Source organism: Clupea harengus, chromosome 10 (assembly GCF_900700415.2).
Source record: "Clupea harengus chromosome 10, Ch_v2.0.2, whole genome shotgun sequence".
Lineage (NCBI taxonomy): Eukaryota > Metazoa > Chordata > Actinopteri > Clupeiformes > Clupeidae > Clupea > Clupea harengus.
Window position 1 is genome coordinate 10,706,311 of NC_045161.1, and position 124,442 is coordinate 10,830,752.

The 124,442-nt window shown below is 44.2% G+C and overlaps 9 protein-coding genes and 1 long non-coding RNA gene across 16 annotated transcripts in view; 5 read left to right on the top strand and 5 right to left on the bottom strand.

Moving 5' to 3' along the window:
- Positions 1-5,306, top strand: part of LOC105910737 (elastase-1-like) — a 16,879-nt gene extending 11,573 nt beyond the window's left edge. The window contains exons 7-9 of the mRNA XM_031574852.1: positions 64-206; positions 300-479; positions 5,271-5,306. Coding sequence (XP_031430712.1) covers positions 64-206; positions 300-479; positions 5,271-5,306 — 359 coding nt within the window. The remainder of the gene's footprint in view (positions 1-63; positions 207-299; positions 480-5,270) is intronic.
- Positions 5,307-21,822: 16,516 nt separating this feature from the next.
- Positions 21,823-23,906, top strand: LOC105910736 (vitelline membrane outer layer protein 1 homolog). Its single transcript, XM_012839463.3, has 4 exons — positions 21,823-21,991; positions 22,343-22,521; positions 23,219-23,331; positions 23,423-23,906. Exons 2-4 carry the CDS (start codon positions 22,369-22,371, stop codon positions 23,709-23,711), a joined length of 555 nt encoding a protein of 184 aa, XP_012694917.2. The 5' UTR covers positions 21,823-21,991; positions 22,343-22,368; the 3' UTR covers positions 23,712-23,906.
- Positions 23,907-32,741: 8,835 nt separating this feature from the next.
- LOC116222064 (vitelline membrane outer layer protein 1 homolog) lies at positions 32,742-36,657 on the top strand. 2 transcript variants are annotated; one of them, XR_004164444.2, is made up of 4 exons: positions 32,742-33,430; positions 33,779-33,957; positions 35,960-36,046; positions 36,167-36,257. XR_004164444.2 is itself a non-coding variant. In XM_031574790.2 (4 exons), exons 2-4 carry the CDS (start codon positions 33,805-33,807, stop codon positions 36,456-36,458), a joined length of 558 nt encoding a protein of 185 aa, XP_031430650.1. In that variant the 5' UTR covers positions 32,749-33,430; positions 33,779-33,804; the 3' UTR covers positions 36,459-36,657. The 2 variants fall into 2 exon arrangements, 1 of the variants encoding a protein (XP_031430650.1); XM_031574790.2 differs by having other exon boundaries at positions 32,749-33,430; positions 35,960-36,072; positions 36,167-36,657.
- A 3,912-nt stretch (positions 36,658-40,569) lies between these two features.
- Positions 40,570-48,289, bottom strand: LOC116222092 (lectin-like). The gene is made up of 6 exons (XM_042708802.1): positions 48,167-48,289; positions 47,936-48,042; positions 47,597-47,728; positions 47,520-47,529; positions 41,032-41,126; positions 40,570-40,939 (listed from the first exon to the last, which is right to left on the bottom strand). The coding sequence occupies exons 1-6, from the start codon at positions 48,228-48,230 to the stop codon at positions 40,868-40,870; spliced, it is 480 nt and encodes a 159-aa protein (XP_042564736.1). The 5' UTR covers positions 48,231-48,289; the 3' UTR covers positions 40,570-40,867.
- On the bottom strand, positions 42,410-43,231 carry LOC122133197. Its single transcript, XR_006152600.1, has 3 exons — positions 43,116-43,231; positions 42,886-42,992; positions 42,410-42,660 (listed from the first exon to the last, which is right to left on the bottom strand). It is a non-coding gene; the product is annotated as an uncharacterized LOC122133197 (long non-coding RNA).
- A 2,762-nt stretch (positions 48,290-51,051) lies between the features above and the next one.
- Positions 51,052-64,775, top strand: c10h1orf112 (chromosome 10 C1orf112 homolog). The gene is made up of 23 exons (XM_031575339.2): positions 51,052-51,092; positions 51,191-51,279; positions 51,462-51,567; positions 51,720-51,860; positions 52,081-52,243; positions 52,352-52,436; positions 52,582-52,720; positions 54,344-54,427; positions 54,548-54,612; positions 55,004-55,152; positions 55,544-55,673; positions 57,574-57,760; positions 58,498-58,580; positions 59,453-59,504; positions 59,996-60,085; positions 60,415-60,600; positions 61,589-61,705; positions 61,834-61,929; positions 62,235-62,348; positions 62,706-62,810; positions 63,141-63,221; positions 63,596-63,799; positions 64,342-64,775. Exons 3-23 carry the CDS (start codon positions 51,484-51,486, stop codon positions 64,546-64,548), a joined length of 2,562 nt encoding a protein of 853 aa, XP_031431199.1. The 5' UTR covers positions 51,052-51,092; positions 51,191-51,279; positions 51,462-51,483; the 3' UTR covers positions 64,549-64,775.
- A 597-nt stretch (positions 64,776-65,372) lies between these two features.
- Positions 65,373-73,046, bottom strand: scyl3 (SCY1-like, kinase-like 3). Of its 2 annotated transcripts, none has more exons than XM_012839534.3 (14): positions 72,744-73,046; positions 72,242-72,408; positions 71,787-71,972; positions 71,448-71,561; positions 70,884-70,940; positions 70,636-70,738; positions 70,176-70,287; positions 69,661-69,738; positions 69,266-69,405; positions 68,552-68,733; positions 68,272-68,443; positions 67,616-67,783; positions 66,498-67,288; positions 65,373-66,153 (listed from the first exon to the last, which is right to left on the bottom strand). In XM_012839534.3, exons 2-14 carry the CDS (start codon positions 72,404-72,406, stop codon positions 66,091-66,093), a joined length of 2,331 nt encoding a protein of 776 aa, XP_012694988.1. In that variant the 5' UTR covers positions 72,407-72,408; positions 72,744-73,046; the 3' UTR covers positions 65,373-66,090. The 2 variants fall into 2 exon arrangements, with proteins under 2 accessions (XP_012694988.1, XP_012694987.2); XM_012839533.3 differs by having other exon boundaries at positions 72,242-72,431.
- Positions 73,047-76,077: 3,031 nt separating this feature from the next.
- prg4b (proteoglycan 4b) lies at positions 76,078-84,388 on the top strand. Of its 2 annotated transcripts, XM_012839535.3 has the most exons (14): positions 76,078-76,261; positions 76,409-76,514; positions 76,949-77,068; positions 77,200-77,322; positions 77,521-77,598; positions 77,757-77,810; positions 79,116-79,415; positions 79,600-80,274; positions 80,943-81,029; positions 81,535-81,671; positions 81,978-82,134; positions 82,366-82,476; positions 82,594-82,722; positions 83,759-84,388. In XM_012839535.3, the coding sequence occupies exons 2-14, from the start codon at positions 76,445-76,447 to the stop codon at positions 83,878-83,880; spliced, it is 2,163 nt and encodes a 720-aa protein (XP_012694989.2). In that variant the 5' UTR covers positions 76,078-76,261; positions 76,409-76,444; the 3' UTR covers positions 83,881-84,388. The 2 variants fall into 2 exon arrangements, with proteins under 2 accessions (XP_012694989.2, XP_012694990.2); XM_012839536.3 differs by lacking the exon at positions 77,521-77,598 and having other exon boundaries at positions 76,079-76,261.
- Positions 83,984-107,676, bottom strand: tprb (translocated promoter region b, nuclear basket protein). 3 transcript variants are annotated; one of them, XM_012839532.2, is made up of 51 exons: positions 107,492-107,676; positions 106,825-106,929; positions 106,672-106,745; positions 106,491-106,587; positions 106,184-106,287; positions 105,457-105,621; positions 105,216-105,308; positions 105,024-105,104; positions 104,764-104,851; positions 104,536-104,676; positions 104,294-104,397; positions 103,844-104,041; positions 103,427-103,534; positions 102,871-103,100; positions 102,427-102,590; positions 102,035-102,171; positions 101,623-101,771; positions 101,218-101,380; positions 100,579-100,713; positions 100,042-100,182; positions 99,590-99,755; positions 98,580-98,746; positions 98,345-98,497; positions 98,024-98,140; positions 97,731-97,934; positions 97,213-97,397; positions 96,853-97,000; positions 96,215-96,352; positions 95,986-96,117; positions 95,390-95,520; positions 94,820-95,030; positions 94,444-94,590; positions 93,935-94,112; positions 93,471-93,667; positions 93,258-93,334; positions 92,493-92,686; positions 91,897-92,166; positions 91,491-91,621; positions 91,275-91,349; positions 90,668-90,865; positions 90,281-90,415; positions 89,560-89,656; positions 88,949-89,127; positions 88,594-88,677; positions 88,394-88,485; positions 86,357-86,463; positions 85,950-86,048; positions 85,587-85,758; positions 85,299-85,417; positions 85,056-85,154; positions 83,984-84,229 (listed from the first exon to the last, which is right to left on the bottom strand). In XM_012839532.2, the coding sequence occupies exons 1-51, from the start codon at positions 107,640-107,642 to the stop codon at positions 84,198-84,200; spliced, it is 7,062 nt and encodes a 2,353-aa protein (XP_012694986.2). In that variant the 5' UTR covers positions 107,643-107,676; the 3' UTR covers positions 83,984-84,197. The 3 variants fall into 3 exon arrangements, with proteins under 3 accessions (XP_012694986.2, XP_031431202.1, XP_031431200.1); XM_031575342.1 differs by having other exon boundaries at positions 88,955-89,127; positions 91,897-92,226; XM_031575340.1 differs by having other exon boundaries at positions 91,897-92,226.
- Positions 107,677-113,652: 5,976 nt separating this feature from the next.
- Positions 113,653-121,141, bottom strand: pdcb (phosducin b). Of its 2 annotated transcripts, none has more exons than XM_031575345.2 (4): positions 120,969-121,141; positions 116,806-116,862; positions 115,784-115,932; positions 113,653-115,416 (listed from the first exon to the last, which is right to left on the bottom strand). In XM_031575345.2, the coding sequence occupies exons 2-4, from the start codon at positions 116,840-116,842 to the stop codon at positions 114,892-114,894; spliced, it is 711 nt and encodes a 236-aa protein (XP_031431205.1). In that variant the 5' UTR covers positions 116,843-116,862; positions 120,969-121,141; the 3' UTR covers positions 113,653-114,891. The 2 variants fall into 2 exon arrangements, with proteins under 2 accessions (XP_031431205.1, XP_012694928.2); XM_012839474.3 differs by having other exon boundaries at positions 120,965-121,140.
- Positions 121,142-124,442: the final 3,301 nt, after the last annotated feature.

Consider the following 124,442-nt stretch of genomic DNA (forward strand, 5'->3'; position numbering starts at 1 on the left):
TCTCTCTCCCTCACGTTCTCTCTCTCTGCCTCACTTTCTCTCTCTCTCGCTTAATTTGGACAGCTAAGGGCAGGCTCTCTACTCTGCTGAAGCAGGCCTATCTGCCCATTGTGGGCCATAGCACATGCTCTTGCCCAAGCTGGTGGGGACGGACTGTCAAGAACACTATGCTGTGCGCTGGAGGTGGCAGCAACTCTGGATGCAACGTAAGGGCTGCCTTTGCTTTAATACAATAATGTATTCAGAAGAAAAAAAAACATTTATGATGGTATTACCTAAATCATGGTCTGTCATTTTAGGGAGACTCTGGTGGTCCCCTTAACTGCTGGGTGAATGGGAAATATGTGGTCCACGGAATAACCAGCTTTGGCTCTCGTCATGGCTGTAACATCCGACAGAGGCCAACTGTCTTCACCCGTGTGTCTGCATTCCTGTGCTGGATGAAGAGAGTAAGAGCTGGCATACAACATGCTAGGGATGTACCCAAATCCATATATATTATTTGGGAAAGCACAAATGCATGGAAACAGATATTTCTTCCACCCAACATTAGTATTCAGAAAAAAAAGTCAGGTCCATGACCGACATATAAGTGCGTTTCTTGAAATCAATTCATGTCATTGTGGATGGACATAAGATAAAAATGGCCATTCTGTTTGCAACACAGGATGTCACTCACTAGTCGTTTAATTTACTACACATTACTGAAAAGTGATCGCTATATTCTGTAGTCCCCCCTACCGAGTCAGTTAACAGCAGGCAGCAAGCTGAGAGCTGACCGTTCTTGCTATCACTCCGAGAAACTCGCATCAAAGAGCATGAGAGCTAGTTAGACAAAAGCCTGTGGCAGCTGGATTTCTTTCAAACCCCTGTAACCTATGCATCAAAATATAGCTTATAACTTGTAGTTTTTAGTTGATTATTTAGCAGAAATGTTGACGTCGACCAATGGCGATGGACGAGTCCTGATTCACTCTGATCCTTTGTATGAGTTGTGAGTATATAATAGTTGTACTCGAGTGTGGATCAGTGTCGGGCTCTGATGTTCAAAATAGATGCGCACAGTGCACAGATTTACATCAAAAGCCAGGATATCTCTAGTTGTCTCAAGGATATCTCTAGTTGTCTCAAGGATATCTCTAGTTTTCTCAAGGATACCTCTAGTTGTCTCAAGGATATCTCTAGTTGTCTCAAGGATATCTCTAGTTGTCTCAGCGCAGCCCAGTGGCCTCTGGCTGGCTATCCCACGGACCTCAGAAGCTATCTACTTAAATAAAAAATCAGTGTAGATACAAAAACTCAGTGTGGATATCTCTAAATCTGGCTATTTAGCTAGGATGACTAAGTTACAGTACAGATATCTTATACAGTCTGGTGAGAAAAATACGGCACTGACAACATTGTCGTATTGTACAAGCTTAAACTCACAATGAAGTCATACTGTGCGCACTTCTCTTAAAGGGGCCTTACCTATTATCCTGAGCACATCCTAACTCAACACATCTCTCATCACCTGGCTACAGATTCCATCCTGACAAATACTGCAAAGTTAGTAGGCTTACACACGTTGTAGATGTAGCTCTTTTTTTTTTTGTAGCGAGCTGAATATAATGCTGAGTATAAATATTTTGAAATAATGTTACTATAAATAATGTTAATAATTTAAATTTCAAATTTCAAACTTCAAATCTTTAATTTCAAACACCAAAATCACATTTAAATAAATTCTAGACTAGTGAGTGACTCCATAACCTCAAGAGTCAAGTTTGCCATCTCTATCCAATATTTCATTGTTATTTAAACAGACAGCACTGGAATTTAAGATTATTCCCATTCAACTGAAAGATGTTTTCCTACATATCTTTATTGTAAATAGTTTCTATTTCCAATGCAAAAACAGAATCTTTTGAAATAATTATATATACACTGTATATACATATATTACGCATTTTTAAAAATCTGTATCAGATTGTGCCATGTCCCCGAGTTAAAGGGCTGGTGATGATGGGGTTCTGACGGGTCATAAAGCTTAGTTTAATAGAGAGAGATGAAAAGTACATTATGAGGATGTGGAAATATATTTCATAATTCATTGTCTGCCAATATTAAATAAATGGGATACTTTGGAGGCCCAACAATTGCATTGCCAATTAATATTAGGTGCAAAAATAGCCCGATTTAATATGACTTCTGGTATAAACTATGTCCATTTCCAGTCGGAAGTCATTTCCTATCGGAATTTAGACACAGACACAGTTCATTTTGTTGGTAGAACAGATACAGATACAGATAATGACATCTCTGTACACCTCTACAACATGCAAGCAGAGATACACACCAGCCCTTCCAGACACACATATAAACTCTCTCTTTCTCTCTCTTTATTGTTTAAAAACTATCAGTTATGGATTATTACTCTTCCTGCCTGTCCACTAGACTGGTTATTATACTCATAGAGGAAAATATGCTAACTATGTTGAGTATGTGTTTTGATAACTGATCTTTTGACTTCATCAGAGTTCTGCTCCCTCTCTGTTCCTCAGGTCATGGGATAAGTAAGACATCAAGACTGTCTCCACCTGACGACCGGCCTCTCCATTCTTGTTCCTCTTCTTTCATTTTTGTAATGTATAGAAGTGGAAATAAAGACTTCGAATTATGCCTTTCTGCTGAGCCATTGTTTTAATGAGGGCTGATTTAGTGATGTTTTCTTGTCTGTATCTGTTTTAACATGTCATTGTTAAGCAGTGTAAGAAGTTGAACAACTATCCATACTAAGAATATCTATCTCTATCTATCTATCTATCTATCTATCTATCTATCTATCTATCTATCAATCTATCTATCTAACTATCTTTCTATCTATCTATCTATCTGTCTATAATGTTCAGAAGCTTATATGCAACACTATGGATTCCCTGCTGAAATGCTGGCCACACAAAACCAAATGAGAGTTGGCCTACATAAAATGATCCAAATCCAAATAAAGTGTCCATAGATTTAGTTAATTCTTTGTGTAGCCTATACATCTTTCAGTTGTGGTAGTGTATTATAAAAGTGAAAGGGTGTGTAGCCTATGTATTATGCCAACGGTGTGAATAAGACCTTGGTGAAGTTGGCATGAAATCAGACATTCACCTGACGTTACTCACATAGCCATTAAAAGTTAAATAAACTGCTTGCACACTATGTTGTCCTGCCTTGTACTTACAATTTAAGGCACGTTGTTGCACCCTATGGTTTATTCCACCGTTCGTCTTGCACGGAGATGGCGTTTCAAAATAAAAGGGTAATTTGTGTGCTACCATTCAAATATCAGTGAAGAATTACCAAAGTAAAGGACTACTAATGATTCCTCTTCTGAATAATAACTTATGAGGACACATTTTGAGAACTTTCAGTTCAAAGGTTGTACTTAGTTCTAGTAACGAACAAGGCATCGAGACATATTATTTAAACGTAGAGTGCAATAACTTACTAGTATCTGTGAAATGACCATGAATGTATGATTGTGAAATATCTCCCAAAATTTTGAAAACAGGATATATATCTAAACTTCAAGGGTCAGGCCTGGTCAGTGACTAACTAAAGGAGGTAGACATTTTATCTTTAATATCAATAATACCCTAGTGTTGATAAGAAAACATTATAATACCGTTTCAATGCCAAATGTCAGGCCTAGTCCGTGTAACCAACCAAAGCTTATATACCCTTAATAGTATTAATAAAATAAACATTAAAATACAGTGAAAAAATTGTGAAATCAGAAAACATGTGAAAGCGCTCATTAAGGTCAACTTTGAAGCTAAGGCTGCGTCGTTGTAACAAACCAATAGACTTCGATATGTCCTTTCAGTTAATATGTCAGTAACACCCTAGTTGTAATGAAATAAACACTTAAATACAGTTGTAAAATACAAAATATGATATGTTTATTTGAAATGGCACTGCAATCTGTATCAATTAAGTTTGATGACTGTCAAGAATTAATTGATTTTACAATCTATTCATTGATTAATAGAATGTAAAATCCACATTTAAAAAACTGAACGTACATGAACATACAGAGCACACAGAAAATCAATAAACAAAAGTAGGAAAGAAGTTATAGAAGTAACATAGATGCCCCTCATTTCTAGATGCCATTTCCTTTAGAGTAATTCCATCCATTTCAGATGAAAACCAGCTTCACAGCTGTCACACTGTATCTGTGAAAGGCACCTGCTCATCATCTGTATTTACCACATGAGAAATGTTTCCTTGAGTTTGCTCTTTGCCCCATCAACATGTAATGTGCTCTTTGTATTCAGTGCATGTGAGTACATTCCAAGCAACTGGTGCAGTAAAAAATACCATCCACTAGGTGTAACAAGTCACTTACCCTTTGTCTTCTTTGCATAGGACTGCAACAAAACAAACAAACACATCTATGGGCTATCAACATCAGTGACACATTTTAAACTATCAACTATTAAAGAGAATTATTTCAGTCCATGTCCCTATTCTGACCTCCATGTCATAAATTCCACAACATGCGCTGTCCTTCTGATTGGTGAGGGGAATAACATGCACTGTCCTTCTGGATGGTGTGGGGAATAACATGCGCTGTCCTTCTGATTGGTGTGGGAATAACCGCTGATGGTACATTCTGGCCTCTAGAGGCCGCCAAAAAGACTTGTTTGTTTGTGCATGTGATTCTTTGTTTACTTCCTTTCTCTTTTCTCCCATCATTTTCATTTTTGTTGAGAAATAAAGACAACATTTTTTGCGCACATCCTTCAAGATCCTCACTGAACTAGTAATCCAGCGGGCCGGGTTTGAATCTCGACTCTGGCCCTGCCGCATTATTTTTACATTTCTCACGATAGGCATTTTACAACATAAAGGTCAAGGTCTTCTGGGAGGCAACTTTCACTCATTTCACTATTGGCAGTTTGTTGAAATGTTTTACCCGTAACCTCTTGGCAGCAACCACACATTGCCTCCTGTCCTGTACACCATAAGGGTCAAGTATGTAGATGTGTGACGGGGCACCTGCGTGACCCGCCACTGCAGCCTGTAGGCTGCTGCCTTTACTGGACTGGGTGCTGGTGTTTTTGTGTGTGTGTTGCATGTTTGATGTTCGGGTCTTAGTTCAGTTAAAATCAGCACACATTCAATGTCTTGTCATAAATGTTCCGTTTATTGAAGTTACCAAAACATATCGAAATATCACTTTGCATTGTACGTCTTACTGTTGTTAGTGTCTCGTCCTGCGTCTGTTTGTTTAGGTGCGTGAAAATGGCGCAACCAAGCGCGAGTTTTAAAACGTAATACTTTCCGGGTAACTCGAGTTAGTGTTAAGAATGTATTTTGTGCTGCCTTATTATGTGTCGGCTATGCCGTCACCGAGCCAAGTTGCTACCATGGTGTAGTGTTTCTCCCAGCTGTGTGGGACATTATTTGTTTACGTATGGCTGCTGTGAGCCACAGGTGTTGGTGCCTGGGCCGATGACACACCTGCCGTTTAATCAGGGGCGGTTTTAGGCACGGGCGACGCGGGCAGCCGCCCGGGGCGGCACTTTTTCATAAGACGTGGGGGGCGGCAAGAGCACTTTAAAAAAAAAAATCATCTGGGCCACGAAGCGGTTTTCTATTATCTACTATCATATCACTGTGTGTGGAATTGGCAAATTGGCGCCCCCTGCAGCTGCAGGCGCCTCTGCTCGCTAAGAAGGTGCCGTGGACAGATCCTGAGTGAGAAGGGAGAAGGGGGAAGGGGAGGCGGCGCGGGGTACAGTTCACCTCTGGGTCTCTTTCTTCCAAATAACGCACATTCATAACATTATAATTACAGGCCTATAATTCCTGCACGTTTTCGTTTTTCTGAATTGTGTGAAATGGCTAATACAAATAGGTAATACAGAACGATTATGTGGTCACCAAGGGCAAGGTGAATTGGTGGAAGGACATCACTGACTGCTTCAACTTATCTCAAGATAACTATTGAAGGATGCTCAGAGGGAGTTTCGCCCGGGGCGTAATTCCATGTAGAACCGCCACTGCGTTTAATAATTGGCTTGAGCCAATTGGAGGTCGTGTCTAGGCTACTTAAACTCGCCTTTTCTTTTGTTCGGGAGAGTGTCCTGTTAATAAGGCGTAAGCCTAACCGTGACGGCTATCTCGACCTTTCACAAGATGGTTTTCTGAACAGCATGTAGATACTGTAAGAAGTAGGTTTATGTAGACAAAGTTTAGGTTACACATAACTGTTTATTAGTAATTCATTAACAAGGACTGGTAAGTGACACGCTGGGATAAAGAAACTTAGTTCTTGCAGTTTATGAAAGGTGATTAAGTTGAAGCATGAAATGCCAGTTACCACCAAAATCCAGCGGGAGCCTGCATTCCACACACGAATAGCTTCGTAGCTGCTGAAGTCAACCGATGTCAAAAAGGTGTCACATACAAACCGTTAAATCAGTTAACATTTCTCATCTCAACAGTATGAAATGACTCTGCATTTTTCAAGTTCAAGTGTATTTATTGCCATTTCATGTGGTCATGCCTTCTGTTATACCTTGAAATGGCCAAGTCGCACAACAGAATTTCTGTCTCCGCTCATGATCACTCCAGTGCTATATGTATTCAGCACGCAGAGTTCAGAACTCAGACGCACCCCATTGCACTTATGTGCTTATGAATGTGCAAGTAGTGTTCAATTGTCTTGGAAATGACTACAGTTAGTGAACTACAATTGCATTTCACACAATTCACAGTAATTATATTTATCAAACTGCCTCTAGCAACCTCTCCCTCAAGCAATCCATTGATGTGGTTGTAGTGTCTCACAAAAAAGGTAGTCGAGTCTTTGTCTGATGTCACCATAAACACCACAGACTCATTCGATTTAGCCTGAAAGAACTCTTGCACCTGGACAACATCATTCGGCTCAGAGGCATTAAGGATTTCTGTGGTTTCTCAAAGGTTGGATTTTGGATTTACAAAAGGTTATTAATATGATAAAACAATCAAACCTACAGTAGGTAAGGAAAGATTTTGCAAAAATACAATACACTACACAATAAAATGCCCTGCATGACCAGTATTCCACATTCAACAGTCAGGCCACATTACCACAAAGACTCTGCACCTTCATCATGGCCACATTCTGTTTTTCCAGCACTTGATGTTCAACCTTTGCCACTGGATGTTTGGTTGATGGCTAAAAGTAAAGGAGCACACATTACATCGGAGTGTTTTCTACTGCGTAGCACACCAATATGACCAGTATTGTATCTGATATGGAAAACTGACATTTCGTGCTACATGTTGCAAGGACAGTACACACGATTACCTTGTGCTTTGTCGGCTCAGAGGCATTGAGGATTTCTGTGGTTTCTCAACGGTTGTATTTTGGATATACAAAAGGTTATAAACATTATAAAACAATCAAACCTACAGTAGGTAAGGAAAGATTTTGCAAATGTTAATAAAACTTCTGGTACTCACAGCATTGCTGTCAGAGACTTGGTGCCTTGGTGGGCAGAATCTTCTTGTGGACTGGAATAGTAACTGGAGTGCTGAAATATATTCTGATTTAGGGGTGTTGCACAGTTACATCACTCCTCATTTGAGGTGTCCAGTGATGTTTAAGTAGATTGGTTTGGTTTCACACAAGGAATGCCTCATGATGTGCTCCGTGTAAGGACCCTTTAGGTTGCCAAAGTTTTCTCCTGTGCTGAAGAATGCTCTTCTTAACAATGCCCAACCAGGCCTCGATGTGGCAGTTTGAATCTCTTGACTCTGCACTGGAATGTGCTGTATCTACTGTGTACCTTGATAGGTCTCCAAGTAGAATTCCACTCCAAAGAGGGAAAATGCCCAGGTGAAAAAGAGTACTGATGACCTTAGGGCAAAAAGAAAGATTTAAACGTGCAGGACATTTTTCAGAGCTTGCAGCTTGAACTGCTCTAAATGCTGCTATAAATGGAGACTGCCTCTGCTGCTATCTGCCATGATTCCCTTTCCCTCTGCCATGATGTCTTCTTGATCAAGGCTACCTTGCTTTACATACTTTTTTGTTATACGCCTGGTCAGCTCTTGTAGGCTCTCCTCCACAGGAGCTGTACAAATGTGACACATGCAAAAAGAAGAGCCTGTTCTTTTGCAGCTAACAACTTTCCTGATCCACTGATATTTAAACGCTAATTTTTAAAACGTCTTATAAAACACATGTGTCCAAAACTTCCACAAGTTATGTTTCTTTTTAACTGCCACTGTATGCCACCATTCCCTTTTTGAACATTGTGTTACTGTAGTTGACTGGTCTCCTGTCACTGAAGGTGGCGTAAGCACATCCCCACCGCATATCGCCCTACTAACAGATGGTGTCACCCTTGACACTATTGCATCACTGAAAAAGAGAATAAGAAAACAGAAAAGACTCATGCACCCCATGGTACACTGACCAGACCCGTGCACTTAAACAAAGGACTTGGAAACTAGAAATAAAATAGTACTAACTTGAGGTATTTCACCTGGCATGGAATATATAAAAGAGCACTTTCTGATGTGACACCATTGCTACCATCATCATGCAACATCATCTCCCTTCTAGTGCAAAACACATCCTGTACGGACCACACGAATGGGGATTGTATTGGTGTGGGCCACTGGTTTGTCCTTTTGATTATGGATAATGTATAAACATCCCTGCATACGGAAAATGTAAACACAGCCCATGCGTGAAAATAAGGAGCTGCTCTTCTGCAGGTAACAACTTTTGTGACCTACTGGTATTTAAACGCTAAGGGACGGCATGGTTTGACCCCTTTTTGCACGTCTTATAAAACACATCTGTCCAAGACTTCCACAAGAAACATTTCTTTTTAACTGCCACTGTATGCCCCCATTCCTCTTTTCAAAGATTTTGTTACTTTAGTTGACAGGTCACTGTCATTTTTATGATGAGTAATGAGTTCATTATGGGAATGTTCACAAGTGAAGTTTGTATTGACAGAAGGATCACAATTGTACCTGCTAACTCCAGGTCTTTCTGAAGCTCTCCACAAGTGGTCCTTGGCTCTTAGAAAACTCTTCCGATAATTCTTTTCACTCCTCTGTCAGAAATCTTGCAAGTGTAACAGGTTAGAAAAGCAGTTGAATAATTGCACAAGATATTCTGTTACATGTATTTCAGTTTATTTTTGATCTTTTATTTTGAAATCACAAGCACACTGGTATTGGGGGTCTCTGGTAGCCTCCCCTGTCACCCCCTGTTTTGTTCCTCCTCCCCCCAACCCTTCCTCTTTCCTGTTTCGATATATGCTGGGAATGAGGTAGGTGGTTGAGTGTGAGTGTGAACTTTATTTGATATATATCCTCATCAATTTCTACCAGATTAATGTTCATATTAAGAGAAATACTTTTTGTATTACACTTTGTCTACAAAATCATATTAAAATATGCAAATGAGGCGATATCTCATTATATATAATATGCGTACATAAACCCTTGACGCTACAGATTTTCTGAGGTGATCACAATGTTCACAATGACCATTATTATAAGAGTGTAAGCATTCTGATTTTATAAATAAAATGGCTAAAAAAAGTTACAACTATGACCTATTACATACAACTAGCAACATACAGGAATTGCCAGTTATTTATTAACCTAAACTTTAAAAGCTTACATTTCCTAGCTGTTCTAAATATTGCTGTCATCACCTCCAACTTTTTTTTCAACAAAAGTTTACTTGGCAGCCATAGTGACCTGAGGTCATAGCAGAGCACATGGCTGTCAAGGAAGAAATCTACTCTTTATTCTCTGTGTTGTCGTGTACACTTATAATGTGTCATTGTCATATGAGTTGTAATTTTGTGTGTTTAAATAATGATAATGAATTTGTATCAGTTTGTACCAGACAACTCTTCTCTGATTCTCAATTTCAACTGTCCACAGCTAACAGAGAGTGCAATACAAATGGCGGAAACATTCTTGGTCAAATGTCTCAAACCATCAACAGACATCGAGACATTTGAGGACCTGCGCATTGCTGCGTTCGATAGTAATGTCCTCAAGATGAACTTTGAGAGGACCGCTTGCACTTCAACTAATGCAAGAAAACATATACAAAGAGCCTATTATCAACAGCAGCTTTGGGTCCAAGCACCTAAATCTTAAATGCAGCCACCTCAATCTTAAATGTAGATGCTTATGGTTTTGCAAGAAAGGGCAGTTTATTAGTCCCTGAGATTGTAATCGTAATTGTGTGCACACAAGAATGGATGTCCCTGTCGGGTAGCTGGTATCCATTGTTGCAAATGCAAGGGAGGCAATAGTTGTAAAAATCCTATCACTGAATAAGCTCTCATCATCATCCCCATACCTAGACTCCTACCTGACCTGAAGTGTTACTTTGCAACACAGGGAATAAACCTGCTGTTTTGTATTTTTCACTTTAAGTTAACGGTGAAAAGACTCCCTGGAACCTGGGCTTTTTTCTGTTAATTTATTTATAAATGTCTGGTGAATCTGCTGGACTCAATCGAACTTCACCTGCTGGCTAAGGGGGCGGAGACTATAAATAGTCTGCTCCCCTGGCAGTTCACCTTTTTCCACTCCCTGCCAGTACTCCACCGTATCCTGAAGTGTGCGTATTCCAGTTAACCACACAGAATAAAGATCAAGCTAACAAAAAGGAAATAAACCTACTGGTGTTACATCCAACCTGCCTTCTCTCTTGCATCATTCTCTCACTCCACTCCTTGCCGTTCGGGTCTTCTGACCGAGACTCTGTCTGCTCACCCAACATTCACTCCCCCCGAACCACATCACCCTACAGTTCCTTCAATGGTCCTTCGAGCCGGAGACTGAGTGAGTGATACCATGGCAGGCAACGGTAAGGAGTCAAGAGACTTGGACCTGGAAGAGAAGGCTTCCCAAGCTGGAACCAGTAGTGAGGTGACGGTAACCAGGCCTGAGCGAGAGAGGCGTCCACCTGACCGCTATGGCTTCTCGGATCCTGGAGGAATCTCCAGTAAGAAGCCCAAAAGCCTCCCTCATCACAGCCAAGCAGGCGAACTGCCTCCACCCCCAGATGCTGCTGATGTCCAGGCGTTGGAGGAAGAAGAGGTCACCCACGACTACGGCCAGCCGGAATCAGCAGTGGGAGAGCAACCAGCTCTACAGCCCGCTCTACAGCCCGCTCTACAGCCCGCTCTACAGCCAGCTCTACAGCCAGCTCTACAGCCTGCTCTACAGCCAGCTCTACAGCCCGCTCTACAGCCAGCTCTACAGCCCGCTCTACAGCCAGCTCTACAGCCCGCTCTACAGCCCGCTCTACAGCCTGCTCTACAGCCCGCTCCACACCCAGCTCCACAGTCGGCGCCAGCTCCACCCCATCTGGGAGAGGTGAGACCCAGCAGATCTAGAGGCAAGCGCGAGCCAGTACCAAGGTCCTTCTCTTCTAGCTACACTTATGCCAGTGGGAGTTCCCGAAGCTCACGCAGGAGCCAGCAGGTCGAGCTCACCCCTCTACAGGCGGCCATGATTGGGGAGAGGAGGAAACTTGGAGAACTGCAGGAGATACAGAATCAGATTCAGGAGGAACAAGCTATAGATGAACGGGCACAAGAACTGGATAGGCAAGCACAAGAAGCTTTAAAGGAGCGAGAGAGGATGACCCGGTCTCTTACTCTACAGCGACGGCTGCGGAAAGTCCAAAGAGAATTGGAAGAGGCTCGATTAATAACATCCTTCACAGGAGATGTAGGAATGACCACAGAACATCCACCCGCTCTGCCGGCTATGTCCAGTGTGAATGACCCACCTCAAGTGCTGGCTCCTTTCTCCATGAGAACCAGAGTTCTATCTTCAGCCGAACCTCTTGACCTGTTCTCCGAGCAGCAGGCTCCCTCTGCGGATCCTCAAATATCTGCCTCCTATCCAGTTCCTGTGAGTCAACGATCCCCTTCTCTGTTCCAACACTTACCTCCAGCTGTGAGTCTACCCGTAGACGCTGTGAGTCAGGCTGCGACTTCTTATCCCACCACAGAGGGTCACCCAGTAGTTCAACCTTCCAGTCCAGAGCATGCAGCTCCCTCACCTCCTTCTTTCCACCATATAGCGCTGACCGCACCTCGTCCGGCCAGGAGTCAAAGGCCTTCAGATCCAGTTCATGAGAAACCTGCACCTCTTTCCTTGCCTAACCCCACTGAGAGGGTTTCAGAGGGCGCTAGTATCATGGAGCTATTAGTGGCGACTGCCTTTGGCGTCCCGAAGCCAAGATTGCCTTATTTTGAGAGCGGAAAGGAAAGTGACTTTGTTCTGCTTAACATGGCGTTGGAGAATCTGTTAGATATCCACGCTCACCTTTCTGAACAGTACAAGTTCCAGGTCCTTATGGATCATTTGAGGCTACCAAGTGCATACAAACTAGCGAAGTCTTATATGCACGCCTCAACTCCCTACACATCTGCTCTTGCTGCCCTTAAGGCAAAGTATGGCCAGCCACGGCAGTTGGTCCAAAGCGAAATCGCTAGCATCCTTCATTCACCACCTGTCGGACTTGGTGACAGCAACGCATTCCAGGACTTTGCTCTTTCTGTGCATTCATTGATTGGCATGCTGCGGTCAGTGGAAGGTGCAGACGGAAGTGAGTTGCGATGTGGCTCTCACGTAGACAGGCTACTTACCAAACTTCCCATTCAAAACCGAGACAGCTTCATTGAGCACTGTCTGCTTCGTGGCATCCTAAGAGAGGGTTCAGAACAAACATACACCTTGGAGGACTTTTCGGCATGGCTCCAGGTTAAAGCCCGGGCCAAGAGTATTGCCCAACAAGCCTCCGGACTTTCATCAATGGAGAGACGAGAGCCAGTGCAGAAGAACCTGGGGAGAAGGGCTACACCGACTACGATGTACCTGAGCAACACAGCCACTGTGGAGAGCCAGCCTGATGTCCAACAGAGCCGTGGAAGGGGGACGATCATCTATGGGAAACCCAAGTTCCAACCTTTTTGTCCATACTGTAACAACAAGGAACACTTCCTGGGAACTTGCCCGAAAGTCAAGGAGTTCAGCCCATCACAACTAAGAACATGGATAGAGAAGAATGATCGTTGCTACAGATGTGCCCGCTGTCATAAGCCAGATAACTGCACCCTCAAAAAGCCTTGCAACATCTGCAAAGAGTTGCATCTCACCATCCTGCATAACATCGTACCTCAACCATCCACAGGCCCCCATGGCTCAGAGAAATCAGCTACGGGGAACACCCTCAATCTGCTCGTCCGTGCACCTTGCCCTGCCGACACTCTGTACGTAGATCAGCCAAACAGATCTCCCCGTGTGATGTTGAAGGTAGTCCCAGTTTTCTTAATCAATGGCCGGCAGAGGCTGAGGACATATGCCATACTTGACGATGGTTCAGAAAGAACGATCATCCTAACCTCGGCAGTGTCCCAGCTGAAACTAGAAGGACCGGAAGAGATCCTGAATCTCAGAACGGTGCGTCATGAAGTGATTCCCATAAGTGGTGAGACAATCTCCTGTTCGATCTCCCCAGTGAACCAGAAGAAGAGTAAATTCCTTATAGCCAATGCCTTTAGTGCCCCTGTCCTCAACTTGGCTGAGCACTCCTGTCCAGCCTCTGACCTGCAGAGGGAGTATTCTCACTTGCGAGGCCTACCCTTACCAGACTTTGTCCACGCCCGGCCACTGATCCTGATAGGCTCAGATCATTGCCACTTGTTGGTGCCCAAAGAGCCTGTCCACATTGGCCCTTATGGGGGACCCATCGCCGTCCATACTGCCCTGGGTTGGACTGTTCAGGGCCCAGCCAATGCCTTACCTCGACCTCCGACTTCTGGTGTACAAGCCTTGTTTACACTCTGCAATACTGTCTCCTGCCCAGCTACTGCCGAGTTGATGGAGAATGTGGAGAGACTGTGGAGACTAGATTCCTTTCCACACCGTAAGGAGAAGGACGTAACCCGGTCTAAGCAAGATCATTATTGCCTGGAGCTGCTTGAGACGAAAACTGCAGTGACAGAAGCAGGGGGAGTGTCTCGGTATGCTACCCCATTGCTCAGAGCACCCAACAGTCCACAGTTAATCTCTTCAACCCATAACTTGTTGCCATGGCTGCGAGGAACTGAACGCAGGTTGAAGAAGGACCCTGAGCTCGTTGAGATCTGCAACCAGGAGATCCAGAAACTGGTTGAGATGGAGTATGTGAAGGAGGTGGATCCCAAAGATGATCAGCCAGGTTCAGAATCTTGGTATGTTCCACATCACATCGTCAAACAAGCAAGTGGGAAACATCGACTGGTGTTCAACTGCTCTTTCCAGCTTCATGGCCTGAACCTAAATCGCAGCCTTCTTCCGGGTCCAACTCTGGGTCCCTCTCTTCTTGGCGTGCTCCTCCGTTTCCGTGAGCATAGCGTAGCCATCAGTGGCGACATAAAATCCATGTTCCACCAAGTTCATCTACTTCCTGCTGACAGGCCACTGCTCAGATTCCTCTGGCGAGCTATGGCTCAAGCTACACACCCAAAGACCTATGAGTGGCAGGTGTTACCTTTCGGTACAACTTGTAGTCCTTGTTGCGCCATTTACGCCCTGCAGCGTCAAGCAAAAGAGCACCCAGAGAGTGATAATGAAGTGATGACGTCAGTGTTGAGGGCGTTCTATGTTGACAATTGCCTGCAAAGCTTCCCTTCTTCAGCCACAGCCAAAACACTTTTGGACAAACTTCGTGCTACACTGTCTCACGGGGGATTTGAAATTCGCCAATGGGCGAGTAATGACTCCAGTGTTGTCAAACACCTCCCTCCAGAGGCAAGATCTGTTAGCACAGACTTGTGGCTCTCTCAAGCGGGCATTGACCCCCAGGAGTCCACCTTAGGCTTGCGCTGGAGCTGCCTTCCGGATAGCCTGGGATACAAACACCGTGTGACACCCATTAAGATTCCCACGCTCCGCCTAATCTATCGCACTCTTGCCAGTCAATATGACCCCTTAGGGTATATCTTGCCTTATACGACCAGGGCCAAAGTGCTGGTTCAAGACTTATGGAAAACCAAACAAGGCTGGGATGACCCCATCACTCCATCTGAACTGGTTGATCGATGGCTGAAGTGGGAACAGGAACTGGCTGACCTCTCAAGCATCAGACTGCCTCGCTGCTATGTGCCCGCTTGTGCTGACCAGTCAGGTGTATACAGAGAGCTGCATGTCTTCTGTGATGCCTCGGAAAGGGCCTATGGCACCGTGGTCTATTTACGTGTCCATGACAGCCAAAATCATGTTCATGTGGCATTCGTCATGGCCCGCTCTAGAGTGTCACCAAAGAGACAGTTGTCAATGCCTCGACTTGAACTGAGCGCTGCCTTGTTAGGGGCGCAGTTGGCCACCACCTTGAAGTCTGAACTTACCTTGTCATTGGCCCGAACCATCCTTTGGAGTGACTCCACAACAGTATTGACCTGGTTGAAGTCTGAGTCGTGCCACTATAAGGTCTTTGTTGGCACTCGTATCGCAGAGATCCAAGAACTCACAGACTCAGATGACTGGAGATATGTGGACAGTCCAAACAACCCAGCTGATGCCCTGACCCGAGGCAAGACACTGGGTGACCTAGCTCAACCTAACTGCTGGACGGACGGACCTTCCTTCCTTCAACACCCTGAGACTTGCTGGCCTGTTGCTCCGGGTGTCTTCCACACCTCATCACTCGCAAACAGCACTGAATTAAGGAAAGCTGCTACATGCCTGAGTGTTTCTGCTGCCACCGGTATATGGCCGAATGCCTCTCAGCATCAAAGCTGGAGTGACCTCATCACTGCCACTGAGCAAACATTGAGCCAATCCGATGAAGTGGCCAAAGGTGCAGCAGCGGAAACCTTCCTTTTGCAACAAGCCCAGGAGTCCTGCTACCCTGAAGAACTTGACGCTCTCCGTAAAGGAAAGCCTCTCTCTAGGCAAAGTCGTCTACTCCAACTCTCACCTGAACTGGATCCAGATGTTGGGCTGATGAGGGTAGGAGGAAGACTCCGTAGATCTCCGGACCTGGACCCAGACATCATCCACCCAATCATTCTGGACCCAAAGCATCCCACTACGCAGCTCATCATTAAGCAATAATGACGAGTCCCTGCTGCATCCGGGCCCAGAGAGGGTCTTTGGAGAGTTGAGACGCAAGTACTGGATCGTGGGAGGAAGACCAGCCATCTGTAAACATCAGCACGGTTGCAGGGAGTGTCAGAGGTGGAAATCTTCTCCTAAAGTGCCCAAGATGGCTGATCTGCCCCCGGCAAGGCTGCGTCTCTTCAAACCACCATTCTGGTCCACCGGTGTAGACTGTTTCGGACCATTTATCATTCACCATGGCCGTAGAACAGAAAAGCGATGGGGAATTATCTTCAAATGCTTAACCACTCGTTGCTTGCATCTGGATTTGCTTGGAATGATGGATGTTGATGCCTTTCTCCTAGCACTCCGTCGTTTCATCTCCCGTCGTGGCAAGCCCTTCGAGATCTGGGCAGACAGGGGAACAAACTTCCGCGCTGGGGACAGGGAGTTGAATCAGTGTTTCCAGGCCATGGAACCCAAGGTTTCAGGAACACTTGGCCAATCAGCAGATTTCATTTAACTTCAATCCGCCAGGTTCTCCACACTTTGGAGGAGTCTGGGAGCGCGAAATCAGATCCGTCAAGAACGCCCTAAGAGTGATTCTCGGGAATCAGACCACTTCGGAAGCTGTCCTTCACACTGTCCTGATTGAGGTAGAAGGCATTATGAATTCAAAACCTTTAGGCTATCTTTCATCTGCTGCCAGTGATCCTGATCCTGTCACTCCCAATTTGCTCCTGATGGGGCGGCGGGACGCCTCCCTGCCACAAGCCATCTTTGCCAACAGCAAGCTCCTTGGGCGAAGGAAGTGGCGTCATAGCCAGATGTTGGCCGACCATTTCTGGACACGGTTCATTCGTGACTATTTGCCTAACCTACAACCCAGAGGAAAGTGGCTGAGGGAAGTCCAGAATCTGGAAGTAGGGAAGACTGTTCTGATCCTTGACCCACAACTGCCTCGGGCCTCTTGGCCCACAGGTCGAGTTACAGCTGTCACGGCCGGTAGAGATGGACGCGTTCGGTCAGTTGACGTCCAAGTCGGCTGTCGAACTTACACCAGACCCGTGTCTCGTCTGATGGTGCTTCCGGAGTTGGCAGAAGAGTGAGTCTTCCTTCCAGGAGGAATTGATCCCAATTCCGGGGCGGCTGTGAAAAGACTCCCTGGAACCTGGGCTTTTTTCTGTTAATTTATTTATAAATGTCTGGTGAATCTGCTGGACTCAATCGAACTTCACCTGCTGGCTAAGGGGGCGGAGACTATAAATAGTCTGCTCCCCTGGCAGTTCACCTTTTTCCACTCCCTGCCAGTACTCCACCGTATCCTGAAGTGTGCGTATTCCAGTTAACCACACAGAATAAAGATCAAGCTAACAAAAAGGAAATAAACCTACTGGTGTTACATCCAACCTGCCTTCTCTCTTGCATCATTCTCTCACTCCACTCCTTGCCGTTCGGGTCTTCTGACCGAGACTCTGTCTGCTCACCCAACATTCACTCCCCCCGAACCACATCACCCTACAGTTCCTTCAAATTTGTATCAGTTTGTACCAGACAACTCTTCTCTGATTCTCAATTTCAACTGTCCACAGCTAACAGAGAGTGCAATACAAATGGCGGAAACATTCTTGGTCAAATGTCTCAAACCATCAACAGACATCGAGACATTTGAGGACCTGCGCATTGCTGCGTTCGATAGTAATGTCCTCAAGATGAACTTTGAGAGGACCGCTTGCACTTCAACTAATGCAAGAAAACATATACAAAGAGCCTATTATCAACAGCAGCTTTGGGTCCAAGCACCTAAATCTTAAATGCAGCCACCTCAATCTTAAATGTAGATGCTTATGGTTTTGCAAGAAAGGGCAGTTTATTAGTCCCTGAGATTGTAATCGTAATTGTGTGCACACAAGAATGGATGTCCCTGTCGGGTAGCTGGTATCCATTGTTGCAAATGCAAGGGAGGCAATAGTTGTAAAAATCCTATCACTGAATAAGCTCTCATCATCATCCCCATACCTAGACTCCTACCTGACCTGAAGTGTTACTTTGCAACACAGGGAATAAACCTGCTGTTTTGTATTTTTCACTTTAAGTTAACGTTCCAATGATAATAGCAAGGTTGGATATAAAATGTCTGTATCAATTAAATGCTTGTTTTCTTTCTTTTAAAAAAGTCCCATGTTTGTATACACACACACACACAGTATCCACCCTGGACATCTACAGAGACACAATTAGAAATATCAAACCAGAACAAGAACATCTTTTAAAAGTTTATATGTGCGCATACTTAATGAGATATTTATTTTTGAGACAAAGTGTAATACAAAAAGTATTTCTCTTAATAATAATTAAAAAATAATAATAATAATAATAAACTTTATTTATATAGCACCTTTCATGCAAAAGAATGCAGCTCAAAGTGCTTTACAGCAAATACATTACGTCAAATAAATATAAAAACTAGGATATAGTGCAAAAGAAATATATAAAAAAATTTAAAATAAAAAAATTATAATGATAATAATTATTATTAAATTTAGCATAAAAACAGTGATAGAGTGCATAAAGATGAGGAGAAAAAATGTTATACATTTTTTTTTAAACACAATGGTGCCCGTCAATGGTAAATCGTAAGAATTTTCCCCTGAAGCAATTCGAATCACCTCAATCAGCTCACTGTCCTCAACTATGTTGATGGGCCGACAGTCACCGGCAACCCAAATGGTAACCTTTTCACGGACTGGTCTAGTTATTTTCCTAGAGAAGTCGTGGAGTGTGGGTTGGCGATCATCTAACCTGGGACTGCTTTCTGTCGGGTGCTTTGCATTAAGGTGATAACTTCAAGACGAGTTGCTTCTGTGATAGCTAAATTCAGCTTGACAAATGCTACATACAACTTTAGTTTTGTCGATTGATCCGTCATTTTGGCCCCTTAAAAAGACTTTCTGCCCAACAATCCCTCAGCTCTCTCCATCTTCAACTACAGCAGTGGTTCTCAAACTTTTCCTGTCATTCTCCACTTTGAACAAGGGGGGCTATTCAAGCCCCACCTGTCCCTCATCGCTCCCATAAAATGGTAGGCCAAGCCCCCTACTTACGGGCTACAATCCTCTCCCCACATCTTCTCCGCCTCGCTTCCTGTCATAACTTTATGTCCTATCCAAATAAAGGCATTACATTTTTTTTTTTTTTAAATAAAAAAAAATAGTTTTTTAATTCTCCGCTAAATGAAGCGCATACAAATCTTCCCCAGGACCTAGACTACGGGTCACATTCATTACACAACGCAGAAGTTTCACCGGTTACACAAGGAGGACCTGGTCGTTGCCAGTTTATGGTGAAATTATGTTCTTTCCACTTCCGGATTATGGCCCCAACAGTGCTACCTGGAACGTTCAGAAGTTTAGAAATGCGTCCATAACCAATGCCATCAGTATGTTTAGCAACAATAAGGTTGCGAAGGTCTTGATAGAGCTCTTTGCTTTTACCCATCATGAGATGTGTCTTGTGTGACACCTTCCTAATGAGACATCAGTTGGGACTGAACCAACTGATATTAATTTGCACTGACAAGGGGCCGGATTGCTTTTCTAATTACTAATAGATTTCAGCTGCTTTCCATGCCGTTTTGCACCTCTCTATCGTCATGTGTTCAATACTTTTCCCCTGTGTCATTTCACATTATTACACATAACTTCATTTCTGAATGTATTTGTTTTGGTTTCTTTGTATGTATGGATGACATGGGTTATTACCAACATCTGGTGTACATTTCATGTCAATAGCACCTTTGGAAATATATTTACTGAGAAAAATGGTGACGTGTTCAATGCTTATTTTACCCGCTGTGTGTAGTTGACAGGTAGGCTACATAGAGTGAGATAATGGGTTTGATCTTCAATGTGGATTTAATTGTTTATATCCTGTGGTAAACACATTGAAATACATGTAAGCTTTGTGTTATTGAATAACACATTTAACAATCTTAAATAGATTAATCTTGAGAATAATAACAAGTATTGTTTCATTGTACAATGCTGCCTTACTGACAGTCCATCATGCATGTTTCAAGTTTAGGTTGCAGGCACTCGATTGAATTGAACTGTTTGTCTTGTCACACTTGACGGGAGACAACTAATCTCCGTTTTGGCAAGGGGTTTTACTGTATCACAATTACTTGGATATCAATGTCGTAATTCTTACCGAACTCGTTAGTATTTGCCTGAAATACTTAAATACTTAAATGCTTATTTTTGTCATTTATTCTTCTGTTCCTGTTTTATGTTTGTATACCCTTTCGTTTTCAGACACTTCACCAGTGTTGGGAAAGTTCACTTTCTACATGAACTAATTCAGTTCATAGTTCACACATTTTAAAATGAACTAGTTCAATTCATAGTTCATAATTCAAAATTTTGAACTAAGTTCACAGCTCCAAAAAATGAACTTGTTCAGTTCTTTTTTTCAATATGTTGCGAGCTATAATAGGCAATAGCGCTCTCGGCTTCTACGCAACTTCGGCGCTCTCACACTGGCCAGGCATAGGGCTGAAACACACCAAACGCGTTTTTAAAACGGCAGACGCTTCCAAAACGCCTTGGCAAAGTGCGGCGGGCAAAACATTCGCAGGATCACCAGGCTGTTTTGCCCGGCGCCTAAGCGGAGCTGCGTGCTCAACCGGCCTGGGCCGAGTGTGACATTGATGAGCAGTCCCCCTCCGCGCCTTGCGCTGGAAAGTTGAGAATAGTTCAACTTTTAAGCGCATCTAAAAAACGCTAGAAAGACGCAACGCGTGGCGGAGAAAAGGCGCACACGCAAGGCGCGCCGTACCATAGGAAACAATTTGCTAGCGTCCCGTTTTTAAAAACGCGTTTGGTGTGTTTTTCGCCTGGAAGTCTAGAAATCTGGCACCTTATTGAACGAAATTAAAAAGAGTGAACGTGCGTGCCGTTCACAGACACCAGAATGAACGCGTGCAACGTATCGTTCATCAGGCAGTAGTACAGTACGTTCAGTTCACGTTCACCAAAATGATGAACGAGTTCATGAACTTTCGTTCAATGAACGCGTTCAGACGCAACACTGCACTTCACTCCCTGCCCTTGTGTGTTGCCCGCCTTGATTCTTTGTACCTGTTCCTCGCCATCCTTCCAGACCTAGTGTATTTAGCTACTGTGTTCCTGTGATAATAGTGTCACCTATAGTGGTCATTTTCAGGACTTTCGTCCCGGATAGAGATTTTGGCACACATCCCACGTTGTTCAGTGGGGTAATATTAGTCTATAACAGTTGAGATATTCTCCGCTAAATGAAGCGCATACTAATCTTCCCCAGGACCTAGACTACGGGTCACATTCATTACACAACGCAGAGGTTTCACCGGTTACACAAGGAGGACCTGCCTTGATTCTTTGTACCTGTTCCTCGTCATCCTTCCAGACCTAGTGTATTTAGCTACTGTGTTCCTGTGATAATAGTGTCACCTATAGTGGTCATTTTCAGGACTTTCGTCCCGGATAGAGATTTTGGCACACATCCCACGTTGTTCAGTGGGGTAATATTAGTCTATAACAGTTGAGATATTCTCCGCTAAATGAAGCGCATACTAATCTTCCCCAGGACCTAGACTACGGGTCACATTCATTACACAACGCAGAGGTTTCACCGGTTACACAAGGAGGACCTGCCTTGATTCTTTGTTCCTCGTCATCCTTCCAGACCTAGTGTATTTAGCTTGTGTGTTCCTGCCTCTCGTTACCAGTTCGTCTAAGTTTCCTCCGTGTTCTAACATTCCAGCGATCTCCGGACGGACTCCGGACTGCTGCTCGTCAACTTTGTCAAAGCATCCAGAGGATCATAACTCTTGCAGGTACATGGAAACCCAAACTTTCTGCTTCATTTAGACATTATCTGTTTCTTTTTCAAGAATAATATATACTCAATACTCACTAAGGCGCTTACCTGTTTGTCATTAATGCAATCAATTAACAATGTGTGCAAAATATGATCAAATTGTATATAATATAAAACTTCATAGAAAGGTTTATAGAAGGTCATGCTTTCTACATTACATATTATATATGTAATTTAATATCATTTCAGTCTTATTGCTTTTTGTGTGTTACCATAAAACATGCAGGGTGAGGACTTTTAATGTAAACTGTTTTGAAATTTAAAATGTATATTGTTTTTTTTTCCTGGCAAATTGTGTCCTTCCCAGGTTCATTTTTTGATTGTTGAGGAAGGATGAAACTCATCTTTGCTCTTCTGGTCATCCTTCCCTTGGCCTTTCCCTCAGAGGGAAGTGAAATCTCGGTCACCAATGGAGGTCGCTGGGGCGACTGGGGTGAGATGGTGATGTGTCCCCACTCTTATCGTGCTTTAGGCTTCAATCTTAAGGTGAGTGCTTTGTTGCCCTTTAATGGGGGGGGGACTAAACCGAAACCAAATAAAAAACTAAACAAAATACACATAAAAAAACATGTAATTGTGTACTGATACCAACAATTATAAGCTCATGTAAGTAAGAAAAATATTTACTTTATACTATAAAATATTTACTTTACTTTTTACATTACTATATGATTAAGTATAATTGTATTATTTGAAGTGTGATAGAGTTCATACATTTCAGCACAAGACTGACAAAGCTTTTGACAAATGAAAGTATGCTAAACCTAGTTGTGTGAAAGGAGTTATCAGAGGCAGCTGGAAGGACTAGCAGGTGGTTGTGGCTGATCACCTACCTGGAAATGTGTTAGTGTCAGTACAGTCTGCAATCCTATACAATCCAATACACTCTTTGTCAAATTCAACTCTTAGTTGCTCCCCACGGTCCTCTAGTGGCGTGTTCTGTGTGTGTGTTCAAAACAATGGTGTTCGTACACAGTCCTATCTCTGGAACTGGGAAACAAACAAAGTGGCTTGGAATTCTAGCCAACATACAGTTTGACGTTCAAAATCCCAATGTTTTTTTTTTCCTTCTCTTTCTCTTAACAAATGTCGGATGCTGGATGAATTCCACATTCATGATATGATGTTACCTCTCTTGACTGCTTCCACCATTGCCCTTTTGGTCGTTTGGTTGCTCCATCAGGTGGAAAGAAGTCAACGCAAGGGAGATGACACCGCACTCAATGGGATCGGACTCCTGTGTCAACACACAGAACACCATAACCTCAATTACACCATAAGTTCATCCGAAGGAGGGTAAATTCATAATCTGTAGTCAATATCATTTGAGGCTATCATCTGATGATCAAATATCATTTAATTAAATAATGTCTTGTGTATTTTAAAGATGGGGGAGTTGGACCACTTACCAGGATTGTGGCTCTGCATATCTTGTGTCCTTCGCTCTCCGTGTGGAAGTTTTCCAAGGAAAAGGAGATGACACCGCTGCCAACAACATCCAGTTCAGCTGCAGCAATGGAAGGGTTCTGTCTGGTGATGGCATGTCCTGGGGTGGCTGGGGGAGCTGGAGTGGTTGGTGCTCTAAGGGAATCTGTGGCATTATGACCAGGGTGGAGAGACCACAGGGCAAGGGAGATGACACTGCCCTGAATGATGTCAAATTTAGATGCTGTTAGTGAAGTAACCTGGATGAGGATGATGCCGTACAATGAAAAGCTGTACCTCAGCAGTTAACCGTAGCTTTCGGGTTTATAGATCCACAGTAGGTGCCCTCTCTCCATTGGCTGTCTGACTGGTTCTACAGTAAAATGCTGTTAATTATTGTTTGTACCATCATCTTCAATTCTATCAATAAAGGGTCTGAAGCATTACCCACTCTGATGTACCCTGCATTGCATTTGCAACTGGTGCATTCACACCACACACACACACACACACACACACACACCAAATCCTCTGCATGTGGTTCAAGGCTAGTGCTCTGGTCTAGGCTGGACCTTTTAGTCTTCTGGCTACTGCTCCATCTTTAGTTATGTGAGGGACACTAAGCACCTTTAAAAACAGACTAAACCAAATACAAAAAGAACGAAATCACATGTCATTGGGTTCTGAACCCAATAATATAAGATTGTAGCCTGACGATGTCATACTCATAATTCTAGTCAGAATATGAGTCTGATATCGCTCCATTGGGCTGTGATTATGGGGCGTGTTTCAACCGAACCAGGAGAAAAAATGCCTCTTCGCTCAATTGGTTACCTACAACCAATCAGAACAACTAGTATGTGACCAGGGCCAGCTGATACATTACACTTTTACCGGATCCCGTAGGAAGGAAGGCAAAAACATCTTTTCGATTGACAAATGCCTTAATCGCGTTTCTCTGTTCCTCTTTCAAAATGAATGCACTGTCAATGTCTAAATGGACTCGAATCTATACATTTCAGCTCTCCAGCGGCAGCCATGTTTGTTGAAAACGACTTCAACTCGTGTGTTGGTGACGTGGTTGGTTACGTTACTGTTGATCATCTGTCCATCATCGTATAAAGCCCGCCTTAACAATTTGATTGGTACGGCCGATATCGAGCCGCAGATAATTTCTCCTCAATGGAGTAATGCCAGACCGAACTTCCCAACCAAAAAATGTGTGGGCGGGGCTAAGTTCGGTCTGGTATCCAGGCTAATAAGATTGTGTAAGTAAGACAAATATATATGATGTTGAGCTCATTGTTATGTGATTTAAAGTATTATAGCGATGTAAGTGAATGTCCCACCATAGACTACATTACCTACAATTCTCTTATCACTTTGACTTTCTTATATTTCATTCACTCGGTATTGGTCAGCGCAAGGTGATAATAAAAGGATGACGCATTTTTCCCTTTAAAGCCGCGAAAAACCCACATATCTGTCTCTCTGGCAGTGGGTTTACAACAGTAAATACCATTCATTTAAGAGATACCCTCTCTGCAGAAGAAGAACAAAGGACCACGCAACAACGAACCGTATTGAACTTTTGGCCGAAGTTACGAAAATACTTTGACTCGTTTAGTTGCAGCCTAAGATATACCGGTAAAATTATACTGCAGCCCAGCAGTGTTCTGAGTAAGATAAGGCGACCGGCTTCCCTTATTAGTTTCTCCACGTCGACGAACAGAACTTCTACCTCCTTCAAGACCGTCTGATGCCCAACGAGGCCTGCACGAGTTTTCAGCTGACGAGCTAAGGAAGGACACGGACATCTCCCCCCGAACCTGCGTTCTGCGCTGTTCAGTTGGAATTCCGTAATACACCGTTTAACGCTGAGCAAGAGCGTTAATCAAGTAAGGCTGACATCTGGGCAGAGATTAGTCTTATATGTGTGTTAATATCTGTGTGAAAGTATCCTTGTTTTATTTCATTTATGATTTAAATGCGCACTTTTTAATTCACAGTTTGCACGGTTTGTAACCGTGACATTATCTTGCTTTCTTTTACTTTGCTATTTTGTTAGAACGTGCATGCACCATCTCTCTCTCTAACTCCCTCAATCACCATCTGAACGTATACACGTACACATCGCGATTTAAGTGCTGCTTATATATTTTGTATTGCGTTAAAGGCCTATAGCCTGGATTCTACCCTCGAGATAAGAATCCATTGTCTACTCAGGGGCGTAGCTATAGGGGGTGCAGCAGGTGCGGCTGCACCTGAGCCCGTGAGGTGTCGGGGCCCGTAGCCGAGCACAAAGATATACACACTTAAATTAACGGGCCCCCTTGAATAGCGGGCCCACCCTCGATCCCTGTATAACGTCAAATTGTCTCGGGTCTGCTTATGTTCAAATGCGCGCCATTACGAGATCGATTGTAGTGTCAAATTCTATATATACACCTGAAAGGGCAAACTTATCTCAGTCATGGTTGTGATTATTTTTGGGGAAAAAGTAGCAATTTATAACAAAATCATATGCTTATCCTACATACACTATAGAAACTATCAAAACACTATTCAATTAAATGAATAAGTTCTTATTTTCTTTGGTATTTTTGTGATTAGCAATGATGATTGCTGGGTAATATGTATGTTGTTGTCCAATGTCAAGTCTCTATTTGATCATGTGACAATACAATACGCTATAGTTAAACCAATTCTGATAACCTAGGTCTGAAGGTCTGATAACCTAGCTCATTGAGCACTGCACAGCACAACTTTACTCGTAACAATGCCTTTTAAGCACAAGAGTGGAAGTAGAAAAGGGCAAGATAAAAAAGAACAGGAGGAGAAGGCGGCAAAGCTGCCTAAATTAGATTATTTTGGCTTTTGAATTGCCGTCAACTAGTCGCCAGCCCACGGAGTCAGCAGTGCAGCAGTTCAGCTGGGATCAGAATCGCTGTTTCTGCCCTCAGTGGTGTGTCAGCAACCATGCAACAGTTAACAATTGTTATGGTAAGAAATGTTCCTGCTGAGAGTCAAACAAGACTTAGTTCATTGTGTACACACCAATCACTTCTGAAATATGTAAGGTTGATTAATTGAACACTATTTATATCGATAACAAACACCTTTGATTAACTTTTTAGACGCGGTTGTGGAAGTAGGGAACGCTACGATTTTTTTTTTTAGCGTTCACTAGGGGGGCCCGTCATAATATCTTGCACCTGGGCCCGTCGTTACTACGTTACGCCACTGTGTCTACTCATTGCATTTGCGCCCATCCTCCAACTTAAATTGGCGCCTAAAACAGGCAAAGCTGGCCTCGGATCTGCACTCGCATCCGCTGACCATCCCCAATGTAGGTGATGCCCGGCGCACTATATTCATTCACGCATATACTATCTATCGCCTGTGTGCTTGCGCATAGCCTCTCCCTCTTTCTCCAGTTAGCGCGTAACCGCGCATACCTGCACACGCACGCACACACACACACACACCCACAGAGACGAGGAGGATCTTATGCCCCCTCCTCTGTATTCCCAACTCCACTTTGTGCCTTGTTTCATGGTTATACTCAGTTGTTTATATGATTAGTATTAGCCATTAATTACTGTTTGTTACCTTTAATAAATTGTTTATTTAGACTTAAACAATTGTCTTGTCTGTTGTTGTTCCAATATTCCACTGAAAGCCATTTTCCGCCAATCAAGTACTTCAAATGCCTTCACTTCTCTGGTTGTTTCATGAAGTGTTATAGACTTTGTAGTGATATTGTAGTACTATAGTATTGTGATACCATACTTAGACTGTAGCATAGTGGTACAACTAGAGCTTTTCATGGTTTTAGTAATTTAATTATAAAATATTAAATACTAAATTTAATGATTATTAAATTTTATGAGACTGATTTAATTAAACTAATGTAGCAACCCCGGTTTCACCTACAGCGATATCACAGAGTCAGGCAGGGGCGCAGATAGCACTGGGGACGGGGGGGACATGTCCCCCCCAGATTCATAGTGACCCCAATCCGTCCCCACCACTCTCATACGTAAGGCGGACAATCATCAGTTAATAACTCTGCACAGCTGATTAGGCGATGTTGGCGTCCCCCCCAGTTCAAAAATCCCATCTGCACCGCTGGAGTCAGGTAAATCTTTGGCTTTCTTGCCGTTTATTAAGAACAGGCACACACATTCAGAGACTGATACAAAATTGCAAATGGCGTGAGCTTATACATGCAGACACATTTTACAGGCAAACACCAGGGGAATCACACTTGGGTATTTATACAACACACATCAGTCAAACATCAAAAAACATCAATCACTCCAATTTAGAACATTAAAACTGTAGACATCAACATTCAGACATCGAAAAGCACCACATAATACGGAAAAAGGAAGTGCAGAGTAACTCACACAACACTCCTGCTTCATGCTACAGTATGATTGTAAAATTTGAAGAATGATTAAGTTAATAATCTTGAAGACAAAACTGACGAGTGACAAATTAAAGTGTGCTAAACTTGGTTTTCAAGGCTAGTCACTTAAAGCTGTTTTAAAGGAATTTTCAGAGGCAATTGATAGCGCTGGCCTATGGTTGTGGTTGAGGCAATAATCAACTTGGGAATGTGTGCCTTGACCCATTGTATGTCTGACATCAGACACCAATGCTTAACCTTCTCAAGAAGCCGTGGGCCTAATTCAGTGACACACTGGTGGGGGAGGGTAGCCCAACGATTCTTGTGATATGGCATCATATCCCTAATTACAAGAATAAAAGCCTGTTTCCTGACTGAGCATTTTCTCCGACCGAGTCTGAAGCCTTTTTGGTACTGAAAAAATTACCATTGGAGTGGTTGGTGCTCTAGGGGAATCTGTGGCATGTGGATCAAATTAGAGAGACGACAGAGCCGTAAATATGACACTACCCTGAATAATGTCATATTCAATTGAATTAAATTAAATTCAATTTTATTTATATAGCGCCATAACAATACAATTGTCTCTAGGTGCTTTACAGAGCCCAGAGCCTGAACCCCCTCAGTGCAAGCACAATGGCAACACGGCAAGAAAAAACTCCCTGTTAGTCAGGAAGGAACCTTAAGCAGAATCACGGCACATAAGGGGGGACCCATCTGCTTGAGGTCGGACGGGTGAAGATAGGAAGGGGGGATGGGGGGAGGATTGTGTGGCAGAAGGGGATGGGAAACAACAGGTGTTGTACATTGCCTGCATTTGGTAGATGTACATAATATATATACAGACATCCGGTGGTAAATACATGATACAGGACCAGTTTAGTGGGTAAACACTGTGCTCATAGGGTTACTGTTACAGGGGTAAGGGGAGTAGGAACAGAGAAACATGTCGATGGTGGCAATAATATATATTGTATATAAATGCTAGCATAGGGTATGAGGTAGAGTAAGTGTACGGCAGTGCGGTGGCGGTGGGTGCAATTGGCCGAGGGTTTCTACAGGTAGACCGGGTGGAGAGACTACAGCAGCGTCCCATAGCGAAGATAGTCTAGATTAGAAGAGAAAGAAAAAGAACAGAGTGAGTGGGTAGAGTTTGGCTGTCCATATGCGTAGATGAGGAGTAGTGGGGGTGAGGAGCCATGTTTCCACTTCCTTCAGCAATTGGAACATGTTATATAAGGGAAAGAGAACATTTTTGTTAGTAGACATCAATTTCAGAAACAGATAAGGCGATACCTTTGGGTAGTATATTTAACAGAAGGCAATATGGCCATTTTATTCAGATGCTGTTAGTGAAGTAGCCTTGAGGATGCTGCATGCATGCATTCAACATGCACAGATCTACAGTAGGTGCCCTCTCTCCATTGGCTGTCTGATTGGTTCTACAGTAAAATGCTGTTAATTATTGTTTCTACCAACATCTTCAATAAAGAGTCTGAAGCATTACCCACTCTGATTTAGACTGCACTACATTTGTTACAGTAATGATTGATAAGGCATTGATGTTATGGAAGATTTTGACTGTATGTTTTGCTAGTGTGAATCAAACTATTGTTGTTTTCACACCCAATCAGGATGGGCTTCTATGAGTCATCATTAACTTACAGAAATGACACCAAGACAACTTGACTTTTTTAAACGATTAACTAGTTCAGTTTATAGGCTAAGGGATAGACCATCAACTGTATACAGTCTATAGACTCAATATACCGTCATTGGGATAGATCTGCTCTTGATCAGTTGTGCCGCACTTCCTTTGCAAATGTGTGGTGTGTGCTGCACTATGTGTTGCTGTACCATAGACACCATATTCATGAACAATACTGCTTGTTTCATTACATGACGTCACGTTCCAATCCTCCTTGGCAAGAGGAATCAGGCTTGGTAAAGGGCCTTGAATCCGTATTCACTGATCATGACAGTTGGCTGACGTCTTCACCTCATGGCATCTGAAAAAGGGGCGTACTATCCAGGTAATGCTTAGAAATTTGACCAGGAAAAAATGATCTTATCTGTGTTTTGTCTTTGGTGGTTTTTATGATATTATAGGAAGATGATACATAATACTCCATCACGATTGGAGATTACACTGCACTTAATGGGGTCTGACTTCTATGCAGACACACACATGGATTTGTTCCCATCAGAGAGTCGTGTGGTTGTCATATAGATAGTGGATTCATGACCTGTGGTCAGCATAATGTGAGGCTTGTTTGACTATTAATTACTGTTAAATTAGCCAACTTTGTGACCTTTTTGTGGATGGGGTAGGTGGACTTACCAGACGTGCAACTGTGAATACCTTCAGTGAATATCTCCATGTGGAATGTCGCCAGGGCAGAGCAGATGACACAGCTGCCAACAGTATCATGTTCCACAGCAGAGATGGATGGATTCTGCATGGTGCTGGCATCATGGGGTGGCTGGAGGAGGTGGAGTGGTAGGTGCTCTAGGGGAATCTGTGGCATTGAGACCAGGGTAGAGAGACCACAGGGCTGTGGAGATGACACTGCAATGAATAATGTCATATTCAAATGCTGTTAGTGAAGTAACCTTGATGATGATGCATGAATAATGAGAACCAATAGTTCAGTAGTTCACAGTAGCTTTTTGGTGTATAGATCTACAGTAGGCTGTGTTTCAAAATGCTGTGGAGTATTTCAACCATCAGCTCAAGATCTATCAATAAACTGGCACTCACACCAGAAATATGCTTACGCTCCTACTCCAGCTTTCTTTTTTTTGGGTTACAATGAAATTAACGGATACATAAGTGACAGGTAACTTTCTTAAAATCCAGGCTAATTATGACCTATTGTGTAGTATTTTAAATAAAAACTATAAATAGCCTGATGTAATATATATAGTATATGTTTATACACACACACACACAACTGACAAACAGTTATCCACAATTAATGTTAGACTAGTTACACATCTCATCATTATATACTGCACATCAGGGCATACATGGCATGGTTCTAACTACTGGCCAGAGGAGGATAGTGTCCTATGGATTCATGTCACAGGTCCAAATGTTCTGAAGCAATTTTAATTTCAATGGGAAGGTTACTGGGATGTTCTCTAAAAAGTCTTTCATACAGGTATACACATTCATCCTCCTTGCCCACCTCAAAGAAACAAAACATTAAACTGACACGGCCAGCTGACACCGCCACCCCCGAAGTTTGCTTCCGCTGCAGCAATGATGGCATTCTGGAAGGTGACACCAACCACTGGGGAATATGCACCATCTTTTGTTTTTACCCAACATATTGGTAACAAGGGAACAAATCCAAGGATTCCCCATTGACTATTGTTTCTGGAAGAGCAAGATATATGAGTGCATCACACTACAGAGGTATGTGGAGTCTGCACAAGGGCCCAAAGACGGCAGTGCCCTGAACACTGAAGTATTGTGAATAGGTCAGGTTTGACAGTGAAGGTGATAATAGTACTGATTATGAAACTGACAAAGGCAGAGTGGCAATTTCAAATACACCCTGTGAATATGTGTATTATGAATGTGAACATGAGCAATTTAGTCAGAATTACTTTTTTCAGTTTGAATCAGTATTGAAGTTTCATCATGCACCTGTAACAATGCAAGTAACCTCCTCAGGCTGTGTTGCAATGACTCCATAATGATCTTCTGCAAAGAGTAGGCCACCAACAGTGCTTGAAGCAAATGGCCTATTAGAGACAAGCATCCATTATATCCCACTTCACTCGTGGTTTACTCCTGACATCATATAACCACTACATCTCTCATCAAGTCATCCAGTAGGAGATAGGAAGCCATTACACACTTTTTATAACAAAAAAAAGAAATCTACATAATTTATCCAAAGAGTCCAGATCTGATGAAACTCTGTCAACACATCCTCACAGAGTACTGCATGTCGAAATTCTTGAAGATGCATTTTTTAGAGCGGACAGAATTATTTAGTTCATTCTAGCACCCAGAAATCAAAAATGAAAAAATTCGGATCTTTTGCCAAGGATACAAGGCAAAGACGACCTTTGTTCATCAGAATAGATGTTTATCTGACAAGATTACAACAGAATTCATATCTAAACTACCAGCCACACTTGCTTCAGCTCTTACTCCTGTCACTGAAGGTGACATAAGCACATCCCCACCAACCTACTAACGGATGGTGTCACAAGTGTGCTTCGATGAAACCTTGACACTGTTGCATCACTGAACAAGAGAAAAAGAAAACAGTGGGTTCTCGTTGGAACCAGTTGGTGTCATCCCACAGATAAAGAAATGTGAAACTCTGACTTTAATCAAGTATGTGTGTGTTAATCATATGCCTTTGTAAACTGAAACATGACATTTCTGTCTCTGTTCTTAAATGCTGATGGTTCTAACTCTGTGTATGTGCTTAAAAGTGTACCTTCTGTGTGTGTGTGTGTGTGTGTGTGTGTGTAAGCAAGGGCTGATAAGAATAACTAGTAGTCCTTCTTTTCTGCCTTGCTGATGCATTACATTGCAAAAAGTATATGTAAGAAATTACTATATCCTTTGAGTGAACATGAGATTTATGATCAAGCAGCTGCTGTGACCACCAAAAGTTGGCCAGCATAATATCCAAAATGGTAACCTTTGGATGTCAGATGCCCTTATGTTGTCCTCAATTATCTCAGACTGTCTCCTTGGCTGTGGTGGTTTTCTCAAATGCTTCTCCCAGACCTGAGACATTTTTTCTATTATAGTATCAAATTACAGAATGACCCCATGATAAGTTACCTATTGAGACTGGGAAATGACCAGTGTGCACGATGGTGATGAGTCCAATGACAGGTAAGACTCCCTGATGACCACAGAGGGAGCAACCTAAAGCAGGACATCACCGCCACTATGCACCTCTATGAAAGGTGTGACTTAAAATGACAATGATGTTCATCTGAAGATAAGTAGTTAACAGGTACATAGAGTGAGATAATGAGTTTGATCTTCAATACGGATTTAATTGTTTATATCCTGTACTGTCTTCGTGGTAAACACATTGAAATACATGTAAGCTCCAGACGGGAGACAACTAATCTCGTCTTGGCAAGTGGTTTTACAATATCACAATGGATATCAATGTCGTAATTCTTACCGATCCCGTTAGTATTTTACTGTCTGAAATACTTAAATTGTTAAGTCCCGTCCTGCCTCCTAGTTATGTTTTCTTTATTTTTGTCATTTATTCTTCTGTTCATGTTTTATGTTTGTATACTCGTCTCTCCTTTTTTTTTTAGACACGTCACTCCCTGCCCTTGTGTGTGGCCCGCCTCTAGTGATTGTCTGCCTCGCCTTGATTCTTTGTACCTGTTCCTCGTCATCCTTCCAGACCTAGTGTATTTAGCTTGTGTGTTCCTGCCTCTCGTTACCAGTTGGTCTTAGTTTCCTCCGTGTTCTAACATTCCAGCGATCTCCGGACGGACTCCGGACTGCTGCTCTTCAATTTTGTCAAAGCATTCAGAGGATCATTACTCTTGCAGGTACATGGAAACCCAAACTTTCTGCTTCATTTAGACATTATCTGTCTCTTTTTCAAGAATAATATATACTCAATACTCACTAAGGCGCTTACCTGTTTGTCATTAATGCAATCAATTAATAATGTGTGCAAAATATGATCAAATTGTATATAATATAAAACTTTATAGAAAGGTTTATAGAAGGTCATGCTTTCTACATTACATATTATATATGTAATTTAATATAATTTTAGTCTTGTTGCTTTTTGTGTGTTACCATAAAACATGCAAGGTGAGGACTTTTAATGTAAACTGTTTTGAAATTTTAAATTTAAATTGTGTTGTCCTGGCAAACTGTGTCCTTCCCAGGTTCATACTTTGCTTGTTGAGGAAGGATGAAACTCATCTTTGCTCTTCTGGTCATCCTTCCCTTGGCCTTTCCCTCAGAGGGAAGCCAAATCTCGGTCTCTAATGGAGGTTATTGGGGCGGCTGGGGTGGGATGGAGATGTGTCCCCCGTCTTATCGCGCTTTTGGCTTCAGTCTTAAGGTGAGTGCTTTGTTGCTCTTTTATGGGGGGGGACTAAATCAAAACCAAATCAAAAACTAAACAAAATACACATAAAAAAACATGTAGTTGTGTACTGAGCCCAACAATTATAAGCTCATGCAAGTAAGACAAATATTTATGATGTTGAGTTCATTAGTGTATGATTTAAAGTATAATTGTATTATTTGAAGTGTGATAGAGTTCATACATTTCAGCACAAGACTGACAAAGCTTTTGACAAATGAAAGTATGCTGAACTTAGTTGTGTGAAAGGAGTTATCAGAGGCAGCTGAAAGGAGTAGCAGGTGGTTGTGGTTGAGGTGATCACTAGGGATGGGAATTGATACGATTTTATCGATTACGATTCCATTTTGGATTCTGCTTATCGATCCGATTCTCTTATCGATTCTCTTATCGATTCTCAATGGGCAAGAAGAAAAAAAAAAGAGTAAAAATGGGTTTATTAACATCAATTTCCTTTTATATAATATTCTGAATAGATGATGCACAGCATATACAGTATGTATGTATACATTTACATATTTTAAATAACTACAAACAAACCTAAGAATAGGTCTCAAAGTGGGGTCCAGCGACCCATAGTATAAAATAGGGTGATATTGATGGAATGAAACCCAAAAGGACTATATGCTGGTGTACTTGAAATAGGTGACAATCGCCACAGGTTTGTCCGGTCAGAACAATAACGGATGCCAATGTTCCAATGAGGTCTGATTTATTGCACACACACACGAAGTGAAGACATGAAGTGGTTGAAGAATGATGCCCGTGAATATAATTATCCCGTGTAAAGGGACTTATATCCACATTTGAATCCGTGAACTGACTGATATAATCCGTGGTTTATTATTGAACGACGCACGGCAAATTATCGCGAATGTTTTTGAATGAATTGAATTGTCCGATGTGCTCCTTGAAGAGGACTCCAACTCCGCTCGACTTGACCCACAACTTGGCCGGAGGAGGGTCGGCCTTATATAGTGTAGATGAAGGGGAGCCTTGAAACCGTTTAGAAACTGTTGAAGTGGCCAAATGGTCAGTGAAATTCCACTGTGCACGAGCCCCACGGAACTCTGGGATCAAATGATAGGATGACCCTTCATGGACCCCAGGTCCCGTGAGTGGCCGGCACAGCGGGGGTGCACAGCTGGGTGCAACTGGTGGCCTTTTTAACACATAGCCTAGGGATCCCTTTCCTTGATGGGGTGCCAGAAAAAGAAAATTAGTTTTGACTATAATTCCAACCATAAGTAACAGAATGTATGACTCAAAAGTCTTAGATGGGGGAGTCTGGAAAAGAATCTTATCAAATGGGGATCCCTCCTTGGTCTAATTTGTGGCAATTTAGGGGTCATTGATATACAAGAATTTGAGCTGTGCTAAATAATATTTGAACATGCCAATTACAGTGCTGTTTTTTTTTTTAGGTGTATTCACCTTGAACTAAAAATAAAACTGACAAATAGTGAAAGCTGGTTTACGCAATGAAACAAATGGCACTAACACAATAGATAGGGTCTGGAGGAGTTTACCTTCGATATTAACAGGTGAAGCGCTAACATTAGCCGCGCTGTTGTTGCTTGGTTCCAAGGAATCGATCCACTGGGAACCGGTTCTCGATTCCCATCCCTAGTGATCACCTACTTGAGAATGTGTTAGTGTCAGCACAGTCCGCAATTCTAATCCAATACACTCTTTGTCAAATTCAGCTAATTGCTCCCCACGGTCCTCTAGTGGTCCGTTCTGTGTGTGTTCAAAACAACGCTGGTGTTCGTACACAGTCCTGTCTCTGTAACTGGGAAACAAACAAAGTGGCTTGGAATTCCAGCCAACATACAGTTTGACGTTCAAAATCCCAACGGTTTTGTTAAGAGAAAACAACAATGTCGAAGGCTGGATGAACTGCACATTCATGATATCATGTTACCTCTTTTGACTGCTTCCACCATTGCCTTTTTGGTTGTTTTGGTTGCTCCATAAGGTGGAGGAGAAACTAGGCTCGGGAGATGACACTGCACTCAATGGGATCCGACTCCTGTGCCGTCACAGAGAAAACCGTAACCTCCAGGTAACCATAAGTTCATCCGAAGGAAGGTAATTCATTCATAATCTGTAGTCAATATCATTTGAGGCTATCATCTGATGATCAAATATCATTTCATTAAATAATGTCTTGTGTATTTTAAAGATGGGGGAGTTGGACCCATTACCAGGATTGTGGCTATGCATATCTTCTTTCCTTCGTTCTCCGTGTGGAACGTCCCAGAGGAGGACGAGTAGATGACACCGCTGCCAACAACATCCAGTTCAAGTGCAGCGATGGAAGGGTTCTGTATGGTGGTGGCCAGACCTGGGGTGACTGGGGGAAGTGGAGTGGTCTGTGCTATAAGGGAATCTGTGGCATTATGACCAGGGTGGAAGGTCCAGTGGGCAGGGAAGATGACACTGCCCTGAATGATGTCCAATTTAGATGCTGTTAGTGAAGTAACCTGGATGAGGATGATGACGTAAAATGAAAAGCTGTACCTCAGCAGTCAACAGTAGCTTTCTGGTTTACAGATCCACAGTAGGTGCCCTCTATCCATTGGCTGTCTGACTGGGTCCACAGTAAAATGCTGTTAACTATTGTTTCTACCATCATCTTCAATTCTATCAATAAAGAGTCTGAAGCACTACCCACTCTGATGTACACTGCATTGCATTTGCAACTGGTGCATTCAAACCACACACACACACACACACACACACACACACACACACACACACACACACACACACACACACACACACACACACACACATACACACACACACCAAATCCTCTGCATGTGGGTCAAGGCTAGTGCTCTGGTCTAGACTGGACCTTTTAGTCTTCTGGCTACTGCTCCGTCTCTAGTGAGGGAGACTAAACACCTTTAAAAACAGACTAAACCAACTAATCGTGTGGTTCTGAACCCAACAATATAAGATTGTGTAAGTAAGAAAAATATATGATGTTGAGCTCAAGTGATTTAAAGTATTATAGCGATATCACAGAGTCAGGTGTATCTTTGGCTTTCTTGCCGTTTATTGAGAACAGGCACACACATTCAGACTGATACAAAATGGCATATGGCGTGAGCCTAGAAATGCAGACACATTTTACAGGCAAACACCAGGGGAATCACACTTGGGTATTTATACAACAAACATCAGTCAAACATCAAAAAACATCAATCACTCCAATTTAGAACATTAAAAACAACATTCAGACACCAAAAGGCACCGCATAATACGAAAAAAAATAAGTGCACAGTAACTCACACAACACTCCTGCTATATGCCACAGTATGATTGTAAACGTTAATAATCTTGAGGACAAAACTGACAAATGACAAATGAAAATGTGCTAAACATGGTATTTAAGGCTAGTCACTTAAAGCTGTGTTAAAGGAATTTTCAGAAGCAATTGATAGCGCTGGCCTATGGTTGTGGTTGAGGTGGTCATCAACTTGGGAATGTGTGCCTTTACCCATATTTTGTCTGACATCAGACACCAATGCTTAACCTTCTCAAGAAGCCGTGGGCCTAATTCATTGACACAACGGTGGGGGAGGGTAGCCCAACGATTCTTGTGCAATGGCATCATGGTATTACTTTCCTGTTACAGCATCAGGCGTTCTATGTTCGTAGTGGGAAAACGTTCTTGGTGTAAGTGTTTGTGATGTATCCACCAGTGTTGAGGTGGTGTCAGTTGTATGGTTCCCCATTTGGATGGCTGCAAGATGACCAGAGTTTATATCCCAGCTTGATTCTTTAAATGTCGCCTGGGCTCTAATCCCAGTGGGGCGATTCTGGCTCTTAACCCCCTTCCTAACCTGAGGCTCAGGGACGTCAGTCCCCTGTTTGACCACCTGTATAGCTAAGTAAAAGTTAGGTTAACAAGTCACTTGTGAGTTTAGTCGTATGACTATATAAAAGTTCGGTTAATAAGTCAGTTGAGTATTGAGCCGTATAACTTATCACAATTTTTTTTTAAATGATCGTTTAAAAGTCCTGGTATTAGACAATAACTTGTATGTATACATGTCTATGTTTTAAACAACTAGAGACCGGAATTACGTAATCACTTCCGGTTTCTGTGCTGTCCTGCCAAACTATGTCCATTCCAGGTTCATCTTTTGTGGATTGAGGAAGGATGTCTCTTATCTTTGCTCTTCTGGTCACCCTTCCCTTGGACTTTCCCGCCGAGGAGGGCAACATCTGGGTCACTAATGGAGGCCGCTGGGGCAAATAGGGTGTGATGTCGGTGTCAGTTGTCTTTTTGGTTGTTGCTTCAGGTGGAAAGGACTTAGGGCAGGGAGAGATTACACTGCACTTAATGGGGTCTGACTTCTATGCAGACACACACGTGGATTTGTTCCCATCAAAGAGTTGTGTGGTTGTCGTATAGACAGTGGATTCATAACCTGTGGTCAGCGTAATATGAGGCTTGTTTGACTATTAATTAATGTTAAATTAGCCAACTTTGTGACTTTATTTGTACCCCAGGCGCAGTATTCCCACCTTAATGATGCAGGGTTTGTGTAGGTCTGAGGACTTGGTGTACAAAGTTAAAATTATAACACTGCTATGCTTTTTTGTCCATGAAAAATACAAATACCTTAACCTTTTGCCACATTGTTGAAGGCAACCATTTTTGTGCACAGAAAACATAACGATAATTGGTTTTGTGTGCAGGTAAAATGTGCTGTTGTAAACTGCGACTATGGAACAATCATTTATACATGAAATATGTTTGGAATGTATTAGCATAGAATTTCATGCTTCAGTGTTCCAAAAACACATAATTTTTCTCTTGGATCTCTATTCACCCCCTGTCTGAAACGCTTTGTTTGTCTATAAGCAACCCCATGACATGACAGTTATTAAACATTTAACCTCAAGAGTTCAAGATCCAAAACAAACCAACAACACTGCCCCATAATAAGCGTTTATTCCATTCGAAGTGTTGACTACTTTGTTCATGGAAAGTGACACTGGTGAAGCTTTAGAATTGATACCCCCCAAAAAGTTGAACACCTCAAGATTGTTAAACCAAAAACATGAACATTTTTTGGTTTTGTTTGGTGCACACAAAATGAAGGGTGTAATTATGCATTTTAGCAAAAGCATGTTACATGAATAGATCCAGCAGCCACTCACACCTCGACTACACCTGTGTCCCCATGGTATTCAATGACATCATACATATGAAAAATTAATTCTCATTTTTGTATTCGTTTTATCACGCAGTTATGAAAGGATATTAAGGTATCATACAGAATGCCAATATTCTCCAAAAAGACAAAATAACAACTTCTACCCTACAAATAAAATGAATGATACAAAGTTTCCTGCTTCAATGACTATCGCCCTGTGGCACTGACCCCCATCATTATGAAGTGCTTTGAACGGCTAGTTATGTCTCACATCAAGTCCATCCTCCCCCCCACCCTGGACCCCTTTCAGTTCGCATACCGGGCCAAACGTTCCACAGAGGACGCAATCTACTCTGCTCTCCACCCAGCCCTCACCCACCTGGAAAAAGCAGACTCACATGTGAGAATGCTTTTCATAGACTTTAGTTCAGCTTTTAACACCATAATCCCACAACAAATCATCTGTAAACTGGACCAGCTGGGGCTCAACACCTCCCTTTGCAATTGGATTCTGGACTTCCTCAGTGAGAGGCCACAAGCAGTACGTGTCGGCAACAACATCTCGAGCAGCATCACACTCAGCACAAGGGCCCCACAAGGCTGTGTGCTCAGTCCCCTGCACTTCACCCTGCTGACTCACGACTGCACACCAACCTACAGCACCAATCACATGGTGAAGTTTGCGGACAACACAACTCTGGTGGGTCTCATCACCAAGAACGATGAGACCCACTACAGGAAGGAGGTCAACCTTGTGACCACGTGGTGCAGAGACAACAACCTCTTGCTGAATGTCATCAAAACAAAGGAGTGTGGTTGACTTCAGGAAAAGCCACACTGTACACCCACCACTGACCATCGATGGTGCTGCTATGGAGCGAGTGAGCTGCACCAAATTCCTGGGGGTGAGGACCTCTCCTGGGCAACCAACTCTGCATCACTGGCGAAGAAAGCCCAGCGGCGCCTCTACTTCCTCCGCAAGCTCAAGAGAGCGAAAGCTCCCATACCCATCCTGAACACATTCTACCGGGGCTCCATTGAAAGCATCCTGTCCAGCTGCATCACTGTGTGGGGCAGTTGCTGCACTGAACACAGCAAGAAAGCACTGCAACGCATAGTCAACACAGCTGGTAAGATCATTGGTGCCCCACTCCCTTCCTTGCAAGACATATACACCACCTGCCTCACCCGGAAAGCTACCTCGATTGTGAATGACACCAGCCTGTTCAGCCTCCTACCCTCTGGAAGAAGGTATAGGAGCCTCCGTTGCCGCACCACCAGACTCAAAAATGGCTTCATACACCAAGCTGTCAGGAAGCTAAATTCTCTCCCCTCACTCCCCCCAGCCATATCCTCCAGTCTGACAGGAAGCTGAAATCCCCCCCGCCCCCCCTAAAAATCACTCAGGACTCTGCACTTTTATCACTTGTATTACGTTTAAAATTGTATTACGTATTTATAGTATTTATATATATAGTATTTATAACCACTGTACGTGAATCTTTATGTTTACTTAGTATTAGGAAATGTCTTGTCTTATCTGTTGTGCCTGTGCACTTTTATATGTTTCACCGTGGGAGAGTGGGAAATGTTCTATCGATTCCTTTGTATGTCTTGACATGTAAAGAAATTGACATTAAAGCTACTTTGACAATGCACAGCCAGATCTAGAATGGTTGTGCATTGTCTGTCAAGATTTCTCCATGTTGTTATCCCTGCATCTTGAAGGCACAGATATATCCTAGTCTTGACCAGCATTGCACATCATCCCACATGCCAGGTACTTAAACACAAGAAGAAGGTTGCTTAGTTATGGTGGCTGTGGACAAAGGAAAGTTTTTTAGTGTGATTACGATGCGATGTTAAGCCACTTACTGTTCCAGTTGATCTGCACACAGTCACCATTGCCATCGGGTTGTCCTGGGACCCAGTTGGTGTAATCCCACTTTGACCCATCAGTCCATACAAACTGACCACCCTGAAAGAGAGAGAGAGAGAAAGACAGAGAGAGAGACAAATAGCATCAAAATAATGTTCAATCCTTTGGACGAGATCATTGGGCCTCATTCTCGAACATTTTCTGAAGTTTCTTCTGAAATGTTTCTTACGGGCTTCGGAAAAACAACGTAAGAAAAAGACATCCGACAAATTCATGAACGCTTGAAAGTGTGTTCCTATGCAGCATAAGTGTTCGGAGCTGTGCTCCACCGGAAGAGTTTTCTTAATTTGAAAGCGCGTTCTCGTGCTCCTGAATTTGCATACATACACGTCCCGCCAGCTCCTTATAAGGGCACGCAACCGTAGTGACGTGTGCAGTCGGAATCGACCGAATCTACACGAAAGCAACTCGTAAACGACTCATGTCAAAGCAGAAAGCGAGCACCGCATCGAGTAAACGCAGATCTAACTTCAACGGTGCAGAGGTGGACCGTTGCAGGATGTAGAAGATGTGTCCATTCTATTCCACTATAGCTATATCAACGTGATTGAGTTTAGTGCTTATTTATTTATTCACTTACATTTGCAGTGTTCGTGTACATTCACATTTATATTTAGTCATTTAGCAGACGCTTTTGTCCAAAGCGACGTAGGCTACAAGGGAGAGTAACAATAAATACTACTTTACATAAGAAATAGAAAAACGAAATAGAAAATAAAAACGAAGTGCAGGAATGTAACTGCTGTAAGTGCAAGTTAAGCACTAGTCGAAGTGCCAGTTAGGAAGGGAGGTGCTCTCTGAAGAGTTGGGTCTTCAAAAGCTTCTTAAAGGTAGAGAGGGACGCCCCTGCTCTGGTAGTGCTAGGCAGTTCGTTCCACCAACGTGGAACTACAAATGAAAATTCTGGATTGCCGTACTTGCACAGACGGCAGTGCCAAACGACGCTCACTAGACGAGCGCAGCATTCTGGTGTAGTCCTTTTATTTATTTTATGACATCACGGTGCCTCGTAGAATCATGACTATACATGTGAAACGTAATTGTTAATGATACAAATATTCTCGTAATTATTATTATTATAATTACTTTAATCCGAGGATGTCTGTAGAGTTGATGTGAACGCAATCACCAACGATTTCTCACAAATTCATTAACACTTCTAACACGGAGAGTTTTCTTAAATGCGATTCCTCAAAAAACGTGGGCCATCTTGTGGTTTTTTAAGCAATCGCATTTGAGAAAACTCTGGCCGAGTTACGACTGCTATTTTGAGTTCAGAAAGTCTTCTGAAGTTCAGAACAAATCCCAGGTGAGAAAACTTTCATGAATGCCAAATGTTTTCCTAAATCCAATTCAGAAGAAATTCCTTCTTAAATTCTTCTTAACTGCGTTCGAGAATGAGGCCCATTGTCTGTTAAATGTATTCACTCATACATTAGGCAGTTTTATTCCTCCAATCCAGACCAAATTTGACGACCCAGTGAGAATTTTCAAGCCATTATTGGTTTCAGCATTATGAATTGATACGAGACGGGTATCTGGAGCTTCTCCTCTGCACATCATCTGAAAGAGAGTAGTAAGTAAATGTACAGTGGCCAGACTTTGAGATTCTCTGAAGAGTGCCCCACAAAAATGAATGCTTAAATGCTAAATTGGTGTTAAATCGGAAGATAGCGCTCAAATAAATGAAATTGACACTATGGTGTAAGTGTAAGATCACTCAACACCAACAGAATCAGTAATTAACCCCCAGAACAGGCACTGAACTAAAGCAAAAACATCACTTACCTCAGCTTGATCAAATGGGACTGGATTTGGAAAGTATTTAACACAATGAGGCCCCAACTTGGACCATCCCGAGTAGTTAGGGACTGGACATGGAGCCACCAAGGGACCTATTTAAGTTAATCAAGGTGGATTGAAATGTCATAAAGGAATACAAACTGAAAGGAAAGTGGAGTAAAAGAACAAAAACAACAGCCAAATACAAACATGTCCTGACAGATTACAATATTTACCTGTGTTACCCTCATGCAGGACCAGAATCACAAGAGTTATCACCAGTATTGGTCTAAACATCTTTTTCTGTAACGGAGTGGTGGAACTGAACTCAATTGAACGACTAAGAGAGGAGAATATACAGTATGTTTACAAGGTTCGGTACAAAGGTGGTCAGTCCAAAGGCAAGCAAACAATTCCAATAGGGCATAGGCAAGAGAGTACAGGCAATGGTTAGCAACACGAGTGAGTCAATAAACATGGAATACTAAAGATCTGGTTGAGAATCATGGTTATAATCGTGTACAGCAATGGGTGTTTTGTTAGTTCAAACAGAATACCCCGTGTGCAGGAGTGAGTGTTGTTAGTTCAAACAGAATGGCCCGTGTGCACAGACCAAGGTCCGGCCAGTCTTTGAGGCCTACGTGCAGAGAGGCCTAATTACCAGGCAGAGAGGACTGTGTGTAGAGATAAAGGTCAGGCCAAACAGAGAGGGCTAATTTCTTAAAACAAGATCATACAGTTTCCACAGGTGCAGGCTTACAGAGGGATGCGGAGTTCAAAGAGCAGGTAGAAGTTCCCACGAAAGAGCCATGCTCCCATAACCTGGAGGGGTAAAACTACTGATAAGGTAAAAACTGCTTATTAAGAGCCAGCACCTGGAAAAGTGTGTTTGGCAACAAGTGAGCGAGAATATTCTGATTGGCTGAGTGTGGATAAAAATGTATAGATTTAAAGAATAATATTTTGGTTGGTTAAATTTGGATAAGTTTTAGGCTTTTGATTGGAAAGCATAGTGACTGAATATGCCCTTTAAATAGTTAGTGCTCTGGGTTTTTGACAGAGCTGCTCCATGGACCACCACTCTCGATTTGAATGAAATGTCTGCAAGATTGAATAAAACTTCAGTTTATCGCATTCAGTCTACTGACTCTGATTGAGTATTAACTAAGATTTTGTTTTCGCTACAACAATCTCTAGGCACACGGGAAACATACGGAAAATACAATGAACAAACAATGGGCCTCATTCTCGAACGCAGTTAAGAAGAATTTAAGAGGAATTTAAGAGGAATTTAAGAGGAATTGGATTTAGGACAACATTCGGCATTCATGAAAGTTTTCTCATCTGGGATTTGCTCTGAACTTCAGAAGACTTTCCGAACTCGAAATAGCAGTCGTAACTCGGCCAGAGTTTTCTCAAATGCGATTCCTTAAAAAACCACAAGATGGCCCCGTGGGCCATCTTGTGGTTTTTTGAGGAATCGCATTTAAGAAAACTCTCCGTGTTAATGAATTTGTGAGAAATCGTTGGTGATTGCGTTCACATCAACTCTACAGATCCTCGGATTAAAGTATCATTAACAATTACGTTTCACATGTAGGCCTATAGTCATGATTCTACGAGGCACCGTGATGTCGTAAAATAAATAAAAGGACTACACCGGAATGCTGCGCTCGTCTAGTGAGCGTCGTTTGGCACTGCCGTCTGTGCAAGTACGGCAATCCAGAATTTTCAAGTAGTTCCACGTTGGTGGAACGAACTGCCTAGCACTACCAGAGCAGGCGCGTCCCTCTCTACCTTTAAGAAGCTTTTGAAGACCCAACTCTTCAGAGAGCACCTCCCTTCCTAACTGGCACTTCGACTAGTGCTTAACTTGCACTTATAGCAGTTACATTCCTGCACTTCGTTTTTATTTCCTATTTCGTTTTTCTATTTCTTATGTAAAGTAGTATTTATTGTTACACTAGGTCTCTATTGCTCGTAGCTTGACTGTTCTATCCCTTGTACGTCGCTTTGGACAAAAGTGTCTGCTAAATGACTAAATGTAATGTACACGAAACCGCTTTGACATGACTCGTTTACGAGTTGCTTTCGTGTAGATTCGGTCGATTCCGACTGCACACGTCACTACGGTTGCGTGCCCTTATAAGGAGCTGGCAGGGCGTGTATGTATGCAAATTCTGGAGCACGAGAACGCGCTTTCAATTTAAGAAAACTCTTCCGGGGGAGCACAGCCCAGAAAACTTCTGCTGCGTAGGACCGCATTTTCAAGCGTGCATGAATTTGGCGGATGTCTTTTGCTTACGTTGTTTTTCCGAAGCCCGTAAGAAACATTTCAGAAGAAACTTCAGAAAATGTTCGAGAATGAGGGCCAATGACGTGAACGCAACGAGAAACAAGAATACACAGACTATATACTCACACACAATAGATAACGAGGGACAGGTGTCACCATCAGCACATCCCCACCGCATATCGCCCTACTAACAGATGGTGTCACAAGGAATTCACTGATGGTCACAGATGTGTTCGCTGAACCCTTCACACGGTTGAATCACTGAAAAAGGGAATAAGAAAACAGAAAAGACTTACGTACCCCATGGTACACTGACCAGACTCGTGCACTTAAACAAAGGACTTGGAAACTAGAAATAAAATAGTACTAAATCACCTGGCAAGGAAGCTATAAAAGAGCACTTTCTGATGTGACACCATTTCTAGACTAACAAAAAAACACATTGCCAAGCCAAGCCAAGACAAGCCAATAAGCCCCCCATTTACGGGTTACAATGCACGCGGGGACACAGGTTTGATTCCGGCTTGCTGTCGTTTCCCGATCCTCTCCCCACCTCTTCACTCCTCCTCACTTCTTGTCCAAAATATTTCACTGTCCTATCCAAATAAAGGCTAAAAAGCCCATAAATAAATCTTAAAAAAAAAAAAAACACACAATACAATCGAACATTCTGTTCCTATAACCTGGAGCAGTAACACTTTCATGACCTTTTTCCATAACAGTCACAGTCCCCTCCCCCTCTATGACTCTACAGCCCTTGTTGTTGTTTGTTTCTCTCTTCTAATGCAAAACACATCCTGTACGGACCACATGAATGGGGATTGTATTGGAGTGGGCCACTGGTTTGTCCTTTTGATTATGGATAATGTAATAAACATCCCTGCATGCGGAAAATGTACACACAGCCAATGCGTGAAAATAAGAGGCTGCTCTTTTGCAGTTAACAACTTTCGTGACCCACTGGTATTTAAACGCTAAGGGACGGCATGGTTTGACCCCTTTTTGCACGTCTTATAAAACACATCTGTCCAAGACTTCCACAAGAAACATTTCTTTTTAACTGCCACTGTATGCCACCATTCCCTTTTCAAACATGGTGTTACTGTAGTTGACTGGTCACTGTCATTTTTATGATGAGTAATGAGTTCATTATGGGAATGTTCACAAGTGAAGTTTGTATTGACTGAAGGATCATTAGCAGTTACATTAATAACATCCCGGACCACATCCTGCAAATGTAGGATGAAGCGTAGCGTGAAAGATGAAGTGTAGTCCTAGAACACCAAACAGGACAAGTTCAAGGTAGCCTACTAGAAGGCTCTAAAGGTGAAAAATGACTTGGTCAGTTAAAGACTCATGTTAGGCACTGGTAGCATCTGTGAAAATGTGAAGCGTTGGTGAAAATGACTGAAGAAGTATAAATAAGTGAAGAAAAATGTATTGAATGCGAGTGGCAAAACAGTGGCTGCATCACACCCCTATCCTGCCATGCCGGCTCTCCCTTTTACACCGATGATGATTCGGCTCTGTGACTGTATCTGCTGCTGGCTCAGAGATGGAACTATAAGATTTTCATGCTTCAGTGTTCCAAAAACACATTCTTTTTCTCTTGGATCTCTATTCACCCCCTGTCTGAAACTCATTATTAGAGCTCCTGTCTTTAAGCACCACCATGACATGACAGTTATTAAACATTGAACCTTAAGAGAATTGATACCTCCAATAATAACTTGTCCATTACTCCCCCCCAAAAAAATAGTTGAACCCCTCTACATTGTTAAACCAAAATTTATTTTTTATTTTGGTGCAGACAAAATGAAGGGTGTATGTATGCATTTTAGCAAAAGCATTTTACAGGAACAGATCCAGCAGCCACTCCCACCTGTACTACACCTGTGTCCCCATGGTATTCAATGACATCATACATATGACAAGTGAGTTCTCATTTTTTTATTCGTTTTATCATGCCGTTATGAAAGGATATTAAGGTATCATACAGAATGTCATTATTCTCCGAAAAGACATAATAACAACTTGTACCCTACAAATTAAATGAAAAAGGAAACACAAAAATCTCTTCATGCCCCAAACAGACGTTTGAATGCACAGCCAGATCTAGAATGGTTGTGCATTGTCTGTCAAGATTTCTCCATGTTGTTATCCTTCTATCTTGAAGGCACAGATAAATCCTAGTTTCCAATAGCATTCCACATCATCCCACATGCCAGGAGCTTAAACACAAGAAGAAGGTTGCTTAGTTATGGTGGCTGTGGACAAAGGAAAGTTTTTTAGTGTGATTACGATGCGATGTTAAGCCACTTACTGTTCCAGTTGATCTGCACACAGTTACCATTGCCAGTGGGTTGTCCAGGGACAATCATTTGGATGAGATCATTATCTGTTAAATGTATTCACTCATACATTAGGCAGCCTCATTCCTCCAATCCAGACCATTGCATTCCCCGACCCAGTGAGAATTTGCACGCCATTATTGGTTTCACCATCATGAATAGATATGAGATGGCTATCTGGAGCTTCTCCTCTGCACTTCATCTGAAAGAGAGGAATTAGTAAATGTACAGTGGCCCGACTTTCAGAGTCTCTGAAGAGTGCCCCACAAAAATTAATGCTAAAATGTAAATCGGAAGATAGCACTCAAATAAATGCAATTGACACTATGGTGTAAGGTCACTCATCACCAACAGAATAAGTAATTAACCCCCAGAACACGCACTGACCCAAACCAAAAACACCACTTACCTCAGCTTGACCAAATGGGACTGGCTGTTGAAAGTATTTAACACAATAAGGCCCCAACTTGGACCATTCCGAGTAGTTAGTGACTGGACATTGAGCCACCCAGGGACCTATTTAAGTTCATCAAGGTGGATTGAAATGTCATACAGGAATAGAAACTGAAAGGAAAGTGGAGTAAAAAAAACAAAAACAACAGCCAAATACAAAAATGTCCTGACAGATTACAATATTTACCTGTGTTACCCTCATGCAGGAGCAGAATCACAAGAGTTATCACCAGTATCGGTCTGAACATCATTTTCCGTCTCAGGTTGTTTTGACAGCTGCTGTTTAAAAGACAGAAGCATATCCAAATTGGTCTGTAGGAGCTATATATATATCTTTGTCAAACTGACAAGTGTTTCAGAAATGGGAGGGATAAAGTAACATCATGGTCATATCCTGTTTGCTAGTCAAGAATGAAATGTCTGTTTCATGTTTTTTTTTTTTTTTCGCCATTCAGTATTGAAGTTTCATCATGCACCTGTAACAATGCAAGTAACCTCTTCAGGCTGTGTTGCAATGACTCCATAATGACCTTCTGCAAAAAGTAGGCCACCAACAGTGCTTGAAGCAAATGGCCTAACAGAGACAAGCATACATTGTATCCCACTTCACTCATGGTTTACTCCAGAAATCATACAACCACTACATCTCTCATCAAGCAATCCAGCAGGAGATAGGAAGCCATTACACACTCACTTATTTCAAAATTCTTAAAGATGCATTAGCTAGAGCGGACAGAATGATTTAAGTCATTCCAACACCCAGAAACCATAAATGAAAAAAGTCTTAATTCTGATCTGTTGCCAAGGAGAGAAGGCAAAGATGACCTTTGCTCATCAAAATAGATGATAGAATTGAAATAAGTAATACAGTATATTCCAGTGAAGCAACAAGACCTGAAGATGTAAGCCACATGCTCAGCGAAACGAAGCTGTTCATCAATCATGTCACCCAAGTTTCTTGCAGCTTTGGTTGGGGTCAACGAAGTTGAGCCACGTTAGATGCTAATATTATGTCAGATGGCCAGATTGGCTGTGAATACTAATCAAAACTATAATTCGAAAGATTAAACTAATTGTGGGTATTCTTCATCCAAACTGAGATATCACTGCAGCATAACAAGATTCAATCAAATATATGGAATGCCATGAATGTCAAAATTGTGGAGTCGTGGAGGACAAGTAGGCTACAGTTTGGGGTCATTCTTCCCGTCTAGAAGTTAGTGACGTGCATTGTATCTCTGCCGTATAGAATGGGTCTCTCTCCCTCTTTCACATACGAATCCCATTAATGTATCAGGTAAAAACAACATGACATAGAATACATTTCCATTCACACTCTGGCTTCCATAACAGTAAAGAAACATGTACACGTAAATATACATGAATTTACCAACCTGTGATGGGATTTAGGAAAGTGTGATGGAGTGCCGTCACTCGACATGAGTATGTGCTCTGACTCCCGTACCATTGAGCCTGGCTCTTTGGCGTTGCGGTCAGAGGTACCCTGTAGACCCGGGTTCAAGTCCGGGTGGGGTGACTACCCTTCCCCTTTCGCTACAAATGGTGTCAGAAGTGGGATGGCTTGCTGTGAGGTCATCTGAGGCGTGCCTGTAAACCGTATGAGGGTAGGTTGGTTGGTAGGTAGGTTGACCCCATAGATGGGTGAAGCACTTGTGGGTGGGGTGCCCTGGGATTGGAAAGGTACGGTTGGTGAATGCGTGAAGAATGCCTGTGTGCATGAAGCGCAAGGGTGCGCTTCCCGAAGGGGAGGGCAGTGTGACGGAGTGCCGTCCACTCCACATGAGAATGTGCTCTGATTGCAATACCATCGAGCCTGGCTGTTTGGCGTTGCGGTCAGAGTGCAGGTTTGGTACCCAGTAAGCCTGGGTTCAAGTCTGGATGGGGTGACTACTCTTTCCCTTCGCTACAGAAAGCACATTAAACTTTGTGACTTCTCTGCGTAGTTTATTCTGCAGTGACACCCTTACTCATGTCTTGTTCCCACCTGAAATGACCCTCTACTGGCCTGGATATACACCTCTTTAAATTATATAACGTTATTGTTCTCAGTAAAAAATAAATAAATAAATAATACATAAACAGAAATCAAAGGTGGTGTCTTACGAGAGTAACATTTTCCTCATTTATATATATAAATAATTGTGATATATATTAATGTTGTTAGTTATCTATGTAAAAAATGTAATCTACAGAAATATATCTTTATTTTCACAGAGGGAAAAATGTAATTGTTCAGCATTAGTCATCCAAACCAAATGGTGGCGGTAATGTACCAAAAAGATGGTGTGCTGACATCTAATGAAAGGCGCGAAATTTAGAACAGAGGTAACTGTAAACATTTTCAACTTTGTAAATATGTTATGCAGCTCATGTTGTTCGGCGAACGGTTAGATAAATGAATAGCTCAAGGACATTTACACCTTAGAATCTATTTTCAGCGTGAATCAAAGAAAATAATCGGTTCCTTATGTTTTGGCAATGAGGGTCGACTAATGTTAAAATGCCACCTTGTTAGCTGGCTGGCTGGCTAAACAATTAAGGTTAATGTGTCAGACAGCTAGCGTTAAAAATCGGTATGTGACTTTTCTGTTTAACTTGAACAATAGTTGTTTCCCATACCAATGTAGTTCTACGTTCTAATGTTCGTGGTCACGTCAAATTTGTTAATTTAGGTAACGTTTATGTTGAAAACCATATCCTTAGGTCGTAACAGTTAACTTACTCTGTCAGTAAGCTAAGCAATCTCTGACAGATTCAGTTAACTAGCTAGCAGACTAATGAAACTGGGCAATATTCACGTAAATTGACTCTGGGGAGAAAAGCACCATGTCGCAGACTAACGTTACCCTTCTGGAGGAGGTTGAGCAGTGGAGCCCTGACACCTGCAAAAAGGAGCTGAAGACAGTGCTGCCCAAGCTCGTCATATCCTTTCACTATACCTTACAAAATGTACAGATTGTCGTCAATCTCTGTCATATTAACCAGGTGTTTGGTTCGACACTGATGCAACAGCTGTATACGTTAAACATTGTCATTCTTTAACTCCTCGCACTCAATTCACTGTTGCACGGATAGCTGGGAAGATCACATACGTAAGTAGTGAACGTTAACTGAATTGTTAGCTGACGAACTAACAGGACTATTATACATGTAATAAGTTGCATTTACACTGTATTGTGCACATCCTCAGGTGTACTGAGGATAATCATGGACTTGTTCCTTCCACATTTATGTCTGTCTGAACTGGAGGAGGAGTGCTTCTCCAAAGTTCTACCAAAGGTGTGTATACCATATAGCCTATACTGTTTCCAGAAGTCCAAAACACAATTGCTACCCTTATTTTGACATTGTATATTTAATCTGCATTTCATTGCAAGAATCACATTAACACATACTCAGAAAATGTGTGTGAAATGTCACTTTTGCATCAGAAAGTAAGATGTAATTGTGTGTGTGTGTAGGTGGAGAGAGTATTTGGGTAATATGATGGAGGAAATCTCCGGTCAAGTTAGCGGGTTGTCCAGTCAGAACACAGAGCTGACTGCCTCCCTGAGGAACATTCTTCAGGTAAGGCCTTTCTGATTGGTCTACTTCAGGGTGCATTTGAAGGTGATGATGGTTCCAAGGCTGGGACCCTTGGAGCCAAGATGACGCATATATTTTGCTAAAAAATATCCCATATTAGCCCAACTAATTACTGGGTGGGGGTATGTGCACAGGTGATGGTACAGACACTTGAGACTGTTGCTGTGTGTGTGAGGCACGTGTGTGCCCTGGAAGGTGTGTCCCGTCTGTCCGAAGTGCGCTCTGTCCCTTCCTGTGTCCTCTACCTCCTCAGAAACACTTTCCAGCACTGCAAGGTACCTGAAGCACTGCCACTGAAATATTCTGATCCATGTCTACTTGCTGTAGATGACTGGGTCTCTAATATACAGTACCATCCAAATCCACCGTGACTGTTTGTATCATAGTGTTCCATGTGTAGGAACTGGAGAAATAAACTGGATTTTTGTTCCTGCTGTAGAAGTTCTAGTCATTATGACATTCAATCTGCTGGAATGTTTGGTGTGTATTTTTCAGGAGAGTGAGGTGGTTTACAGTGGACGCTTGTCTTTGGTAGGGGATCTGCTGCAGGCACTCTTCAAAGAGGCCTACTCTCTGCAGAAAGGCCTAATAGAGTTACTGGACCACATCAACCTGCAAGATGCAGCCTCCAAGGAAGAGGTCTCTGACATTGTTACAGGTATCTCACTCTCTGTGTGTGTGTGTGTGTGTGTGTGTGTATATGAGCAAAAGAGTGTGAAGAATTCATACAATTCATCCTATCATTTTCTCCTGTTTTTTTCCACAGTGATTCACAGTCTTCTAGACATTTGCTCCATCATTTCTAGCCTGGACATGGCCCTGCATGCCAACACCTGGAAATTCATCATCAAGTATGTAACACGTCTGCTACTTTTATCAGGGACTCACTACACACTGACTGGACATATCATTAAAAAAGGACTGTCTGAATAATATGAATGCTGTGATTCCTGAAAAAGGAAATGGCTAATGGCAATCCCTCATCTCTGATTGCAGACAAAGTGTGAGATACCAGTCTCTGGTAGAAGAGCACTTGCGCCATGCTGACATCACATCCTGTTTGTGTACGGACCTCCTGGGCTCTCTGAACAGCTGTTTGGAACTAGCAGAACAAATCAAACAGGAAGGATTACAGGTATTAGACATCGGGGCGACAGTGGTTCAGGAGGTAGTAGTCGTTCAGCAATCAGAAGGTTGCTAGTTTGATCCCAACTCCTCCTCACCAAGTGTCGAAGTGTCCTTGAGCAAGTCACTGAACCTCCAACCGCTCCCAATGTGCAGGTTGGCGCCCCGCATAGTAGCCCCGTCATCGTGTTAATAGGTAGATGTCTGAGACATGTACAGCACTTTGAGTACTCTATGACATATGACTGTATGCATATAACTAAAGATATTTAAGAGAAGTTTAAGACAGAATACTAAACATATACAGTAGCCAAGGGTATCAACACCACCCATAGATATTAACTACACACAGCACTGTGCATATACTGTATATGAACATATGGCCAGACCCCAGCTAAGATAGGTTTAAACATCCAGTAAATTTGAATGACTTGATATAATCTAGATGTTGGGTTTTGAAATGTTCAGAAGAAATCGAGCCTCCCTTACCCCTTTTACAAGAACCCTCTGTTCTAAGATATGCATGATGAACTATCAGTTTTCTTTGTGATTGTGACATTTGTAATTGTGGCAAATTGTGTAACATGTGGTCACGCACACAAAAGGTCGCAGAGAAGCCATATTGTCTTACCCCTCTGCAATGCTCTATTGTGGGGTGATATAATAGTTGTGTCCACAGACAAAGTCTGCAGATCACAAGACACAAGCCTGTAATTGGCACACACACACACACACACAACACGTCTCCCACTACATATCCTATAGGAGAAACATTAATTTGGCTTTGTTATGTTTTTCTGTTCAGCAAAGACAGGGAAAATGCAAAGTGTGGCTTTACTGAAGGCTATTTGTTGAGCATTGAACACAGAAGCCTGAACCAGCAGCCCTTACCTGAAGTGTTCTAGCCCTCAGAGTCGGTCTCTCTGGCACCACTAAGTCCGCAGCTGTCTTTCCTGTCCCATGGGACTGCATATAGTAAGCCAGCCCGCTGGGGCCAAGGCAAGCGCTCTCATAGCTGGGAATATGTTAAACAGAAATGTCTTTTGGCTACAGCAAGGATATGTCTGCCTGGCCCTATTTTTGCAAGTTAAACTGCCTAGAACCTTCTAGATCTCTACATATCCACTGTATTTTGTGCTGCTATGATCTTGGTGTTTGTGCTGAGAGCTACTAGCAGATACACAATACACTACACTATATACATCCTTCTGTCTTCCAATTGTTGTCATTACATCCTATGGTGTCAGGTATGTATGTGAGCATCCTTTTCTTGCTACTGTTTAGGCCATGAATGGTACATGGCTTATGTCTGCCTAAAGGAGGCCCCCTAGTCCTGCTAATATGTTTCTCATGTTCCTAGTTAGTACAAGGAATTTGTGTATGCACCAAAATACATATTGCAGTCACAAGACCTCAGGGACAGAAAGGAACAGCATATCTTTCAAACCCACACACAGTAAATGGAACAGTTCCAAAACACACTGAACGCAATAATCAGAGTATTGCAAGTGGTGATAAAAGTGTGTGTTGTAGCGTGCTGCAGTGTTGCGTGTTGTGTGTGTGTGTGCGTGTGTGTGTGTGTGTGGTATCCTGTTGTGCTGTAAAATGTCCTGAAATTGCTTTATTTCAACAGGCACACAGCCCAGAATGCAAGCTGTTTCAGAAAAGCACCAAGATGTGCAGGTTCTTTGCCAACACACTTGTCCACTATGTGAAGGTAACCAGTAAGAGGCTCCCAGAGAACAATGAGGATCAGGCTGGAAAGCCAGCTATCACATCCGGCGGTGGCAGATCTCATGGTAATGTGGGACTTCTGTGTGTTTGTTGTTTGCAACAGGAATTCAAAGACTTTCTGGCCACCTCCTGCCCACGGCTTCACCTGCTCTTCCTCCAGATCCACAGGTACTTGCAGCGGTCAGGGGTCTGTCACCTGAGCTGATATCTCTCCAGTACCCATGATTATACCCATTCAAAGGGTGACACAGTTTCACATTCACCCACACAGCTGATCTCCATCTCCATCTCTCTCCCACCTTCCTGCAGTCATTCAATTCTTCTGTACTTGTGTCTGTCATGTGTCTCCCTTTGTCTTGCACTCAAATTCACATTCAAGTAACCTTTGTATGAAATGACAAGTTAATATTTTGCCAAAATGATGGCCATATGAAAATAAGGGCCAGACAAAATGTATTCATTCAAGTAGAGTGGGATTTAAATAATGCCATTATGAGAAGTACTGTACATCATGATAAAACAAAGGCCTTAATCTGCCTCTCTTTCTTCTTATGTCCAGTAAATTCCCACCCTGTCTTCACGCTCCCTCACTCCCTCCCGCACTATGTGAGGAGTTGAGAGGGGCAGTGCTCGTTGCTATGGATGCGCTCCTGACCCAGCTCCTAGCCTTCCGACCGTTTGCTGAGAGTGTGTTGGCCGAGAACCAGTGTGAGTACCAACATTTGGTCGGTGCACCTTCATCATCGGGCCTGCAGTTGGTGACCTTAAGTTTGGGCTACCGTTGCTTAAAGCTGCAGATTAGAATCTTTTTTTGTGAAATTTAGCCAGACATTCATCTTATTTGAGGAAATGACCTGGCAGAGTCTGCTGCAGTAAACAGTGACTAGGCTTTCCAGTGAAGAAAGGAAGGAAACCGTTGCTAAAAAAGCTTAGGGGAGTGCTGCAGCTGTCTGTGAAGCTACCAGGACCCTGCTTCTGTTCCGCACTAACCTATCTAAAGGGTCTGTTCCTCTGTGTTTAACTGGTTTCTGTAAACTTCAATGTGTGTGTGTGTGTGTGTGTGTGTGTGTGTGTGTATGTGTGTGTGTTGTGTGAACAGCTTGCAGTGGGGACACTGCTCTGGCCCACTGCCTGCTGCTGGTCAGTGTGGTGGCGCAGCTCTCCTCTCACTCAGAGGGGGCGCTGCAGCTGTGGTGCGACGGCAGCTGCTTCCCGGAGGACACACCCAGGTGGGAGCCAGTGCAGAAAAGGCACTAATGTAATGAGAGCGCTCTCTGCTCTTGTCCCTCTTGTGACCATTCCCTTAGAGCAGGGGTTCTCAAACTTTTGCAAGCTGGGCCCCCCCAAAGCTGGTTAGGGGTAGTTGGGGCCCCCCCATCCACCCGCGGCCCTGCCGCCACCGCCCTCAACTACACCACCATATATTAGATAGATAGATAGCATAGTGTATTGTTATTGATAGGCCTGACATGTCAAGGTTTAGGCTATTGTTATTGTTTAGGCCCATACAGACAATTATTTATAACTATTTATTTTTATTATTGTTATTATTATTATCAGTAATAGTAGGTTATTATTATAATTAATGATTATCGACCAATTATTATTATTGTATTATTATTATTATCATTATTTATTATCATAATAATAATAAGTGGTTATTATTGCTATCATTAGGATACTGTTATTATTATGGGCCTCTTGTGATCTTTACAAAAAAAAAGAATGACGAAAGAGGGGAGATGCTTAAGTCTACTGTCACTCTTCAGCTGCTCTTTCATGTCTAGTGACAGCTCATCTGCTGAGCAGAGAAATGGATCCCGAACTCAGGCGAATGAACGGTAGTCCTCTTGAAATAGGACCCAAACTGATTTCTGATATTCGGCGTGATACAGTGTAATTTGACATAGGAGCTAAACTCAGCACAATACCTATCATTATTTCTAAACGTGTTGCGTGGCCGGCAAATCAGTGTTTCGGCAATTGTATGGGGTTTGCCAAGCTTAGCAATTCTATGAAGCAACTACATAAGATGCTCCAGACACTGCTTGGAGATAGTGCTATGCTTGGACATGGCTGGTTCGTTGTTGCTGGGAGGCCATCACGTTTATGTTTAAAGAAGTCCACAGGCTTCTCTTTCTGACTTTTACGAATCAGAAACTTGTCCATGTTGTGTTTGTTTGCTGATACAGCGTATGAAGTTAATAAAGTTCTAATTTCAACGTCGTGTTCTTGTATGTGTGGTTGTGAACGACTTGCACACGAACAATGGATAAGGCTGTGCTAAGGCAATTGATTCCTAACCAAACGAACTGTACACAATGTAGACAGGGACAGCACAAAATAGTATTCAAGTGCTGGTGTTTTATTTGTTGCGGTGGATGATCAAAAAATGTTAAAAGGTAGGCTAGGTGTTAAGGAGAAAAGGGCTAGCTGTAGTTGGAAAAGGTAGCTAGCTAGGCTAGCTCTCGGGCTACGAGCTTTTCTAAAAGATTGTGGAGCAAAATTACTCCTTAGAATAGGCTACGAATAGACCTACTGCAAGTGCAGTAAGGTATTACTAAGGAAGGAGTGAGTCTTTAAAAATACTGTTTTATAAAGCAATGAATATCTGAATGATAGAGGAAACAAGAGAAATTGCACAAACTCTGCAAAGTGTCGTCTCAGGGTGAGCGCTTACCTCCATGCCTGCGTTTTGTTTTATACTCGGAAGCGGAGGTGCTACTCGCGTTGAAAATGATTAATACTCCGTTTTGATTGGTGGATCAGGAGCAAAACAGTATTTGATTTGTTTGGGTCAGTCCAGCCCCTTGCATTTCGCTACTGAGGGAGCTTTCACTAACCAGTGACAGGTCGGCGGTTTTTTTTTCTTTCTCCGTCTGTGACATCGCGCCCCCCCTGGAGAGTGTTCGCGCCCCCCCAGGGGGGCGCGCCCCCCACTTTGAGAACCACTGCCTTAGAGGCATTATAGGTTTCCATTCATTCATGTTAAGAGTAGTGATTTTAATTTTAAATTTTTATTTTAAACAGAGCTAACTCTCTCTCTTGATCTATCTTTCTCTCTCTCTCTCTCTCGATCTTTCTTTCCCTCTCGCCCAACGTCCCTTGCTCTCTGTCTGCCCCTCTCAGGCTGAGTGTGTTTGAGGCGCTGTTCCGGAGTTTCAGCTGGTGTGTGCTGGAGCGGGTATGGCCGGTGCGGTTGCCTGGGGTGATGCTGCACGGCCAGGCCCAGGGTAGCGTGAGTCTGCATCAGCATGTGTGCGTGCAGGTCTGCGCCTGTGTGGCTGCACTGCCAGCCCCACAGCTCCCCCCACTGGTAGGTGTAGAGCACTGCATGCATGGCTTCTTCTTCATCTTTTTTTTTTTTTGTATACATTTGTTTATTGAAACACATCATATCAAATAGCATAGATCTTTTACAATTAGCTGTGATCATCATCTTTAAAAAAAAAAAAATTTTAAACAGACATGTAAAAAAAAAAAAAGATATACAAGAAAGAAAGACACATATACAAAACTTAAAAACCCACCCACGCTCCCATCCCAAGTTGGTCCACCTTTCTCTATCAATGTATCGAATCAATCAAAGTATCTGTATGCAACTGTAAAACTGGTACTGGTACTTTAACTGTAAGTAGTAGGAGTCGTAGCTACATTATCAAAATATGAGAGGATAGGCTGGCATGTAGTGTAGAATTTCCCAGTTGACCCTCTAAGTGAGAATTTGATCTTCCAAGACTTATCTGCTGGGGGTTTGGGTGACTTCCAGTGTAGAAGGATACATCTGCGGGCAATCAGCTTCACCTTTTTTTTGATAGCAGTGTTCCCTATGTTGATTTGCAAAACTGGTGTTAAATAAAAGGGCAGTGTGAACTGTTTGAGTGAAGCTGTGCACACACACACTGTCCTTAGAACAGACTAAGAAAGCTAAGCTTCTCTCGCTCTCTGTTCACCTTTTTTTCCCCTCGCCATTTCTTCCTCTCTTCTTTCTCTTCTCTCTTCTCTCTCTCTCTCTCTCTCCGTCTCTCCGTCTCTCCCTCTCCCTCCCTTTAGGAGCGCTCCCTATTGTGGGCACTGTTTCAACCTGACGTGCAGACGGCCCTGCTGGCCACGGATGTCTGGTGTTTCTTGGCGCGGTAAGTTCCCACCTCTCTCTCTCCCCCCACCCCCGCTGGCACCGGCGATCTTTCCCGGATTTAGCCCCACGTGCGTCAATAGAGCGGTCCTTGAAAAGGGTGATGCCTAGAATGGACGGTCACGCTTCCACCACCCTCAAGGATGCAGCACATGGCAGCAGCTTTTTTTTGTTTGTTTTGTGTGTTTCCTATGAGTTAACCTCAGTTTAGGATTGGCCAAGGACAGGTTTGCACCACAGTGACCGCTACTTTCAGTGAGACAAAGTAGGGGTCAGAAAACGCTGAACATTGTACCAGCAGAGACACAGGCTATTAAACATGACCGTTTGAAATCACCTGTTTTCTTCAGATACTCATACAGGCTGTCTGCTGTTTATCTACAGAAGGGATTCAGGATCCCAAATCACTTTAGGGTTTTGTCTCGGTAGACGCTTCAAATGTCAATTTAGAACTTCAAATAGTCTCTTCAAAGGTCACTGTAAGGGGTCATCAGTAGTCTGCAATTCTGGCAAAAAGGTTGTTGATGTTTGAGCTTGACAGCCAATCAAATTACACCCCTACCCTCTATGCTTCTGAAGTAACATGTTGATTGGCTGGAGTTGTTTGTTTCCCTATTGCAGACCCATGACTGTATAAACAGTTTTTTGGAGGGTACACAGGCTAGAGGACCTTGAGGAGCTGGATTTGACAAAAAGTCTATTCAATTAGTTTCATAGACTACCTTTTAAAAGGTTTATCATGGTAGTCCCTTTAGGGTTAATCCAGGTAGTCAGTTGAGGGTTTAATAATGTTTTGGTGTATTGTTTATTGTTTATTAAGTATGTATGTATGTATGTATGTATCATTGTCCTTTTCCCCCCCTTAACCCACAGGTATGGTACGGCAGACTTGTGTCTGCATCACGTTCTCCTTGTGGCCGACATGGTAAGCCTTTCTTCACCCTCTTCTTCTCTTCACCTTCTTTCACGGGGCTATGGGAGGACAGGGATAGTCCCGGGACCTCTCGCAGAGGTGATGATTGGTGTCAGTGGATCTGGTGGCGAGGGACAGCTGTCATTATTCACACACACACACACACACACACACACACACCACACACACACACACCCACACACCCCCCTCCTGTGTGACGATGTTTACTGTGTTCCCTGATGTGTGGTTTGCCTGATACAGCGTTCTCCGTGAGCACCCACAGTCTTTTTTAGTGCCATATTTATCTAAACCACAGGGACAGTGGGGCATTACAAGCTTATAATATAGTCTCACACACATACATGCGTGAGTCACTAACTTTGTTGTTGGAAATGTTTGGTTTGTGTGAGGTATCTTCAGCCACTTTATCATGGGCTGGAAATTGTGTGTGTGTGTGTGTGTGTGTGTGTGTGTGTGTGGCTGTCCACCGTGTTTACCTGCAGATAAAGTCATGTCCAGGTGAGACGTCCCAGTGGAACCATCTGTCCCTACTGCTGAGACGCATGCTGTTCCTTATGACCCCTGTACATCAGGTCAGACTCCAGTAGTGTGTGTGTGTGTGTGTGTGTGTGTGGTGTGTGTGTGTGTGTGGTGTGTGTGTGTGTGTGTGTGTGTGTGTGTGTGTGTGTGTGGTGGTGAACGAAAGCCTGTGTGCTGCTGGAACACATGCTGTTTTCAGTAATCCCAGGTAAAAAATGATTTTGTGTGTGTAACGTGTGCTGTATGGTGCATTTCAAGTCTATTGTGTATGGGTTTTAGATATATGTTCCAGTATGTTTATTTTTTGTCACTTTGTATAGTTTTGTTTGCTTTTATGGATATACAATTGTATGTGTTGACATTTGTGTGTGTGTGTTAACAGATGGAGCTGTTGGAGCGGTTCCCTGCATCCCAGGAGGAGAACGTGTGTGTGTGGGGTCACCTGCTCCTGCGTTCGCTGGCCCCAGATGTTCGCGCATGCCTGGAGCAGGAGCTCGCCGCCACGGCAGCGTCTGTGGCCACGGACTGGCACAAGAGCGGCTGCAGACTGGGCGGAGTGGACAGAGTGGTGAGTGCGGAAAATGTTCCACGTCGACGGCAGGCAGATCCATAAGATCAGACGATTCAGTAAAGTCTCACCTCTACAGTATACAAGGTTCTGATGTCCTTCTACATAATAAGCACTGTTCCTATAGCTGTGTATAGATGAAGAGTGTGTTAAACACAGCTGGAGACCTTAAAGGTGGACCATTTTTTCAAAGACCATTCTTTCACTGACTGTTAATGGATTGTCCAGAGATAGTATGCATATACATACAGTATTGGTACATATAGAGTTGCAGATTTTTATTTCACAGACAGACTTTATAAATAATCACCTCAACTCAGTGCATCAGCTAAGGTAGGTTTTCCCTTTTTTCCACTTTTATGAGACACTTTTATCAGTTTCTTTGCTTGCTACAAGAAATCTATGGTAAACCGAAAATAGTTCAAGAAGAAAACCACTGTGAAAACAACTTTGAAAACCATCTCCTATCTGACCTTGAGTACACAGGGAAACACCACGCCTGTAAATGTTGTCCGCTCAGACTCAGACCACAGAGATCACTAGGCCTGCACACTGATACAACAGTAAAACCTTGCTTTGCGTGTGTGTGTGAGAGTGTGTGAGTGTGTGTGTGTGTGTGTGTGTGTGTGGTGTGTGTTGTGTGTGTGTGTGTGTTGTGTGTGTGTGTGTGTGTGTGTGTGTGTGTGTGACTGGTCCCCCACACGTATGTAGAGCCACTTAAGACCCCAGTGGCCAATCTGGCCATATCACAACAATAACATTGTCGAATGGCAGTGACCGTGGGCTAGTCAAGGGCGGAGGGTTTTTATTATCAGTGACATTCAAGTTTGGAACTACCTCATGGAGGAATCTCTGCCAGCATTGTTTGAGGGAGGAGAAGGCTGTGTTATCTTAACGCCTGCTCTTTATCTGGTTCTCATATCAAAGTCCATCTGCTTGTCCTTGTCCCTTGTCCTTCAGCCCCCTTCTCTCTCTCTCTCGTCTGTAGAATAGGGTGCTGTGGGCTCTGAAGGTGGTGGTGCGGGTGGAGGTCCCCGAGGCGGGGTGTGTGTCGTCGGTTCTCACCATCCTCACACAGCTGTGGCCCCGTATGTGTGCCAGCCAGGTCAGACACACATCTCACTCACTCACACACACACACACACACACACACACACACACACACACACACACACACACACACACACACAGGTGTTTAGGTTACTCTTGATGTGTGGATGATGTGTGCCACAGGTTCAGAAGCATGGCCCTCTCCAGCAGACTCTGTGTCTGCTCCTCTCCCTCTCGGCCTGCCTCGTCAAGAGTCTGGAGCCTCAGACCATCTCTCAGGTACTTCTGCGCCCACACACACACACACACACCACACACACACACACACACACACACACAAACTCTTTAAAGACATCAACATGAAAGATGCACCAAAGATGCCCTCACTCACATACTAGCTCTGACACTGCTACTAAACCAATGAAGGAACAAAATAACAGAATAAAGCTCACACAGTTCAAGCCTTTTTTTTCACCTGCTCAGCTCAAAGCAGTGCTGTTCTTCCCAGTGGAAGAGACATTGTAAGGCTCACTCAAGAGATGATGTTGGCATCTGTGCAGGTGAATATGAGTCTGTGTTTTCAGGCTGTTTCCTGTTTGAGCGTGCTACTTCCCCTGAAGGCTCTCGATGATGTCACACTGGCTGCTCTGGAGTTTCTGGCCGCCCTAGGGAGTGTTTTCATCCCCTCCAGCGTACAGGTGTGTGCTGTGTGCTTCTTACTCTAGTCAATTCCAGGCCTTTCATGTAATAATCTCTGTGTGTGTGTGTGTGTGTGTGTGTGTGTGTGTGTGTGTGTGTGTGTGTGTGTGTGTGTGTGTTGTGTGTGTGTGTGTTGTGTGCTTCTTACTCTAGTCAATTCCAGGCCTTTCATGTAATGATCTCTGTGTGTGTGTGTGTGTGTGTGTGTGTGTGTGTTTCTTACTCTAGTCAATTCCAGGCCTTTCATGTAATAATCTCTGTGTGTGTGTGTGTGTTGTGTGCTTCTTACTCTAGTCAATTCCAGGCCTTTCATGTAATAATCTCTGTGTGTGTGTGTGTGTGTGTGTGTCTGTCAGACTGTGGTGTTACCTCGGCTCAGCGCAGCGTTCGGCGCCCTGTTGGCTTCTGATTCCTGGCTCCTCCAGCAGCACGCCCTTGAGGCCTTCGGCGTCTTTGCAGAGGTTTGGACTCCTTGGTTTACACATCGCTCACGCCCACCCATCACAAAACTTAACCCGTCAAGCTCACAAGTCTGCCAGTGTCCTCAAACTCGTACCTCGTGACTGTTCATTCTCACTCTACTCACTGAACTTTCACCCTCCTCCTGCACACAAGTATACACGTACATCTGCAAGCACATATCTTCACAAGCCCCACCGCTAACTCACATTCCTGTCATTGCAGTCTTAGGTGCTGGCCTGAAATGTATGTGTAGATAGCAGGTGGGTTTGACATGGAGTATGCTGACAGAATAGCTGCACGGACTAACAGGCCCTTTATCCCCTGCTCAGGTGACCAATCACGAGGAAGTAATCTCCCAAGGTCTGACGTCCGAGGAAACCAAAACACGAGTGGTCAACTTCCTTAGCAAGGTGTGCCCAGACGTTTGTACAAACATCATGACCTGGTTCATTACCACTGCTCAGTAACTTCATGCAAATGTTAATATTCTGCTGGTTTTTCTTCTAAAACGTTGATTGGGAGGTTATTTTATGAGCTGTTTTTTTAGGCATGTTTTGCAGAACCACAGGAAGTTAATTTGAACTCGTTATTTCCTCTGCAAAACCTTACCTGTAGAACATTTTCCCCAACCTACCTGTGTTCCAAACAGTTTGTCTGAAAGCAGTTCAGGCAGTTGAGTAGCGTATGGGTTTGTTGTGCTGTGCTTGTTGTGGTGTTTTGCTGTGCTCCGCCGGTCATGTTTGTGTTTGTGTTGATGTGTTTGTTGTTTACCGCCCTGACACAGACGGTGGTGGGGGAGGAACAGACGGATGCTCGTCTGGAGCGTCTGAAGGTGGAGAGCGCGGTGTTGGAAACACACACCCGGGCTCTGGAGAGCGGACAGCAGCCCCACGCGCGCACACACACACAGGGAAGACAAGAGGAGCAGCAGGACCCCACACCCACTGCAGAGAGGAGAGAGGAGTCGCCAGAAGAATCTAAAGTTGAGGTAAGACACTCAGTCATTCACTCCAAGTTTAAAGTTATAGTTTAGAGTATAGTCTTGCTCCATGTCCTCTTGGACCAACCTAGTTCATTAGTCGTCCCTTTTGGTTGTAGAAATATGCTCATCAATTTACTGAGTGATTCCTGTGGGAGGTATTTTGTTCTCTGACCCTAAACCATATCATTGCATCAGGCACCTAGTCTTTTTTTGTGATCAACTTTTTATTGACACCATTTTTGCCATTAAGGCATTTAAGACAAGAGTATGTCAAAACACAATGTTGCATTTAACAGCTGATGTACAGGCACTTAGTCTTGAATAATGGAGCCTACCAAATAACATTTTTCATAATTATCTGTTAACACTAATGTATTTGAGAGGCAAAAGAAGACCGATGTCTTTCTCTGCGTTCTCTGTTCGGGTTAAGATATAAATAATCTATAATGAACAGGCTCACTTAACTGTGAATTTGCTTTCTTCACTGATTTTCATCTTTATTGAAGAAGTCTTTTTTTCATTCCATACTGGTCTCCTCCTTCTCTCAGCCATGTGCAAAGCGGGCGCGTCAGGAGTGTGTGCGCTGGGAGGAGTGCGAGGTCCACCTGCAGATGGCCGAGGGCGCACTGAGGGCCCTGCAGACACTAGGGGGCGCCACCGCTCCCCACTCACCCCCGCAGTGGGTCCTGACCCGCCTGCAGGGTCTCCAAACACTCATCACACACATCAGCAAGCAAGCAGAAGACGGCTCCTAACACTGAGCACACACCAGGCTCACAACTCGCACACACACACACACAGACATCAAACAAAGCATTCACTTAACACGGATCACAAACACACACGGATACTATGTATGAAAAAACAAAACAAGGCAGTCACCCAATGCTGCTGACACACCAGACATCAGCAAACAAGGATCCAAGTTTGTCCTGTATTTGTCTGTCACACACGCACCAAAGTGGAGGCCACAGTTACCTACAGCCAGTCATGGATCTGTGCTTTTAACCGCTTTCACACAAGTTTACACCACAACATACAGACCTCAGTCTGGGTAACAGCTTTAACACATGGGCTTTTACTGAACAAAACTTGCAGAGCTCTGCTTAAGTTGTCACATATATCATTCTGTGCTGCCTACAGCCTTAATGTCTACAGTTGTGGACGTCACACATTTTGTTAAATATGGAAAGGGGTTTTGCCTGCAGTTCAGATGTTTATTAAACTTTTTACTGTGATGGCTTGTTTCATTCCCGTTTTCTTACAATGCATCCAAATGAAATGGGACCACTCAGAAGAAAGTTCTTTCACCACCAGATGTGGTAACATCTCATGGGTTTCCGACATGGACCATTAAAAAGCCTAATCCCTAACTAGCCGGTGACTGAAATACTGGGCTGTTTTAACAAGACAGTAGTGTCTCTGTGTATAAACCGTTATATTGGTCTGAGAGTGTGAAAAATGGGCTAATTGTGGCCTGGCATTCGATGTGCTTCTCGTCAAACTAAACAAGCATCTCCAAGTTGAACTGCAGGATTATAAGAAAACACACACATACACACAACCCAACTGGGTCAGATACCATAAAACTATTTTATTTTCCCATCCAGCCAAAAATACAAATAAATTATATATGTCCCATCTTTCGTTTCTCACACTCGCACGCATGTAAACACTCTCTTCTCACCCCGAACCCTGCAAACCTGACACACACACACAAATGCTCGATAAAACTCTTAACTGTAATCTCTTCCGGTGTGGACGCTGTGGTCCTGGCTCGTAAGGCTCACCGTCATGGCTTGAGCGCAGGGCTTCATGGCACAACAAAAGCAGAGGGATCCAGTGGTCTATACAGGAACTGCTCTTTGTTAGGACCTCTCCAAAGATTCATCGTGGATTCGGTTCCTACTGCGACTTTGGCAGACGCTCTACAAAAGGGATCCGATAGTGGTCAGACTGGCTGACACACAGCTACAAAAGAAAATGTCTGTCCATTCCAGTACGAGCCCCCCAAGAAAAGAAAAAAAGGCTAGACGCATTCTCGGTCACATCTTCATCAGAGACAATGAGAGTTGAACTTCACAAAAGAAAAATAACAAAATAGATTTCAGAAACTGAAAAAGCAATGATCATGTCCTCTCACACTTGATTGTAACGGTCCTAGGTTCATCATCTCATGAGCGAGGTGACCCCTGTAGGGCCTGGCTCTCTGGTTGGCGGCTGGAGGGCAGGCCTCTCTCCTCTACTGCCTGCTCTCTTTCTCTCCTGTATGGCTTTGCTCTAGAGGTCGCAGTTCATCACCAGGCATTCTCATCCTCCCAGTTGATGTCGTCGCCATCTCCCCAGCCCTCAGCGTCCGCCTACCAGAAACGACACAAAAGATAAGGCTCCATCCTCTGACCTCAAAAAAACAGCTTACACTTTAACAACACTCACTATTTGACGGGCTCACATTTTTGAGGAATTGACACCGTTTTCTCTGTAAATCACCTCTTTCTTTTTATCCATCTGAATGAGACAGCTGTTAAATGATGGTGAATGTGGTGTGTGCACTTAGTCATTTACTAGAGCTCAGTCTCTGTTACTCTCTACTCCTAGCTGTTCCAGTAAGATCCCCACACAACCCTCTTCACTTAAAACTCTCAGAGCCACAGGGCATGAGAGACATCTATTACTCAAAAAATAAACAAGGTTGGAGGCTTACCTCACTTAGGTCTTCTGCGGCAAATTTGGCAGTGAGTGAGAGAACGTTGGCAGACAGCTTCGTATCCGGAAGGTCAGACACAGCTGGCGAGGCGTCTGTAGCCAAACTGTGACCGGCATTCCCCAAGCCCACAGCGGGCAGCAGCAGGGAGGTTGCTGTGGATGACAGCTTAATATCTGGCTCCATGTCAGCAAAGAAGTCCAGCTCTGGATCATTTTCAGGCTTCTTCTTCACCATGATGGTGAATTCTTCGCCCAGCCCTCCACCACCACCCTTTGGCTTGTGTGTATCGAGGGCTTTGGCATTAGGCTCGGCCGCTTTCGAGGAGGTTTCATCCGTCTGCTCCCAACTCGTATCCCATGATGCATCTCTGCTAGGCAGAAGCAGCGTGGCCCTGGTGGCAGAGCCCAACTTCAGTGCTTTGGAGCCCTTGCCAGTCCCTGACTGTTGGCTGCTCACAGCTGCCTCCCTTGGCACTGGTAAAGGCGTGGTGGGCGACTGATCCGACGTCACTTCCTCCTCCTCAAAATCATCCCAGGGTTCCTCCTCTTCCTGCCGTTTGCCCCTACTGATTGGCTCCTCCGGGCTGTCATCAGCGGCGGCGGCTCGGATCTGGATCTGCACTGGCTGATTGGGCTTCCTCTCCGCCTCCTCTGTGTCGCTCCAGTCGGGCCAGTCCTCTGGCGATCCCTCCGTTCGGCCGGGAGCCCCTCCTGCTCTCTCCTGCACCTTCTCCCTCTCCCTCAGCTCGCTGTACCCGTTCAGAGGTAAAGCCATCGCTCTGCTAAGAGCTGCACACAAAAACACATTCCCACCATTAGCCTCCAGCACTGTGCTTTATTTAACACACCCTAATAGTTTACCTTACGGCCCGATATGATGAAGACATGCTGATGAACCGACTCCATTTTGTCAGCTATTACATGCCTAAACTCAGATGGTTCCTCAGGGGGGAACACTACAGCACAAAACAATGAGACGAAGGAATACTACTGATCAAGAGATTCAATTTCTGAAACCATTATAGGCCTAAGCTGTTGTGATGAAACAAACAGCTGCTTCATCCCCAAGTTTCTCTGAGTCTTCACCACTGGAGTGCAGATATGATGGTGGAGTACCTGGCTCAGGTGCAGTGGGGAGTTTGGAGTCTCTGGTGGTCTGGAGGGAGTTCATCTGCTGCATGAGCAGGGTCCCCGCCGGGGAGCCGTGTTTGGGGAAGAGGCTGGGGACCTTGGAGGGCTGCGAGAGCTGAGGCGGCACTAGGGCCACAATATGGACAGGAGAGGCTGTAGAGAGGAACAGGGAAGCCATGACAAGACACGTTAACAGCTAATCTACCCTTCTACATAGAAATCAATTGAAGGTCTTGGACAATAAGTGAGGAAGATAAATGTGGAGCCTTTCCATCACAAATACATTCTTCGTGTTAAAGGTGCAGTCATTGATCCTGTCGAAAGGTTGCCGATAATTGAGCTCAACAGCCAATTAAATACACCCCCTCCCTTCCATGCTCCTGAAACAACGTTGGAGCATGTATATATGGCTCAATCCGACCCACTTTGTTTCCCATTCACATAGAGCTGTGTTTTTTTAGCACACACACTGGACATGCAGGTAGAAGAACACAAGGAGAATTGATTATAATCAAGGACTGCACCTTTAATATCTGAAGATCTCCGGATAGACCATAATTGTATACACGATTAACATATCCAGCGAGAAAGTGACAGTATTGAGAACAAGTTCTTGTATACGGGTGGGTGGGTGTGCTCACTCTCAGGGGTGACCTCTGTGGACTTGCTGAAATTGGGTGTGTTTCGTTTGAACACCTTGGTCCTCTCCCCGCCAACCACCACCTGCGCACCCAGCAGCGGGACCAGAACAGCCAAGCTCTGCAGTGTCATGGCAACCAGTGAGTCGTTGGTGTCTCTCATTCCCAACAAAACCTGGAGGCAGATCAAAGGACTCACATGTAGTACACTCCTATTGAGCCCCTGCTTCCCTGAACTCACTACAAAAACAAGTGCATGAGTACTTGTATGTGGGAGCTGTACCTGAGGTAGGATGTGGTTCTTCAGTTCGTCATGGGAGAAGTAGGGAGCGTAGATGTGGATGTGTGAGAGCAGCACCATCCTCACGTGTTCCTCGTTGACCTTGAACAGCTTCAGCAGCTGAGGAATCACATGCTTGTTGTACAGAGCGTCCGACAGCAGACATTCTTCACTGTCTACAGAATCTATCAGAAGACACGGGACGACTGAGTGTGTGTGTGTGTTAAGTCGTGACACCTCAAACACTGATTAGACAAGACACTGATCAGTATAGGTAGAATAGGTACTCTAAAGTGTAGACTCAGATTTGAGTGGTAAGTAAGTCTAGTCAGTGTAGATATTGGACCCATGCTTCAAATTTTCTCTGCACTGGGGGGGAATGACTGCTGCAATGCGGTATGGCATTATAGCGCCTAATAAGCATTTCTGCCTAGAGCTGATCCCTCATGCAACATATGTATAATGTCGGATTACACGTGATGTGGACTATGTTACTGGATTACAAAAAATAAGTACATGTAAATCACATCACATATACAATTGGAAATACATGTAATCAGGGAGAAGATCTGATTTCTCTCTAGCATCTCAATGTTTTGATCGACTTTATGAGCTTCGCTGTATAGTTTGCACACTACACAATCATGGATGAAGAAGGATGATATTAAGGCTCAGGTGAGGGTGGAACTGGAGGTGGGGGTGGAGGTGAGTGCATACCGCTCTTGGGTCGCAGCAGGTGTGGCAGGAAGCTCTTGATAGCCGTGGGCTCAGCAAACACCATAGAGTTCAGAAGCTGTGGAACCAAGCGTGATGCCAGCAACTCCTGAGGGAGACTCTGCACACGGTCCAGTAGGAACCTGAACACACACACAGACACCCGTACATGGATACACAAAGATGCACACAGAGAAGTTTACAAGCACACCCATCTGGTAATGTTAGCTGTTGTAAATTGCCAATGATAAAAGTAGAATAGAATATAGAAGAATATCTTTCTGTTGCGGTCTTGCCGTCACGGCATGCTAACTGGTTTAGTTCAGATCTGTTTTCTGTCTCTCTCTCTCGCACACACACACACACACACACACACACACACACACACACACACTTACTTGAAAAACTCATTTTTCTCTTCTTCAGTTTTCAAGGTCAGGCTCTTCAGAAAATTCATGATCTCCAGGAAGTCATTCCTGTCAAAGACAAAAAGATTCTCATAATCTCATTCTAAATGGCTTCTCACCTGCAAGCTAATGAAGGGCCTTTCAAAATCTTAAAAGTAAATGCTGACTGGCATCTATTTTTATACATCAAAGAGATACCTTACATAGGAAAGAAAACACATGCGTCATCATCTGTCTACTAACCTGCACTTGCTTTGCTTGTCTGTGCAACAACACGAGTTAGCCTATCTTTCTTCGACCGCTCTCAACCCACTAGCTCAGTTACATTTATGACCAGCATACTCCATGGCCTAGACACTGTGTGTCATTTATTTACACAGGGATATTTAGAACACCAAATAAAGAAAACAACTGACATTATTCATGAACCAAAAAACAAGTAACAAGAAGACATTCGCTGGCAAGTAAGAGAGTACAATTGTGACACTGGTGGGCGAGAGACGCACCTGAAAAACTCGTGATTGAGCAGCGAACTGAGAGGAGGACGCTGCTCGGGGTCAGAGGTCAGCAGGCTGGCCTGCAGCGTGCACTTCAGGCTCTCAGACAGCTCCTGAGAGCCTGGGCCGCAAAGAGAGAGGGAGACCAGAGGTCAGGACAGGGGCAAGGCAAGGCAGACAAGACAGAGAGAGAAAAGGACATAAGGAGACATCAGAGTTTTGACAAATAAACAAGCTGGACTAGAAATGGGACATTCCTTAGTATTCTTGCTTGAACAGATTTCAAAACAGAGAGTAGAGCTGACGCGATCAGCTCTTGGGTTATAAATGCGTTGCTTTTCGTTTGACAAGGCTGATCAGTAGGTAGAAAACTCCTCGTATCAGTACGTATGACATGTCAGCGGTAGGTATGAAATCAACAGAGCAGAGGTGACTCGGAACCTAGCAGGTCTGAGATCAGCGGACTCACCGTATCCACTAAGCAGCGGGAGTAGGGTCTCCAGCATGACCCCGAAAGAGAAGACGTCGCGGGAGTGAGCACACTGGTCCGGCAGGGCTTTGGAACCCTCCACCTTATGGAAACCAATCCAAATGAGCCAAAACATAAGACATGCTAAGGAAGTATCTGAATAGACGACAATAACCACAGCATACGTGTGTCTTAAGTGATGTCGCTGACCAAACTGTCTTTAGCATTCAGCCATGATGTCTCCTTACCTTCTCCTCAGGGGGAACAGCACTGCTTTCTCGCACTGCCTGGATACTGCTGAGAAACTGAGGATACAGACATAGAAACAGATCAAAATATGGGGGGGGGGGGGGCAGAGTCAGCCCTGATGAAATGTAGGCTGGGGATTTAAACTAGCTGGACCGTACGTAAGTGCATGAACCTATGAGTCAACCGCTCTAAAGTGGGCATCTGACCGCTGGGAACATGCTGTACAATCTCTTCTTCATTCAAAAGCCACTCAATATATTGTGGCCTCCGGAAACTTCTCACAGTAACTCCTGACATAAAGACTTCCAGCTTGTCAATAACCTGAAGTTCCCATTACTATTTCAAACTTCATGAACCCAGCACCTGTCCATATGGCCAAGAAGCTTCAAAACAGCGATTAGATTGATCACACACCAATTTTACCTTGCCTTCACCACAACATTACAATCTTCCTTTCCCCAACTCTACCTCCATACCTCCCTCACTTCATGCAGAAATGACTCAACAGAACCTAAGCACAAACCAATAAAACGAGTGAAAGGACGCTGAAAAGATGTTCAAACCTCTGGTGTGGCCTCAGAGAACTTGCACACCGTCTCCATGCCTCCCAGCTTCCAGTGGCCATCCTCACTCACAAAAACGGAGGAGACACACACGTTGTTGTGGCTCGATTTGCCCTGGAAGGGAACAAGCAGAGGTACTGTTGCATGCAAGAACTTGTGGAATAGTGGTTATCTACACTACTGTAAAGCAAGTACTTGAGTTTTGTCTAGTTTCCAGACTCTAGCAACAGCACTTAAACGTATTTGTGCGTGTGCGTGTGTGCGTGTGCGTGTGTGTGTGTGTGTGTGTGTGTGAGAGAGAGAGAGAGAGACTGAGTGATTGAGTGAGTGTGAGGTTACCCGGTCATGCAAAAACACCAGTGCCTGCAGCAGGTCAAAGACGCCTGCGCAGATCTCTTCAGGGCTCAGCTCCTCCAGCAGCAGCTCCAGGGGCTGCACACGCTCCGTCACCAGGTGCACACCTCCACCCTGCACCGAACATGACAGGAAGCGCAGAAGACACGGGTGCCGCAAAGTCTTCAGATGCTGCACAGACAAATATAAGACAACAAGGCTCATATCAGTAAAGAGAGGAAAATTGTTAATTACATGTCACAAGCTACTTTGCAGTATGGTAAGCAGTGCTTGCTAAGTTGCTAGTGGTATGTATGGCAGCACTCTCTCCTTGTCTGCCTGTAATGATTAACAGCATAAATGCTGCCAGATCCCCTTCGCCCCTGCTAAATACAATAGCTTGACCCCAAGTACGGTGACTATGTTATGTTGGTTTAGGCTCTTGTGTCTGATTTCAATACCTTTGCAGCCTTTTTCACTTTGTCTTCGTTGCCTTGCTTATGAACAAACACCGAGGCGGGCTTGCCGTCCTGGAGCAAGGCGGAGTACATGGTGATCCCAGAGGGAAGTGTCAGCAACGGCTCCTCTAGGACAACGCTCCGCAGGGCACTATTCTCTGCACCCATGGCTAGCCAAAAGAAAGAATGCGGTCTGTCAAACACAGTTTTGTATGACATCGGGTTAGACAGGATGCCAACGTTACCCTGCTCTGAGAAGACTTTTTGTTTTAACAAAACAATGAGTCGTACACCGTCACACACTCAGGTGGGGTGTGTTCCTACCAAACCGCCACATGAACGAAAAAAAAATATATGGACACGCATAATATCAGCCCTACATGAGTCATATTTATAATACAGTCTTTGAAAACATTAAGTAGCGTTAGTCAGACCAAGAGGATATTCTACAGACACTGTGTATTGTCAAATCTGATTGTGGTTTGACAGATAACAGCAGAATTACCTGTTAAACGGTGTCACTTGGCAAGGAATGAGAGGCTAACGCTGGCTAGCACTGCTAGCTAGCTAGTTATCCCTGCAATTGCAACATTGCTAAGGGTACAGCACCGTCGACGTCCAGGCATGAAAATACCTTGACTCACGGCACTTGGGTTTTCGTTTTTGCGAATGCGTCCATTGTAATCTCGAAAACAATGGTTTCGTTTTTTCAGTCGTTTTTGGCGGATAAACTCAAATTGGGAAATTGGCCACGCACGATATTCTGCTTCCTGCGCCCTCACTGTAAACACCGATTCTTCCTGTTCAGGGTTTGGACGTGACCATTTAAAACACTCAAAAACATAGGGTATTCACAGAACATATATGTAGCTTTCCTCCTAGCTTGCCTTGTAAAGGTGATTGGTGTTTTTATAAATGGTGAAGTGACAGTATGTAATTGCAACAGCTTTAACAGCCGGCGAATAGAAGGATAAAATAAAATAAATTGGGCATGATGTAAAACATCTATAACTCTCACAAACTGTAATGGTCTAGACCATAGTGGTGTGAGGCAACGCAGGTAAAGTTAAGCCTAGTAAGCAAAATCGATCTGCGAAAGTCGGCAGGTCTCCGAAGAATGCAAATGATGACAGATATATGGAAGCAGGCTAGGATCGTTTTTGTCATGAATTTAAGTAAGCGTAACCACCATAACTAAGACGGTTACAATTCAATTTGTCAATTAAAGAATTTACATTTGCTTCACTAAATTCAGATTATATCCAAAACGCTACCGATGGGCACTGAGAGAATGAGCATGGACAGATTAGGAAATCGCGCGCCTCCCTTGGCACGAAAGCGTCCTGGGCCCTTCAACTGCGCCCACAGCAATTAGCAACTGACAGTCCAACCACCCCGTACTCACGTGACATATATAATACGTGTAGATTGCCTACAGGAGTCACACCACATTAACACAACATGCAATAAGATATATTAATGTATTTGGATTGCCAACAAATAACACATTAATGCACAAAATAAAAAGACACCTCTATAGCCCCTCATACAGGATTTACAAGACTAATACCACAGGCAGTAGCTGTGTTTGTTTGTCTTGTTCCTGTCCTGGCTGCCTTGCCACTGACCCAGCTTGACCTTTCACAACCAATCAAACAAGACAGGCACTGATATGATTTACAATTTGTAAAATGAAAATAAATATGCCTGTGTCCACAATTTATTTTCAGTTCAATTGCCAGGCATGATATAAGATTATAGAAATATAAATTGAAAAACCTTTATTGTCATTGTATTTGCATACAACGAATATAGAGACATAATTTGCACAATTATAGCAGCAACAACAGTTCTAATCTACAAGATAAAGTTTTAATGCTATATCGTTAGATGGATATTCAGATATAACCATGATACAACAAACAAAAAAAGTAGACTATAAAATATTAATTAATCAGACTTTTATAGGGGAAAGGGATATTCCAAATCTGAAGATCCATGATCACTGCTAGAGGCCCTCAGAAACTCTTATAATCTAAATTTGAAAATCTCGCTGTGGTGGGGACCTAACTGAAAAAATCTGTCAGATGGCCCAAAATTCTTAGCAGTGCCCATGTCACTGACACACACAAGGTGTAGACATTTACGGACATAAAAGACCTCACATATCTTGCAAAACATACATAAAGCAGTACATGTCTATAATGATCAGACTAGCTCTAGACCACTTGCATTCAGGTTGGGAGCCCATGTATCCCTTTGTGTTTTGCTCAAGGGTCAATCCTGGAGCCCGAATGATATTCCAGGACAGAGAATGAGTAAGAATGAAGTGAACTAAGATCATTTGTGTTCCAAGAAAAGTGTGTTTATGTCAATAAATAGACTAAGAAGTTTGTTGTACATCTTATTCTGTATGAACATTTTAGGAAGAATAATTTGTGGATGTGGCGGCTGTACACTAATAGGGTTTAAAGCAGTAGCTGTGAGTTACATTCTGTGGTTTTGCGACTTGTCTAGTGCATATGAGACATGAGTGTGACTTTATAGCATATATATTATCGTGCTTAATTTGAGCCTTTTGTGAAATTTACACGTTAACATAAGGTACAATATGAGCAGATGGAACAGGAACAATAAGCAGATGTGAACTGGCGCAAGTAGCGAAATGTGAGGCTACAACCATGGCAAGTTTCATGTGGATCGGTTTGATATAGTCGACCAAATATCGGTCAAAAAAAAAAAACACTATATGATCATAAAATCATATTAATAAATAGTAATAATAATAATAATAAAGCATAAAGAGAAGCCAATATATAATATGCTTATTATAGCTTTAGTGGTAGTAGCCGAATAGACTGACCTAGTCCTAGTTGATGTCCCCTATTTTTCAGTCTGCAAACCCAGGCCGAATAAAGAAGAGGTTTTTTGCTGTTTGCTTCGAGACATAGGGTAGTATACTTCACATAGACCTAGCGTAGGCCTATTTGTCAGGCTGCCCCCATATCTTCTTGATCATGGGTCTGATAACTATTCGAGTTAGTAGCAGTCGAATCGATAGCCTTAATGACACAAGAAAGGCATTACAGTTGGTGTTATGACTATGATGATGATTTAGACAGGAGGGATAATTTACAGCCGACACTGAAACTGATCAAACCAATTCATTTATTCTCGCTTGACTTAATGTTGTTGGCTGTTTGACAGTGTTACAAACATGGCAAGTCACTGAAAGAGACAGTGAGGAGACTATAGTCTCCCAAGAAAAGCTTAAGTGAGTAAGAAGCGACTTGCTGACTGGCGGGGTTCATTCAGTGTCTGGGTTCCTGTAAACACCCACAGAAATAATTACATAATCCCAGAACACCATCGCCCTAATCACTTTAAACGGTTTCTACCAGTAAACGTTGAAGAACATAACTCAGTGTGTTATTTCAATGAGTCACACCAACATTTAGTATCCGAATTAAAGGAGACATTATCCACATGCAACGTATGGAACTGAGGCTATAGACCTGTAGACTATCAAACACAAATAGGCTATCTTGAGTTATAGAAAGACTACGATGCCATTATGCCGAGCCCTCATAAACAGCCAGACATACATGGCAAGTTAATGGCAGACTAGACAGATGCGCAGAAGTATTTTGAAACCTCGCGCAGAAAGTTTAAATAGTCTAATCAGTTTAAGACGACTCCCACGGTGGTGTTGGTCATCTCCGCTGTGGAACATTTTGTCTTAAAAAAATAAACAGAGAGAGAGAGAGAGAGAGAGAGATGGAAGACCGAGCTGTGATGTCAGAGCTTTCAGTAAACAGCTCCGGGTGTTTGGTGCGCATCCAACAAATTGCACTAGTGTCGGGGATCCGCTGGCTTGTGCATCAGACGTCTGCGAATCTAACACTTGTGGTTTAACTGGAGCAGCAGTGCCAAGCAGACAGCCCAGCCCAACCCATTCTTCCCTTTATAAGCTGCGGACATCTGAAAAGTGGAAGGTGATAGCACGCAGAAAATCTCTGTAAGGTAAGACAAACTGCTGTCAGTGAATGCTGCTTAGTGCTCTGTCTCTCTCTCTCTCTCTCTCTCTCTCTCTCTCTCTCTCTTTCTCTCTGTGTTTTGTGTATGGATTTGCCAGCCAATTAAGACTTTACTTAATCTTATGTTCCCCAGGTTCCTCGGGTTGTTGGTTTGTTTAACAGGTTCACAATGACAAGGTCTTCCCTCTATGCTCTGCTGGTGCTGATGTGTGTAATGTTCACCTACTGTTCTGCTCAGAGTGAGTACATTTTGTATTACTGAATGATTGCTGGGGTGTCCCTACATCTGTTGTACGAAAACATCTCTGTCACAGATTTGCATGACTCAGTGTATGCACAGCAGAGTGCACTGAACTACAGTTCTCTGAAAGTCTTAGAGTGTATTTGTGTGTGTGTGTGTGTGTGTGTGTGCTTCACCCCACGTGATGCATGTGTTTACGTGTGTTCTTATTTCCATTTGCACAATGGCAGATCATTGACGATTCACAAGAAGTACTCGTCCATTGAGAAATAACTTGCTTTATTCCTATGAAACCTGGGATATTATCCATGTAACTGGCATGTAAGCGTGATACTTGACCGTCTTTGTAACTTAACAAAACTGACAGTTGAGTGAGATGTGAGTTGCAGCAAAGCTGACCCTCAAATGCCGTCTGAATGATCTCTCCCTTAGTGAGCAGCTGCACTGGGAGGTGTGGGGAGTCCTACTACAGGGGTTACCTGTGTCACTGTGACTACGATTGCCTCACTCACGAGGAGTGCTGTCAAGACTATGAGGCCAAATGCACCACCAGTAAGATGCCATGCTGCATTGATAATAATTAAATATTGTTTTGTCTCAGTGAGACATGTGAAACCTGTGTGAATACACATACATATATACATGTACATATGTGTGTGTGTATGTGTGTGTTTGCCTGATAGGTGGCTCATGTAAAGGACGGTGTTCAGAGTCCTTTAAACGGGGCAGGGAGTGTGACTGCGATCCCGACTGTGACCAATTCAACAAGTGCTGCCCTGACCACAAAGAGTTCTGCAGCCCAGAGGGTGAGACTGTCCCTGTCAATCACAGCTTGTGTGCTACTAGCAATTGACTAACCCAGCTCTACCCAGCTCTCAATTGCACTCTACTCCTAATTTGTTTTAAGTGAAGTGATGATATTTTAAAACTGCTTGTCTGTGTGTGTGTGTGTGTTTGTGTGTGGTGTGCGTGCGCGTGTGCGTCTATGCATATTAATGCCACAGAAGCCGCAAAAAAGCCAGCAAATGCCGCAGCCGTGGGGCCTAACCCATGCATAAACGCTCACGCTAGCAAACCTGCAGGTATACTCACCGCAGACTGGGCACAATGCGCTTTCATCACAAGCCACAACAATCATGATCAAGGATTGATTGCATATATTAATTCGATTATACAGTATACTTGTCAACACATCATACAATCCTTGTTATGATCTAATGGAAACTTTGGTGACTCGCAGATCCTCCCATGCCACAGGATCCTGCCCCGAGTGAGAGTGAAGATGAGAATGAAGGTGAGTCACGTGACTGAATTATAGAGCTGTGTTAGAGCTCATTTCTACAGTGCAGTTTTTTGCAAACCCTCCACCTCATCATTGACATGTATGTTCGTTTGAATACTGTAATCATTACGGTTTGACAGATTATGTTGCGAGTAACTATAACTATTCTGACCTAGTGCTTGGAAAAATAGCAGTGCAGAGTAGGATAAGAAAACCTTGTGGCTATTCTGAGTAAAGGGATTAGACAAAATGATCGAGAAGCCCAGATAGTGAGAAGAGAAGAGATGAAAGAGAGGTAATAGAGGGATGAGGACGGAGTGAAGTATAAGGCAGGTGTGGGATGACAACATCAGACCAGGGGTCCTCACCAGCACCATGTCTCTAGGGCTTTCACAGTGATATGTTTTGTTTTACCTCCCCCCCAAATTGTAACGAGTTTGCATGTAGCCCCCTCCCCCCTCCTCCTCGGGTGCAGTTTTAAATGGGGCTGAGGGCAAACCCATGGGTGTTCACGTCGTCTCGCAATGCCCCCACTTCACACGGGGAGAGGGAGCGCTGGAGTCGTCTCGCCACCCCTCTCTAACCATTGTACAAGCTAGAGATGAATTCCCAGCAGTGACGTGATGTGACGCGATGACTCTCTGTATCCGTTATTTTGGCGCTGGATGGGTTCTGCTCGGCTCATAAACAGGAAAAAGTTACACAGGGCCCAGCATGTGTCATTGGTCCCTTCATGCCAAGGACATTGTGACATTAGGCCATGAACTTGATTCTGTGTACTCTTGGATTTTACTGTCTGAACCTGCTCCCTGGTATCTGACTGAAATAAAAGGACCCAAAACAATTTAGATAAATGAATTTTCAGTTTCATATATAAGCTATATTATACTATATTACAAATAAAGTGAGCATTATAAAATATAGTTGTTTAAGAAATGTTCAACTTTAATTTAAATGTAATTTGTATTAGTGTGTTTTATGGCGTCAGGATATCAGAACAAATTAGATGTTTTAAAGAGGAATTGTAGTAAGAGGCAAAGCAGTTTTTCATTGTCTGGACACTCACAAGAATGAATACACACACGCACACACACACACACACACACACACACACACACACACACACACACACACACACACACACACACACACACACACACACACACACACACTTTCGCACTTACAGGATGCACACATATGACACATAACAGCTACATTTACATTTAGTTTGAATGGTAGGCACAACAGACTTATTTGGAGTGTTTAGGGGCTAAATAACTGTAAATAACACTTGCATCCCTTTCTATCCTATACCAGGCATCAATGGTGAACTAGACACTCCAGAAGAGCCTCCTCTGCCTGAGGGCACAAGCGGGTATGAGCCCCCGGCAACCACAGTTTCTGAGTCACCTGTACCAACAATCGCCGTGGGGACACCCATGGCCACCGTGGCTGATGATGCTGAGGCCGTGCTGGAGGCAGAGCTGGAGGGAGAGGGCCTGAGTCTGGACGACCCCACCCCCAGCCCAACTGAGGACACCCCGCCCGCTGTCCCAGACCCCACAAGCGTCCCCTCTGCTTCTCCTGCCAGCCAGACTCCCAGCACAAAAAACCCAGGTGAATTTACGTTCTTTAAATTACCCTTACAGTAAAGCCAGATATCACACATTCCTGCATGTCTGCTTTTTACTCCAGGGCATTTTGGTTGTCCATTTTATCGTCAGAGCTTCTCCATCAAAACCTAGTACTGTAGAACTTCATGGAAAGCTAACCTCTGTCACAATCTTTTCCCTTTACCCAGACACTACACAGACTAAGGGGACTGTGGCACCGGCAGACTCCCTGGTCACTACTCCGGCCTCTACCCCCCCCTCAGAAGAAGGCAACAGTACAGCCTCCACAGAGGCCCCTGCCAATGACCTGGCAACGACTGCCCCCCCGAAGGCAGATGATCCCTCCAATGACCTGGCAACCACTGCCCCCCCAGAGGTAGAGGATTCTTCTAATGACCTGGCAACCACTGGTCCCCCAAAGGCAGAGGATCCCTCCAATGACCTGGCAACCACTGCCCCCCCGAAGGCACAGGATCCCTCCAATGACCTGACAACCACTGCCCCCCAGAAGGCACAGGATCCCTCCAATGACCTGGCAACCACTGCCACCCCGAAGGCACAGGATGCCTCAGAGAACGCTGGGACCCCATCAGCAAAACCGACAGAAGCACAGGATGTGATCACGACCAAACATCCACTCACTGCCAGTGTGACCATGCCCTCAGCCACTCAAGACCCTGCAGCCACCCCTATCCCCTCAGAGATAACAGATAAGCCCTTGGAAATGACCTCTAAGCCTCTGGAAACAACTGCTAAGCCAGAGGAGAAGATCACCAAGGGTCCCAAAGTGACTCCCCTTCCCAGTAAACCAACCAAGAAGCCTGAAAAGCCTGGAATAGACAACACCAAAGACTACCAATCAGGTGGGTTTAGTCTCTCCCAGCTCCTCCTCCTTAGCCTCACTCACGTTTACCCTCTGCTAAACACATTAACATGAATTTTAGAATTTTAATTATAATTTTTTTTAAATGTGTCCAGTTCTTCATAATTTGTGCAGTGGTTAGCCTCACCGCTGCGGTTGACCCAGGTTCGATTCCCAATCGCTGTAGGCTTTCTGTATGTTGCTGTGGAAAAAGATGAACAAATGTGCAGTCCTTTTCTTTGCTCTTTTCTCCCTCCCTGTGGATTCCCCTTGCTGTGGTTGTGCTCCATTTCTCCTCTCTCTCTCTCTCTCTCTAGCCCTCCTTAGCTTGTTAAAGGACCTTCCCAACCACCCTGGATGCAGTAAATGTCAATCATTGTTATTCATGTAGTTATTCGTTTTCTGCATGACTTGAGTCCAGTTCCTCTGTTCTCTGAGCTCACATTCAAAACAGACACTTTAATAGAGGATTCATTGTGAGCACTGGTCCGCCCCTTCACATGGAAAACCTCATAACCACAGCACACTTAACATGAGAAGTGGCCATTCTTAATGGTTTGGGTTGATTGCCGTCTAAATTGTATCTCTCCCCACAATTAACGTCTTTGGTCAAATTGCTTCACTAATGAGTATTTTTTTCCCTCTCATTCGTGTTCTTTCCCCGTGTAGACGACAGCAATGACACCGACCTCTGCAGTGGTCGCCCCGTAAATGGTCTGACCACACTGAAAAACGGGACAACTGCGGTTTTCCGAGGTGAGAGCCAGACTCTATAATCCCCCCGTCCAGACTGACACGGCCGTCCGAGGGTTTCTCCCCGTGTAAAACAGGCGTGGAGACAAAACCGCCAGCTTTTCAAGAAGGTTTTATTTCCAGGGAGGGAGTCATTTTAAATGTCATTTTGACCCAGACTCTTTCATGTGAGCAAACACATGGTTTAGTTAAGATGAAAGTCAGCAAACAAACTGAATAAGGCCAGCTAGGAAGATTAACCAACTGCCTGTACAATGCATAAGCCTTTGGGATAGATACCATTGTGTTTCAGGAGTTGACAAAACCACTAGAGCAATAACTATGTATAACTGGTATTGCTTTCATATAAAGCATAAAATATGTTTCTGTTGATAGATGTAGGCATCCCGTAAATCATTATTACACAAACAAATGCTTTCACTGGACCGGATTCAACCTTTTTTACAAGTTTGAACATCTCATTTTTGAGTCCATACATGGATGATTTGCCCTTGGTTTGTCCCCACAGGCCATTACTTCTGGATGCTGGATGCCAGGAAAGTTCCAGGTCCAGCGCGGGGCATCACAGACGTATGGGGAATCCCCACGCCCATAGACACTGTCTTCACCCGCTGCAACTGCCAGGGAAAGACATACTTCCTGAAGGTATGGCATCATGCACCAATAGGCACGATAACTGCCTGTACCGCCTCACAGGGCTTTGGCGCTCCACGGCTGATTCCAGTTTGTCATTTTAATTTCCATTACATTTGCTGTCGTAATGGATAAGAGCTGCTTCACTTTTCCATGCAGGAACTGTGTGTGTGTAGGTGGATTATGCAAATCAACAGGGAGAATAATGTTATTGATTAGCATTGAACTGAAATACATTAAATCATTTAACAAGGCCTCATAGGTTTGCCTTTGCAGACCATTGTGAAATCTATTTTGTATCAAAACGTGTTTTTGCAGGATCGTTCCTACTGGCGCTTTGAAAATGATGTAATGGACCCTGGATACCCCAAGGCTACCCGCACAGGTTTTGACGGTCTGTCAGGTCACATCACAGCAGCCCTGTCTGTGCCTGCCTACATGAAGCGGAGGGAATCAGTGTACTTCTTCAAGAGAGGTAAACCTCCAAACATCCCATAATATAACTTGCATATTTTTTTTTAATAGGATTGGATCAATGAATGTTGCCAATTTTCATTAAGTAACCAGATAGTTTGGTGATCTATACTAATTTTTCTCTGAACTGGGAACTGTCACATAGCTGTATAATGACTCCAATGACAGAGGGTTCTTGTACAATTCCTTCCCTGACACATCTGACTTCTCTTGCCTGTTCTATCTCACACAGGTGGCCGGGTGCAGAAATATTCATATGACCCTAAAAAGGCTCCCAAATGTGGGAGCCAGCCCAGCCCGAGGGTCCACTATGCCGTGCACTCCAGGAGGACCAGACAAACAGGTGAGCTTTGAGCTCCAGCAATGAGTGTGGCTTTGCAGATGAAAGCTCGTCACAGTGGGAGAAAGCCTGAAACGATGCACCTCAGCAATACTCAGAATTGTTTGCCTTCCTCCTCAGAAACCTACCTGGGCAGGGAGCTGAACATCAAGGTGAGCTGGAAGGGCTTCCCCACAACAGTGACCTCAGCCGTGTCCACACCCTCCAGACTGGCAGCGGACGGCTACAACTACCACATCTTCTCTCGCAGTGAGTGGCACGCTTCTGTGTGAACCTCTCGTTTCTCAAGCAACCACAGAATATTAGGAATTCGATTCATTTGCAGATAAGAGCACAAAAGCACTTTGTTTTAAGGAAATTGATTTAGACAGATTTTGTGATGAAAGGAACAGGCGGAAAGAATGTTTGTGAGTGTCATCTTGAGTGACCCCTACCACAAGGTAAAACCCAATAATGACAATTCAGCCCTACCATTACACGCTTGAAAAGAGGCCCTTTAACTCGAAAGGGGGGGAAAAAAAAAAAAACCTCTGAAATCGTCTACCTTAAACTTTTAGGACCACCACTGACCATAACCTAGTCCACCAATGACTACCAGCTGTTTTAGATTCTGGGAACATACTACAGTCATGGGAATAGAGCCACCCACTCATTAATGGCTCACAGTAGTTTTCCAGATGTGGATTTTGAACACATCTGTTTTAATGAGTTGACTTAGATGGCTTATTAAAATGGAAGACCAGAGTGAGGGCATCTTTGTTGATCTTTGTGTAAGTCATGTCTGGAGCCTGTAGAACATGTGTGGGTGTGAGTAATAAGATGTGCAAGATGGTCGAGCTGAGTGGGCTTCTGTGTAGATGGATATGGGGTAACATTTGGGTGTGTGTGCACAAAAGGCTTTGGTGGCCAACCGGAAGTTGAATTGCAGTGCAGCTTGTGTCTAGTCGTTGTGTCACTGAGGAAACAAACTCAAAGTACACACTTCAAACACACATCCACGTCATAACGCCCACTCTCTACCCTACTAGTACTACCTCACCCTCTCACACACACACACACACACACACACACACACACAGTGCCTGAACTTTGGTAGCACATGTTCTTGACCTCATCTCACCTCCCGACTTCAGGATAATGTGTTTGCTCTTCTGCCACTCCATTTGAAATGCCCGTTTCCACACCTGCTCTACTAGTCCACACATTAAAGCATCCCACAGTATATTTAGTATTTATTTAGTATATTTATTTCTAAAGACCCTGCTCTGATTCCTGTGCCCTGCAGCACGCCACTACAGCATAAAGGTTGACGCGGAGAGGCCAACTTTGACCACGCCAGTGCAAGCCACTCCGGCTCAGAGCCCCCCCAAGAGCTACTTCAACTGCCCCGAAAAAACCAAGGCCTGAGAGGACCAGAGACTGAGAAGGGGCATAACACAAGCCCACACACACCCCTATATCTACACACCCATCTTAACACTCACACAGACCAAATACGGACATATACTAGTTCTGTAAAAAATCATTCTTTATTTTAGATTTTCATTGATTACAACTGCTGCTGACAAACACGCGCACAAAAACAATCCTCTGCAATAGAAGGGAATAAAATAAAAACACCAAAACAAAAAAACAAGCACACATCACAGGATTGATGTTACGTGGAACTGTAGTTCTAAGATTCTACTGGAGGTTGAATTAGCGATGCTGCACTGGAAACGGCCTTACTTCATGGAGCGATCTCGGAATCCCATGCCTGAGAAGAAGAGATGGACGATCAGATAACAGACAACATTAAATGCTTCAGCCTCAATGCCTCCTATGTGCCACACTGAGAGTCAGATTCTGTACATTTGACTATAAAATGTTTTGTATGTATCTTAAAACTTTTTGAAAATAAATGAATTGAATCAGAGTGTTTTCCCCTACAATAACATACATTTGACTCTTCCTGTATAATCTATGAATTGCATGTGTTCGTTCAGACACACAATCTCTCTACTTCCCAAACAGGAACCGGACCCTTAATAGTCCATATAAAGACAGAACGCAAAGCATCATACTCTGAAAAGCACGCACACTTGAGCAGAAGACATCACTCTGCACTGACCTCTTACTGCATGACGGTGCCTCCTTGTCACTTTCGTCTGCTAACAAAAAACTGGTACATCACTAAAAGCTGCAACTTCTGTTACAGTGGATAAATCCGAAAGCTAGCCAGCTATAGAGGCAAGTTGGGGTGCATTTGGGTATTTGTCTTATCAGTGACAAAATTCTTCCTGCTGATGCCTCACGTCTTATTGCCTTTATCCTGGTTCCTTACCCTGTTGGTAGTGAATCCTGTCGCACAGAAGCTTTTAAGAATGTTTAGGCAGTTTTTTGTTAGCAGACGAAAGTGAGCAGGAGGCACCTTCACCCAGTACAAAGTCAATGGAGGGCGATGAAAAGTTCTCCACTCTGGTGTGCGCGGGACTTCATTGCGTTCCGTCTATGTACGTGTATATTGGGTCTGTGTTTGTGTCGGTGTAAGTCTTTCGATGAGGGTATGGTTTCCATGCATTTTTTTGTGTGTGTGTACACACCTCTCTTCATGGGGCCACTGCCAGGCGTGTGTGTCCAGCGCTGGAGCTGTCTGCCAGAGGCTCCTCTGCCTCCTCTGGGTTGCTGAGTGCTACTAGTGTCTAGAGAACGGACGGACGGACACACACACACACACACACACACACACACACAAGATTAAAGTACACTGTGAATGTGTCTGAACACAGTTATCTGGACACATAGGGTACATCTCTTTTTGTGTGTGTGCACGTGTGTTTGTTTACCTCCGGAGCTAGAGGAAGGCTCCTGACTGGTTGAGGGGAGGCTGGCCTCATCAGATGGCTGTCCAGGTTCCTCTGTTTCAGTCTGGGACACATGCTCCTGGCCTACATCCCCACTCATTCTGCAACACACACACACACACACACACACACACACACACTTACTTATCAGTGTAACTCGGACTAATATGGGGAAAAAAAAACTATTCATCTGTGTATCCATATGTTGGTGAGGCAGCAAACAAGACAAATGTAGAAACCCAGACAGTTTGTGTGTGTGTGTGTCCTCACCCATCATTCTCTGGCTCCATGAGGACCTCGTCTCTGTCGTCCCCTCCAGCACCAGACCCTGGGGCGCCTAGGCTAGGTGTGGATGTGGTTACCAGGGGAACAGACTGGGAGGCTGGCTCTGGGGTCTCCATAGAGAAGGTGTCGATAGAAACAGTCTCAGAGAAAACAGTCACTAAATGGATGAGAGGAAACACATTTTCAACTGGGAACTTTGGGAAAAAATATCAATAAAATCAGAAAATATGCACACAAAAAAGGAAAGGGGGGGGGGTGTGTGTGTGTGTGTGTGTGTGTGTGTGTGTGTGTGTAAATATGTGTTTGTGAGAAGGCAGAAAGTAAGGAGTTTAAGTGTCTGTGTCTCACCTGGAGCTGCCACCTGTAAAGGTGTGGTGGGGACACTGCGTCCACCGGATTCTTCTTCCTGGGACGCCAGGAACATCGGACTCTCATACATGCCCAGACCTGAGGTCACACACACACACACACACACACACACACACACACACACACACACAGGACTCAGTTAAACAGCAACAAACACTTCGCTCTGAGGGAAAACAGCAGACCACCACAACCAAATCTGGCAACCAAAAAAGTGATCACTACACAAACCTACTGAGAACTACACATCCCCATTTACAGACTTCTTAAGAAAACAGCCCCTACTCATTTCTACTAATTAAAAGCAAATGAGTAAAGAAGTATACTTCATACTGAAAGCTGGAAGTCAATGCCTTGCAACTGAAGCGGATTTGTCTATATATATATACCTCCTTGAGAGGCCAGCTGGCCCAGGTCAGAGTGCGACGATGTGGACTGGTTCATGTCTTCTAACGTGCCGAAGCGGAACCGGGGCACAGTAGCCACCTGAGGGGATCTGTGGATCAGCACAAAACAATTGGAACGGACTCAGCAGAACTTCGACCTGCTTATGATGCGATGCATAAAACATAGCCCAAGGTGGTAATTTGCCATAGATTTAATGGCAGGTGTGCATAATGCACCTTTCGAAAGTAACTAGGAACACAGCAGTATACTACAGTTTAGAGTAGGGCTGAACGATTAATTGCATTTGCGATTTAATCGCGATATGATAGAACGCGATTTTCTAACCGCAACGTTCGCGATTAAAAAACGTGGTCTAAAAAAAAAAAAAAAAAAAAAATTAATTTTTTTTTTTTTTTTTAAGATGGTACATTTTGCACACAGTGTTTAAAAAGTGCATGCCTACTGTTTATACTTAAAATGACTTTTTTAAAATTACTTAAATGCACAGTGGCAAAGCCACCGATTGTTGTTCTTGTTTCTGTAATGAGCAGTTAAATAAAAATGTAAAATGTGGGAAAGAATATTTTACACTAAATGTATCTAATATTGTGTTGGTCATATTTAAATCCAGGGGCGGCTCGTCCATAAGGGCGATTGGGGCGACGCACTGCCTAGGAAAAAAAAAAAAAAAAACACAACTCCTTATGTATAAACGCAATATTCTTGTAAGTCGCGTAAATGACATGTAAATTTAAATGTAATCATTTTTTTTCTGTCGGATTCTACCACTAGACCGTCTGATCTGCCTCTGTATGTCATTGTCGAATCAGGTAACAGTTGTTCAGTCAGCCTAAAGTCGTGCTTCAAATGGCCCCACCCCTTCTGGGGCGAAATGAAAATCGCCCCAGACCTCTCCCATTGACTCCCATGTTAAATCCATTTTTTTCACAAAACAGAGCTCTCAATGCATTCTCTATGGCTTCCGGGAGGGCTCGCCCCTCCTGGTCTTGTCATAAGTAGTGGACGTAAAAGCCTATACGAACGTCATACAGCTTCGACGGAGGCATATTCTGTCAAGATGGCTGCCCTGTCCAGTGCAAGAACTCGATTCGCTCTTTGACAGAAACTCCTTTTTAGTCGGCGTACTAATGAAGATAAATTGACAACAAAACAATTAGGACTTCCTAGACCAAATGTATCCATTCAACAGGTTTCTACAAAGGGAGGGAAATCCTACATCCAAGAATTGGAACGAAAGAAAATTGCGGTCGTGAAGTGGCTAATGCGGTCTGTATTTCATATACCACTGTCACTTTTCATAGGTTTTACAGTGTGTTTCACAGTTCGCTTCTTGCACTAACACTGAATAATTTTTTATGTGATGACTTATTTTGCTTTTGTAAGCCAATACTTTCAAGATCAGTCAATAAATATTGTTGGTTTTGACTTATGTTACCCCTTCTTTATGATGTTACTGGACATATCATGTGTCCTGTTAAGCTATGTTACATCATACAACATTTGAGACACATGGATAATGAAAAAGTGGGATAATTTAATGTGGAGCCACATCATGTTTGCTTATGAAGGCTCCTGGATGCAACTTTCTTCCATAGCTTTCCACCTGTAACTTGCTACTCTAGCTATGTAGCAAGAGGGGACATATTACTGTTGTGTGCATGCCAATAGTGGACAAAAAGGTAGTGCTGTATGAGTTAATCAGCTAACTTAATGTACCTACTGAATGGGTCGCCTTAATCATATAAAAAAAAATTGCCCCCCCTGAGAATTTTCTCAGGAGCCGCCACTGTTTAAATCATTCATTACGTTTTGTTTGGGAAAAAAAGAGGATAAAAAAAATCGCATATTAAATCGCAATCGCAATATTTTGGTAAAAAAAAATCGCAATTAGATTATTTTCCCAAATCGTTCAGCCCTAGTTTAGAGTACAGTACAACTTTAGCATTGCAGTACAGTATTTACTATAAAGTGTGCATTCAGTGTAAAGGCTTTACAGAGTGGGCTACACTCATACTCACTGCAGCGGCTCAGTGAAACTGTCAGAGCGGTTGGGGACCACCAGAATAGGGGTGCTGGGGACGATGCGGTCATCATTGTCAAAGTTCATTTGCTGTCGAGAAAATGAAAATGGTGTCACGTCGGCACACAGGGGTCAATGTAGTGCATTACTGCAGCATGCACGGGGAGAGCGATGAACCACAAACCAAACAACACTCACAGTTTCAGACATCATGGTGCCACTGTTGGCTCCTGGAGTGAGCGGCATGGAGCGCCCTGAAGAATGGAATCGGACTGGAATGCGCTGAAGAAGCACACACAAATTCCGAATTAGAAATGAATGGAGAGTAAAAATGTAACAGCTAACGCTTCTTTATCAAATTCATGCAAGTAATAATTCCTTAAGGCTCTGTATATCTGAAGCATACTACAGCTACAGGCCCCTTAAGGCACTAGGGTTAAACAGACATTCAGGACTTCTACACGTGTCAAACCAACCATGCTTTGTAGCCATGCTTTATTTGTAATAAATTAATTACTGCCTCAGGACACCTTAAGTGACCCGACACACAAACCTGTACCAGAGAGGGGGGAACCAGATCAGGGCCGGGAGGAGGGAGGATGTTCAGGCGCGGTGGCAGAGGATGCGGTGGTCGCCGTGGTGACTGTGGAAGACGAGGTGTCGAGCAGCTGATTGGTGTCTCTCTGGGCGGGTCCACCGTATGACTTTCCACATTAGCATTAGCTGGTTCCACTAGATGGAGAGTTGAAACAGAAAGGCCGTGCACATGTGTGTGGGTTAGTACCCTCAGTAGATTGACAGCATTCATAAAATACAATCACTTGAAACGGTTAGTTTCCTGGGTTTTTACAATAAACAGAAGAAGGGAAATGATCGTTAAAACTGTGCTCTACTGTTATGATGTGGAATGTTCCACTGTTCCCACCCTAGGGTCTATGAACAAGCATATTGACTAAAAAAACATGTAAAATAATCCAAAGACAAAAGAGCGATAAAGGGGTGCAGCCGCCCATCTAAGTGAGGAAGTGGCTGCCCATGGCAAATCCAAACAGAATGAAAGGTACATTCTTCTGATATGAAACAGAGGGGAAGTCTGGCATTCCATAGCTTTAACACAGACAGGTTGGTAGAAGGAAAGAAGGGGGGACAGACAGACAGGCGTACCACTGAATGTCTGGGAATCTGCGAGGCGTTGCTGGGTGGAGTCCGTTGCTCCCAGACTCTCCTCCGTCTCTGTGCCGGGGTCGGTCACCTCCGCCCCCTGAGTGAAGAGAGAGAGAGAGAGAGAGAGAGAGAGAGAGAGAGAGAGAGAGAGAGAGAGAGAAAGAAAGAAAGAAAGAAAGAAAGAAAGAAAGAGAAAGAGAGAGAAAGAAAGAGAGAGACAGAAAGAAAGAAAGAAAAAGAGAGAGCGAGAGAGAAATGAAGATAAAAGCAAAATGACTTGTTGAATCAACTTTTCCCTGACACTTACTGTCACACATAAACCAGACAGAGCAGGGAATTCTGGGAATAGACAGGAAGCTGTCATGGTGATGCAATATGGCAACCTTGACAGTGCCGTGACTCACTTGTTCCCATTTGGGCTTCGGTACATTTAATGACCGTGAATACACACACTTAGAACACATGCATGCATGACCTGCCAACCTCCACCCACCCACCATACACTCACCCGCCCACACACACACACACACACACACACACAGTTTGCAAGCAGCTGTTTGTGTTGTGTAAGATCCTGAAGTGTAAGCAGGGATACATATGATTTAAATTGTAAAATACATTACATATATATTATATTATATATATGCATTCAACGAAACTAGCTTATGCATATATGTGTGTGTGTGTGTGTGTGTCTGTGGGCGCTGGGTTAGATGCTCACCTCCTGCTCGTCGCCCTCATACGCCTCGTTGCCCTCTCCGCTGCCACTTCCCTCGTTGCTCTCCTCTCCCTCCTCACCCATGCCACCGTCATCTTCATCTTCCTCCTCCTCTTCCTCCTCTTCTTCGTCATAGTCCTGTTCACAAACGCAATGTTCTTCTTGTTAAGCTCAAAGGGAAATCTCGCATATAATAAAACCGTAAGGCATATATCCAAATGGAGGGTTGATCAACAGGATTAACAAAAAATATGTACATCGTTTGGAATACTCAGGTGAAGTGATTGTGTGTGTGTGTGTGTGTGTGTGTGTGTGTGTGTGTGTGTGTGTGTGTGTGTGTACCCTTCCTGGGAGGTCAATCTGATGGACGGCAAGTGTATGGACGTTTACCTGCTCCTCCTCCTCCTCTTCCTCCTCCACCTCTTCCTCACTCTCGCCCTCCTGCTCGGCCTCGCTCTCAGAGTCGCTGACGATGACGATGACACTCTGCTGCGGGGCTTCGCCCTCCTGCGAGGTCTCTACGGGGACCGACTGGGAGCCTCCCGCCTCGTCGTCTACCTCGGCCAGCACCGGGTACTCTTCCAGCTCCTAATCAAACACAGTCAGTACAGGTAGCGTACAATTAACAATAGGCCCACACATACAAAACAAGCTTAAAAAGGTGCAGTCCGTGATTTCTAATCCAAAACGTTTTCAAGATCAGCTAATTGCTCCTCACAGTCCTCAGGCTGTCTGTTCTGTGTGTGTGCGCTCAAAATTGAGCTCCAATATCAACAACCTTTCGCCATAATTGCAAACTGAGCCTTTAAAAGGAAGATGCACGGTACAGGCCAAGTACCCATTAACACTTTTAATGGGTGTATGTCCCAACACAGAACTGACAGCCAATAATACTCAAGCCCTTCACATATAAAGATGCTTGTACACATTCACAGTCCAGTCCTAAACCAAGACAGGTTTGCCCAAGAAGGCTAAATAAACACTTCCTCCTTCATACCTGTGAGACATCTGCCTCCTGACTCTCACCAGGAACCACACTCTCAGCCTCTGTGCTGTCCTCCATCACCTCCTCCTGAGACAGGAACACACACACACGGAGACAGAGTCAAGGGTGGGGAAAAAAAAGGACAAATAGACCTCTCCACAACAGTGTTCTCTCTAGTATTTGGAAAGAGAGAGTGTGTGTGTGTGTGTGTGTGTGTGTGTGTCTGACCTCAGGCCCCACTCTCTGGACAAGGCGGGCTCTCTTGCTGGGCTCCTCTGGGGTCTCTGTGTCTGCGCTCGTCCCCTCTTGCTCCTCCTCTCGCACGCGCTTGTTCATGGATGAACCCTGTGTGGCTGACACTACAGCGGGGTCAGAGGGCAAAGGTTAACACCGGGATGTCTTTACATGGCTTTCTTAGCACACTTGTGTTGTATAAAGTGCTGTGCAGTCAGGCATATATATAAATATGTGTGTGATCTATACAAGTAAATATTAAATGAAGGTTATATAAATAATAAACTGTTCTACATAGACATGTTCCTGCCTGAAAGGTGGTATATAAATAAAATGTATAATACTACATATGTGAGTAAGCCTTATGTTATCAGAGTGGAGTAGATATGTAGGGCCTTACCTGTCCCAAACACTGCCGTGGAGGTGGAGGGTCTCTCCACCTGGGAGCTGGGTGTGGCCTCCATCATGACGGGAGCAGGCGCGGGCTCCGGATTGGCCGGCTCGCTGGGGGCCACGGTCTGGGTGGGCTGGACGAAGGCAGTGGCCTGGCTCTGGGGGGCCAGCATGGAGGAGCCCAGAGAGGAGGACTGCACGTTGGGGCTGGTGGAACGCACCGTGCCGCTGGTGCTGCCGTACATGTGCTCCACGGGGCCCTCGCTCGACGGCTGGGCTGCAGGGGCAGAAGGGCCAAGGGTCAGGATCAGGATCCGTGAAGGCGGGCTATGGTGGGCTGATGCGGTTCAGTTTAGTTCAGTGACAAAGTGAACTGTGTGTGTGTGTGTGGCCATTCTACAGAATATCTAAACTTTCAGTCTATTATGGTGGTCCTGCCAATACTATTTTCACCATAGTGTGTTTGTGTGAGACCATTGGCATACAAGTGCATATGTTCTTCATAGGCATTCAATTCACAAACAGATATATTAAAATGAACACAAACAGCACTCACAGAATGCATACTTGATTACAGCATAATAACCCCCCACTCAAACTCACCCTCCTGTGTCTCCTGGGTGGTGGGCATGACTGTGGCGGTGGGAGTGGGCGTGGGCACGGGCGCGGGGGTGACCATTGGTCGGATGCTGGCGCGGGGGGTGGGCTTGTTGCCCTGACTGGGTGCAGGCTTGCTGGGCGTGGCCACCACAGGGGTGGGCTTGATGTTGGCCGTGGGGGTCTCTGAGGAGCTGGCGCTGCTCACCAGAGGGAGACAAAAACACAAGTGAGGCCTCAATTACTATAGGCTGGAGTATAGCCTGTGTGCCACTGAACACTACACTGAACATGCATCTGTAACAACTGTACACCCAGCGCAATTGCTGCCAAAAACGCCGATAGAGCTCAGAATGTTAATGACGGCTCATGAGATTCCTGACCATATTGTGCCTAGTTCAACTCTAAAGGCAGCGTCCAAGCTCATAATTCCAGCCTTAATCAAATGCCCCCACAGTGTGGCTACAACTGTGAACTGATGGCTCTGACATATGGTAGTCTGGGTCATGTTCATAGTCTCTGTGTTAGGGGTTTGCAAATGGCTGTACTGAAAAAGAGAGACTTGAAAGAACTTGCTAGATATTACTCTGCATCAGCTGGCAGCCTTTAGGTCTAAGGGAAGACTGTCCCCATTATCATAATATGTATGCATTTTTTCTTGTCTTGTATAACACAGCTGGCTCTAAACACTGTTTGGATACTGTGATATTTTACTGCCGATCCAAATAAAATGATCAGCTTTGTGTGTTTGTGTCTGTTTTTCCTAGGTACCTTCCACGCTCTGCTGCCTGCTGGGTGGGCTTCAGGTTTTTGGGTCTCTGCTCAGTGGTCCTCTGCTGCTCCGGTACCTAAAATGAAGGACATGCTTAGTAGCCATATGAATCATTGGACTCCAGGTGTGTAAGTGTGTCAGCAGCCAAGTTTATGAACCAGGTACCGCTGACACATGTCCATGTGCTGCTCCATGGGGGAGTGCATGCGTACCTTGCTGGGCCCGGGTTCTGCGGGCTCCTCCCTGGGCTCTGTGTGGCGGTCGTGCTGGTCACGCAGCTCCCGCAGCTCCCGCTCCTGCCGGGACAGACGGCCCTCATACTGGGAGCGGAGCGCGCTCACCCGCACCTCCAGCTCCTCACGTTGCTGGCGCAGCTCCTCCGTCTCCTTCTGTAGAGCCTCCTTCTCTCCTGGGGGGCAAAGGTCAGAGGTCAGCAGAGAACAGACGCTGACATCACAGTCCTACCTAATGCTGGGTGACACTGATGAGTCGAGCAGTGACAGCTTTTTACACGTGTGAAAATATGTACGTACATCCTTGAAATGATTGTGTATAGTGTATAGATGCAAGAGCATGTGTGTGTGTGTGTGTGTTGGACATTGATATCATAAAGACCACAGTAACAGCATGGGCTGGAGTGTGTGTGTGTGTGTGTGTGTGTTTTGCGTAGCCTCACCAATAACCTGCCGGATCTTCTGGCGGGCTCCCATTATGGCCTTTTTGGTGCGCTCCTCCTTCTCGGTCATCTGGTGGCGCAGCGCCTCCTCCTGGGCAGTCTTATCCTGCACCTCCTGCCTCAGGCGAGTCAGCTCTTCCTGTGCTGTACGTGCCTCGGTCTCCCGCTCGCCCGCCGTCTAACACACACACACACAATATACATTTGTGCCATGCATGATGTTCAACACATTTAACATTGTTTCAGTAAACATGCCTGTAGGCACACACACCTGATTTACAACACTGAATGTCCATATACAAATACATTGCTAAGCGCGTGGTCTGAAAGCACCCTCATCCCTCCACTGAGCCATTCTTGAGCATCAATGTAAACACACACACACTTGGGGGAGAAAAAAAATAAATAAATAAAAAACTACTTCTGCTTGATCTAATGAGTATGGGGTGTCTCCTACACATTCCCAGACATACACTCACACACTCTCCCTCTCTCTCATGAACACCTACCTTGTTGAGGGTCTCTAGCTGGGCCTCCAGCTTGGTGCTGCGAGCCTGGCTCTGGGTGAGAGACTCTTTGACTGTCTGCAGCTCCTGGGTCAAGGCCTGCTGGGCCTCAGGGTCGGGAGCTGGGGTCGCTGCTGCAGCCGCCACCATCTGGAGAGCGTACATCCGTGCACACACACACACAGACATTTCATTCAAGACAACAGCTGTATGATTCTGGAACAGATCCAGAATCCACTACTATAGGTGTCAATTCTACATGCCTACACAGCATTTTCAAAATAAATATTATGGATTTGAAATTTTGAATTTTCTTCCAGTCTGGTATACCCTATTGTACCCAAACCACCTGACTGAGACAGCAGTGGGACCACCTCACCTTGTCATGCTCCTCCTTGAGCTCCTCATACTGGGTCTTGTAGCGGCGACCGATCTTCTTGACCTGCGTGATGGTCTTCAGCCTCTCCTGCAGGTCGTGGTTCTTGGCCTCCAGGTCGCGCTTGGCCCCGTCCCGCTCCGCCGTCAGCTTGCCCAGGTTCTCCCGCAGCGCCGTCAGCTGCGACTGCAGGGACGTCACCGCGCCACTGCTCCTACTCAGACACAGGGGGACACGCAGGACTCGTGAGACATGATGAAAGTTTTTAGGCATTTGTCAATGCAGTTATTTTCCATCTCCTGCATTGGCTTGTCAATAGGACATGCCATATTTAGATGTTTTCAAACATTCTTTTTTTTTTAAAGTAAGTGAAATAGATTTTAGGTATATTTAGTTTGCTGGTCAAATTATTGTTAGTAAAAAAAAACTATAGGTCATTGTGAGCACATCTTCATAGTACTGCATGCACTCAGAAGTGCAAACAGGAGGGAGGGAGGTGCAAATGTTTTTAATAAAAAAGAAACTTGAGCTTGTGTGTGCGTGTGTGTGTGTGTGTGTGTGCACATGGCTGACCTGGTGGCATCTGCCTTGAGCTTGCTGTTCTCCTCATTGAGCTGCTGGATGCGTTTGAGGTGAGATTCTCTCTCGGTGTGCAGACGCTTGTACTCCTCTGGGTCGACATCCTTCTGCTGGCTCAATAGATGCTACACACACACACACAAAATTGGTGATGATCAAATGGATCACAATGTATGGTTAACATATGGTATGGTATATATGGTAAAAAAAACATACCATATAGTATATATGACAAAGCACACCAAGTGTGCAGCTGTATACACAATTCTCAAGTCAGTTTTTTGCTGGTCACAAATGAAACTGGAAATGCACCAGGACAGCGCTGACCCCCGTCCAAGGCCTAATCTCGCACGGTTCGCAAAAGTGAAAAAAAATATATATATTCATGGACCCGCCACGGGGTCCAGATCCACTCCAGAACTTAAAGGATTCTTCCTTGACCCATGCTACCCGTTTCACCCAAGTTTCATAAACATTGGGCTGGTAGGAAGTGACTATGCGAGTGTGTGCATATGACTCCCTGACTGTAAGCAGTGTATCCCCATCTTATAATAATACGAGCTTTTGTGTGTTTGTGTGTGTTTACTCACCTGTGTGCGTGCTTTCCAGCGTTTGATGTCCTCCTCTAGGAGCTTCTTTTCGGCCTGCAGCATCCCGCTCTTCTCACTCAGCTCTGCGTTGGACTCCTGGATGGGCATGATGGATTGCTCCTGCTTGCTCACCTGTAACACACACACACAATGTCACTCTCAAACACCAGTCAGCCCATCCGGGGTTTGTGCACTTTCACTTTAACCACACACACACACTCCACCACACCTTGCTATGCGCCTGCTCCAGCTCCATCTGGAGTCGGTCCTTCTCCTCCCTTAGGAGCTTGTTGCTCTCCACTAGCACGTTCATGGTCTCAGTCTTTTTCATCAGCACCTCGTGCTGCGCCAGTGAACGGGCAGTCACCTACGCCAGGGGTCAAAGGTCATTAGTCAATAGCCATAATTCAACATCTGTGACAATCAGACCGAGCAGGCAGCCTTTCACCTACGGATGCCTGTGGGAATGATTCCCACTAAAGAGACCTGGCACAAGCAACTTCACTTCATGCGACTCAATCTGCTACCTAAAGCCTTTATATGTGAATGGAAGTATTACCTCATATTTCCGATTGAAATAATCAAAGTTATTTGCACTACTAATGGCCTGTAATGCAATTTCAGATTTTCCACCTTTAACGCTGAATAGGAACAAAGACCCATCCCTTAATAAGGAGGCCACTGCTTTTGGGACATATCTGCAGGGGAGCCCCTAGGTCTCTGGGCTCTGTTGTGTTTGTGTGTATGTGTATGTGTATGTGTATGTGTATGTGTGTGTGTGTGTGTGTGTGTGTGTGTGTGTGTGTGTGTGTGTGTGTGTGTGTGTGTGTGTGTGTGTGTGTGTGTGTGTGTGTGTGGCCTGCGCACCTGCATCTTCTCCCTCTCGGTGTTGAGGCTCTCCTGCAGATCCTTCAGCTCGTGCTCCAGCTGCTGCACGCGCAGGCGCTGCCGAAGGCTCTCTGCCTGGGCGATCTCATAACGTGTCTCCGCAATCTCCTTCTCCTTGCGCACGAACCTGAGAGAGAGGGGAGAGCAGAGCAGAGAGATTGACAGAGGGGTGGAGGGAGAGACGGAGGGGAGGAAGAGAGAGACGAGGGGTTGTGAGAGAAAGTTAATGTGGAGACAGAAGAGTTTGCTAGGTTCTACATTGTTAAAGCCCATTAGAGAATAATGAGAAAAAGCACAGCCAGGAAGGGTGAAATGGCCTGAAAAGACATGCTAACTTACTTGAGGATCTCCAGCACTTGCTCCTGGGACTTGTCCTCGCTGAGGGTGAGGTTGAAGGTGCTCTGGTTGCCGGCCTGCTGGGCCGTGGCAGCCATCTTGCTGCTTAGGCTCTGGATCTGGTCATGCAGGAGGGAGTTCTGCTTCTGCAGGTCCTCCGAGCGTGACGCCTCCTTAGACGCCTCCTCCTGAGAAGTGCATGAAAGGGGAGGAAGAGAGAGCAAGACAAGGGGTCATTTGGGTAGTCCTGAAATAACTATCCACATCACTTTCCTGCATCCAGATGAGTGCTTAATCCACATTATAAACACCAAATCTAAACTATCCCCTCATCCCTGAAACAGATACACTAGACTCTTTTTGAATATAAGATGAGGACTAAAGGCCCCACCACACACTCTACCCACCACCAAACACACACACACACACACACACACACACACACACACACTAGCCACCACCAAACACACACACACACACACACACACACACACACACTCTAGCCACCACCAAACACACACCTTGAGCATGCGCTCCTGCTCCTCCCAGGAGACTCGGGCCTCCAGCAGCTGGGCGCTGGCCCTGTGGGCGCTCTCCTCCAGCTGATGCCTGACAGCGTTGGCCTGCTGGGCCTGGGCCTTGGTCGTCAGCAAGGCCTGCACGTCGGCTGCGTGCAGCAGCACCTCCTGCTCGTACTTCGACTGCGCCTCCGCCGCCAGACGTGCCTACACGACAACAATCACGTTTAAAGTGAATAACCTTCCCAGCACATAAACACACACTCAGAGAAAGAGACACAGAGACAGACGCTCACCTGCTCCTTGCGGTCTTGAATGGCCTGCTGTTCCTGAGAAGTAGCGGTGGTTGCCCTTTCCTGTGCCTTCTCCAGATCAGTCTTCGTACTGTTTATGGTCTTCTTCAGCTCATTCAACTGAGAAACACACACACACAGCTCAGTCACTTGAAAAACTTCCAAACCAGTATACCGTATGAGACGAACTAAGCAACATCTGTGTTAGGATTATGTTGCCCTTGCTTTTATTCATGAGTTATAATCTCATGCCACAGGGACAACAACTGCAGTTGTGAAGCCAATGTCTGTATTGTAGAGTTTGGTGCTCTACAGTGTCCGTACCTGCTGTTCGATGGCAGCGACGGCCTTGTCCTTGTCCCCTTTCATGCTCTTATTGACGCGCTCAGCCTCCTGAAGCTTCTCCTCCAGCCGCTTACGCTCCTCCTCAGCCGCCTTCAGACGCGCCTCCACAGATGCCTGGGCCTGAGCAGTCACCTGAGGGGGGAGAGGGATTTATTTGATGTCTGATCAATGCTAATTGTCAGTGTTTGTTTCGTTCGTTACCGCCCATGCTTACCTCCTTCTCCTTCTCTAGAGACTCCTCCAGGCTCAGGCACATGGTGCGGTACTGCTCCCTGCTGGCGGCGTTCGTCTGCAGCCTCTCCTTCAAGTCTTCCAGCTCCGTCGCAGCCTGTCGCAGCCGGCCACGCAGCTCCTCCATCTCCACCTGAATGCCTGACGGCACTGCGCGAGAGACACACACACACACACACACACACACACACACACACACACACACACACACACACACACACACACACACACACACACACACACACCAGGTAAGAAGGGGTGTAGGAGAGTGTGCTTATCATGAACTGGTAATACAGACCAGCTGTAGAAAACCACTGTGGTAAGCCTGGGAGCTATCCCACACATGCCATCAATTAGAGGTCAACCACTGGTGTGCCGCGAGAGGCCGTCAAGTGTGCCGTGATTTTTTTTACATATTTCCACTTCATTGGTGAAAAAAAAAAATGTGTGAGAAGAGCCAACTTGTGTGTGTGTGTGTGTGTGTGTACACACAACCGCACCGGTTTATCAATGATAATATTAATTTGCGGACTTTTTTTTTGCCTTAGGCGCTCAAGATTTGTCATAGGCGCTCAGGAAAAAGGCTTAGGCGCGCGCCCAAATTTTCTCTATGCAGAAAAAAACCCTGCTCAGTAGGGCTGAACGATTAATTGCATTTGCGATTTAATCGCGATATGATAGAACGCGATTTTCTAACCGCAACGTTCGCGATTAAAAACGTGATCTTATTTGTTGTTTAAATACAAAATTTAATTGTGGGAAATAATATTTTACAGTAAATGTATCTAATATTGTGTTGGTCATATTGAAATCATTCATTACGATTTGTTGGGAAAAAAATTAGGATAAAAATTTAAAAATCGCATATTAAATCGCAATCGCAATATTGGGGGGAAAAATCGCAATTAGATTATTTCCCCAAATCGTTCAGCCCTACTGCTCAGGCACTAGAACATTCCCACGTGTTATGGTGGCTGTGTGAGGGTTTCTAACCTCCAGTGGCGGAGTCCTTGGCCTTGGGTGAGGGCAGACTCTCTCTAGAGTTCTGCTGCGTGCGGAGGCCGGAGAGCTCCAGCTGGGCGGCCGTCAGCTGCTCCCTGGTGCGCTGGTGCTGAGCCTGCTGCACCTCCTGCTGCCTCTTGGCCTCCAGCAGCTGCACCTGGGGGCGCACACACACAGACGGAGAGAGAAGTCAAGATGGAGGGAAGGAGGCAGAGATGATGGTGAAAAACAATATACAGAGGGTAAAGAAGGAGGGAGGATGGAAGAGAAGAGGAGAGGAGATTTAAAAAAAAAAAAAAAAACAATAAGAGACAGATACAGATGGAAATAACAGTTGTTTTGGAAACAGGGAAGGTAGAGGAGAGAGGAGAAAAGTAGGAGGGAGGCCAGAGAGCCATCAGAGGGGGCTGTGGGCTGCTCCAGGAGCTGGGCCGTGTGCTTACGTCGTGGTTGCGGCTGAGCATGTGCCTCTGCTCCACCTCCTTCTCCAGCCTCTTCTGCAGCTGAACGATCTCCCGCTCCTGCTTCTCAATCTGGTTGTTCAGGTGCTGTCGAGTCTCCGTCTCCGAGCGCTCCAGAGTGGTCTGGAGAGACACATGCAGGTATTCACACACACACACACACACACACACACATCACTGTATGATGGGAATGTTTGTGTCCCTAGCAAATGCTGAAGAGTGAAGTATAAGCCTACCTGTGAGGTATTTGTCTACTTTCATGTCAAAAGCTATGTGTGTGGTTTCTGTTCATATACCTCTATTAGTTCCCCTGAATATTTCCCTTCTGTTGATATGCCTATGCAAACCACCCTACCCTGGTCCGGGTTAGGATGCACACTCTTTGAGTCAGCATGCACTTTCTACTTAGTCTGTAGTAGTGGAGCTCATGTACACCTGAAGTGTTAAGCGTAGCTCTGAACAAGTACCATGACTCATCTGTTAGCTTAGCATGATCTGAATGGTGAGGGGCTAGTGTACCTGGATGGCCTGCAGGTTGGTGAGCAGCAGGCTCTGTCCTCGCTGCTGGGTGAGGGTAGACTCCTTCTCCTGGGTCAGCCGCGTCTCAGTCAGCTTCAGCAGGTCTCTCTCCTTGCGCAGACACTCCAGGCGTGACTGCACGTAGGACAGAACACAAAACTACAGCTCACGCATGTGCATTCTCAAGAGAATCTGAATGTAAAGATTGTATGCAAGTGACAAAAACTCAGAATATCAATTCACGAATCAAGGATTTATTTTTGTGTCACACATGGACGCACGGCCATGGCAGGAGGAAGGTCACAAAAATGACTTTCTTATTGCCGGGTGTTAATGTCTTCATGTGAACATGGGATATTTACAACTAACTTTGAACTTTCAATAAACTTGGATTGATGCCTTTTTCATGCATCAATAATTTGAAAGTTTCTGATTATCAATTATCACGGGATCACCCGTTTTCAGTGTCATATAAGGACGTACCACTAGAGGTCGCCGTATTAACTCGATTGCTTAACTCGAAGAGATGATATCATTTGGCTCAGTAGTGAATGATCATTTTCAACCAAAGTAACCTCAAACCATCATGCAAATGTGGGCTCTCAAATGAGCACCGACTTCTACACAAACACAACTCACCTCAGCCATGTTGATTTTCTCGTTGGCGGTGCACAGTTCCTGGGTGAGGGTGTTCACAGCCTGCTCATGTTTCTGGGCGACGGCTCCCATCTTCTGCCCTTTCTCCCTCAATGAGGAGATCTCCTTCCTGTAACCCTCCACGTTATCCTGCAGCATCTCATACCTTAGGAACACACACACTTAAATAAGTACTTAAAACAAAACACACTGCCAAAAAACTAGTAAAGCCTATTACTCATTTTATGATCCACATTAAAATAATGTGGAATTAGCATCCACACAGTTCTCCCTGAGAGCATGTTGTTCTACAAACTCTGGCTAAAGAAAGTAATAGGCTGTCAGACGGTCATGCCTGTAGCCCATGCTAGACCCTGTGGTGTCAGTAGTGTGTTAGCTCGTGCTGACCGTTTGGAGGCGAACTCCAGCTGGGTGGAGATCTTGGCGTTCTGTGAGCGCAGGTCAGAGACCTGCTCCTGCAGCCTCTCATTCGTCTTCTCAACTGCACGCTCACTCTCCACGCGCTCCTTCTTATAAGCCCCGAACACCTCCTGCAGCTACACACACACACACACACACACACACACACACACACACACACACAGGGGATGAAGGTTTCTGGACATATGAATCCTAAACTCTCAAAGCTACAAACACATATACACAAATCCAACTACTGAACATTTGTCTCAAAACCAGACGTCAGCTGGGCTGCAGAAGAACAAAGCAGGCACTAGTTAAGTGGATGGGTTTGGTATACTAGTGTTGAATGGCCTTCGTTTCTTAATGAAACTGAGGCACCACTGAATCAGACGCCTACCTGTTTGAGAGCAGCTTTGGCCTCCACCGCTTCTGTTGACTCGGGCAGAGTGATAACAGTGGGTGTAGCTGTGGTGGGCGTGGTCGCTGGAGAGCGGCGTGGCGTGGAAGTCAAAGACACCTCATCGCCCGCAGCTCCTGATGAGGGTCAAAAGGCAAAGGTCAGGTGTCACATCACCTTAGTGTGGTGGCTGTGGCAGTATGCTTCCAGTCAGTTGCCTGAGCTGACGTGTATGTGTGAGGTGGTTCTTATGAGCGTGGTGTGGGTAGCCCCCCCATCACAGACTGTGTGCGTGTGTGTGTGTGTGTGTATTTCTTTCATTCATGCATGCTGTGCATGACGGACACACCCACATTTGCATGGGTGTGTTTCGGTGTGTGTGTAGGCATTACCTGGCTGAGGTAGCGAGACACCGGTGGCCTGTGCCAGAAGCATGCGGTACATGTCTCTCTGGCGCACTATAGACTCAGCCAGCTGCATCTGCATGGTCCTCTGCTCCTTCAGCTGCTCCAGCTCACTCTGGGCCTTCTCCAGGCTGGCTTCCAGCTCACAGCGCCTGCAGAGGGGAGAGAGAGAAAGAGAAAGAGAAAGGAGAGAGAGAGAGAGAGAGAGAAGCTCTGTTAGCTCAGCAGAAATGAAGTTCGATCTTACGTTACATTTTTCTCTTTATACACATACTCATAATGGAACTATTGTGTAACATATTACACATATGTGTGCATTTCCTTCCGTCTCCCTTATCCCCGGGAATAATTTTCCTAAACTGCTGGAGTTGTTCTACATTTCTCTATCCTTCCAAGTTCTTTTCCCCTCACACACAAACATCCTCCCCTTACCTCTTGGAGGTGGTCTCCATCTCATCGCGCTCCTGGGTCTCGCAAAGGTCGCGCAGGGCTACCAAAAGGCGCTGGTTCTGCTGCTGCAGCTCCTCCACACTGCGGAAGGTCACCAGGTGCTGGGAGATGACCTCCGAGGTACTGCTTACGTCAGCAGAGCTGTCCGCCTCGTCGTCCCGCGCCACATGGTTTCCACGCGCCTCTTCCAGCTCAATCAGCAGCACGCGCACCTGATGGAGTTAGGTGCACGGAGATCAGCCATTTAAATTAAAACACACTAATACTAACTAGCAGATGTTTCAAGATCAAATTATATTTGCTGTTCTGATGAATAGCTAATCTGACACACAGGTGAAGCGTCATTACCCCACTAGTTTAGATATTGAAATTTTGCCAAGTGAAGGTGAAAGATCTACCATCACCCAGGAGTTTACATTTGATGACACATGGAGGGGAAAAGGGGAAAATATAGCCACCATAGCCTTTGTGTTGTCTTGACAGACTTGACCCTCCTGTGAAGTTAAGAAGTTGGGTCTGTGATGGGCTTGTAGCCTACCTGTTGTGAGAGGTCGGAGAGCTGCTGGTCACAACGCTTGTTGTCTCTATCTAGCACAGACGCCCGCTTGTTGGCCTCGTCAGCCTCCTTCTGCAGACGATGCACTTCCTGCAACATGAAGGCGTGTTGGTGATATACACACATACGACCCATTCAACAACATTACAGGCGCACACACACAGAGTTCTTTTTCTCTATTCTTGTGTCTGCTCATTTGTAAAGCACTTTGCATTATTACTGTTACAACTCTGTGGACACATGGCAGTACCCTCTTACACAGCTACAATTCAAGGCTTGCTAAATTTCTGGACGCCTAAGAGGAAAACTTGACTGTCCCATGACGTCAGGCTAGCGATTTAGCAAACCCTGCAATTATACCGCACAGTTTGAGTTGCGCGTGTGGGTAGGCAAGCTCACCTTGACGGCCTGCTCCAGCTTGGTGGAGAGGCTGGCCACAGACTTCTGCATGCGCTCGTGCTCGTCACGCTGCCTCTTGAGGATGGGCGCCTTGGCCTCCACCTCCTGCACGATGTCATCCAGGTACTTATTCACCCGCCGGTTGTCCAGCCGCTCCAGCTGCAGCTGCTCCTGAGCCTCGATGTACGCGCTGTACAGCTGCAGGTAGGGAAAGAGAGAATGTAAGAGTGTGTGTGTGTGTGTGTGTGTGTGTGTGTGTGTGTGTGTGTGTGTGAGACAGACATATGTTCAGCACAACTGTGGGCAGTAGAGAGTAAACATTTGAATTAGAATGTGAAAGTGTCAACAACGACATATTTTAGTTTACGGGTGACCTTTAACTGTGTGTGCATGTAGGTATGTGTGCGGTGACCATATAGGTATAGGTGTGTGTGTGTGTGTTCGGAGTACCTCAGTAAGTTTCATCCCAGGTCTGAATTTGCTGATGGCTGCAGCAGTGGGGGACATGGTGGTCAGCGGCTCCTCGGTCATAACTGATGCAGCTCCTGCACTCCCTAACAGTGGCAGATGTGTTGAAGTTACCCGAGTGAACGGTTTCTACCTTACCCACTCAATAGCATGTTTCAAATTCTTCCATCCATTGGCATGATGGTCGATAATTAGCCTTTGATGAACAAGGTTTACGCGCTTACCTCTGCGTTTGCCGTCGGAAAGGAGCTCGTTGGCGTTCTCCAACTCCTTCTCCAGCTCCGCAATTCTCTCTTTCAGCTTTTCCTCCGTCTTTGCCCTCTCTCCATCCATCTCCTCCAGACGCACCTCAAAAGCTTTATTAGCTACAGAGGAGCAGAAGAGCACATTGAGCGACTGCATTGCTGAGAGAGGTGTTGTATGCTGTTAGAGTTGGGGGTTCGGACACTCACCCTCTCCTGCCTCTTTGAGGAGTTTCTGCAGCTCCTCCACAGCACCTCTCAGCTCCTCACCCTTGGAGTCAGAGTCTGAAGCAGCGCCCTACCACACACACACGCACAAGCCAACAGAAAAAGGACGAAACACGCAACACACACAAACCAAGGTCAAGGATACGGGTAAACAACAGTTCCTTGAATGTTGAGCAGACTTTGATCAAGAATTGTCCTTGAATAAGTGTGAGAAGTTTTCTGGACATTAAAGTAGGCCATACCTTATAAAGGTTGGAGAGTTTGATGTTTGCATTCAGCTCATTACGGAATTTCTCCTCTGATGTTCCTTGCATCTCTTTGACCTGTAGAAATCACACAAGGTCAACACAACTAGCCTTTTCTTTCTGGTTTCAATAATAACATTGAGATTTATATTAAAAAAAAAAAAAAAAAAAAAAAAAAAAAAAACTCACCTCCTTCAGTTTGTGGATCAGATCTTCAGCTCTCTTCTGGTTGTTTTCATTTAATGTTTTCAGATTGGTTATTTGGTCTTGAAGTCTGGTGATCTGTTTAAAAGTAAACAAACAATGGCATAACCTTTCATACTACATACATGTGAAAAATGTATATACGTTGATAAAATTGTGGGATACAGAACTGTGGAGAGTCAGGTATCGCTAAGGCTGCCCCCTAATGGTCAGGCTGGGTGCATACCTCATCCTGCTTGTTCTCCACGCTGCACTTGAGCTCCAGGACCTCATTCCCCCTTTGGCGGGAGAGGCTCATCAGCTCCTCGCTCTTGGTCTTCAGCTCAGAGTTCATCCAGTCCAACTGATTCTGCAGCAGCTCCCTCTCTTGCTCCATACGCTTCTCCTTGTACTGTACACACATCCACACACCAATGCCAGGGTTAGGGACCAACTCTGACTTCAATTTGCTACATGCATTTTCTGCACTTATTACGCACACAACCCACTGTCAAAGGTCAGGTCACTCCACTTACATTTCTTGCTAGAGTGCCTGAGCTAAAGGTTCTTTTGGCCAGACATGCTCACACACACAAAGCAGAATGCTTTAGTTGCACCAAGGGAAAACACACACTAAAAGGCCTTGGAATGAACTTGCATAAATATATGCCTTCGGTTCTGGTAATATGGTAGAGCATTCACACTAGTGGTCAAAGATGTCAGTATCAATGCAACTATTAAAATTACCATTACAGTTCTCCATACTGATAGAAATGTAAACCCCATTTTGTTCCTTCACAAAGCCATTGAATTATGGCACTGATCATAGCAGCTACATCCCTATGATTCATGCCTATGTTCCTGTTGGACATAAATGCTAGCAGATTTCAAACCTGAACAAATGAATGTTGGCCCACACACAAACAAGCACCAGTCACAGCTGTCCCTCTGAAACTGATGAGTTTAATCATTACCTTAATAGAGACTTCAGAGGACTCTAGCTCATCCAGCTTCATCTGTAGTTCCAGCTTGGATGTGCTCACCTCCACCAGCTTGTTACTCAATCGCTTCACATCCTCTGGAGAGAGCAAGAGACAAAGATTGTAGCCACACATAATAACAGCAGACACATTAACTTTCCACAGAAAACTTCTGCAGATGTTTACTTACAAAATGTTATGGGTAATCTCAGGACAGGTAGTATGTCAACAATTCAGCACCCTGAGTGTTTGGGTGGGTGAAAATATGTGTGTGTGTGCATCCACAAGAGGTGAATCTCACCACTCTGGTGTTCCACCTCCTGAGACCTCCTCTCCAGGGTGCGGACAAGTTCCCTCTTCTCTGCCTCCAGCTCATCCTTGGCTTTTTGGAGCTGGTTCTGTAACATCGAGTTGAATAATTAAGAATATCAATAACGTTCCTGTATTATACGGTGTGGTCAGCTATTCCTCAGACCATTTACCTGTTGGGATTCCAATTTCGTCTGAGAATCTTCGGATTCTTTTCTCTTTTCGCGCACGCATCTCAGCTCGTCTTCTACAAACAGAAGGTGCGGGGGTGAGATCGCGCTGAAAACAGTTTACCTTGTCTTGTGTACCAGTGTTATCACACTTACCGTTCTTAGCAAAGTCCTCTTTTAGCCTCCTGAGTTCTTGCGTCTGCGCAACGAACCGATCCTGACTGTCCGCAAACCGCTTTTCGACCTCAAAGTACTGTTGTTCTGAAATTGAAAACACGTTTAGTCTCCTCGCAGGCATGGCAGTTGGCTTAAACAGTTATTCATTTTAGAAGTGATCTCTGGCATTAGCTATGCAAGCTAGGTTGACTTTTTGACTAACATTATCAGTATATCAAATTAGCATAATAAATATCCTCAATGATACGTTTTCATCTCAGTTGTCATACGGTTTAAGGTTACCATGACCCACGTTTACCTAGCTACGTTAGCTAACGAAGTTGGATACGTGTGAAGTTTAAAAACATTAAGGCTTACCTTGACTTAACTAGCTACGGTTAAGTTCGCTCTATAGCTAGCTATCTAACTGTTAGTGTGCCAAAACCGACTACACCTGATGGCTTATGAGATTGAATAAGAAGTGAACATCATTATAAAGTACTACGGACATCCTAAACATCATGTCTTGTCACTTCAAACGGGCTAGCTAGCTAAATGACCAAATAGCAGCACGTAAGTTAACGTTAGCGGCTAAATAACTGGCTAGCGGGCTTAGGTTGTCGGGCATAAGTCAGGCCAAAATACTAGTTTCCATTGTTATACTCACCACTATCCACGCGGAACTGTTCGTGTTGCGCTTTCAGACTGTCAATCTCACTTTGCTGGTCTGAAATGTATTTCTCCAACTTATTTTGAACGGTCTTTGGAAGTCTGGACAACTCCGTCCGTTCAAGCACCTGCTGCAGCACTGCCGCCATTTTTTGTCCAGGGGATTTAGCTTCCCTGTTTTGCTTTATCAGTTTCGAAAATGTAAAAAACAGCAATACTGCCCTCTACGGTAATGGAGGTTTAGAACTGTTTCTCCATTACAGACAGTAGGGGGATGTCTTCCGTGACTAGTAGGCTATACAGCTGTTTTTCGCCATTGTACCCACAAGATATTGTGGCAGCGAACAACTTCTTCAAATCTTGAAGTTGCTATTTCAATGAGAGGCAGACTGAGTGCGTTGAGCTGAAGTTTATTTCAATCTTCCAGACTTCCAGTTAACCATAGAGGTGGTCCATGGAGCATCTCTCCTAATCTCTCAGTGCACTGATTTTTTTTATACACTACCATTCCTGTCATATTAACATTATGCTTTCCAATCGAACACTAAAAACTTATCAAAGTTAAGCCAATCAGAATATTCTGCTCACTTGTTGCCGGGAAATATTTCAAGACAATGGTGACTGTGTGTCTGTGTGTCAAATTCCCTTCCTTTTAGACATTTTTTGTGGTATTGCCAAAATCTCAACCCATTATTGTCCGAACAAGTCGTCGAGGAGTCGACAGGTACTGGAATCACTGCCGTTACCGTAGGCCTATATTGTTAATGTTGTTGTTTTGAGAAAAAAAAATGATCAGGGGCAGTCGAGAGTGTGAAATACTTTTAATGGTGCCTAGGTTTGTTGACACATTGGGTGAATATGTGTGTTGAAGAGAGGGAGAGAGCCACATCACAAGCTTAATGGTTCATTCCCAAAAACATAGGCCCTAAAAGCATGCTGACAGACAGACAGTTGTACTCAAGCTCAAGCTGTACTCAAGTAAAAGTATTGTTACTTTATAATAATGACTCATGTAGAAGTAAAAAATACCTGTCAAAATAGTTACTTGAGTAAGAGTAAAACTTTATCTCATAAAATGAGTAGGCTACTCAAGCATACGTAGGCATAGTAGGCATATGTATTACATTCAAATGTGGGATTATGCCCAAAATATAAATTTAAGAATATATAATAATAATAATAATAATAATAATAATAATAATAATGATAATAATAATAATAAATACAATTTAAAAAAAATAGTTCTAGTCTGGAGGGCTGCTTCTGGCCATTTGGATATACAGAATTGCTTTGTTTAGTCAATAAGATCTTAAGCAGCTAGACAAAGTTTCTTGCCATGTCTGGATCCAGTGCTATAATGTGGGCACCCCAATGCAGCCCACCAATTCCCAAAGCTGTACATAATGATTACATTCACTAGGTGGCACTATTATACCACAAGATCTAGTCTGATCCAATGACTGTAAAAACAGCCATTGGTCTGATCATTGGGTTTTGTACATTAAGTCTGTTGGCAGTACATACTGTTCCTATAGCTAATGCATATGCAAGGCGGTGGATTTGACACAAAGAGAGGGCTTTTAAGTATTTGTAGTAATGATGAAAAATAAAGTAAGGAAATAACTGCATTGCAATTGATGAGATTTGAAATTCAGCTGATTCACTATTTAGAATGAGGCCAAGCAGCTGTTTTATGTATGTGTGTGTGTGTGTGTGCGTGTGTGTGTGTGTGTGTGTGTGTGTGTGTGTGTGTGTGTGTGTGTGTGTGTGTGTGTGTGTGTGTGTTTGAGCATGTGTGTGTGTCTACCTGTAAGATAAAGGTGAGAGGAGGATATGATTAAGCCCAGTGGAATGATGTTAATGAGAGCAGGAATGTAAGGTGTCGTGTATGTCTTGCGGCAGTGAAGCTCTTACAGTAGGGTGTCTGGCTCATAAAGGTTGTGCATAGAAGAAAAATATGAGGTTGTAGTAATGCGTGTAGTCACCCACACAGCCTATATACAAACACACACACACACACACACACACACACACACCACACACACATACACACACACAGAGGGAGACCCAGAGAGAGAGAGAGAGAATTAATTTCTGTTCTCTCCCCCTAGTCTGAACCCAATCTGTTGATATAAATATAAGGTTACGGAATGACCTCTTCAAAACAAACTATATCCCGTCTTAAATCTTAGTGTAGTTACAAGACCAAATCAAAGTTTGCACTCTTTTTAAAACATTAATGCAAGGAACACTTATTTAAGTAAATAAGTAAGCTTATTTAAAAAAACTGAAGTAAACTCCTTGTACTCCTTGTAGAGATCCTTATCCTTAATTTTATCCTTAATAGTGATGGGTTCATGTGGCTATGATGTTTACAAATGTTATTGCCAATCTTTATGGTCCAGTTAATTGTGTTCATGGGCCACATGTTGTTTGGGTATAAACGCTTTACCTTCTGTCCTCCATTTCAAACAATTAGGTTTCAGAATGATGTGCAAGAGTTCAGCATGTGGGTCTATGTGTGTCTGCCAGTGATTCATTCAACCTCGGTCTCTGTGTATTACTTCTCTGTGATCACATACCATGGAAACGCCAAATAGAGCTCAGTAACTTTGCCCTTGCGTGACAAACCTCAATAAGGATGCTGCTTGTAGGAGGCTTCTTTGCAGCCTCGTGTTTGTGTGTGTGTGTGTGTGTGTGTGTGTGTGTGTGTGTGTGTGTGTGTGTGTGTGTGTGTGAGTGGGTGGCTACATAAACGGAAGAGGTGGGACAGTTTTAATGGGATACACTCACATGCCTTCTTCCCGTGTGACCTTTCCTCTCTTCTTTAGCAGTGTGTATGTGTGCATTTTGCGTAGGCAAAATTGTCATGTGCATGTGTGTGTGTTTGTGTGTGCTCCATTCTCCCTGGTCAACCTCTTGGCCCATGGATGAGTCATAGTGCCCTACCCTGTTTGTGGTGTGTGTACACATTTTTTGTGTGTGTGTGTGTGTTGGGCCCACTTGCTTCACCCTTAGGTGGAAAGGCAATGCAGGATTATTATATCATCATCATCATCACCATCATCATCATCATCCTTCCGTCATGCCAAAAACAGACAGAAATAATACCAAATACAGGTAAAAGAGATAGGAATGTTAACATCTCTTTTGAAAATCAATAGCGTGGTTCAGCGTTAATTTCACTCCACTCCTTTACTCTCTTTCAGTCCTGAAGTTGCAGTTTTTCCCGGACGCTGAATCAAAGAAAGCCCTGATAACTGAACTCAGGTGTAACTTGAGTGATGTGGGTATGTGTGTGAATGGGCTTTGAATGAATCAGTTCATTAAGAGGCATAATAACGCTTCTGACAGTATAGTTAAGAAGGGCTGATGGAATGGCTTTGAAGAGCATTTAGACAAAAGCGAAAAGTGAAATTTAAAATTGACTGCAGATTCAGATTAGATTCGATTAGATTAGATTCAACTTTATTGTCATTGCACAGAGTACAAGTACTGAGCATTTTGACAACAAAATGCAGATCCCCCATTCCCTGTCTGGTTAAGTCATGGTTTTACCATTAAGGGGCTTTTGTGTAAAAGCAGTAGACCGCAGCAGGCTACAGTAGGCTTCCAGAAATCTTACAGTCAGATAGTTGCCAAATACAGTGAGCTCTTTCACTGAAGGACCCATAGCTCTCTCAATAACCTCAGGGATATTGCCTGGCATACTGTGTGAAGCATATGGCAAAGAAAAGTCAAGTGCAGAATGCAGAACCACTAATATTGTACCACCTCTCCTCACAAGATTACATGTAATGATTAAAAAAACAGCTGACTATTTTATTGAATATTGGGAATGAGAAGTGTGTGTTTCTGTGTGTGTGTCTCTCTCTCTCTCTCTCTCTCTCTCTCTCTCTCTCTCTGTGTGTGTGTGTGTGTGTGTGTGTGTGTGTGTGTGTGTGTGTGTGTGTGTGTGTGTGTGTGTGTGTGTGTGTGTGTGTGTGTGTGTCTGGGTGTGTGTGAAAGAGAGAGAGAGTTTTGTATGAGGCAAATGTCTGGGCCAGTAAAGACATGTCTGATGCATGCCTCCAGACAGATACAGGGTGTTAAGGTGTGTGTGTGTGTGTGTGTGTGTGTGTGTGTGTGTGTGTGTGTGTGTGTGTGTGTGTGTGTGTGTGTGTGTGTGTGTGTCTGGGTGCATGTGGGTGCGTGTGTGTGTGAGATTGGGCTACTAAGCCACCCAGACAAACTATCTGCAGCTAAGCCCTAGGCACACACACACATGTCACGGAAGGCCACAGATAGCGAGGATAGGTTGGCGTGAGAAGTGTTTGATAAGCCACTGTTTCTGGAACTTCTCTGGAGTTTTCAGTGTGTGTTGTATGTACCTGTGTGTGTACAGTGGTGTGTGTTCTGTGTTTGTGTTTATTTGCTTGCCTGAGTGTGAGTTCACTGTGTCAGTGTGTCACAGCTGTCAGTTTCGTTTCAGAGGGCTGCATTTTTTAAGTTGGGTGGTATATGAAACAGAAGGACAAAATACATGAATTGTAAAATGACAAATAGCACCCAGAGAAACAGTGGTAACCATTTCAAAGTGTATATGGGCCTATTCATACACAGTTCATGAGGGCAAAATTCCCCCTCACATCCCAGTCATCATCGAATCAGCCTAGGTAAGATATGATAAACTCCAGCCCCTTCTTTCAGTACCTCCCTGGAAGCCTTTTAACCCAGTGTGTTGTGGTTCTTAAATACTTTAACTGGGATACCCGATATAGCAAGATAGCTTCCACCACTGAGCTGCTTGTTATGGCTAATTATACACTGTCATCCCCGAAAGACGAGGATTTACAGCAACATTTTAACACCCCTTTGTAGACTTGTCAGCAGGATCTTTAAAGGGTATGTTTTATGGCACCTGGCTGAGGAAATTCAAATAAGCTTATACATGAAGTGTGTGTGTGTGTGTGTGTGTGTGTGTGTGTGTGTGTGTGTGTGTGTGTGTGTGTTTGTGTGTGTGTGTGTGTGTGTGAGAGAGAGAGAGAGAGAGAGAGAGAGAGTGTGTGTGAGAGAGAGAGAGAGGACTCACACAGATTAGCCCAACCCTGGACCTGTGCATAAGATTAGAGGTGAATCTGTTAAGAGGATTCCGGAAGGATCTCTGAGAGAGGAATTGCATAATGTCTGTGCATAGAATGTCTGTGCTGATTCACATGGTTTTTTTTAGAATAAAAGCACTTATTATTAAAATAATTGTGATAATTTTGAGATCCAATTTACCTGCATTATTGCAATGAATTGCCCCACACCCAGAAGAGAGCAAATGAGGGAACATAATGGGTTTTGTTAAATGGAATTCCCCTGCTATGGAAATGCGGGCAGATTGGAAAAGCAAAAATTAAGAATTGTGCAAAAAGTCCTGTAATTTACCTAGAAGTTGATTAACTATAATAAATACATTTGGTAAATACACACACTTGAGTACAGAGATATGGAGAGAGAAAGACAGATAGAGAGAGAAAGAGAGACCCAGGAGCACATCCCAGAAGTACATAACCTTAACCACATGCGGTTCAGCTACAGTTCAGGCCAGTTGCAGGAAGAGACTGATGAATGTAATTCCTGACACCTCAAATTATGAGTAAATAACTTTGCCATGCTCCAATACTGCCGAGGTGCGAATTCCTCTTTTATGCAAGCCGTGAACTTATGAACCTGTGTGGTTTGTGTGTGTGTGTGTGTGTGTTCAGTACATGCATGTGTGCAAGTGTGCAAGGAGAGAGTGAGAGAGATGGACAAAGAGAGATGTGAGAACTTTCCACCAGGAAAAGGTGGAACTCAGATGAAGGTTTGTGGGTGGCTGGGTGCGGTCTGCACCTGGACACACTGCTTGATCTGACCAGATCAATGCTCCATGTTACATGAATATGCTATTTTGATAATCCTGCTTCATTATGATAATGTATTAGAAGTCAGGCGCGCTCACTGTAATCTCTGCATTTCCCTGGCACCCACATACTGACTAGCTACAGCCGAAATGCTCACATAATCAGTTCAGATAAGAATTTGACTGGCTGAATGCGCTTTTGGTACCTTATCAAGGGCATTATTGATATCCATAAGATAGAAATAGGGGGCAAACATTCATACGAATTTCAAGAAAACTCACACAAAACCTCAGCCATCAGTTGTTTTATTAGTCATCTCACTACGCACTGAGCATTACGCAGGCGTGAGCCGAAACAGAGGTGTGTGGGACAGACAGTAGTGGAGCTGGGGGCCTTCTGGAGTGAGTTGGAGCAGTGAGCCAAAGAGCCCGTCCAACACAAACATCTCAAGATGAAACCCAGACCTGAACGCACAGCAGCCACTATCCAGCACCGTTGCCAAGGTTACCCAGGAGGGACTGTTTACATGAGGTCATTGCGCTTCCTGAAAGGATTGACTGGTAGCATATACATAAAGCCAGGGTGTTGTATACATGCTAAACAGCTTTTCCATACGTACAGTAAAACACATCCAAGTACATACACACGCACACACACAAACAAACATCCTTGCACACACAAACACCCACACACTCTCAAGCTGAGGAACGGCTGAGGGATAGAGAGGAGATGGCTTTTCCTCCTGACAATACACAGGACTAATCTGAAGACAATTTTCACATCTGACTGATTGTATAAAATATTTCTGAAGTGTTTAACATGGCACTACTTACAGTAAATGTAATCATTCATGTACCTGTATTCAAGTTTTACATATCTTGTAAACCTATCCATATCTATGTCACATTTCAAAAGAGAAAATATACTGTATACGTATTTGTGACCCACTGGTTAGACAAATAATTTTGGTTGGGGTGAGAGACCTGGGGATCAGGTGTATTAATTTGCACGCATTCAATGATGAAAGTAGTGGTATATAATGCGTACTGTCTCAACAATGCACCATATCATGCCATATCATATCACCATTTTCACTTTCAACAATGTATTATTGTTTCTTTTTTCATGTCCTGATCCTGACTTACAACAGTGTTATAAAGTATTAGTGCAGAAGTATGGCGGACCACTTTTAGAATATACAGAGAAAATTTAATAATTGAAAGGTAATAATATCATAATTGAAAGAAACATTTTCAATTCAATTCAAATAATGTGCTATAACCCAGAATGTGCTGTCAGATTAGAAGTACTTCATTTTGCTGCGATCAAATTTGGGGATGCAAATATTTGTATCTATACTCTTAAAGATAAGAACAATACATTTATCTTCTTTCACCTTTACCAATCACCTTATCCACAAAGGACTAGTACTGGCTGATGATAGTGCAAAAGTAAGGGCTATTAGTTGAGTAAGGATGGTGTGACTCTCCGTATCTCCTCCTCTCCACTTCTCCCCTCCTTTCTTCCTTCACTCCACGTCAGCCTCGGCTTCCTCAGCTTCGGCGGTCGGCACCTCTTTCTCGGGCAGCAGTCCGTACTCGTTTAGGAAGGCCTCGACGTCAGTGGCGAAGAACTCCTCGTTGAAGTTCTGCGTGATGGCCAGGAAGTTGCCCAGCAGCTCACCGGCCTTGTAGACCAGCAGGGCGGGCAGCACCTCGTCGGAGAAGCGCTCACCAGCGCCTGATGCCTCCACGCTGATGCGGCAGAACTTGACGGTGGGGTACTCTCCCGCCAGGCAATCCAGGCAGCTGTTGAGGGCATCACAGCCCTTGATGCCTTCCTTGTGGATGTGCACCACCACCACCGTGTTGCGGTGCTCCTTCTCTATCACCTCCAGGAAGGCCTCACCGTCGGCAAGGTCGTGCACGCCCTCGAAGCGCGGCCCAAAGCTCAAACGCTCGTGCATGTCCTGCATGCAGTGCTTGCGGTAGCGCTTCAGGCACTGTTCGTCCGCCATGTCCTCCTTGATCAGCTCGTACTCCTGCACGCTCATCTGCAGAGTGGTTGGAAGAGGAAGGGAGAGAAAGGTGGATTTAATGATAGAAACAGAAAAACAGAGGGACACAGAGGATATTAAAACAAGATATCATAGCCTTTGATGCTGTCCTGACTGTGTGCCTGTTTGTATTTCAGTGAATTAACGTGGAAATAACAAGGAGTTTCCTCAACACTCAGCTGCCGCAACTCAGAAATGCTCTTACCAGGAAATCTGCAGATACAGTCTTCAAATGGGAACAATGATGTCATGTCAACACCTACAATAGATCACTGAATATCCTAGTAACACCATTACAAATGAGCATCTTATACTAAGTGCCGTGGCGTAATGCTAACTGACATGATGATGGGTGTGTGCCCACCTTGCGGTTGAGGCTTCCCCTTGCCTCCTCTTTGGGTTTGTGTGGTGAGCTCATCTGCCTCAGTAGCTCCCTCTTCTGGGGGGGCAGGGCCTCCTGGTCCATGCTCTCCAGCTTGAACCTCCTCCAGTCATTGATTACCCCCTTGGGCCCTGCACATTGACACAGACCAGGTTATCTGTGTACCCTGTGGCAGTTGTGGACCATCTTTATGTCTGCACTAATCTGAGGTGCCGACTGTCACAGTGTTGTGAAAACTCAAAACCAATCACGGGCCTAATGCACCGATCATTTTGAGGCAAATTATATTTTGCCTCACATTGTGGATAAATTCATTTTTAAAAACACAGACAAAAACAGTGATTTTAGAAATTCTGGATTCCTAACAGAAATGGTTTGTGTAACAGTTCAGTAAACTGTTCTTTTAAGTCTCTTTGAAACTGAAAACATCAGTGGTTCGAATTGAATCAGTAAATACATAAATGAAACACAACTGGAACCCTATTTACAGGGTGCTGGCTGTTACATAAAATGGCACATGGCTCTACTCTGTCTCTTCTTGTCTTAACATTGCCAAATTGCTTTGGTATGAAACATAGTGACTAACGTTTCTTTGGAAACTCCGGTGGATGGAATACATTTGACCACTCTCTGGCAAGCAGCAAGTCCTTTCACAAGGAAACGTCCTCAAGCTATTTATCTTACGAGTGCCTGATGAGGGGATCCAATCAATGGATTAAGCCATCGTCCTTGAGTCAAGACCATTTGCCAACCCTGTTTTTGGCAATCGAGCTGAGATTATGCACGGCACCGTACCAAGCTATTAACCTTTCACAAGCTAATCTCCCTACAACATTCATTGGGTTCACTGTTTAGCTACATGTATACAAATCAAGGCAGTGTTTCTTGTAATAGCATGCATGCATGAGCCATGCTGTTTTCCAGGTCTGGTCTGGTCGAGTATAAATAGCAACCATGGAGTACTTCAAATTGACAACACATCCGTTGGCTTAAACGGTCCTCACCTGTGTGGACGACGGGCTCCTCAATCTCGTCGGACATGTTGTCTGGGGATTATTGACCTGAGAAGACATGAGCATTAGAATCAGAAGTTAGCTGAGTAAACGTGAGCATATTAGCAGTAGAGTGGATTGGTGGAACTGAAGATCTGCAGGTGATACGACCCAAAGTTATCAGGACCCCTCTTTCCTGATATTTAAATTTTGAAAGTTTTTGTCTCCCCTCTGTCTCACAGTGGTTTGGTCACACTACCTGCTTTCAGATCCTACCTCCACAAACCCTGTACGAGTGTCTGTGGCTCATCTCCAGTAAATAGCTACTATGCAAATGTTCGCTTAAAACAACCGATGTGTCAAACATGTTTCTTTATTTCGACCACTCATTAGAATAACACATATTTACAACCAACCAGACTGCAAATGTTTTGTTCCGTTACCTCGTGGTTGAATCGGCCTCCATATTGTATAGGGCAGCCGTGTCTGCTAATGCACATGTCTATGGAGGCAGTTAGCAGGAGGCAACTACAATAAATCAACATTTTTTGAAGAACATTTCTACATTCACTGTATTTCTTCTGCTTTTATCAATTATCTAGCGTAGATAATAGTAATTAAGGGGTTTCCTCTGTATACATTGAATACAAGTACAACAGTAATTTTTGTGTTCCCCTCAGGAATTGCTCTTGAGAAATATTTTTTGTTCAATAACAAACAATCAAGAGCACTGCAGAATTACATTAGATACACCGGTTATCACATTCAAACTCATGCACCACAACACATTGCATCATTTACACAGCCACTCCTTGTTCCAGACAAAACACATTACATAATTGTGGGTGATTCATGGCGTAGCCCACAGGGGGAGGGCTTTAGGAGGTGTTTGGGACACGGGATTGGCCAGTGGCGTCATCGCTCAGGATGAGGTGGATTTGCCATGGACCTCAGTGGATTAAGCCCTGAGCGGATTAGCTCACTTTACTAACACAGGTGACTGGATCGCACGACAGGAACTGGTTGTGTAAGCGGTGATACCATCATTGCCAGAAATTGAAAGTGGAAAAAAAGCAAGGCTATCCTGTGTCATGGCATTATTCTTAACTTTAGGAAATAAAATGGAAATGACACAACCCTAAGAATCATTTTAAACATGCCCAAATGTCCATATTCATTTGTTCCTGCCCTTAACATGCAGTGATGGCCCTAGACTTTCTTAAATTCATTTGTATCTGTATGTGGTAGCCAAATAACGGTATCAGTTCCATTGTGTAAACCACTGTGACCAAAACTCTCATCAAATACTTCTTTAGATGTGAAGTAATATGTTTTCTATGGAAATTTCCGATAGGCTATGAGCAAACCGCATTGGTTGCACTCGGGTTAGACTTTTCTGCATCTTCAAAGCTGTTTGCTAAATGATCACCGTGTCAAGAGTAAAGCCCAATTCATGGTCGTCAGTTTACAGAGACACGGAGAGCCCTCTCCGTCGTGGCAAACCCTCTCCGAGCACCTCTCCGTGGCCTGACGTGCACATCCCAATTTTTTTAACTATCCGTCTCCGTAATTCCGTCAATACATCGCTGTTTACCTTGTGAGTAGAAGTATGCCGACATTAGATGGCTGGCTCAGACACCTCGCAAATCCCCTCAGACGTATTTTTCAGTTATAATAAAGTTTTTTTTTTACATTGCACAGGGTCTATTTCTCGGTAACTTTGAAAAAAAAGTAAAACAAACAACTTTTATGTACAAATGCGACCATTTACGGTGTTTGGTCCGCCATCTTTTTTTATTGCCTTGCAACACCCACAACCGTCAGAGAACCATAAATTAAAACGAGTCCGTCAAGGCAACTGCGTGACCACGGAGTAACGGAGTCGTAGAAGTATATTTCGGCCTTAAAAGATTACTATAGTGCAGGATTACCATCTTTGATGCTGGCTGAGTATTTTGTACCTTAGTTTAATTGCTAACAAACTCTTCTTTGCTAATATTAAATGCTACTCAATGGGGTATCAGCATGTTTCTTAATCTCTAATCTAACGTTTCTTCTGCTTGGAAACAGAAGGCCGAACAGCTGGCCAGGGGTGTGCGTCACCCTGGAGAAACATGGACCATGTTAAAGACTGACCGTTCCAACCATTTGTTAAAACTGATTGTGTGAAAGTGCTTCGTAACACAACACAATACAAAAAACATTCTGTATACCCTTTTCTAGTACCACTGGTGAGATCTCATTAGCTAATCAGACCACGAAGTTGATTTACCCGACTACGCAGTGTACTACTTCATCCGTTATTGCATGTGTTATTGTCAAGCACATCCAGACACTCTTATCCCTCTGAAGTAGTATTTGCTCTGGGGTACATCCATTGCTACTGATTGGCTTCCCTACTCTGTGCTCCTGGTGGCGTGTGAGCATGGAGATGTAGACTCATCAATCTCCCTCTCCTGTCACTGTTTTAGGTGCGCTAATGAGTTTAGCCCCGCAAGGCCCAGAGCTTTCCAGGTGGTCACTGGCAGCATTTTACAAATATTTGTCCTGTTTTTTTTTTTTTTTATGGGGGTAAACCGTGTTTGGCGTGCTCCGACACGTAAAGATTGATGGAGAGCTGAAGGCAGACTTTTTCGCTTTGCTCGACCTCCCAGTGAATATAGAGAAGGTTCCAGAAGCAGGTGTTTAGGCCTTCTTGGAAAGGGTGATTGATGTCAAGGTTTTCTGATTGTTTGTGACCAGTCAGTGACTAAGTCTGTTTTCTGAGTTCACTGAGCTAAAGTTGTCAGTGTTGCATGAAATCTGACACAATGCGTAGGAAAAACCTTTGTCCTCTAGTGTGCTAGGGGATGATGCACAGTGGAAGCAAAAGAGTGTGTGTGTGTGTGTGTGTGTGTGTGTGTTTTGCGTCAGACATTGTGTGTAAAGTTAGCGCTATACGTCACTGGGTTTAAACCTGATTAGCTGCTCTTTGAACTCAAGGGAGCAATCAGTCACAAGTACATCTACATTAAATCCTTTTCACACACACACACACACACGCACACGCACACGCACACACACACACACACACACACACACACACACACACACAAGCAAACACAGGTTTTACTGTTGTACGTGCCAACATAAGTGTCCTCACACGCTTAATTCCTTATTACAATCAACACACGCCATTATAGGCCAGCCAGTGGTATTAGATGTTCTGACCGCAAAAAAGAATATGTTTTGACCTAATTTGTCTGGTTTCAACCTGTGAATTTGATTGCCTTTACACTCACATGCACACACACATATACACACACACATACACCAGACTGTTCCTTCTACGTATATCTCAGCATCTCAGTATCTGATTGACTTTGTTCTCTCTGTTGTTCAAAGACACTCTCCATCCCTGCAGTATCAGTAGCCTCCACCCCTTTTTCAGTTTATTAACACATTTAATGTAAATTCCAAAGCACCAAAGGCCATTCCTTTTGCTTTGATGTTTTGTGCTTTTGTTTGCTAGTTCACCTGGCCAGTGCACCTGTTTTCCTATCACCGTGAGTAAGCAGTAGATGATACAAAAAGCCCAACCCTTCCTGTCCAATCAGAGACCAGTCTCATTCCTCATGCTGTCAAAACCAACAGAGTGACCATGGCAACAGCAAGTCAAATGCGTGAATACTCACGATAAAATAACTGTCATTAAAGACACTGGTAGAGGAAGCCTGATTGTTTGAGGCACTGGTCGGAAACGAAACGATTTGGCTGGGATATTTGTTTTAGGCTTTGGGGCAAAGGTTCAGCAAACAACACGAACAAGATTTCAGCAGATCTGTCCCAGTGTGTTCAAGGCCTGCCTGCGGCGAGACATCACATCCTACAGGCCCGTGATAAGATCAATCTCACTAGAGCAGGACTCACTTGTCTACCAGCCAGTAAAACTCCAAGTGCACCAGCCATGGACACAAACAGTTCTCCACTGTGGGTCTGACCGCAGGCTGTTACTCCACCCATACACTCTCACTACTCAAGAACACTTCCACTCAGAGCAAACATACCATGTAAAAGACGCACGTAGATTGTACGCAAGACTCATTTTTTGGAAAGTGAAATGCATCCTTGTTGCATTCCATGTGAGTCACCCTGTCATGCTCTAAACAAGGAGGCCCAGTTCTTAGCTTACCTGCCTGGCTGTGAAGAGATGAGTGAAGGAGTGTGTATCCTCTCGCTCCGGTGTCCTGCTCTGGTCTGTGAAATGGTCAGTTGGCTCTTGGGTTATCACACATGTGTGTGTGTGAGTGTGTGTGCGTGGACAAGGAGAGGGCTCAGGGGCAGGGCCTTGAAGAGACTTCTTAGAATAGAGACGCTCAGCACACCCCACAGGAATAGCACACTAAGAGGATTGAAGCACAAGAATTAGACACCTGCGCTAAGTTAACATGGCATGTGATCGAGAGAGAGTGGAAGCGAGAGAGAGAGCGTGGAAATGAAGGACTTTTGAACGTTTGAAGACTGGTTAGGGCCTGGTTGAAGACTGGTTAGGGCCTGGTTGAAGACTGGTTAGGGCCTTGTGTTCATTCATATGGGGACATTTTCTTGTAGGTCTTCACCACCTCCACCAGTGCACCGCCCTACTAAGTACTACAACCCACGTGTCATCACATCTACTGGTTCCCATGGGTCCGTTGGTAGTGTAAGGTACTTATAACAACTAGGTAATGGGTTTCATACACCTACTGATTTAAATGGGTATTTGTGTTACCCTATGTCCTCTTGGTTAAAAACCAATATTGAATCTATCTATCTATCTATTTATATACATATCTATATATCTATATATATATATATATATATAAAGTTAATAGTCAGCAAACTTTCTCTTGACTCTGTCATTTGTTACCATATACTATATTGTATTGCACTGTGTACTGTATTGATGTGTTTAATACAACAACGCCTATGAAGAGAGTGACTTGGCCTCAAGACAATGTTGTGACAATTATATTTATCATATATCCTTTTCAAAGATCTGTGTTAAATCATCATTGGTAGTACTTGCAACATATCTTCTAGATGCTGATATTTATGCTGATAACTTTTCTTTCCTTGGGATTCTTTCCTTAATTGTATACAGTAATTATTATTCACTGAAGTCATGTTTGGAATTATGGGTTGAAGAGGATGGTAGTTCATGATTAGAAATGATGATGGGGAACATTACATTGAACAAATACTGTCACACAAAAAGGCAATGCTTGCTTTTAAAAGCAAATAGTTTCACTTTCTCTGAGGGTCTGGTTTTCCTTCATAAGCTGGTGTCACTTTCGTGGAGCTCCTGTCATTGCTGGAGTTAAGTCAGCCTTTCTATTTGCAGGCTGATGTGAGCCTGGCTGGTCTTTGAATACACACCAGAATCGCCCGACCGCTCCTTCGTCCCCTGTAATCTCTCTGTCTTGTCAAAGCACATCTCTGTTAATCTGAATCACAGCTTAGTGATATGGCAGTGAGTGTCATGCACAACCCCCCACCCTTCATCCCACTCAACACGCACCTCCTTCGGTTCCAAAAAAGGGACTCAAGCCATGATAAAACTGGACAGGACTGAAAACCTCGGTCACACTTTGTCTCTGACACTTTGTCCTAACTAATACCTGGACCCAAATGCCCGTGTCGTTGGGACAGGTAAGCTTCTCCTCAGCCAGCACAGCTCATCTGATGACGAGGCTGGCAAGGACCCAGTGGCCTGAACGCCCGAACTCTGACGATCCTTCGTCACCCCCACCCTTCTGATCACCTCGTCTCTTAAAAGGTCCACAGGGAACATGAGGGGGATCTAATTGGGTTGTGCAGTGGCAGGCCAGAAACTGTCCTGAAGCTGTTGCAGTTGTCAGGGGGTGGTGGCTGGGGTGATCTGAGGAGATGGAGATTTGAGGCTGTGTTGGGGTGTGTTTAGGAAGTGACAAAATCCATCCCAAGAAGTGCAACAGATTTTCCCAGAGTTCTGTGCAGCACACAGCTTTATCATGTGTGTGTGCGTGTGTGTGTGTGTGTGTGTGTGTGTGTGTGTGTGTGTGTGTGTTGGGGTGGGGGGGGTTGATTATAATCTTCTTACATTCTGTTGATAAAAAAAAAAAAAAAAGAAAAAAGCTTGTTCTCAAGAAAATCTGGGGTTTAATGCTTTACTACACATCTATTGATTAAAAAAGGAATTCATTCTGAATTAATTAAATGAAAGTGGATTATTTCCCAGTCTTGCTTCATTTATGTAAATGTTTACATAGACACACATTATAAATCTTGGTAGAACATCGAAACAATGACAGGACATTTGCCAAATACTGTGTGTGTGTGTATGTGTATGTGATGACCGGAATCTTCTCACTTAAGGAACATTTTAACAGACCCTTTGGGTTAGAACAACAAAGCTGTGCGCTTACTGTAATGAGTGCTTTTTAAGAGCAGCCGTCGGGTTAACACAACAGAGCGTGAACCGTGATAACTGCACCAATTACACCAGGCCCATGTTAGTGTTGGAGCTGCCGCAGCTGTCAAACTGCAACTCACATCAGAGCCAAAGATCAGAGCATCCTAATTTGTGTGCTCAGGCAGCTCATGTGTGTGTGTGTGTGTGTGAGTGTGTGTGTGTGTGTGTGTGTGTGTGTGTGTGTGTGTGTGTGTGTGTGTGTGTGTGTGTGTGTGTGTGTGTTTGTGTGTGTGTGTGTGTGGTAATGTGAATTGTGAGAGTAACCTTCTTGGGAACTTGGGGGTTTGGGGACAGGGTGAGGTTCTGTTTTGAGGAATCCCCATCCTGAGGTCAGGTTAGAGTGTGAAGAAGAAAAAAGCACAGATCCAATAGTGCGGAATAAATTCCTTTCAGCTATGTTTATATTTACTATAGATTTGTATGATATGTTCGCATGCATTGGGTGGCAAAGTGTGCTCTCCCCGGCCCTGTGTGCATTCTCCTGGACCAGTGTCATCATAAGGGTTAACCAGTCCGTCCTATGGGATGGAACTATCCGTGAACTCTGAATGAACCCTGTACCTTGAATCAACCACGTTTCCCGCTTCTGGAATCCACACACAGTTTCTGGAAGGCATTCCGCTTCGTTCCGTGAGCCATGAGCTGTGGCCATGCAAGCTGGCAAAATGCGTGGAACTTCCCCGCTGATCAAAGGGAGGGAGAGAGTGAGCAGGACAGCACTGTTCGCCCCAAAAACAACAGCCGTCAGGGAAATCTACTCAGTGAGCCGATTCATGGGGAATAGGAGGTGCCTCCCTCATCCTGAGAGAGAGAGATAGATGTGTGTGCGTGTGTGCGTGTGCGGGTAAGACTTGAAATTGAATGAATGAGGGGCAGTTTGTGTATGCACATACCAAGGCCACTGGTCAGTGTTTATAGGGACAGACATCTCACGTCATTTAGGGGCTATTCAGATATTTCCATAAACATTATGAACCGTCACTTTCAAAAGTCAGCTTGTGACTCACTTCAAAAACATAAACAAATGACGAACGTATGCAGAAAGCCAACAGTCTCAAATTGCTGGCAATAAGCACCACAATTGGTAAACAAAAGCATTGTGAACTTGAGAACCTAAGTGCTTTTTATTGACCAAATGATCCTGTGGTCGACATAGGCTACCTAATAAAATTATTTG

Bases quoted from the DNA above. Each gene is read 5' to 3' on its own strand.
- LOC116222064 (XM_031574790.2), top strand. From the start codon at position 33,805: ATGAAACTCATCTTTGCTCTTCTGGTCATCCTTCCCTTGGCCTTTCCC. The intron at 33,958-35,959 runs GTGAGTGCTTTG...TTGCTCCATAAG, and splicing joins CTTTTGGCTTCAGTCTTAAG to GTGGAGGAGAAACTAGGCTC. The intron at 36,073-36,166 runs GTAATTCATTCA...TGTATTTTAAAG, and splicing joins ATAAGTTCATCCGAAGGAAG to ATGGGGGAGTTGGACCCATT.
- tprb (XM_031575340.1), bottom strand. From the start codon at position 107,642: ATGGCGGCAGTGCTGCAGCAGGTGCTTGAACGGACGGAGTTGTCCAGA. The intron at 100,183-100,578 runs GTACACTAGCCC...GTGTCTCTCCAG, and splicing joins CCAACCTGCAGGCCATCCAG to ACCACTCTGGAGCGCTCGGA. The intron at 97,935-98,023 runs GTGAGCGTCTGT...GTTGTCGTGTAG, and splicing joins TTCAAGACCGCAAGGAGCAG to GCACGTCTGGCGGCGGAGGC.
- prg4b (XM_012839535.3), top strand. From the start codon at position 76,445: ATGACAAGGTCTTCCCTCTATGCTCTGCTGGTGCTGATGTGTGTAATG. The intron at 76,515-76,948 runs GTGAGTACATTT...TCTCTCCCTTAG, and splicing joins CACCTACTGTTCTGCTCAGA to TGAGCAGCTGCACTGGGAGG. The intron at 80,275-80,942 runs GTGGGTTTAGTC...TTCCCCGTGTAG, and splicing joins CACCAAAGACTACCAATCAG to ACGACAGCAATGACACCGAC.
- c10h1orf112 (XM_031575339.2), top strand. From the start codon at position 51,484: ATGATGGAGGAAATCTCCGGTCAAGTTAGCGGGTTGTCCAGTCAGAAC. The intron at 57,761-58,497 runs GTAGGTGTAGAG...CCCTCCCTTTAG, and splicing joins CCCCACAGCTCCCCCCACTG to GAGCGCTCCCTATTGTGGGC. The intron at 58,581-59,452 runs GTAAGTTCCCAC...CTTAACCCACAG, and splicing joins GTCTGGTGTTTCTTGGCGCG to GTATGGTACGGCAGACTTGT.
- scyl3 (XM_012839534.3), bottom strand. From the start codon at position 72,406: ATGGGTGCAGAGAATAGTGCCCTGCGGAGCGTTGTCCTAGAGGAGCCG. The intron at 69,739-70,175 runs GTGCGTCTCTCG...TGTCTTTGACAG, and splicing joins CTCAATCACGAGTTTTTCAG to GAATGACTTCCTGGAGATCA. The intron at 69,406-69,660 runs GTAAGTGTGTGT...GTGTGTGTTCAG, and splicing joins GAGAAAAATGAGTTTTTCAA to GTTCCTACTGGACCGTGTGC.
- LOC105910736 (XM_012839463.3), top strand. From the start codon at position 22,369: ATGAAACTCATCTTTGCTCTTCTGGTCATCCTTCCCTTGGCCTTTCCC. The intron at 22,522-23,218 runs GTGAGTGCTTTG...TTGCTCCATCAG, and splicing joins CTTTAGGCTTCAATCTTAAG to GTGGAAAGAAGTCAACGCAA. The intron at 23,332-23,422 runs GTAAATTCATAA...TGTATTTTAAAG, and splicing joins ATAAGTTCATCCGAAGGAGG to ATGGGGGAGTTGGACCACTT.
- LOC116222092 (XM_042708802.1), bottom strand. From the start codon at position 48,230: ATGATGTTCAGACCGATACTGGTGATAACTCTTGTGATTCTGCTCCTG. The intron at 48,043-48,166 runs GTAAATATTGTA...GAACTTAAATAG, and splicing joins CCTGCATGAGGGTAACACAG to GTCCCTGGGTGGCTCAATGT. The intron at 40,940-41,031 runs AAGTGGCTTAAC...TGTGTTTAAGTA, and splicing joins TGCAGATCAACTGGAACAGT to CCTGGCATGTGGGATGATGT.
- pdcb (XM_031575345.2), bottom strand. From the start codon at position 116,842: ATGTCCGACGAGATTGAGGAGCCCGTCGTCCACACAG. The intron at 115,933-116,805 runs GTGAGGACCGTT...GTCAATGTGCAG, and splicing joins GGAGCCCGTCGTCCACACAG to GGCCCAAGGGGGTAATCAAT. The intron at 115,417-115,783 runs GTGGGCACACAC...ACCACTCTGCAG, and splicing joins GGGGAAGCCTCAACCGCAAG to ATGAGCGTGCAGGAGTACGA.